At 47.5% G+C, this 143584-nt stretch overlaps 5 protein-coding genes across 9 annotated transcripts in view; 3 read left to right on the top strand and 2 right to left on the bottom strand.

Moving 5' to 3' along the window:
• Positions 1 to 1185: 1185 nt before the first annotated feature.
• Positions 1186 to 10576, top strand: LOC119406393 (neprilysin-2). Its single transcript, XM_049420076.1, has 7 exons — positions 1186 to 1216; positions 2580 to 2929; positions 3896 to 4468; positions 5853 to 6107; positions 7016 to 7338; positions 9037 to 9352; positions 10169 to 10576. Exons 1-7 carry the CDS (start codon positions 1186 to 1188, stop codon positions 10574 to 10576), a joined length of 2256 nt encoding a protein of 751 aa, XP_049276033.1.
• Positions 10577 to 16492: 5916 nt separating this feature from the next.
• Positions 16493 to 43858, top strand: LOC119371887 (striatin-interacting protein 1 homolog). 4 transcript variants are annotated; one of them, XM_037642337.2, is made up of 17 exons: positions 16493 to 16624; positions 16993 to 17083; positions 17171 to 17245; positions 18496 to 18751; positions 20223 to 20398; positions 21130 to 21257; positions 21935 to 22123; positions 24156 to 24266; positions 27565 to 27921; positions 31140 to 31211; positions 31315 to 31389; positions 32654 to 32751; positions 33926 to 34153; positions 35268 to 35334; positions 35421 to 35525; positions 36945 to 37149; positions 38484 to 43858. In XM_037642337.2, the coding sequence occupies exons 1-17, from the start codon at positions 16619 to 16621 to the stop codon at positions 38777 to 38779; spliced, it is 2535 nt and encodes an 844-aa protein (XP_037498265.1). In that variant the 5' UTR covers positions 16493 to 16618; the 3' UTR covers positions 38780 to 43858. The 4 variants fall into 4 exon arrangements, with proteins under 4 accessions (XP_037498265.1, XP_037498266.1, XP_037498267.1 ...); XM_037642338.2 differs by having other exon boundaries at positions 24159 to 24266; XM_037642339.2 differs by having other exon boundaries at positions 16504 to 16624; positions 17014 to 17083.
• Positions 43859 to 46517: 2659 nt separating this feature from the next.
• LOC119371888 (ras-like GTP-binding protein Rho1) lies at positions 46518 to 77964 on the bottom strand. 2 transcript variants are annotated; one of them, XM_049419781.1, is made up of 6 exons: positions 77410 to 77964; positions 76165 to 77345; positions 56182 to 56348; positions 52188 to 52388; positions 50891 to 51073; positions 46518 to 50016 (listed from the first exon to the last, which is right to left on the bottom strand). In XM_049419781.1, exons 2-6 carry the CDS (start codon positions 76202 to 76204, stop codon positions 49978 to 49980), a joined length of 630 nt encoding a protein of 209 aa, XP_049275738.1. In that variant the 5' UTR covers positions 76205 to 77345; positions 77410 to 77964; the 3' UTR covers positions 46518 to 49977. The 2 variants fall into 2 exon arrangements, with proteins under 2 accessions (XP_049275738.1, XP_037498270.1); XM_037642342.2 differs by lacking the exons at positions 76165 to 77345; positions 77410 to 77964 and adding an exon at positions 57247 to 57389.
• Positions 77965 to 86687: 8723 nt separating this feature from the next.
• LOC119371891 (ubiquitin-conjugating enzyme E2 N) lies at positions 86688 to 98275 on the bottom strand. The gene is made up of 5 exons (XM_037642345.2): positions 98083 to 98275; positions 97436 to 97537; positions 95177 to 95321; positions 93082 to 93222; positions 86688 to 87741 (listed from the first exon to the last, which is right to left on the bottom strand). The coding sequence occupies exons 1-5, from the start codon at positions 98110 to 98112 to the stop codon at positions 87704 to 87706; spliced, it is 456 nt and encodes a 151-aa protein (XP_037498273.1). The 5' UTR covers positions 98113 to 98275; the 3' UTR covers positions 86688 to 87703.
• Positions 98276 to 102489: 4214 nt separating this feature from the next.
• The window catches only part of LOC119371890 (caveolin-1), a 117171-nt gene continuing 76076 nt past the window's right edge, over positions 102490 to 143584 (top strand). Inside the window, exon 1 of the mRNA XM_037642343.2 lies at positions 102490 to 102613. The gene's annotated coding sequence lies outside the window, so the exon portion shown is untranslated. The remainder of the gene's footprint in view (positions 102614 to 143584) is intronic.

The raw sequence follows: 143584 nt of genomic DNA on the forward strand, positions 1-143584 counted from the left end.
GCGTGCGCGAGTTGCGACCGATGGCCAACTGTCGGCACTGTGAAAACGCGCCAAGCTTCTGAACGCACTGTTATGCACGTGCGGAAACCGTTTATTTACATTGGTTCAGAAAATGGATAATAAAAGACAAACAAAAGAGTGGACATAATTGAAACAAAAATTACTAAACTGAAAATTGTGAAGAAAATGATGAATCTTACAGAATGCAGTTTTTCGGGCTACCTGGTTCTTTGCTATAAAAGGCGCCATGGCGCTGGACAGCTGGGGAATACGGAAAGACGGGACGCATGTCCTGTCGTCTTTCACGTCCCGTCTTTCCCGAGTCACTAAGTGATTCACTACAGCAAATACTCATAAATATTAGAAAGATAACATTGTGAACGCACGAAAAAAAAACGAAATCAGATGAACCTTATTACAACGCCGAACTTTATTACGCGATTAACTTTAGTACACAATTATTTTTGTTTTCGTGCAGAAAATTGCATATGGCATTACAAATGCTCGTGTAGCTGAATTCCAATACGGTAGCCCAGTGGCGTAGCCAGCGGAGGGGGCACACCGGGCCCGTGCCCCCGCACCCCCCCCCCGAAATTTTTTTCTGCCATGTGTTACAGAGCATGAAATGGCCCTCAACCATACTTACCCGCCCGGACCCCACGTAAGATCAAGGGCGTGTCGGCCCCCCTGCCCCCGAAAAAAATTTCTCCCTACGCCACTGCGGTAGCTTTAAAGGAAAGAACCACAGCAAGCGACAAACTGAAGCGCACCATCGAAGGGGAAGGAGGATATTCTAGAAATATTTTTCTTCGAATTCTGAGCCGGTGACAAATATTCGGCAGCACATGACACTTTGTAACGCTTGAAAGCGAAAGCCTGCTGTACACTTCGTAATGCGTCAGGTTATACACAATCGGGTATCAGACTTCTCGCAAGACAAAGCAAGCCTGATTGTGAGAGACAGGCATTAAATTACCTTGATGTCAGTCGGTTGCGTTGTTCCTCCCCACCTGAATCTGTCTGCCCCTCCGGCGCTGTTGCATGACCTCCGGTATCGGAGCAGCTTTGATTAAACGACTATGTCACGTGATGACATCATCATGTGACGTCACTCTGACGTCATAACGACGTCATCGGTGACGTAGGTCGCGTGGGTGTTTTACCAATAAACTTGTACGATGCGGGATGCTGACAGACGCCAGCCGCGTCTACACAGGTGACTCGGTGGTGGTGGTGGTGGTAAAAACATTTATTGGTTCTCTTGAAGAGAAAACAAAGGGGGTATTCAGAGACCGCCCCTTACGGGGACGGCACCTACATAGAGTAGGTGGGAATCCCCAGTACGGGACCCCGCTGGTGTGGGCTACTGTCTGGACTCGTCTGACCAAAGCCTTTTGGGCCTGAAGGTCAGAACAGCCAAGCAGGCTCCAACTCCTCCCAGGTTGGGCTTAAGATAGGTGGTATAGCAGCATAGGAGGGGCAGGCCCACACCATTTTCGGAGGGCTCCGGAAATGTCGACCACCTGGGTTTCTTTAACGTGCACCTAAATCTAAGTACACGGGTCTCAAGCATTTTCGCCTCCATCGAAAATGCGGCCGCCGCGGCCGGGATTCGGTCACGCGACCTTCGAGTCAGCACTCGAGCGCCATAACCACTAGACCACCGCGGCGGGTATGTGGCATAGCGTTGCCTGTATGGCATGTGCCTTTTGTGTTTATAGTGAATTATCTTTCTTTACCACAACATCTCGTGGCGTCAACGACGGCGAAGACAACAATAGCAAGCATGGCGCCTAGCGCCGTCTACAAACTGCCATTTTTAGCTCAAAGGGCCGCTCAATGAGACACTTAAGGTTTTCGCCTTAATAAAGTTAAATGCTGCAGACATTCATTGTCATAGCAACAAAGGCACAAAGGTGATTGAGTCAGACTAAACCTGTGAAGGTAAAAGTTCACTGGCGCATGACCGAGGCGACTCGACAACGTATTCTTGCAAGTGATGCTTCTGCGTTTCTAGCTGCTCATTAGTTTAGTAGCGGGAAATCAGATGTAGACAAAGAAGACTTGGCAAAGTTATTGGAAGCCGCAAATTTCCTGAATCGCGCCGCGGTGACCAATTCCGGCGTCGTCATGTTTTAATTTGTTATTTAGAGCTCATTTCGTTCACCGTTTCTTGCGTTACCAAAGAGCCCTTCGTGGACACATGCCAGTAAACAGGACATCCACATCAACAACGTTCTGCGCTGCGAAAGGTCAACGACAGGCAAGCACGAGATTAAAGAAGAAGAAGCGAAGGAGGTCACGAGCGCACGCTCAGTCTGTTCCATCTGAGGGCATCGGTTCAGAGCACCTTCGAAAAGCCTCCTGCTCTCGCCTCGACTCGCACTAGCTGCTCACCCAAGACGACACGGTACAAGGCAAAGTCAGGCCCGAACCACGTGGTACTGGTACCGCACTTTTCACGACCCTAGGACTCCTACCAGTGGACCGCGCGTACCTGGACGACCGCCAGGCCTGTCCCGACTCACTGCGTAGCCCTCTCTGGTGATTCGGCCGAGACCATCGGACTCCTGCTGAAGGACCGTATACCAGGATCGCCACCGGACCTGTGCGTAATCCACTCTCGCCATCTTCCGAGGCCGTCGAGCAAGCAGCCACGCTGGAAGAAGACGCGGACGACGTTCAGGAAGCCGGGGGCGTGCTGTCGTATTGCGCGACGCACGTGAGCCCGTGCTTGGCGACGCTGGTGGCGAGTCTGGCGTACGCGAGCCTGTACGCGCTGGTGCCGCACCTGGTGACCACGGTGGTGGCGCCGCGCTGCTTCGCGCCCGACTGCTACGACTTCCCGAAGGAGCTGGCCATGGCCATGGACCCCAGCGTGGACCCGTGCACCGACTTCTACCAGTTCACGTGCGGACGCTGGAGCAAGGTAATAAGATTACCGCCTGCGTATTTTCTGCTGGCGGAAAACTGTGACGGTAAGACCAGTGCGTGTACGCTAACGCCGCTGTCGTAATGTTTCATAACAATGGAAGGCAGTGCGCCGCAAATATCTTCATTGTGACATGACGACAGAGTGAATGAATCAAGGGCTCGCTGCTGCAAGACACATTCTAATTAAACCAAGAGACAATGAAGCCAATGGAGACATAGGAGACATAAATTTGTAGTTTTTAGCTGTACTGCAGGAATTATGACATAGATGGAAAGGACTATGTCATAATGACTACACTACAGCTGAAAGCTACAAATATCCCCTATGGCTTCATTGTGGCATATGGCACTCGCGTTGTGCCTTGACAAAAATGTTTTCCTAGGGTGCTTGGAGAAGGTGGCAACCAAGTGGCCAGAGAATTATCCGAGGCCTTTTGCATAAATAAGAAGGGTGCCCAGTGTGTTAGTGTACCGTCTTTCAATTTATCGCAACGAATTGCACTTTTTAGACCGCTCTTGATAACAAAAGGTCTTTTGTTATTCTGCTACGGTACTTATCAATGTGACTCGCGCATGCGCCTGAAGTTAGCTGGGATGCTATGTTCTTTCCAATAAATCAGTTGTTAGGCTCCAGTTCTGTCATTTCTTGTCCTCGTTTCTTTGCGCTTCCAAATTTTTGTCAAACCGTGCACCAACTTGCCCAAGAACGCGTTTAAGTCACGTTGTGCCTTTTGTTTCGGTGCATAGCATGTATCACTGACACGCTCTTGACCATTGTTAATGCACAATCGCCGTTAAAATTTTTCAAATGAAGCTCTATCGACTTCGTATTTCAATCAAACGAAGAATGAGTTCGACACATATCGTAGCAATGACGGAACGCACCGTCACTGTGCTTGAATTTTTGTATCGCAGGAAAGCTACCTTAAAAGTTTTCAAAATCGTCTCTTGTAATGCCCAGGTGCATCCGGTGGACACGAACCAGTTCACGAGCCTCCAGCGCAAGATCTTCTTCAGCCTGTACACCGACATCCGGCGCCAGCCGAGCTCGGCGCCGAGCCGCTCGGGCGAGAAATCGGCGCAGGCGCTGGTAATGTGCGAGGACATCTTCGTGAACCGCGAGGAGAACCTCGAAGGGCTGCGCGCCTTCCTCGGCGACCACGGCCTGGGCTGGCCCGACGCGCCCTTAGACTCGGCCGAGTTCAACGTGCTCGACGCCCTCGTCGGACTCAGCCTGGACGCCGATGTGCACTTCCTGTTCCAGATGAAGCTGGTGCCCAACTTCAGGCAGGACGACCGGCTGATCCTGTCGCTGAGCCAGAACCAGGGGCTCATGCTCTGGTTCCAGCACCGGGCCCTGCACCTGCCCGGCGCCGCTCTAGGCAAGACGATGCTGCAGTTGGCCAAGGCCCTGGGCACACCGGGACAGGTCTACGCGTCGCTGGTCGAGGACATGGTTCAGATGGACACCGACCTCATGTCCATGTACTTCGAGTTCAAGGAGAAGGACCTCATCGGCTACTCGCAGTTCCAGGTACAACGCCTTCCAGTGTAGGACTGAAAATTTTCAGTAGATCCAAGTGCAGGGCCGTAAAGCTGTCTCTGAGCCCGTAGTACAGCGCTGAGCCACGGCCGGCTGAGCAGTTCAAACGCAATAGTAAGCCCGCATCATGGCCGAGCCAGCCAGCCAGTGCGAGATAATAATGAGGACACGAGAGCGTCTATAAACTTTCTGTGTACATAACTTTCCGTCTACTATTTCTTGCAATATCACGGGTCCTTTTTGAATTCCTATCTTCAAAAGCGCGGTGACCGTGCCTGCGTATTCGAGCTGGCACCTCGCTCTCAGCAATACGTTCCATCAGGTATAATAGTTTAGAGATGCATTCAAACAAAAAGGGCTGCTGAAATTCTAGCAATTCAAGAATCGCATATTGCACGACGTTACATGACATAGGTCCATTTGCGTTTCGCCGAACGATATCGTTCTTTATTCATTACAGGCTAAGATGGCACATCGAGAGATTTAGGCATGTCGTATCCAACACAGACCACGCATACACACGGTACTGTGTATATGCGTTTTGTCTCCACGGGTAGACTGTCACTCCCTCGACCTGTGCCGGGTGCGCTACGCCTAATGGTTCGTTCACACTGACCATTCGCGGCCGCGCGACCGGACCAAGCTGGAGCTCAAGGAGACCGATGCTCGCACTCTCAAGTGTGTCCAACTCATCGCCACACTTAAATACCGTGCCGTTCACGTCTGCTTGCACCGCCATCTCCACGTAAAATTACAGAACATCCCTGTTCCAGTGCATCTGGTTGGTTCACAAGGTTTGTCAGATACGGTCGGGCGACTCGGAAACATAGAGCTGCGACGGACCCAAAACCGATGCTTTTCAACGAAAGCGACCATTCGCGACAGGTTCTTTTGCTACTCTCCTTGACGCGCGATCTCTAATAGTTGTGTGCATCAGTCATATAGCATACACTATATCACGGGCACTAAGCCTGCATAAGTGGCCATGCGCTGATTGGATAGAAACAGAAGCCGGCGTTCACGATTGGTGCCGGCCCACTCGCGCTGGATCTACAGCCAATCAGTGCATGCTGACGTGGACAGTCCACTTATTGGACTCTTAGAGAATAGTACTGCTGCTTAGAAGGTCAGGTTATATAGTTTATAAGAGTTGTTCAACATGATGCGTCGCTGGAGCCAACGTTTTCACAAGTGGTCTTGTCTCCTTCAAGGAGCTGCCTTGAAGAAAAGACCGCTGGTCGAAACGTCGGCTCCAGTGACAACCCGTGTGCAAGAATTTTTCATATCTTGAAGCTTTCCACTTCCTCTGAACTTCTAGGTCGCATAGTTGCGTGCCAGTATACCAGTATACAGCATACTATGCGTGACAACGCAGGAGCTGGGCGACCTGAGCGCGGGCCGCGTCTCCTCCGAGCGCTGGCTGGAGGCCATCAACCGGCACCTCCCCGAAGAGGCCCAGATGAGCGAGCTCAGCGAGCTGTACATCATCGGCACCGCCTACCTGGGCGTCGCGGGTCGCTTCCTGGGCAAGTACGCTCGCGAGCCGGACCGGCTGCGCCTCTTCGTCAGCTGGCACGTGGCCCGGTCGCTGATGCCGCTCGCCTCGTACGAGCTTACCAAGGCACTGCAGGTAGGGTAACCAACCGTCCCGGATTTTGCGGGACTGTCCCGACTTTTCATGCAGCTTTTTAGTAAAACTTGTTGTTGGGCTAGTTGGTACATACTTAATGAAATACAAAAAAAAAGACGCGTATCATCAAGTAAGGATTCAAGACGGAACAGAAGAGGCCACCTTTTTCTGTTCTTCCTTGAATCCTTCCTTGATGGTACGCGTCTTTTTTTGTATTTCAGTTTTCATACAGCGTCCCGGGTCCCGCGCTGTCCCTGTTGGGACAGCTATATGTACCGGATTTGTTCCGGACTGTCCAGTTAGAAACCTTTATGCGATCCAACGCACGCCCAACAACGCGCGTTACGCTACGGAACACGAAGTTAGCAAGAATCGCACGCACGAAGCAATGTTGCTGTAACTAGCGGTGGCTGCGAGCGGCTTTAGCCACTTTAGCTTGCAAGCTATTGCAAGCCGGAAGTCTGGTCGCAACAATAAAGACACAATTTCTTTATCTGGAAATACCGCAAAAAAAAACTCACAGGGTCCCTTATGCCTTCACTGAAGAAGACTCAAAGGCAAAAGCTATCTTCTTTTACTTCTCAGTCGATGTGTTGATCCTGCCCCGCCACCCACTGAAAGATTTCTGCACCTAACGTGGTCCTGCATTGCCTCCGTGATCATGACGTTACAAATTTTGGCGATCTGTGGCGTCATATGGTGACGTCATCGTGTGATGATGAATTTTTGCATCACTCGTTTTGGCGACGGCGGTCTATTTTTGCGTTTGATGAGGCATCTAAGGCCTTCTCCTTAATAAAGAAAACTGATTTCGCTGGCTCCCTATGTTAGTGAATCCGTGAATCCATCCCTCCCCCCCACCCCCGTCCCGATTTCCTTCATTCAAGAGTATGTGTCCCTAACTGCAGGCCGAGACGAGCGAGTCGCAGATGGCCGTCACGTACCTCGAGTTGTGCATCGGCCGCGTCTCCGAGATGGCGCCGTTCGCGCTGGCGCACTTCTTCTTCGCCAAGTTCCTGCCGGCGGGCGCGCTCAAAACGGCCGACCGCATGGTGAACGCGATACGCGACTCCTCCCTGCTCGCCTTCCGCAACTTGTCCTGGATGGAGGACGCCACGCGACGGGAGGCCGTCAACAAGCTCTCCTCGCTGCACGAGATCGTCGCCTTCCCCAAGGAGCTGTCGTCGGCCGAGGCGATCGACGCCCACTACTCCTATCTGCCCAAGTTCAGGTCAGCAGCCGCAGCAGCATTTAACACAAAAGCATAACGCTTTCAGTAGCTCTCCTGTTGAACAAGCAAAAAAAACTCACAGGGCCCCTCATCTTATGCATTCGCTTAAGACGACTCGAAGGCGAAAACCATTCTTTTTGTTTTTCTTCTCATTTGATGTACTTATTCCCCCGATAGCAGGCCTCTAGCTGTTGGAAAGAATAATAATGTAATAATAATTGTTGGGGTTTAACGTCCCAAAACCACGATATGATTATGAGAGACGCCGTAGTGGAGGGCTCCGGAAATTTCGACCACCTGGGGTTCCTTAACGTGCACCTAAATCTAAGTACATGGGCCTCGAGCATTTTCGCCTCCATCGAAAATGCGGCCGCCCCTGCCGGGATTCGATCCCGCGACCTTCGAGTCAACAGTCGAGCACCACAACTACTAGACCACCGTGGCGGATAGCTGTTCGAAAGGAGGAAGTTAGGAAAAGGGTCAACTGCGCTCTGCTTGCAAAACGCATTACTGCAAAATGTGGTCGAGAAGTTCACTGCTGCGTCTTCTATCAAGCCCGAGGGATAATTCAGTGTCCTCTCAGTAAAAAAAAAATTGAAGAGTCGATATTGTTACTTATCCGTGCCTATAATACTCTTGCCAATGTTTTTTTTTTTTTGTTCACCTGTTTTCTTTTTCTTTCTTTGTGTACATTCTTTGCGGAAGACAATCATCTGTCACTTGTTTTCATTTTCTGTTGCACTGATGCTGTTTAATTAGTCGCTTTTACACTATATTTCGTATAATACTGATATATATTTTCACTCGCTATACCTTGCTTTTCTTGGCATTTTGCGCTCGCGAGTTCAGTTGCATCTTCTGCACTAATCATTTGCTGCACTGCCTCCTCACACAATGCCTCACGAGGGCCCTGTAAGGCACTGATTAATTAATTAATTAATTAATTAATAATTAATTAGTTTGTGGAATCCTGATATAGACGGAGAAAGAGTTATGAAGGGATAATTTGAAATCCGCATGGAGATCCTTGTGGGTTCGCGCTACAGACGGGTGGTTGTCAATTATCCCTTTCGTACAGTTCATATTATTGTGTCAGCACTACCGAATTACCAAGATGCATGCAGCCCAAGGTTTTACGGGGCTATAGGCACTATGTTGCTTAAAACTCATGTTTCACCGAATTGAGAGAGTCATCAATCTACTATATTCATCATGGCATTGATAATGATTGTTTAATATTTATGTATCAGTTTTACTTAAAAGCTGTTGACAAAGTGCCACCTTGAATACTATAGTCACTCCTGTATTTTAGCCTGCCGTTGCAAAATATTTCTAAAACTCTCGCTGCTGCTGCATCAGCAACTATAGCTTGTCTCAGTTTATAAAATTATTTGTTTTTGTCGATTAAAAGTAATAGTAGGCCTAATGTTTCTTTGTTAAAGCTAATGAATATTTGTTTCAAATAAAATGCTGCGGTATTCTTTGGCTGTTGTGTAAATGGTTACATTACCATTCTAGGACTGCTCTGAAAATGGTTGCCTTACTATTGGAAAACTATTCGAATAGTATTTGATTCGTATTTGCATTCGGTTCTAAAATTCACTTTTCGCACACCCCATATAGTCGCCACTCCTGTTGATCACTGAACGGCGTTTTTGCATTGAAGACTCCTAAACTTTACAAGTACTCTCGATATAGGAGACCATTTCTGCGCACCTACACGGAATCCCTGCGCGCCGCCCTGGCGCAGTCCAAGCCCCTGCTGCGCGGGGGCCGCGGCAACCGGTCCATCAACCGCGAGCTGTACCTGCACGCGCAGCCCATACCGGTCAACGCGTTCTACATGTTCGTCTACCACGTGATGTTCATCATGCCGTCCATACAGTTCCCGCCATACTTTGCTCGCTCCCTGCCGACGGCCGCCCGCTACGGGGGCCTCGGTCACGTCGTAGGCCACGAGATCACGCACGTCTTCGACCCCTTCATGGGAAACATGGACCAGACCGGGGTCAAGGTACGTGACTCCCGTTTAAAGCTCATTCACTTTCTTTTTCATATGCGAATGCATTTCTTAGTCGGGCTATGTCAGGCGTCCGGCGTTGTCTGCGGCGCCCTCTCCCATAGCAACAGCTGCGGGCGCGCGCGCTTATCCTCGCCCCTAGCAACAGGAGCATGTGGTGCAAGAGAGTGTAGGAGAGGGTAGGTGTGTGCTTCGCCGCTCCTTCTCTCGCCGTTCGCTCTCTCTCCTCCCTGCGCCCCACTCTCCCGTCCGCTCGCGCCTCACTCTCGACCGTTCGCTGGCTGGGCGCCTCTCAAGAACATCCGGAAGTATGTGCTCGAGACGCCGCTGTGAAACGCCAACGCCGAGCCGAGAACGCTGACGCCCCGCTCTCCCGTCCGCTCGCGCCTCACTCTCGACTGTTCGCTGGCTGGGCGCCTCTCAAGGCGATGACAGAAGTCGGTGAAGGCGAATGTCTGACGGCAACGGTACCCTCTCTCGGCGCAAGAAATGCATTCGCATTTCCTCACGATTCCCTTCGGGGAGGTGGGGGCATTTTTTTTATTCATATACCCTAAAGGCCCATTCGGGCGTTACATAGAGGAGGAATGGATGGATACAAAAACAATCTAAGTAAATGTGATTGGGCCCCTAGACCTCCGGGAGCTCCTGACCGACGTTTCTAGGAAGACCCAGTCCACCAGCACATAGGGGAAGTTAAGACAGTTATGCAAATACGATTATTATATTAAGGTGACGGTGATGGTGACAATAAATGCGATGATGATGATAGCTTTCGAATGACTAAAGAACTAAACCTGTTTCCAACAGGTGAACTGGTTCTCGGAGGCCTCTCGGCTGAGCTTCATCGGTCGCCTCGAGTGCCTCGTGAGGCAGTACAGCGAGGCGTCGAGCCGCTACCGCGAGCCCACCTCGCTCACGCTGTCCGAGGACTTCGCCGACAACAGCGGCTTCGAGCACACGTTTGCCGCCTACCGGCGCGCGGTCGGTCGGGGCTCCGAGGCCTCCGGGGTGGCAGGCTTCGGCAACGACCAGCTCTTCTTCCTCGCCTCGTGCCACAAGTGGTGCTCGGCGAGGGCCGAGCTCAATTCGCCCTACTACTCGCCCAAGAACCTGCGCTGCAACGTGCCCCTCATGAACAGCGCTGAGTTCGCCGTGGCATACGGCTGCCGCCGCGGGGCGCCCATGAACCCCGTCAAGAAGTGCACCTTCAAGTGAAGGCCAAGCCGCGCGCGCATTTTGCGTATATATAAATAATTGCGCGCGGCAAACGCGTATTGCCTATTATTTTTGCCGTCCGTATCTATTTCCTTTTTCAGTGCGCAGCAGTAGCCTCTTAAAGGGCCCCTAAATCACTCCTAGTTCAAAGGCGAGAGATCGGTCTCCTTCTCGCCTTCACTACCCTTCCTACAGTCGATATCACCTCCTCGCCACTGATTCCTTCATGAAGCAAGAACACAATGTCAACACTAAGCGTTCAGCATAATCGTACAAAGGTATGCATGAGACTAAATATGCACTATATCTTTGACTACATAGAAAGAATAGTTTATGTGAATCAAACACGAGATGCCTTTTTGCCATTACGCGTCCATTTCCTTTGTCAATTCGAAGCTATTTATAGCAAGTAAACTGCGGTATCAATCGCAATTTAGATTTCAGTGCCAAACAGATTTCCCGAACTAAATTTGGGAACAATTTTCTAGCGAAGTAAATTAGGACGTACAAAGGCACGCATGAGACGTACAAAGGTATCGTACAAAGGTACGCATGAGATGAAATATGCACAAAATCGCCGATTGCTTAAAAGAAATGTGGTTTGTGTGAATCCTGCTGTACTTGTACTCTAACACCAGCACTAACTAGTGTTTGCTGACGTTTGGCTTGCGCTGGCTAGTGGTGGCCAACTTAACCGTTGGCTACTGTTTAGTAATGTTGCCGAATGTTATCTATTTGTTCCTATAACAGTGCATTTAATGAACACATGTATATGTATTTGACTCAATCCAAGTAAAATGCCTCGCACACTGCAAATGGAGTTGAGATCATTTGTTTACGCAATTCGAAAAATAACTACGTGGTCAAGACGGAAACGGTGGTGCGACTCTGGGATGGCTAGCTCCCTTTCGTAAACCTTGTCTCTCATCTCGCGAAGCGCCTTAATTGCTTGCTTGCTCGATCCTTTAATTCTGGCTCTCACCCACTACGGGGATTGGCCATGAAACCGGCGGTTAATATAAGAGGGAATTTAGAATTTAGGCGAAAGAAAAGGAATTCATCGATCGTCTATGATATAAAGAAAAATTGAGGAATAACTATTTTATGTTCCAAAAAAATAAGAATAGAACTATAATATGAAATACGATCAACTAGCGACGAAGTCCGAAGTACCTAATTTTAATGGGTGCAGCTAGCGATGTAGCATGCTGCTTTCTTTACCTTTTTGGTTAGAAGAAGAACCACCCCTATCAAGAACTGAACATTGATTCGCCGTTCGGAGAGCAGCCCTCTGCCGGAAAGTCAATAGTCGGTTACAACTTAAGCTCCACCCACAATTGTGACTGTCCTACCAAAGAGAACTTTCATATACGTTTGATCCAATCCCATTCGCTCATCTCCGTGACGTCGAGCACTTTTCGCGCCTTTCAGATAGTGTCCCCATACAGACACATGCTCATCTCACCGGCTTTAAGTAGAAAGCTTGAACGTCCTGGCAAATTTCATCATAGACTCTGACATCACTGCATCGACAAATTTCCTATTTCAAGTTGGAACGACGAACATTTAGTTTTCGATATGTGTGGTGTCTACATTAGCGCAGAAAGAGTACATAAGGCTCGAAAGGAAACCAGCTTGCACGACTCTCTTACAGAGGTTATTGACAAGCGCGCCACAGTTTTGTGGGCGGAGCTTGTGTCTATTCTTATGTTGTAAGTGACTATAGTAAAGCGTTTCATTGAGTAATATAACTATCGCTGCGAGGCTACGTCGAGGATATCAGACAACGCAAAAACTCAAATTGAGCTTTATTTCCACGAATTAAGCATTTGGCTGTGCATCTCGCTTCTCAATTTTGCAGCACATTCAGTGGAGAAGCCAACTTGTATTAACCCATCCGTGCTCCAGCAACGCGTACCGTCGCTGCTGCACAGCGGCGCGCACGAATTAATCGGCTGCCTTTACATCTGGCTTCTCCTTATCATGACCCTTTATGCGGTGAAGCCAATCTACGTTATTCTTCCGTACTGAGGAAATGCTGCCATCGTCGCTACCAGCGCTATCTCATAATCAGATCGCATTGAAATCTAGAGATAGCGGCGACCGCAGTGCAAGTCTCCTCATCTGAATACACGCATACGTCGTTTCGTTTCTGCCCGAACGCTCTTCTCTTCATCTTTGCCGCGCGGAGAAGCGCGAAAATTAAGCAGACGCCTTTACATGTCGCTTCTCCTCAATATGATACTTTATGCAGGAAAGCCTGCTTACGCGATCACTTCGTACTCGAGTGATCTACCAGTACCACGGCCGCTGGATAAAGAGCGCACGGTACCATCGTAACTTGCGGTGCAATTTCATATAGAAACCGCAGTGAAACCCAAATGTAGACGCGACCGCACTGCAAGTCCTTTAATCTGAACACACGCATACGATATTTCGTCTCTGCCCGAACCATCTTCACTGAAGAGGGGGAGGGGGGGGTACTCTCCAACGGCGAATGCAAAACTCGGAATGTAGAACGAAACTTGCACACAGGGGCGCCACTGTTAAGGCAAAAGCCTTAGATGCCTCATCAAAAGCGAAAAGTGACCGTCGGCGGCGTTGGCTTCAACGCGAATGATGCAAAAAAAATGATCGTGTGGTGACGTCACCCTATGACGTCATCATGATGTCACGTGTCGCCAAAATCTGTGTTTCATCAAGACGGCTGATGGCATCTCTATGAAGGCACATAAAGTGACGTCACATGATGTCGTCGTCGTCACGTGACACCGTCGCTTGGTCAAAGGTGGGCCGATCCCGAAAGCACTGCTAAAGCACGTGAGGTGCGGAAAGCTCCAAAAAACAGTTCTAAACACTATCACAGCACCAAAAAAACAAAAAAACACAGCATATCCACGGAGTGAATGATGATGAGTGGGCGAAGCTGCGGAGGTTCATCGGTAAACCGTGAATCTTCCGTGAATTCTGCCCAGTACATCATCACCGACGTGAGATTGGGCGCGTTTATACTAAAGGTTCGATGAGAGTTATGACGACTTGCAGCTCACTTTAATTTTACATGTACGCTGTGAATTTTCATTGTTTAGAAAACCACTGCTTTAGAAAACATCTGGCGTCTTTCGTTAAGCAGCTGGCGTCTTTTCGTTTTGCTTTAGAAACATCTGGCGTCTTTTCGTTTTGCTTTTAGAAAACATCTGACGTCTTTCGTTGGTTTATTTCATCAATCAACGGCGTTTTGAACAAAATTTTTATTGTTTAATCACGCACAGGAGAAATCTCACCAGGCACTACCTTGGAGGTAAACAATGGCTGCTGATGGGAATGAGAGACAGAAGAAGTCGGCTTTTAGCTAACACTTACACTTCTACTTCTACTAACGTTTCCTACTGGAACATGCCAATGGCTGCTAATGGGGAATGAGAGACAGAAGAATTCGGCTTTTAGTTAACGCGCACGCTGCGAATTTTTTATTGTTCAACAACGCACAGGAAAAATCTCCCACCGGCACCACCTTGGAGGTCAAAGCGTAAGACTTGTTACGGACTACGACTACTACTACTACTACGACGACGACGACTACGAGGGACGAACGGGTGCCGCCTTAAGGAGCTTCGCCCCTAAAACAGGCTCCACATATGCAGACAGAGCCGCTGTGTGTGTGCTCGTTTAAAGAAGTGGTAGACGATTTAGGCTACTATGTAGTCTACTATGTGAGAGCTGTAAGCAGCTGTCCCTGATCAATAACACGACTACCTGTCGATTTCGATGGAATAAGCCGCAAGCCATGCATCCTTAAATCTTCAGCTATTCCCATAATTCCTGACTCTTTATATGTACCTGGTTGCTTAACGTACACCTTATTATTTCACTAAAAAATATTCAAGCGCACTCTAGTTACCTTAATTGATACTGACATACCGTTTGTAGCTGCTCAATTTTTTTATGCAACCAAGCCTGCATAATTTGTTCCCACGTATTGCTACACATATATGCGACATACCAAGCCAACAGAACATGAAGCCAAGGAAAGCATGGCGGGCGTTATTTTAAGCTTTAATTGAAATCGCTTGTGAAGCATTAGTGCGCGTTGTAATGTGTTTTCACGTTCACTGTCCGTTTGTTATTTTCCTCACACTTTTTTTCCACGGAATCTGCTGGCAACACTGTTGATATAAACAAAGATGGCTACGACGTCCAGCGGGATGATGTTTCGACTATTTCGACTTTCGCGTAGCGCTATGCTGAAGTTTCTGAATTGCGGCATCGAATAGCGGTGTTTTGTGGAAGGCGAAAGTGTGCTTGCTAAGAATCACCTAATGTTATCTGGTCTGAAGGATACCAGCGTCGAAACAGCGGAAATAGTTACACTGTACGTGCAAACATCCGATCTGTTCGATGAGCCGCAACAGATTTTTTAAACAAAAACGAAGCATTTAAGCCAGCCGGAGGTTGAAGGCAGCAAGTGTTCGTGCGTAGCAGACATCTCCGAAAGGTGAAAGCACTTGTTCGCGGCGGGAGATTCCGAGTTGAAACAGCTAGCAGTCTTTATCCCTTTCGGTTTCCCACAAACTGGAAGTCCGGAACTTTCATATTCTATCGCCCAATTGAACTCCATTTTACAAACAAAAAGACAAATATTCAAAACACTCAGTTTGCGTGCGAACATGTACATTCAAAAGTCAGGTTTGCGTGACTGTTGAAGGCACCATTAAAAAGTGAGAAGTGAAAATCATAGCAAATTGCGTGTTTTTTTTATTCATTTAATTGTATGAGTATTATTGCATCACTTGGAAATGAATTCTTATTGCAACAAAGTTCATTTGCATCCTCAGTGCCGGAAGGCAAGATGGCGGTGCGCTGCGCAGGTCGAATGCTCCAAAAGCTGGAACAAGCGCTATTTGCAATCTCGGCTGAGTCGGCTCAATTTCGCGCGAGTATATGAATGGCCAACGGGCCTGCGCTGAATGCGAACATTGTCCGCATACAAGGCAGAACAAAAAAAAAAGCAGGCATAACGTACCTATCAATAATCTACTTCAGCCTTCACCAACCACTACAGCGCATGCGAACAAAAAGCACGTCAGCGAGAACATTCCTGTCGCTTATAATTTGAGCATCAGTAACCCTCAGGCTGGTGCAGAAAACGAACACAAGCAAATTTCGCGTTCGACTCCTATTTATCACAACGCTTGCATGAACTCCGATCTTGGGAACGCGCGAATGATACTCCCAATACACAAACACACGCGCGCGCCTGCCCGCACGCACGCACAACAGTGACGTAGCCGGAGGGGACTGAACCACCCCCCTTTTTTTTTCAATTTGCATGTGTATATATGCACGCACACGTGCAAACGCACGCACGAACATACATTAGGTATGCTCTCCTCCGCCCCCCCCCCCCCCCCCCGAAAAAATTTCTGCCTACGCTACTCGCACACGCCCGCGCACACACACACGCACACAGATTAGAGGTCTACTCACCAGGGACAAAGAATGCGCAGCTAGTGAAGTGTTACGAACAAACCGGCAATGAATATGTGTCAGATCAGTCACTTCTTTGCCGATGTGCGTTGTCTGCTTCTTTCAGAAAAACGATGCGTTGTCTTGCCACCACGATGACGCGCCTTTCAAGGCACGACAGACGTATTCTTTCGACATCACTTTTCTTATTTCTTTTCAGTGCACTACTGCATGGCAACATAACTTCAGAACTTTGCAGCAACGGCTCAGCACACGCTGTAATGTATGTAACATGTTTCGCTAGTTTCGCTTCAAGCATGCTGAAGAGAAACCGATGACGTCATGTCCGCCATGTTCTCACAACTTTGACTTCTTGTGTGGCCGAGTAAGTGGCCAGACTTGGCTGATAGCCTGGCTGCTTGTATGGATATGTAAAGCTCCGTTTCGTTTTGCGTGTTCCGCTTCCGGTGCATCTGTGTGCCAGCTTCCGTGCATCATCTCGGAGCGATCAAGTTTTGCTGCTGTTTGGACTTTCCTTGTGTCCTAAGTTGATGCAGTTGAAACCTCGTAATTATAATGGAGGTGAGGGCTGTTTGGTTGCTTTTCTTTGCAGCTGTGCTGTTTCTTGACTGCGCTGCGTTAATCTCATTGGACTTGTTTAAAGCACATGAAGGCCTACGCTAAAGTTGACATTCGCAACCTGCGGTTGAGGTGTTTCGTCCTTCTAAAATCGCTGAGCCGCTTGTTTCGTGTTTTTTGCGCTCTTAAGTCGTTCGACGCGTTAAAAATGCTACGTGTTTAGCCTCACGGCTTATCGTGGGTCCGGTAGCGTGGTTAACGCAGCGCAGCGTCGAAGAGTTAAATGGCCAAGATCGATCGTAGCTCACTGCGCACTGAAGTCAGTTTCTCCCTGCGATCTAACATGTTTCGTTATTGCATCTCAAATTCAGATAGACAACTACTGTTTTCAGCAGTCCGGGGATTCTCCCGATCTGGAGTTTGTTTATGATGACGCCGACTCGCACGAAAATGAGATCGCCGGTAAGTCGATCGAACCTCCGAGGTTGTCACCCGGCTTTGCGCACTGCCGATCGCTGTTCTGAACCTCAATGACGTGTTCCCTTTCAGAGCTATACACGTACACGGAAGAGGCCGAATTTTTTCTCAACAAGAAAGCGTTCGAAGATACTATGAAGGAATATGGTACGTGCTAGCCGCATCCTTGCATGACTCTGTTGCTCTCGTGAGCTGAAATACGGTTCAGTAAGCAGTTTTAGAATAGGGTACGCAAAGATATCGTTCGTTGCGTACCCTGTTTCCGTCGCTTAACGTGAGTACCCAAGAGGATCGGGCATGACGCATGCTCAGTGGTGACAAACGCTAACGCAAAGCTTTGCGTACCCTATTCTAAAACTGCCTAGTGAATAGTCTAAAAGCTGCTCTCTACAGTGTTCCTTCATTCATTCATATAGCCCAAGCGGCGCTTGAAGTACAGTAGCCAATGCACCAGGTTCGCTTGTCACTTAAACTGCTACTTCTGGGGTTGTTATGTTGAGTATCGTAGAACGAAAAATGTCGTAGAGCCATCGCTTCAGCAATACACGTCTCCTTGTCGAAACTTCGACTCTAGCAGCATTCATTGTTCACGCCTCCAACTTCTGTCATTTATTTATACATACAGCAGCCAAAGTGGGCTATGGCAGGAGTGGGTTTGTACAGTTCTCACGGATTCACACGCAACATCAAATTTTTTAGTATAATGACTGGCGTGCACAATTGCTCGAGATAACCATGTGATACGTGATGTCGTGGCAAATCTGGTCTGTAAAAATAATGTTGGCTCTAATCTGCGTGTTCAAGTCGAAATTACGCCGATATGATCCGAACTGAATACATTGGAAACGAAAGTGTGTGCATTGTTTAGCCCTAAATTGTCCCGTTTCAACCCATGAGTACTGCACATTGCAAACACGTCACAACATTTTTCAACACAAATTCATTACAACACTCCAGGAATTGTGGATGTTACATAAATAAACAACAGGTATTATGAAACACAGTATGAATCGGGTCAATTTATACAGAAGATCCTCTAAAGACAACGACCTAATTTCACCCAGTAGTTAATCTTCAAATGTATGAGGTAAGAATCTGTACCTATACACAGATGAAATGGTGCAAGGTTAAGTCTGTGGCTGTAGCTTGTAGGTTTGAATTTATGTTTGGACTACTGAAGTTAACATAACTTGAGTCCATCTTTTGTGCGATAGTCTTGTGGAATCGTTTGGGTCGAAAAGCCGAACAGAGTTGGCTCCTACAAACTTGGCCTACATTCCAGTAAAGACGCCCTTCAGGGTCATGATATAAGCGAGAGGTCTGTTCACCCTGAAGTGTATTTTTGGTTTCAGTTCCCTTTCATTTGTTCAAAGTCACCTCGTCTGCGCTCCTTCCAGGATTTGAACCAAAATGGCACACGTTAGACGAAACAGCCCGACAGGATGTAGCACTGCGACTGATGGATGGCGTGGAAGTCAGTCCCCGTGCTGCGCGGATGCAGGCCGTGCGCTCCATCCTCTACATCATGCAAGGAGCCTTCGGGGAGTGTACCACACACGAGGAACAGCCACTGAGGGCGCGACAAAACGTATTTCTCCTGTATCGACACGGCTTCTTCCACGTCTTTCTTCAGTTGCTGAGCATGGAAATCGAGTGAGTTGGAGCATCTGTCTGCTACGCCTTGTAGGAGGTTTAAAAAACAACGGTCTCATATTTTGACCACGATCATGATCTCTAGATAGTAGTTAACCTCTTATGATATGAAGACCGCCTATATTCAGACAGCGCATCGATATGTGAATCATTAATGAATATTCACGTAACTGCATATGTGCATCGACTTTCATGTGTACACGCATAAAAATGTTTCTGCTATCAGCAGCATTAGTTGCATGGTTGCCTGCTCATCTGTTACCTGCTTTTCCCTACAAGACATTGCAGCAGGGTGGCTGAACAGTTACACAAGAATAAGTAATACCACACATAAAATGTTACATAAAGCATTAATCAATCTAAGGGGTAAGAACATTCCAATGACTTCTGGTTCATGGCCTATTTTATACATCTGAAAAATTGAATGTGGTCTTCTCACGGCTCAGAAGCAAATCCCATCGCCGCATGTACTATGGCCACACAGAATCAATGTGTTCGGCTTATACTACCAGACGTCAGTTATTGACCTCTTCTTGCTGCCGTGACATGTTTTATTGGTGGTGTGCAAATTGTCTAACTTGCACTGCACAGTTTTGTTTCAAACCAAAGTAATCTATCATAAAATTTGCTTAACAGAACTGAAATCTGGGTGACTTGGTTAAGCTTGATCGTTAGTAACAGCGCAAGGCAGATGAGGACAGAAAATATAAGTAGTGATGCAAGAGGCACTAAACTCACAGCCCAGGCAACTCACGCCTGAGTTGCTAGTCACGGGACAGAAATACATGAGTGATCGGAAAGGCACAACACTCGCAACTCGGGCAACTCGTGCCCAAGTTGCTAGTTGGGGCCTGTCCCGTAGCTTCTTGCGTTTTTCTTGTCGTCATATGTCTTGTGCCGATTTACTGAAAAAAAACAGCGCACAAAAAAAAATGAGACAAGGGGGAAGACACACAGCGCTGCACTCACAACTGAAAGTTTATTGGAAGGAAGCATGAACCTATAAGCACAAACTGTGCATGTCAAGTGAGGTCAACTTCAGAAAAAAAAGATTTGAAGTCATACGTTCATCAGTAAAAGAAAACCTCTTTTTTGTGCAACATCACTTGGGGTTGGCTAACACAAGTCTCTAGACCTGCTAATGTAAAAAACTTCTGAAACTTGTTGTGTGAAGTGGTCATAGTGTTTAAACAGAACCGTAGTGTTGTAAAAACCAGGTGTACATACCAATCTGAGCGTCTTCCCTCTCTTTCCTGTCTTGTTTTTTTTTTTTGTTAGTTTTTTTTTCTCTTTTTTTTTCTTCAGAAAATGAATACGTACCAACTTGCCATATTGTCTTGTGTTGGTCTTCAATATTGAGAAAATGTTTTCCAGACCCTTCAAATATTCAACCAGGGAACAACTCTGGTTTTCTATTCCTTAAGTTTTTTTTTTCTAATTCCATCTTGGTCTGGCTTGCCCTTCGCTGCAGAAACAGCTCTGCTGCCACGTCCGCCCTAAGAAAGCCAGCCGTGTCACTGGGTGACAGTACGGACCTGCGAGCGATCCTGAGTGTCCTGTACATATTCGTTGAAGTGATGCGCGTCTCCACCGAGACCGACACCGACGACATGAAGCGAGATCGCGCAAACTTTGCCAGCGAACTAGGTAAGATAAGCCTACGGGTAGCCTTCTCCATAGTGTGCGCTACAGTGCTTTGATGTCGCACCGCTTGTTGGTGTTCTTAGGCAAGTTGCTACTAAGTACAGCATTGTGAGTTTGCTTTCCAGTCACAGCAGCCATGTTCCAAGAGTAGTCCATATAAAAAAAAAGTGTGTCTAATTAGGTGTATACGCACATAGGACTTATTGATTAACCAGTCATTTCAAGTAATAAAAAACTGAAGTCGGACAGTAAAACTGGGTCTTAGAGAGTGAGGAAGTTGAAGAACAAGTGGGTTTGAGGGAGACTTCCGGCAAGACTCAACAGGTACTGTCATAGTTAAATGAAATACGGGCAAGTTAAGCTTAACTAAAGTGTTAGTATTTTGTTCTTTTTACTGCCAATATGCGTAATATCAGCATAATTTCAGCTTGCATGCTTAATTTGAGGTCTAGAACATACCTGGAAACCATCTAATTAGCGTTCCTAGACAGCGTGCCCGAGTTATCAGTCACAAAGCCTGTTCCACTTTGTCATTTCGTGTTCATTTTTATTCGTAGATGACTGTACGTTGATTGTATGTTTCATTCTGCTAAAGTGAACATCGAGTTTCCTTCTTTAGTACAATCACCACGAGTGGGTCATGGCAGCTATTCTCTTTGCGCTGTTGTCCGGAGCTTTCTCGCAACATGCGAGTGAACGCGTTGATTGCACGGCCTCCGTGCTCTTTTGTGCAGCCCTACCTTTGCTGGGCGAAGAGCTGCTGGCCGTCACCCTGTTCCAGATGATCATAAAGTTCTGTAGCGGTGCCACCCCCCATTTCCCGATCAAGAAAGTCCTGCTGTTGCTCTGGAAAACCATTCTGGTCAGTTCTGTATCCATCTGTTGCAATTGTGAAGGAGCAGAGCGCAGTCGTATGAATGCAACAGATGAAGGAGCCAAGGAAAGCATAGGAGCCATTAATTGTACACTCAAACCTCGATATAACGAATTATCGGTTATAACGAAGTAAATGAACAGTCTTGTCATAGATACAGTGCTACAAATATACGTTGTATAACGAAATTTTCGATATGATGAACTTATTTTCGTGTCAGATGCGACTTTGTTATAATGAGGTTTGAGCGTATTCGAATCTCGATGCACTGCGACCTCGATATTACGAACACGGATATAACGAAATATCGGTTATAACGAAGTAAATGAAAAATAGTCTTGCTATACATACAGTGTTAGGAATATACATTTATAACGAATTTTCGATATAATGAACTTATTTTCGCGTCAGATGCGACTTTGTTATAATGAGGTTTGAGTGTATTCGAATCTCGATACACTGCGACCTCGATATTACGAACTCAGATGTAACGAAATATTGGTTATAATGAAGTAAATGAGGAATGGTATTATCATAAACAGTGCTGTGAATATACACTTACAATGAATTATCGGATATAATGCAGCTATTTTTATGTCAGATGCACTTTTTTGTAACGAGCTTTGAGTGCAATTATTTAAGGCTGCATGCATGCACCCGTGCAGGTTTCCCTAGGTGGAACGCCGCAGCTGCGGGCACTGAAGGCCCAGTACCGGGAGGCTCACCAGCTGCCTCCCGCACCCGAGGACACGGTGGAAGTGGCTCGCACCATGCGTGCCTCCTCGCCACCGAGCTCGGCCGCTGACCTCATCGAAGCCCAGCAGCAACGAAAGACCAGCCGGCCCTTCAAGCGGGTCCGTATTTGCCAACGTACCGAACTTCTCTGTATTTTTTGCTCAGGTTTAGAGGTCCACACTCATTTGACAATGTTGCAAGTCAGTAAGTACTACAGAAGTCCACAGGTGGAGAATGTTTTGTGAAAGAAAACCATTTTAACGTTTTAACATGATAGCGTTCAAGAGTTCATTTAGCAGAAATTCTGGTGTCGGTGCCGGCGACAGCCTCGTTCGTTGTGAGTGAAAAATCAGCTTTGTGTGTGAGCGAAAATTCGAGGTAGATGCAAATAAAGGTACAGTAAAAGCTCGTTAATTCGGATTTCTAGGGACCGGAAAAAATGTCCGAATTAACCGAATGTCCGAATTATCGAATGGTCGAAATAAACACAATAAATGCACGAGTTTTTTCAGCATACCTTTGCTTAAAGTAATCACGGATGCTTGTCTGTTTTCGAGCAGATATTCGCGCGAACACAATTTTTCTGAGCCCTTCAAGGTGCTCAGCAGCTCGCATGCTGTCTGCAGTGTCCGCAAAAGTTTCACCCATCATCCACGCTTTTCGGTTGGCACGGTAATCCACGGGAAGATTGTTGATGTTCTTAAAGCAGAGTGGCTTTTGAACCTTTCCGATAACGAGAAGCGGCAAGCGCTCTGTTCCCGTCACATTGGCAGCTAAAAGTACGGTTACTCGTTCCTTGCTTCTTTTGCCGCCAATACAAGGAGCCCCTTTCATCACTCTTCATCACTTCTTGTCGGAGAGCCCATTATTCAGAGCACGCAAAATTTCTACTTTGGTGGTGAAGTCCTTGGCCTCGTACTTGGGCTGCTTCGCTGGCATTGCCATTGGCGGAGAGTGCGGTCACACGAGAAGTCAGCACAAAAGCACCAGCAACGATCAAGCTAAAGGAGCCGTACTGAAACGTTCCTCGATAAATCGGCGATGAACGATGCAGCACACCAACGGGAACAAAGCAACCAAACCCACACGCGTAAAAAAGGCGTTCGACCAGTCTCAATCCAAGCCAAGTCGATAATTGATGTCCATGGCGATGCTGTGTTTGAGCTTCGCTTTTGTTCCGAATTGTTCTTTTTTCGTTTTCGAGCCTCGCCAGCGGCCCAAAAGTCACCGAATTATCCGATTTGCGGTCAAATCTGTCCGAAATAACGAGCGCCCAGTCTCATAGAGTGATGTGTATATTTACAGGGACCAGATGACGTGTCCGAATTAACCGATTTTCCGAATTAACGAGAGTCGAATTAACGAGCTTTTACTGTATAATAAAAGATCTTCGGTTTGAGTGTGACCGGGGATTTGAACCTGCGACCCCTCACTCCTTGCCACGATGCGTTTAGCCACTCGGCCACCATGCATACATCCCCTAGCATACTAACGGCGAGCTATTTATATTTATACACCATTTACCACTGGCGGTACGCACATCTCAGAGCTGTTTCAATGTGACAGGCTTGACTATCACCCACGAGATGGCGCAAAGGGCCCACGGGCACGCTTTAAATGGCATCACCCCGCCATGTTTCATCGCGTCGCATGCATGGATATAGGAGCCGGACCGAGAAGCGAAGTCAGGCCAGCAATTGAGAAGGCTATACGGACACGGTCCAATTACACGATCGCGTTCTACTCTGGAAGCGAAGCTCAAGCATCCTCCAAGTTTTTGATCTGCCCTTTTGTAGCATGAATCTGCTACAGTGGACACCCGTATAGTATTCTCGGAAAGAAAGCTTTCCTAGTCGACGAAACAATTCGTCCCGATCCAGGATTCAAACGCTGAACCAAAGCCTTTTGGTGGAGGTCACTCTACCATCCAATCCAACTAGGAGGCCAGCAGATCGCAGTGCGAGGGCGAACTAATGGACACTTCTAAGCATAGGAACACTGAATCTAGCAAGTAAACTTTGCAGAAGCCTGCAAGGAGGAGGGACATTCGTGTGGGCTGCAGTTTCTATTCGTTGCCCCACAAGGCATCTGTGCATATCTCTTAGTGAAGGGGGCGATGTCTGCATACGAGATATGTCTGCTCTTCCCCAGCAGCAAAGCCTGGTGAAGCAGAGCAGCATGGATGACTTTCAAGACCTGGACGGGGACTCGGGCGCCGACGAGGAACTCCGAGACATGGAGGAGCGACAATCGATGCCCCTGGTGAGAGCTGTAGGTTGTGAGAGAGTGGGCAGGCAGAGGTATCTTCACGTTTAATCATTGTCATTATCATTAATATTGTTGGTCTGTAAAGGGGCAGCGTCGGTAATCAAGAGGTGGCACAAGTACCGCAGTTGCATGCAGGAGTCAGGCTGTGGATTCCTTTGAAAAGTGAACTAGCTTATAGTCTACAAAGCAGAGTTTGAAATGATCGTTTAGCAGTTGTTTAAACTAATGGGGTTGGACTCGTTAGCAATGCTGTTTGATAGACTGTCTCACTCTACAATGGCGCAATGCAAGTAAAGACACCTTTGAAACTCTGGTGACATCCTTGAGCATTGCCAGGACTGCTCAACACCTCACGTTGGTTCTGTGGTGTATGAATGCATGGGCTGTCGCTCAGAAAGTTGGGTCACGAGGGTCCAAGTACACCTCCTCTGTTATTTTCTTAGCATCTTTCAAACTCATTTTTCTTTCTTTTTTTTTCTTTCTTTTCTTTTTCATATTCGGTCCCCTCCATTACCAACCCACTCACCTTATTGACAGCATAGTCTTTACCACGTAGCTAGAATTATTCAGAAGGTGAAACAGGCATCGGGCAGATGTCCCTATGTGGTCTATACACCAACACACTGTTTATAGTGCAAGCCCAGATTGCTTGAAGCATGTCAAGTTCCAAAGAACTAAGCACTGTGACAGTGTTCTCTTTGGCAGCTTCTGTCGTGCACTCCGCCATGGTGGTCTAGTCATGCTCGACTGCTGACCTGAAGGTCGCAGGTTCGAATCCTTGCCACCACGGCAGCATTTTCAGTGGAGACGAAAATGCTCGAGGCCCGTGTACTTAGCTTTAGGTGCACATTAAAGAACCCCAGATGATCAAAATTTCCGGAGCCCTCCACTACGGTGCGCCTCATAATCATATCGTGGTTTTTGGCACGTGAAACCCCAGCAATTATTATTAGCGTTTGTCGTCGTCAGTAAAGAGGGGCAAAGGACGCTTCAAGCCGTTATCTTACAGCTCAGGGGTTCCAAGCTGAGTTAGTCAGTTTGGTGAACAGTGCACATGGCAAACAGTGAACATGATGAGATATAGACAATCTCTTGTTTAGTCATGTTCGCTATTTACCATGTTAATTTTAGTCAATTGATGTAAAAAAAATGCCAGGCCTGCACGCATTGCGCAGCACAGTCGCAGCGAAAGCTCGAAGAGCCGCCTTTCTAGAGACCGTTCCAAATTCTCTTGGGGCATCTAATGCAAGTATGCACGCAAGGTATCCACTGTGCCATAAATCATAATTTTTGTGATGTAGGGAAGCACCAACTATGCCACTGTTTGTCTTTCTGCGGATAAGCGAGGTACCCGCTACACATCTTTGAGGCATGTGCACCTTGTTGATGCTGCATGTGGCTGATGACGACGAAGAATTATGGTTGAGCACTTTGTAATGGGCGGGAAGCTTTAAACCACACACTCGTTGCTCATTTAGCATTGTGTGATGACTGGTCGTTATTTTACTCTTCTGCCACGCTATGTTGCATAGGTTAACGTGATTCTTTGCCCGATACGACGCCTGTATAGGGTCTTATTGCAAAGGAGTTTCAAATACCAGCGTAGCTCTGTTGTAGAATACTCGACTGCCACTTAGAGGGCCCAGGTTCAAGTACCATCCAATCCTCGATATTTTTATTTATTTCATTTTTTTTTCTTATTTCATGCGATAGCAGTTATGGACACCTGCAGCGGCGGGGGCGGACAACTATGGCGCTGTTGTTGTGATCCCGTAGTTCGCTATAATACGAAATCAGCCATCTTTTCTTCTTCCTCCAGATCTCCTCTCCTTCTGGCTGCCTTTTTACGGTCTCTCATCCTTGTTGGCGTTCGCTCTTGGCTCGGTTAATTGTAGAGAAAACTGTACTAACTGAAACAGCTTCTCCTTTTGCCTCCAGTCACAGTATACCTAAAGTAGCAAGTAGAGTGGTCAATTCATTTCTGAATTTGCACTTTCGAAGAGCTTGCGAGCGTCGAATTGAATTTTGTGTTCTACAGTCACATTTCGTGTATGTAGGAGGAAAAATGCATTGTATTTTCTTGTTTTGATGAAGTGGCACTGCGTCATCATGCTTCAATGTGCTGTGTTCTTGTAGACAATCTTTTTATGCATCCCGTGGCTCTCCTAAAGATAGTCAACATGTCTCTTTAACTCTTTCCGTACTGCAGGCAAAATAGGTGTTTTTTGTAGGTCACACTAGATTCTTTTTACTGAAAGAACTACTCCACCTGATATTTTCTGTAATACATTAGCGAAAAGCAGAATGAACGAACTTTTCACACATACAAGTTTTATTAACGACATATATGTTATGCGAGCAATGTAAATTGCCTAATTAAAGATTACAGGACAAAAATTGAACATAGTCTGTTAAGACTCGCTTCATCTTCTAAGAAAAACATATAACAGAAACTACGAGATATGCAAAATGTACTGTCATCTAATAGACACGATCCCTGAAAGATTCAGGCTTTTTCATTGAACAGAACTTTCCTGACGAAAATCTTACTGTAAACGCTACACTTATGTGTGTCATGCGGCAAAGCAGTTCCTTGGTGTAAAGCATAGCGTAACATCGCATGTCTTGCATTAAACTCTTCTTTTTGCTTCATTTTCTAGTCACACTTGAATTTCTTACAGTTTCTGTAAGTTTCGATCCTGGCAGGCTGGTGCTGAAATGCAAACTGAGATGACCCGATGCAGAAAGCGGAGCTGACTGATGTTACGGGCTGGTTGGCATTGTCGTTGCTCTCAGAGCCAAAGTCCAACCAAAAAGCAGCACACTCAGACTCGCTGCTGCTCGTTAAATCGATAAAATCAGCCACAAACTTGCCGGAATGCCGATATATGCGATTTTTCAAAGCGCGCGCCCACATCTGGCCATTTTCGCATTCCTCTTAGACAATCGTGCAACTTCGGAGTGTGTTCAAAAATCAAGGTCATGCGGGAAAAAAGTTGCAAACTACACAGAGAATAAAACTATAGTTCTCCTTCACGACGGATGGTGCGGAGTGTCCGTGAATGGCGCGGAATGTCTCAAAAGCGGCAATTCAAACCATCGATAGCAGGCTGTAGAATAGGCGCGTTACGGAAAGAGTCAAGGAGAGTTATATATGTGAGAGTCACATATGTAGCAAAAGGTAGTCAAAGGACTCCTTTTATTTCTGACAGTCTACTGTACTACTACTATGACGACAATGACAGTAGCAAAGGGTAAACTGAGAGAGCTTCGTTGTAATAATCTCTCGCAGGAACCCCAAGGCCCTGGTTTGCAAGAGGACCCCGAATCGGCACCCACCTTTCGGCCGTCGACCCCGGCACCGGGAGCCACCGAAAGCCAAAGCGGGGAGCTGCCGCCCCAGCAGTCGACGGGCTCCACCACGAACGAACCGCCGCCGGGGGAGGACACCGGCGGCTTCCCCTCGGTGCTCTCGCAGGCCAGTGCGGCCCTGGGGCTGCCCTGGGTGCCCAAGGTGCGACCCAAGGACATCAAGGAGTTTCTGGACGCGACGCGACTCAAGTTTGTCGGCTACCAGTTGCCCGACGACCAGACCTCTTTGGCGGGCCTGCCGGAGCCCATCCACGAGGGGCTGCGGGTGCTCAAACAGGTGCGCTGATGCCTCCCACAAATGTTAATTGTGTGCACTGTTGCCGTGGTAACCCAATGTGTATGTGCCACAGTGGATCAGTGGCTGTGATGTCTTGCAGTGCACGAGTTAGTGAATTGAAACCCAGCGGATACATTCCAATGTGCTCAGAACACAAAAACACTCGTTCACCATGGTCTAGGTGTACGAGGGTTCTTAGCTCGCCTAGTTGGTTCATATGTTAATTATGGTTTGTTTGGTGTATTCTGTTCATTAAAAGAAATGGCCTTTTCACTAGAATCTTTTAAGCTGACGATATCACGTATCACGTAAATTTGGGCATGCTGCTATTCCATTTCAGTATCTAGCACACACACAAGACAAGAAACTAGTGACAACTGACGAAGACAGGTGCTGTCTTCGTCAGCTGTCACTAGCTCCTTGTCTTGTGTGTGCGTTAGCTACTGAAACGAAGCTGATGCTGTTCTACAACTGTTAACGTGATTGATGTAGTATATTGGCAGCATTTACGCGGACAAGCAAGGCAACTATGAAGGCCTGGGGAAACCTATGACAGCTTCGTGCATGCAAAATTGTGCAATTTTTTTCATAAAATGGCCAGTTGTTCATTTGCATAGTGTGAAATTACAGTAGAATATGAATGCAGCAGCTGACCCAAATACTATACCTCAATCCTTAATTAAAGGGGCCCTGCAACACTTTTTGAGCAGGGTCAAAAAGCGCTGCCAATCGGTAGTCGAGGCTCCCGAGAACACGCGAGCCAAATATCATAGCGAAGCGAGCGGTCTGGAATTTACAATAAATTCTCAAAGTCAGCTGAAAATCGCTCCCTCTTCTCTCGACAAATGATGTATTAGTCCGCAATATATGACGCGATTGTCGGCAGTTCCACCATTGGCTGATGTTATAATCACGATAACACCCTCATTATTACCTTAGTTATTAATTTTGAGTTCAATAAGTGGATAATATGTATGTTTATATCGTGTTATGCCATTAAAACACCGAACAAACATTAATATTAGCACTTCCGGTCTCACCGACAGCTCGTCTGCTCGTCATTGCGTGGTTGTGCTTTCTTCACCATGTGCAGTGCCGAAATCATGAATATTTCTGCGCTTTTGACCATCGCCGGTTGCCGTTGAGAGTGGCAGCCGTTCGAGTGTTGCCTCGTCAGCTGGAAACTGCATCGTCCGCACGTTCTCACGACCGACCGAGGCAGCGGTGCAGCATTTCTCCGATAACAATGCTGGCGCCGGCTAGCTTAGGATACCTGTGTTCCCTGTATGGCGAGAGTCCCGTTCGCTGTCTGTTCAGTATGTCATCGAGCCGTGCCTCGGTGTATCCTCCCCGTAGTCTCAGGTTCCCGAGAAACCGCGACACAGCAACCAAGCAGACTCGCATTTTCACGGTAGCTGCAGACAGCCGGGGGATGGGTCCGCGCCGGCCCGATGCCCCAAGATCCTTTCTTCTAGTCTTTAGTTCTTTGTTGTCAGCCCGCACTCGCTGTGCGCCCGCATTCGAAGAGCAAACAGCATCGAAGTACCGCCACTGCGAGAAGGGTGCACGCAGTTTTGCCGTGTTGAATATGATTCAAGCGCGAGCAGTGCGACGAGGCGGTGTATCGGAGTGTGGGTCGAAACACATCTCAGCTGTCATTCGTTCCAAACGCGCACGCAAGTTTGCGTCCATGGTTGGCAGAGCGATGAAAACACTACGGCAGTTCGAGGTGCACACCCAACATTACCAAACCGACTCGCAGTTTTCAAGCACGCGCGATACGGTGCCATGGGCTCCGCCGCTCGACGACGACCGCGCGAGCCGACCGGAAGTGGCGCCACAGACCACGTGGTTGCGCCGAGACGCCAGAGAGAAAAAAATGAAGAAAGAAAATGCCGCCGGCGCTGACGTCGCCTCCTTGCACCTCCGCCCTCCCTCCCTTCACGCCGCGCGCAGCTTTCCGCGCGCTCGCTGCGTTGAGTTGAGGGAGAAAGCTGCGGAACGTGATCTCTATAATTTGGTAACACCACTTAGACTTGACGGATTCGAAAAATTTTTGCGGCATATGACTAGTGAAGAGTCATACGACAATAATGAGACTATTCCAATATAACTAAAAAAGGTGTTGTAAAAATTGGTGTGGCCCCTTTAAGGCCACACCAATTTGGTGCCAATTTGTAAGTGATAGCAGAAGTGTATTCTGCCTCTGCTTGCATATTTCGCAGATAAACTTACGATCATTTATTTCATCAATGGTGCAGGTCATTCTAGCTGCGACTGTAGAGTGGAATGCCTGTTTTCAGTATTTCTGCGGTACAATGTCTCTGAATAAAAACTCAACATCTTAATCTGTAAGACAGCCTTTATAATGTTTGGGACTGATATTTAGCATTCTTTGGCTTCAGTTGTAGTGGTAGTAACATTCTAAGGTTGGTAGTAGGCATGTGTGAATAGTAAATTTTGGGTTCGAAGCGAATGGTGATTTGGTCGAATAATTTCAAATCGAATAGTTCGGATAGTATATATGATATATTACAAAGAAAAATTAGGATATTTGTCATGACCCAACTAACCTGCACATTATTTTTTAAAAATTGGAACAAGGCATGCACGAATGTCATTCTTTTTTGTTCGTAGTGAAGTGGAAGCAACTTTGAGTAGTAGCAGGATTTGAATTTCAGTAGGGATGCAAGTGATAACCAGTAAAATACGTTACTTTTTAAAATTTACTATACTTAGAGCATATATAAGCCCGTATAACAAGCTTTTAAACTTAAAAAATGATTAATCGATGTGAGGGTAATATGTTCATTTAACCTTGAAGCAAAGCTTCACGGCGGTGCGAATTTTATTTATTTTTTAAGATAGGTGTTTTTACGGCATAGCACTTCTACGCTGCAGTGAAGCCACCTTTACAGGGGGATTAAGTGTCTAATATGGATACGCCTGTGCGCTCATGTCAAATACTTCGAAATCTCAGATAATTTAAACTTGTGTCCAAGCGAATTCGAATACTGTAATATTTGTTCGAATATTCGAAGTGCTCAAAATGTTCGAGCCTAGTTGGTAGGCCTGCAGATGCCCCTGTAAAAAGAACACTTACAGCTCTTCGTTTGCACATCCATGTGCATTTAGCCTGCATAAATTGCTGACATTTTGAACACACCTCATGTTCATGTGAAATGAGCCCCCCATCTTCCAATCTTGATTTCACACAGCACATGTACACATCGCTGGCCGAGGTTCAAATGAAGAAAGAAGAGGACATCGCCAAGCATCCCTTATCGATGGTGAGTGAAAAGAACTCCGGTGTCGCACCACTTCACGTAACACTGGTGGCACACTTCCCAACCAAACCCCCTTCTTTTTTTTCTTTCTTTTTTTCATTTTTAGAAGGAGCATGAAATACCACTTACGCCAACCGAAATCCTGTACCAAGCCATGCTACCCAGCATGCCACAGTACATGGTAAGTTCAGGAGAATTGCGTATTTGTTATTAGAACCGTAACTACATGCACCACGTTTACTCAATCATAGCATGCTGTCAAATTTAACGTACACCCATTATTTAAATGTTAAAAGTTTGCTAAATGTGTTACAGGTGCTATACCCACTCGTGAGCAGTAACCAGTTATTGAAAATATGTTACTGTTCATCAGTTGCTTTTTCAGCTGACTCCTAAATTTAAGGAGTTACTTTTCTGTTGGGGTGACTTGTAACTGACACCATTACTTCTGACAAAGTAATCGTAATGTTTCTCTGTTGCAGTTATTAAAACTAATATGGTTGCATTTAGGGAAGTCATGTTATATAGATGAAAGAAAAAGCTGGCAAAAAATGAGATGGATAACGTTGGCACATGCATTTATCACGAGAACGTCATCTTTTTTTCTGTGTTGGTAACATTTTAATGGGAATCAAGATGCCACAAATGGCCTTACAATAATCTAAAGATAACAAAAGTTACTTGATCAGCAGGGCACTTTCAATCACAGCTAAGCCCAATCGAAATTGAATTTTTTCAGTCGCGATTGGCTCCTTTGCGCGAGTGGCGGAAGAGGGTCAATTGCTAGTGAGAAATCCTATCTGCAGAAACGTCTACAGGGGGCTCGTACATTTTGCATGAAGTATTGGTGCAGTCTGCCCAACTATAGCAGAACGCTGCACAGGTACCCATATTCAGTATGTTCAATGAGTAGACATCGGCATTGAAGAAAAGTAATTGAGGCCTGTGTTTTGTCAATTTTATCTTCGTTTTCCGCTCAGTTTTCCATTCATAAGTAGTTAAATGAGGCTACTTCCCCGTTATCATTCCCAATACCACCAGTGTTGGCCACATTGTTGGACAGATGATAACATTTAAACAGAATCCTTGCAAAATCTGGTCACTTCAACTGGAATCAAATGGAGGACAGCTGCATTGTCAAACTAATCACAGTCTCATCGCTAACTAGAAGACTAATGGATGACAGAGCAAGGTTGGTTTAACTGACAACCAACACTGCTAAAATCTGAACAGCGGATTTATTCAAATAGATTGTTTGAAATTTTGGCAGCTTCTTTCTCTCGACTGTGTACAGTCACGCGGAGGACAATTTCTTTGTACGTCATACCCGAAAAGTTTTTCTGCCAGCAGTCACTGTTATAATGTTCAGCTGCATAAACCACGACTGAACCTGCGAATGCTTCAGAATTTTTCTTCACAGCCTTGTGCTCTCTTTGCCTGTCCAGATCGCGCTGCTGAAGATTCTTCTCGCCGCTGCGCCGACTTCCAAGGCCAAGACAGAATCTGTGAACATCATGTCTGACGTGTTGCCTGAAGAAATGCCGTAAGGGTCCTTACCAGTAGCGTAGCCAGAATTGTTTCCAGGGGGGTTCAGCCATACTTTGTGTATGTTCAGGCATGCGTTTGTTGTCTGCGTGTGTATATATACACATGCAAAATTGAAAAATTTTGAGATGGGGTGGGGGAGGTTTGAACCCCCCGCAGCCCCCCTGGATACGCCAGTGGTCCTGATAGTTACCAACTGTGCAGATAAAAACGGTACCCAAGAATAAATTCATAGTACAATCGAACTGTCGTAAAACATCATAGGTGTATCAAATTATTGTTGGTACCGAACAGTTATTAGAATCTTCTTGGAAATCTCACGAATCCGTATGGCACTTTACTAATACGTATATTCCAAATGTCCACGACCACTTTCGATATTAGAAATGCTGCGTTGCACTTCACGCCTGCAAATGTTCTCCTAAGAACGGGGCAATCAATCTGTCTGAAACATTCGTGCCAACGAAACAGCACTGTTTTGGAAAATACTTCAAACGTGGTGTGGAATCTGGAGGGAATTGCATGCGAAAAAGAAATAAAAAATAAGCGAGCTGCAAGTGTCAATACCTAGAACACTCGTGCAGTAAGGATCTCGTGCTCCGTAATGACCGGTCCACTGCAATGAACTTTATTGCAGCAGGAGTTACATGCTTGGTTGACGTGAGCGATGATGTCACACACATAGGAAGAAGGAAGAGGCGAGTGCTAGGCCGTGTCCTCTCTGCACGAGAGAGGTAGCTGGCAAACCGGAAAGCCATCTCCAAGCTCGTCAGTCATCGTTGATTGTTTCGGCAGGAATATTTTCCTTTTTTTTTTGTCATATACGCGAGCATAGTTTAGCATACCCCCTGCAATTTGTGAATGGCAAACAGTGGTTTATGGGCCTACTGCATCTGGTACTCGCACTGGCCGATGTTGCCTAGTCTAGGCTAGAAATGACGTCTAATGTTAGCTAGTACTGGCTAAGTGATTCCTATATTGGTTAATTCCAGCAAATGTCAGCTGATGTTTGCATATGTTGACTAGTGTTAGCCAATGTCGGCTATCCGCTGATATAAAAGGAACATTGTCTTCAGTCAGTCTCAGTCAAACAATGTTTTCACGTGTACGTTGACAACAACCAGAGTTTGTTCTGCCTGACATTCTTTTTTGCCGCAACACTTTTTTTTCAGCGTCACCGTCCTACAGTCGATGAAGCTGGGCATAGACGTGAACCGTCACAAGGAGATCATCATCAAGGCCATCTCAGCCATCTTGTTGCTCCTGCTCAAACACCTCAAGATCAACCACGTGCTCCAGTTTGAGTACATGGGTCAGCAGCTCATGTTCGCCAACTGCATTCCCCTGGTGCTGAAATTCTTCAACCAGAACATCAACTCCTACATTGCGGCAAAGAACACGTGCGTCTTTAGAATCTTTCTTTCTCTCACATTCTCGGGAATGGTGCGGGATATTTTTGTTTGTTTGTTTGTTTTCGTCTCAAGCCCTAAGCTGAAATTTATTGCTAAAGCGCAAAGCTTCAAAAAGTCCATCTGTTCTAGAAGCCCCGACGGGGCACGAAAACAAAATGCCCACTGGTCTTTGCACAGCCAAAGCGATGGTGTGTGTTACGAGGTGGTGGAAATACCCAGGAAGTCTTTAGAAACATTCAGTGATGTCATACATGGACAGCACTCATTCCCTTCATTGCAGCTTAACGCTTTTTCAATCTGATAGCTTCAACTTTCTGTCATTGTCATGGTGGTTGAACAGTTGCGTTACCAGATTGCCTTCCCATTGTGAAGAACTGTATTTGCGAGGTTACGATGATAAGGACACCTAAACTGTCGTAGAAACCACACCTAAAAAATGCTGATGGTCTACTTCTCACCATCTTGCTTTACAGCGAAGTTTTATGTAACTAATGTCATTCGTAACTTCGTGAACAGTTACCTAGTCAACAATAGCAAGTTTTAGTCTCCGTATGTAATGTCCGTAACAGTATTGCGTATGTAAGAATGCTGCATTTCACTTAGTGCGTATGAGCAGAAGTTCTGTGCAGACACTATAAGAAATGTGGCATTCTTATGTACGTAACGCCTTTACGGAAGCTGCGTGTGCAGTACTAAAACTCGCTAATTACCTACTCATCAGAAAACCCTTAGCAGGTATGTGCCACAAAAATTGGGCAAACCCCACTACTCACCACTCGTCCACTAAAAATGAAAAAGTTCTTCGCGGGCACAAAAGTTAATTAACTAAATAAATGAATGAATAAAAATAAATAACGCGCTGCACATCTGACTTGCACAAACTGAGGTGAAAGTGCTTTAAAGGAGCATACTAAATTGAAAAGGGACTTGCTGTACCTTTCTATACCTTTCATCAAAATTCTGTGTCTTTCTGTACCATTCATCAAAATCCCGTTTCACTTCTGTTCTGAGTGATACGCAGCTTCGCTGCTCGTTCACCTTCACAGGGTGGAATGACTCATAATTATTTTTTTTTTTGTTCCGTCTTTTTCTCTTTTGGCAGGGTGTCCGTGATCGACTTTGCAGCGTGTGTAATCGGGGAACAGCCAGAGTTGACGGCAGAGACACTGGTCCGTATTCGTTGCCCTGAACTCCTGAAATACGAATGAACGCATTGGTCCCCTGACGCCTTCTGGTGCGATCTTTTCGTTCGCAGGAGATCGGTGAGCAGCAGCCGTACTGTTGGCGCAACATGTTCTCCTGCATCAATCTCCTGCGAGTGCTCAACAAACTAACCAAGTGGAAGCACTCGCGAATCATGGTCAGTAGTCGTCGAGTCACGTTGCTTCCGCGCGCTGCCACTTGCCATGCGCAGTTGTCGTTTAAAGGTGCCCTGCAACATTTTTTCAAGTAATCATCGATTGGCTTCATTGAAAGAGCTTATTGCCTCACGAATCATCTGCCGTAAAAAATTTTAGAATCAGTCAAGGTATTACCAGAGTTACAGAGATTTGCCGCACGCTTCAAGCGTTTTCTCTCTCCTTTCGTACCAGCGAGCACGCTGAAAGCTACGCGGAGTGGAGGGGGAGAGTGACTCGGGGGCAAGAAGATGTGTCCATTTGCCAGTGCGCATCGTGACTTTGAGCACTTTTTTTGTTTTTGTTTGTTTTTCGAACACACGGCTTGCTTTCAGTGTGTTTCGCGAGTGCGCTCACAGGCATGTGACGGCATCCTGCGGCTGCCAGCAGTAACTGTGCAGCTTCACGATGCTCATATGAGCCAATGGCCATGGACTTTGGTTTGTGGTGCAGGTCATTTGGGTTAATTGCATTATTTGTCGAGAGAAGAGGGAACGAATTTCTAGCTCACTTTGAGAATTAATTGCAAATTCCAGGCTGTGTGCTGAGCTGTAATTTTTGGCTCGGGTGTTCTCAGGAGCCTCGACTACGGATTGGCAGTGTTTCTGACCATGCTGAAAAAGTGTTGCAGGGCCCTTTTAATTTTTAAAGGGGCCAACAACTGGCTGGAAAGTGTAATTAAATCGTGGTAAATATTTAAATAACCATGAATTATAGTGACAGGTTCCAGATTTCTTTGCGCGATTTGAGTAGGATTATATTTTTAAATTTCTCTTTAAAGTCACAAAAAAACTGTGTTGTGCAGCCTAGCAGAAGAGCCTTGACGCTGCTTATCACGGTCGTAACTTTAATACACTTGAACCTCATTATAACAAAGTTGCATTTGACATGAAAATAACTTCGCTATATCCGAAAATTCGCTATAAGCATATATTTGAACTACTGTATATATTACCAAGGCTGTTCTTCATTTACTTTGTTATAACCGATAATTCGTTATATCCATGTGTTATATCGAGGTTTGAGTGTACTACATCCATATTTTACGCATTTGTACAGCGAAAGATTTTTTAGGCCTCCATACAGGAACTCACACGAACACTTCATATATAATTATCATTTCATTATTACCACGTACGCGATGCTCTAGACAAAGCTTGCCCTTATGCCAAGGATACCTATTAACAGTTGTTAATTATCAATCTGGTACATTTGCATAGTTTCGTACAGTGCATTAACAAAATGATAAAGCATGACCCTTGGCATGGCACACCCCTTCAAGATCAATTAAGCACTTGATGGCAGGTGCCCGACTCGCTGCCTTTTCTTTACTCGTGCCCCCGCCGTGATTGCACGCAACTTCCTCTGAATCCTCCTTGCAGATGCTGGTGGTGTTCAAGTCGGCGCCCATCCTGAAGCGGGCGCTGAAGGTTCGCCACGCGACCCTACAGCTGTACGTGCTCAAGCTGCTCAAGATGCAGACCAAGTACCTGGGTCGCCAGTGGCGAAAGTCTAACATGAAGACCATGTCGGCCATCTACCAGAAAGTCAGGCACCGCCTCAACGATGACTGGGCTTATGGAAATGGTCTGTTCCCAGTTCTTACTAGTACTGTATTTTTTAAAGGCTAACTGCTATAAAGTTTTGGACCTCATTCGGTTAATATGGTAGCCTCTGCCGCAATGTTATGCTTGAAATTTGATCAGATGCATCATGGAAAACCAGCAAACGTACTTGGTTTTAGTACTGAAACGGCTAAAGGAAAGAAACTCTGCAATGAAGGCTCGCAAGAAATAATGCACAACCAATGATATTGAGAGACAACACACCATTTGGCCATGGCCTTTGAGATTGGCTAGTGCTTGTGCTGTGCTTGTAGAGCAGGGAGACGTGACGGCAGCCAACGAGGCCATGCCGTCGTCGCTGTGTCATTGGGACGCAGGCGAGCAGCCGAGGAAAGAAGCGAGAGGCCCAGCGAAGTGGTGGCTGTGGCATCCAGCCAGCTGAAGAGCCATAGCGTTCTAACCCCTCGCGTGCCTCGAGCCACGCTGCGTCGTCGTCTTCTTCTCCGAGGTTGGCTGAACGCAGTGGTCACGCCAATGCATGCAGAACAGTCTCCGAGACTGTTCAGCACACCATAGGCACTAGCTTTAGCCATGAAAGGCGATGTTGGCTCCGATGTAAATGTATGAGCCAATACTGTGTCGATTGGACATGAACAGAAGACAATGGGAGCGATGGTATGAGCATCACTTAGTTCTAAATTGTCACGCTTCAATTCGTGAGCACTGTACCCACGTAGCATAATGCTCACTTATGAGCAATTTAGACAAACCAAAGTTTTGTCTTAGTTGGCATGTTTAACATTGCGTCACTACATGTGTTCACAATTTCCTAGTAAAACCGTTCACGGCCGAGATTATCTACTAAACAAGCGCATCCTTTGTGCTTGAAAATGGCCATAGTACTCGGTTGTTAAAAAAAATGCGAGCTCTACCCACAGCCATTGCTGTCCCTCCCATAGATAATTTGCATAAATGCTCCATCCAATAGCGTTTACTCATTTTTGTGACATCAAGCACTTCTCACTTCTGGAGCGGTTCAGATAGCTAGCTTTCCCCTACAGACACGCGTTTGTGCTGCTGGTTTTAGTTCGGAAATTTGAACGTCCCGGTGAATTTCGCCAAGGATTCTCACATTGCTGCTCAGCCAAGCTTAATGCATTAGGCAGAAATGACAGACCTTTAACTCTTTATGTGTATAGTATTTGCATTAGCCGAGAAAATGTACTTATGGTTCGAGCAGCAACTAGCTGACATGACTGTCTCCGAAGAGCAGGCAAGCTGTTCTCTGAGCAGAGCTTACGTTTTTCCTTAGATTGTAACCGCTTAGGTAGTCATACTCTTTTTTTTTGTTTCCAGACCTCGACGCGCGCCCATGGGACTTCCAAGCCGAAGAGTTCTCGCTCCAGGCGAACATCAACAACTTCCACACCCGCCGCTACGACAAGCCTTCCTCCGCCTCCTCAACCCAGCAGCAGCAGCAGCAAGACCTGGTCAATGACTTCCAACCAGTGGACAACAGCTTCCTCTCGGTGCTCGGGCGCGACGTGGAACTGAGCCCCGAGTTCAAGCTCCACTACCAGCAGTGGCTGCAGGGCGACGTGTTCCGCACCAACGTCGACTGGGACCTGCTGCTCTGCCCGGGATACCTGTGAACCTGCCGGCTCTCAACGTCGTCAACTTTCTCCTTTCTTTCTCCCTTTCGCACTCATCGTCATCATACCTCGATTAGTCGTCCCGCCCGACCCGCGCGTCATTCATTTGCGGTTTTACTCGTCTCCCAGCGCAGCGAGACGTGCAGGTGCATTGCTTTTAATATTTTAGCCTCTGGCATCTTTTCCTTGTCTCGCCAAAGGTGTCTGGTGAGAGTTAAACAAGGTGAAACAAACAGGGCATTGCTGCAGATAAACGGATGATGTCTACGTACGGACATAGTAGACAGCTTGAACGTATGCTTTTGTCCGTGCCGTTCGTTGTACGGAAAACGTACCGAAAAAATGGTAATGAAATAATACAATATTCGCACTTTTGTGCTTTCCACTTTATCTGGACCTGTGAGATCTTGTTAGGAGTGTGGTTATACTGGTTGTTGTTGGACAGTTTCGCTCAAACCCCTCGCTCTTTAGTTAGAATTCCTCAAAACCATAGCGCGGAAGCTTTGTTCTGGCCTTCTGCGGTTGAGCCCAACTATAAGACGCCTAACTGCAATGAATTCTCATCTCGCCGGAGTTTTTTGTAAATGCGGGAAGAGTGATAAGTTGGGCCAATTGGTTTCTTTTGAGACTTGTGTTTGCTAGCACAAAAATGCGCACAGTGTAAAGGCAACAGATGCCAATGAATAACATACACTGTTGAAACGATCAATACAGGGTCATCACACTTCGATATTTTCCGACGAGCTGGTAGCCCAGTCGCTATCCATTGGCATCTCTAGTTTCATCAGTGCCGCAGCTGTTTCTTGATCCACGAGATTCAAATCGCACTGCACTCGCAAAATATCTTCCTGTAGAAAGCACTTCACTAGCTGGCATAAAAACTGCAATGGTTTTCTGCTGCGTGGTTTTTCATTCCGGTGTCGCTCTATTGCCCATGCCGTACCTTCCCTAAACGAGAGGCTCGGTTGTTCACGCAAGCGTGTGGCAGACTGTGTGGTTCCTTGCACGCCCAGGACATGTTTGTTCCAGTACACTCAAACCTCGATATAATGAACACGGATATAACGAATTATCGGTTATAACGAAGTAATTGACGAATAGTCTTGTCATATATACTGTGTTACAAATAAACGTTTATAACGAATTTTCGGATATAACGAAGTTATTTTCATGGCAGATGTGGCTTTGTTATAATGAGGTTTGAGTGTATTACATTTTTACTACACAGCCATTTGAGTACATACAGGCTTCTTAGTGTTACTTCCAAGAAACTGCCACACAGCATTATCCCATAACGTTCTGCCACACGTTTATGATTTTTCCTGTTTTTTTCGCAGTGCATGTCAAAGTGTTGCCTGTTGCAACAAATGACTCTGGCTATATGATGCATCTGGTTGCTGCTGTCTTGCATCGTTTAAAGAGACACTAAAGAGAAATGCTATTATAGCTGTATTAGTTAACTGCATATCTACAGTGCCAACAAAGCCACTACCGTTCTCGTTTGTAACAACGTAGTGAGCCAGAAAAGACACGAAAACGAAGACGGGTGACCGCGTAGTTAAGTTTTTATTGAATCTTGAATGCGTTTTGTTCCAAAACACCGAAAGGCTACACTTTGCAACTTCAAGAACTTTTATTTAGCCAGAACTCTGGGATGTAGCGAGGATTTCACTGTTGAGGGTGTACTGCACACCAGTCTTTTTTTTTGTGCCAGAGTGTACGTAGCGTGTGCAGTACTCACGGATTGAAACACAGTGATTTAGGGCCAAGCAATTCACATGCTTTCGTTTCAACCGTCTTCAGTTTGTGTCCTATTAGCGTAATTTTTACTCAAACGCTTACATCAGGGTCAACGTGACCTTTAGCAGCCAGATTCGTAGCGACATGACGTGCTTTTCTCGAGCACTTGCACATGGCAGTCATTATACTAAAAGTTTTGATGTTTCGTTGCAATCCGTGTGTACTGTACTCTCCAAGCCAAACAAGATGCACCTTTCTGCCACTTCACAATGACTGTCATCTATTTCGCGTACTTGCCCTTGCATTATTGCCGCGCGCCCGATACTTCCGAATCACAAACGTCGTGCGTACATTAGCATGACGTAGCACTCTTTGTTGGAAAGTAGCGGGTGCTTTTGAGAAAGGAAATGCCAGGAAGTCAGATGACGATTATTGTTGTGTGGCGGAAAGACATCCCAAATTAAGCTATTTGACTAAGCATGTAACATAAATGTACATCACGGGCAAACAAAAGTTTCGACCCCTCCTCCCTCGTATGCGAACGCCAAAACAGTGCCAGTGCAAAACAGTCTGTCAAAATCCATGACATCACTCTGACATACCAGCGCTGGAGTGTCGATATAAAATTAAAAAGTTATCACTTTAAATAGCCGACCTATTACCCCGATTTCCGAGTACAATAGTTTCAAAATGATGCTTAAACTAATTTTGCGTTTCACTTCAGTGTCTCTTTAAGACGAAGCTTGAGCCAAGAGCTCCCCCCCCCCTTAGAAAACTTCTATGCAAATAACGTGTGTGTAAAACGCACGTGTCGTTGGAAGGAACAGCTACTCAGTCAATTTGATACAGGATTTTTCTGTGTTTGAATGATGCAATATCTTTGTTATTGGTGATCAGTCGAGTTTTTCATTGTTCCAGCTGTTGCCCAATTTAAACGTACTTTGTGTATTCTAATCGGGCTTAAAAGTCGAAATCTTTCTCTCAGCACTAAGTGTGCTGACCGTTGGACAGATTGCGCCAGTTACGTGGGCATGTTAGCCAAGGTTCAGCTGATGCTCAGTGAAGGTCTGACTGGTGGTTGTGGTTATTCTATTAACCCTGCTAACTGCTCAGAGGAGATTTAATTTAAATTAGTAACACCATATTTGTTATAATTGCCATTGGCTGATAGTACTGTTCTGTTTAAGAAATCAATAGAGTCAGGAAAGAATTTTGAGAGTAAGTGTTACACCAAGCAACCAGTGTTCGCAGGCACATTTTCCTTGAGGCCCTTTCCCCTCCCCCTTAATTTTTTCATTCCTCATTTAAAAGTCATCTTCAACATGCAACCATGAGCTCAATTTGTTTGCCGTGTCGTGAGTTGTTTTAATTTCTTATAACTGTTTCGTTAGATTTCATTAGGACATGTTGCAGTGACTAATTCGAGCCATTTGGTGCTAAAGTGCACCAGTACAAACTCGCAATACCTGCCAAAAGCTTTTTTTCTTGTTTTGCTGTTTTCACTGCTTTTGAAACACACTGAAGATGTGTGACTAGCTCCTACTTGAACCTCACTGCAGAACCACAGTCCACATTATTGCAGCGTCACAAATCCCAGTGAACAATCGTTTCCTGCTGGCACCATTCACAGAACCTGGGTTTCCTCTTCTCTACATGTTAGACACAGTTTCCGAAAGAAAGAGCCTTGCCGTGTAGACTTTCCTCCCCAGGAATGTCAAGCAGTCTTTTCAACCTGGCTTGCATTGCCTTAAGCGCATGTGCTCGTCAGTAAGTGGACAGTGGAGATAACCGTAAGCACACATCAAAAAGTGTGCGCGGTTTGATTTCAAGCATGTTAGGCACGAAGATCTAAAAGTGCAAAATTCTTCACGTGTAGTTGCCACTTCAGTAATGCATTTCTGCTAAAATTTACAGCGCTCATACGGGACGTAACGAAAGAAACGCAACGCTACATCCAGTCCATTTAAGCGCTGTAAATTTGAACAAAAGTGTATTACGATATAGCTCAACTATCAGCAATGCTTCAATAATGTGCTTTCTGCGTCGTCTGGCAGCAAGTTACACAACGGTCAGTCTTGAGCAGCCAGCTATATCGAAGTGAGAGCTCATTTTTCACAAAATCAAATGTGCCAGAGAATAGGCGGTACGTAGGCTATTGAAACGGGAAGTTCTGGGTGGAGCCGGTCCTTGGAAACATTACTTATTGTGATTTTTGCCAAGTCTGTGGAGTATGGTGGTGCAGTATTGTTATAACAGTCTGCTGCATCCAAAATGTTGATCCGAGTTTCTTGTTTGCTGGAAATTTTACAAAGCGTAACGTTGCAAGCGTATGCTCTTGCAAAAATGTTTAAACAAGACAAAGATGTCCACAGCAGACGTTGTACAAGGTCCGGGCAGATTCGTATTGGAGAGAAAAAATGTGCATGGAACCACTCTATGAGTAGACCTCAAATGACTGCCAGTCAGGTGTGCACACTCTAGATGAACTGCACTAATTATGTTGAAGATTATGATTAGCTTTCCATGGTTAACTATGCATTGATTGTGGAATCCATTGATGTGTGGGGTCTAATGACACAAAAGCCATGTATGGAAAAGAGTGCCAAACGTGACACAATTTAACAATTGTACAACTTGGACTGTAAAAGAGCTTTTAAAAGCTGAGACTATACATGCGTATAGTGTATGGTTTTAAAGTGTGGGCATGCTCTATGTAGTGTGTGTTGATCGATTATGTGAAATCTGAGTCAATTGACCCCTAAACCTGTGTGAGTCAATTGACCCCAATTAAGGCAAAGTATATAGGCTTAAAGTATGGACGTGCACTGTGCTGTGTGTGTTCGATAATTTTGTCAAATCCGTTTCATTATCAGTGGAACCCAATTAAGGCAATGACGCATTGTGGGAAAGTTGCCTTGGCATTAATACAAGAGGGCTATGTAGCACAATCCTCCCCACCAGCCGAGAGGAGAGTACCGAAGAAAAAAAAAACCATGGGATGTCGAGAACAACTTCCATAAGCACGCCGCTAATGGCCGTGCTATGACAAGGTCATCAAACTCGATGGCCAACGACATTTTATCGACATTTGCTTTAAGCCGTAGATGCACTTAGAAACGGGACGACAACTGCGGCCTCCGGTGCCGAAGACGGCCGAGGTCTGGCATTTTTCGTAGAATGCTACCACCGGGGGGCAGCGGATGTTTAGAAATATTTATTTGGACGCGAGTGTTCAACCTCATTGCCACTTGCTTTCTGTACATAGATCGGTGTTGTGTGCTCTGTAAAAAATGCAAAATTCTAGTATCGAGTCAATAAAATTGGTGATCACCAGATTGGCACTGCCCTGTGTGTTGTTTTGTTTGTCAGCGGGATGGATGTTTCAAGAAATGTTTTCTGTGAAGTGTCAGAATCACCTTTAGGGGCTAACGATGCTATACTTGGGACTTTATTGTTACATATCTTACACAAAATTACCTGTGTACATTCATTTTCTTTCAGCTTAGCATTGTAATGGCAAGGATATGGGGTTTGTTTTCAACTTGTGACAAACTTGTTCGCCCATTTTCATTTCCTTTTACCTATCTCTACAATAACAACCTTTCACTGCTCTCATTGGCCCATTCATCATACCCTTGCAAATAAAATAAATCAAACCCCTTGCGTACCTCAGCCCTCCTCACACATTGCGTAGCGAGGGCGTGAGCACTCCAATTTCGATACTACCCAAATGGAATGTTGAAATTTGATCAGCAAGCATAAGGATGTTTTCACTATTTGGTTGCAAGATCTTAAATGTAAAAAAAGAAACTTAAATGCAAATAAAAGCAGACTAACACAACATTCACCTGAGCTAGTTGGTATGTTCAAGTCATAAACGAAGATGTGAGCAAGACAACACGAATGGTGTTGTGCCATCTTGTTCTCTTCTCTTATGTATGTGTTTGCATGCCTTACCCTATCTTAGCACAAATTTAGATTACACACAATGTCGGACTCCAGCTCAAGCTGGGCTGATAGTTTCCTACATTCACTAGAGGGAACTGTGGCGCTGTGATCATTCAGCCACCATGAAATGATGGATAGTACAATGATTTTCCTAGTCTTCATGCTTACGGCTTTCAAGCGCACTTCTCTTTTATTGTTGTTCAGCCCTTTGTTTCGGATAAAAGAATGGCTCATTGTGAATTTCGTGCGCCGATTTCAATTGGTGAGCCTAAAAGGGTCAAGGTGGTCAAGTGGGACTGATGAAAACAGCAGAGCTGCATTGTCCACTGTTTGTCCAGTTCGCAACGTAGACAAAGTATCATCCTGCCGGCGGCCGTGTCAAGACAATTTTAGCGTAGCTGTGATTAGTTAGTTAACACCAGTTAATCATAGCAAAGCGTAATTAAGCTTACTTGAGCATGGTGATGCCTCATTAGCTAATACCCTTGTTACACAGACAGCCTAAACCTCGGTTAGTGTATCCGCGGTTACGCATAACCACGGTTCGCTTATGTTACACGGCATGGGAAACCGCGGTTGTACCAAACCGAGCTCGGCGACCTCGGTTTGGCGGTTAAATGAGAAAATGGCAGCCTCCATGGAGGACGTGTGCACGCCGGCGAGCGTTCGTGAAAAACGAACGAATTGGCCTGCACGAACCTTGAAAAGCCTGATTAGGCTTCGGGAAAACAATTTGCATCATCTACGGAGCACCTCAAGGAATGCGAAAGTGGATGCGGCAATAACAACAGAGTTGAACGCTGGACTGTCGGCAGACGCAGAGCCATTCATGCAAAGCAAGTCCGCTTTAACCGAGGACGCTTGTGCGCCGTGTAACATTGGCGAACCGTGGTTGGTGCTAACCATGGTTCGACGCGGCTAACAGTGGTTGGTCGTAACTGTGGTTAACTTGCCTGTGTAACAAGGGTATAACTGAGCTAATTAAGTCAAAGCCTCATTAAACCGAGTTAAGATTCTGGTGTGCCCAGTCATACCAAGCTCCGCAAGATGAGCCGACCTAAGCTTACACTGAGCCTAGTTAGTACTAATTAGGCTAATTATCTAATTAAGCCTGGGTTCACTTGGGCTGCAAGCAAATCGAGACCAAGCCTCAAATATGTAAATTAGGCCAATAATACTAAATAGCCTAATAAGGTAACTAAGCTACTTGGTGCTGTGATTGCCAAGCCATTCCCAATCGAACCCAATCAATACCTAGCCAATACTCTTGATTCGCAATGTGATCACATGAACACTTCGAGCATCAGCATGTGAACGCACGTGCCTAGTCAAGCCAAGGCCAGCCGAGTGCAAACCAGCTCTGCTCTGCTGAGCCTTGCGCGACTCGGTGCAAGCTGTACAAATTTCTAAAAATAATTGCTGGGGTTTCACATGCCATACCCACGACAGGATTAAGAGGGACACCATGGTAGAGGGCTCTGGAAATTTCGACAACCCAGGGTTCTTCAACGTGCACCTAAATCTTGGGCCTCTAGCATTTCGCCTCTGTCGAAATGCAGCTGTTGTGGCCGGAATTCTCCGATCTGGACTTGGGAAGCCAGCTGGCAACCCTCGGCCAGGCCCGGCGAGCCGCAGAAGCCAGTGGGGCCCTGGAATAGGGGCTCCACCCATCTGCACCAGGACTACCTGTGCGCATTAATAAAGTTGTTCTTCTTCTTCTATCTTGCGCCCTTCGGGTCAGCAAACTTTGTTTAATAATTAAGTTTTGCAAGTCAAAAATCCACACGGAGCCGAAAGAATGAAGCGTAGGCAAATCCATGTACTACCCATCATTCCCATGCTGGCTGAAGCACCATGCATTGCTCCCATAGACACTGGCACCTTATTTCCCTGTAGCTTCAGGGAAGGAGGACAAACAATGCAATCAACTGAGTACAAGATGGCTTTTGCCTTTGAGTCATCTCACGCGAACGCATAAGGGACCATGAGACATTTTCTTACATTGCTCGGGAAAACCAAGCACTTCCAAGAATGGAAACGGAAGACACTGTTCACCAAAAGTATGCTTTAATAATAATAATAGTTACAGGAGGCCTACCATACACATATAACCGACAGAACAATGCACTAAGCTGTCTTGCTTCCCCGTATAAAAAATTGCGCCGCCATCACAAATGCTCGGCACTGTTACAGAAACAGGAGAGGTTGAAAAACAGCGACATCAAAAAAAAAAAACACGCGGACATAGCTCTTTTTTTTTTTCCTTAAATATGTACAATACGAGAAGTGAGAAAATGAGAACATCTTCTCTTAGTTAAGACGGTGTCGTCGCACCTTGCCACGTTTCCGGTTAGAAATGCCTAGAAAAAAAAACAATAAAAGACACTCTGGAGGATGATTAACTCACGAGCGGCGGCACCGACCTCGCAAGGCGCGAAAAAAAGAAAGGTAAAAAAAGCCACGCAGCGTAGCAGTTACTAATTCACGCAACAGTGCATCGCAAAAGCCGCGCAAATCCACATTCGTTTTTTTTTTCTTCAAAGCTCTTCATTAGCGATATACGCTTTCGACTTCATCCACGAAGACCACCAGCACGGAAAGAAGACAAAAATAAAGCTCTCGTTCTCGGCAAATACATTTTAAAACAAAGACTGTTTATAGTACCGTAAAGACAACCATCACTCCGCCTTTCATGAGTGCATCTCAAAAATGTGCCCACCGTTTCTTTGTGCCCGTGCACAGAACTAGTAGGAAAAAGTGTTTGGCAACACTGTTTAGAACATGATCCTACAAAACAATATTGAGGCTGATCAAGTCACATGGCCACAGACACACTTAACACCCTTTGAAAGCTTTGCAAGCTGCTTATAGTCCCAACTTGTTTTAGGGGGTGGGGGGCAATGTAATAAAATTTTTTAAACAGTGCGTTGACATTTCACTTGGTCCTCAATCTTTCATGACAGTTGTGAAGTATATAAACTAAGTCGCCTACTACCCTACATGTGATATGAAACCAAGAAAATGAACGTGGCTGCTACCTTACGTCCAAACAGAAAACTAGTAACAATCTACCAACACATGCTGAATTGTATGGGGAAATTCGATCAACACAAGCTCTGCGAGGTCTCTCAAATTCTTTTTTCTGCGGAAGCAAATTATGCAAAGGAATTTGACAACCAGGCAGAAAGATTAATACTATATTTAATTTAAAGCCCAGTTATACTCATTGATTCAACTAATTCAACTGTCAGCACTCCCAGCACAAAATATAATGCATGTTCAAAATTTAATTTAAAGCCCAGTTATACTCATTGATTCAACTAATTCAACTGTCAGCACTCCCAGCACAAAATATAATGCATGTTCAAAATTTAGACAAAATGACCAAGAGTCTTTGGTAGCAATGACAATGCAAAATTCACCGACATGTACAGACAACTAAGGAGTTCAAGCAATTTTTTTTTGTATAGATGTAGTTTCAGCGGGCCTTCAGTGGCAGAGCTTGCCACCAACAATGCCGCTACTGAAGTAAATTTTATTTTTTCCCCACGTTTTGCGCAGGGTACAAATGCGCGAGGAATACTACCAAACCTAAAATGAGAAGCTACTTCAACATATTTCTTTCTTTTTCTTTTATTACAATCCCGACATGCTGCAGTGTGTTGAAGTATCGCGATCACTCATCTTCACAGTCCACAACAAGGCCAGACAGATGAAAAATTGCCTACGCTCGACCAAGGGCGCTTGTCGAAATCGCACTCTGCAAAACCAAGCGCTTCTACCAGATGCAATGCAGTCAAGGCCCACGCTCTATTCGCGCAGCCTTCCAGCATCATTTTTAAGTGGCTTCCAGATTAACCTAAACCTCACAATTTCACGTGAAGCGAGCCAGTACTGTAAACTTGTTTACCAGTTTACAATAGCTGCTCCACAGAATAGGCAGGCATACAAGACAAGCACGGAATCGGACAAAAAGACCAAACAAGCGAAACGACAGACGAGTTCTTGTGCATTTTCCTGGGCCCAGTCCAAATTTCGATGCTGTTTAATTAACATCCTTTGGTTAAGGTGCAGTAACCTTTACAAACTCCAGCTTCGAGACGAGTAAAAAGAGTTAACACTAGTTCCCGGCAGTTTTGCATCAGTGCTGCATTTTTCAGCTCTAAAACAAGCTATTCGTGCTCCCACCAATCGCACAACGAAGCAGAACTTCAAAGCAAAGGCCTAGCAAGACAGAAATAGCAACACAAAAAGAAAGAAATGTACATCAAACAGAAAAAAGCTTTTTATAAGAAAACCCGCTTACACACACACAGATACAGAGCTCACAAAACTTCAGTCCCAGTCACAGGCGCACGACAGACTCAAAGCAACAGCTAATGTTCAAAGAGTCAAGTCTTTCCGCAGCCCCATCTGTCTATCCGTCTCCGTTCGCTCACTGCTAGCAACGGCAGCCACGAGGGGTATTAACAGGGCACATCTGACCAGAACATGACAAAAGAGGGTTGAAAGAAAGGTCTAAAAAAAAAAGGTTTCCAGGCACTTGGTCTAGGGTTAGACTGCCTGCTTTTGGCGAGCGCAAACTTCCTCCACAAACCCTCAGCACTCTACTAGAGAAGCTTTGACAGACAGTACCAGCAGGTCGCGTGCGAGAAGGAAGCCACAACACTGAATGTGGTTAGCAGCGGTCTGTGAAAGTGCGCCAATGAGACACCGCGTCAAAAACCGCGCGTCGCAGGCAGCGGCGAATTGACACTCCCCGATCCAGGTGTCGCAAACGCGGTTCTGCTCCGAACGCACGCCAACCGTGACTTGTAAAAAGAAAGTTGGGGGTCTTCCGCCGCTTGCCCCACGTCGAGAACTCGAAACGGCGCTCACCCCACGCACTTTGGCCTCCCCACCTTGGCGCCAACCCTTGCACAACAAATGTACTGTGTAGAAGGTTTCAGAGAAAGAAAGGAAAAAGGGAAGGATGGTTCTCAACATCTTAAAGAGAAAAAAAGAGCACTCGTGCACGTCCCCCACAGCCCCAAAATGCCCTTCAATGTCACACAAACTTGAAAAAAAAAAAGTCCTTTTCCATGCACAAGGCGACGAAGCGTGACCGGCACTTTCTTTGAAGCCTCTTGAAATGCCAGCAGCTCGAAGAACATTCAAGGAAGTACCACAGCGTGGCCTTTTCCGCGCGGCATTGCCCGGAGACGCGGAGGCGGGCCGGTGCTCCGCCATCTCTGTCCTCGCAGCCCGGCTCGAGAGGCCAGGCAACGATGCACAAAGAGGAGAAGACGGGACTCGAGGATGTTGAAGACGACGACAGTGGACGAGAGAGGCGGCACCTGACGCACGGCGCGAAGTGCAAGCAGAGCAGGACGAAGGTGCGGGGAAGTTTTCTTCAACGTAGAGGAGGAGGCGGCACGCACAACAAAGCGGCGAAGACACTGCAGCGAGAGAAGCTCCTCCAGCCCCCTTTTTTCAGGCTTCTGACCGGGAACGGGAAAAAGGTTTTAACTCTAGAGCAGAACGCACTTTGTCTTCTTCGGCCTCTTGACCTGCGAGGGAGAGAGAAAAGACGGTGGAGGCATGGCGTGAGCCGAAGTAACATGCTAACAATACGCAATGTTTTTTATGATCAAACGGTAGCGCACCCATACACAGAGTAAGAAGAGGAGGACCATAAATACACAGCACTGTGTATTTGCAGTCTTTTTTTTGTGCACGGGTGCGCTGCCGTTCACTTATGAAGCACAACCACCTAGCCTATGTTTCAGTAGTGTGACACACAATGTGCCGATGATGTGCGAAAGATTTGCAATGCATGTTACAGTCGCAAAACAAGCCGGGACACAAACCAGCCTGGTCTACGTTGCTGGTGCACAGGCACCTTGATCGTTATGTAGTTCTCTGTATAATGAATATGGACCTAACGAGCTATAAAAGCAAACAAATAGCCTTGCCATTACTACAGCTTTAAGTGCACACATTCATAGCAAACTTTTATAAGGAAGTTATTTTCGTGTCAGATGCTGTCTTGTGGTTCAATGAGGTTCAACTGTCTGCGGTGTTTTATGGCGCAAGGGCCAGTGAGTTCCAATACAGTAATAATAATAATAATAATAATAATAATAATAATAATAATAATAATAATAATAATAATAATAATAATAATATCTGGGGTTCACATGCAAAACCACAATATGTTTATGAGGCACGCCATAGTGGAGGGCTCCAGAAATTTCGACAACCTGGTGTTCTATAACATGCACTGACACTGCACAGTACACGGGCATCTAGCATTTTGCCTCCATCGAAATGCGGCCGCCGTGGCCCGGGGATTCAATCACTCGACCTTCGGGTCAGCAGTCTAGCACCATAACCACTAGAGCACCACGACAGGTGAAGCAGGAGCAAAGGCAGAACACCCACCTGCAGGGCGGCCCTCGTTGCAGTCTCAAACACCTCGCGCACACCGTCCTTGGTCTTGGCAGAGCACTCCAGGTAGCCGTAGGCGTTGATCTTCTCCGCCATGGTGCGCCCTTCCTCCGGCGCCACGGGCTTCTGTTTCATCTTCGCAAGCTCCCGCAGCGTGTGCGGGTCATTGCGCAGGTCCTGCGTGGAAGGGTGCAGACAGCTGAGCCAGTCGTGTCTACTCCAACGAAATGTTTGGCGAGTCTTATCGCTCGGATTTAACTTGGACACCAGGCGTAACTTGGGCTGAACCCGTAAACTAGCATACTGCAGTGCTAAAAGGTCACTGCACCCAAGAGATGTGGAATGATAAGCCAGAGGGGGTGCAAGAAAATGAAAGGCATCTGACATGGCTTTCTAATGTATCGCTGCACGCTAAAGGAATGAATAACTTGGGGCCAAAGTGCAGCCACCTATGTTGGCAATCTAATGCCAGTCACATGGACGGCGTTACCTGCAGTTATGCTTCCGCAGTTAACGGTTACCCACAGTTAACGCGAACACTGTTTGCCATTGCTACACGGGCTCAGTTAGCACATTTGAGCAAGCCAATGAAATCACATGGTGATTGTGTGAACATGGTCGTCATCTGCACTTGCTATTGACACGTGCTTACAACTCTTAATTTATGTGATGTTACTCTCATTAACTGCAATGAAAACTGAAAACCACCACCAAAAGTCTAGCATGCGTTTCAGGGGCTGGTAACGCTCGCACGGTAGGGTAATGGCGGCAATGAGGGTGCCCTTGGGGGCTATTTTGTAAGCGTTCTATCACAGAATGGAGGCCGTCTGTTCTATCGGGCCGCATGCAATTGGTGGAGGCTCGTATGACGGTCAAGACATGAGAATAGGCAAGAACCGTCATAGAACGGTCTCCGGCTCCCTTCTATCGATACAACGGATACAAAACGGTCTCCGGAGGACTTGGATTGGATCGAAACGTAAGCGCTGGGGGTGGAGAATCGAATTTTGATCCAATCCAAGTCGTCCGGAGACCGTTTTGTATCAGTTCCATTGATAGAACGGAGCCGGAGACCGTTCTATGACCATTCTTGCCTATTCTCACGTCTTGACCGTCAAACTAGCCTCCACCAATCGCGTGCGGCCAGATAGAACGGACCACTTACAAAATAGCCCCCTTGTGGTCAGAGATTCTAATGCATGGGCCCTATGGGGAGCTTTTCCTCTAGTCTTGTACTAGCTCCATGAGGAAAAAACGCTGAAGTGTACAGCACTACAGTGTAGGGACGCACCTTTTTGTTCCCCACGAGGATGATGGGCACGTTGGGGCAGAAGTGGCGCACCTCGGGCGTCCACTTCTCCGGGATGTTCTCGAGGGAATCCGGGGAGTCAATGCTGAAGCACATGAGGATTACATCTGTGTCCGGATACGACAGGGGCCGCAACCGGTCGTAGTCCTCCTGCCCCGCTGTGTCCCATAAGGCCAGCTCAACCTGAACGAAAAAAGAAGAAGCGACACTCGTATTAGTAACGCATAACTTCACTCTCCCACAATGCATCCTGTGCGACTATTATTTGTGCACTTTCTATACCTTAATTATAGTTAACGCTGGAAAATGGCTAATGTTTAGTGCACGTACCGTAAAATCCCGAGTGAGCGCCCCTACTCGAGTAAGTGGCCCCCCTCCCTTTTTCTGGAGATTTGAAACATCCGCCAATGACTGAGCAAGTGCCCCCCCCCCCTTCCCCTCCCGCTGTTTTCACTGCTTCATTCAATGTTTTTACTCGCTTGACGAGGGCTATTAATGACAGTGAATACATGCCTATTCAAAAACATGCCACTGGAAGTATGCGCGGCTCTTCCACCACCATCTTGAATTTTGAACTGTGAACAATCAAGCACCTCAGCCCTCCCTCCTAATCTTGTCCGATTATCTTTAAGGGGGGACCCTGCTTAGGAGACATATTTCTTTGTTTTTGAGTACATTTTTATGAAACTTTCGCAGCTTATGTATTTTTATGTCCTGATTTCAAATATGCAATTATTTTTCTAGTACACTATGCTATTTTCAAAATATCAAATATTTTATGTGTACTGTTGGGAGCAAGATTTATTTATAAATTGTAAGAGTTATAAAGCAAATCAGCATATCACAATAAGCTGGAATGAATACTGTTTGCAATAAAACAAGAATGGATGTTCTAGGCCCAATTTAACAAAAGTTATAGTACGTTGAACACTTAACAAGTCAGCGATGTCAAGCTCGGTCAAACTGGGATCAAGCTGGGAATGTTCAACATACCATAACTTTTGTTCAAATGGGCCTAGAACATCCATTCTTGTCTTATTGCATACAGCATTGATTCCAGGTTATTGTGATAGGCTGATTTGCTTGATAACTCTCACAGTTTAGAAATAAAGCCTGCTCCTAACAATATGAAAACTATTTAATAGTTTCAAAACTACTTATTGTATTAGAACAATAATTGCATGTTTGAAATCAGCACATAAAAATACATAAGCTGTGAAAGTTTCATAATGATACGCTCAAAAACAAGAAACATGTTTCAGAAGCAGGGTCTCCCCTTAACCGTGGCGGCGGGGGGCGGGGGGGGGGGGGGGGCTTGCTTGGGGTTTTACTGTACGCTGATGTAACCTATTTCTTTTTCAGGTACAGCTTGTAAAGGAGGTCCCACTGCAGTCAAGTGACTTCAGCAGCTCCTTCTGCATATTAATTTCAATTTTTTAATTTCAATTTCAATTTTTATTTCGGACATAGTTACATAACATGAAATATGTCCACGAGGCAAGGCAAAAGGAGACTCGTATGTCTCCTGAACATCTGGTAATCTTGTTAATCACCACAGTAAACAGATTCTCATTCTAAGAGCAAACATTTGGGTAAGTTGGTACAGATGCATGTGTTGCATTCGCCTACTTTTCTACCGTATGTCCGCATCAGGAGTTGCACTGTTTAGTCTCCCACTAGAAATGACGCTAGCAGTTTTCATTGACAGCATAACTAAGAATTTCCGAAGAGAGTTTCCAAAGGCTTCCATAGCCCAATGACGAGGCATTTTTGAGGGCACTAAAGCAATTGAAAATAAAATAAAAATTAGAGGAGCCATTGCCCTATCAGGAAGATGGGTGCAAGCAAAGCTTGGTGTGTGTGTGCCTGACGCACTACTTTTCTGTCTATCGCCTTGCGCTATGCTCCCTGCAAACTGTTTCCTTCCTACATACCAAGATTTAGTCATGCATTCATATCCAGGCAACAAAGAAATGAGGCAAAGTGGAATGGCAAGTCGCAAATCAAATAGCTGTATGTATCACTATCTGGATGATATACATAACCAAACGAATCGAATAGACAATTAGGCCAGGGACAGCATAGGGCACATTAATTGTTGTGTGGTGTACCAATTGTGATGTAAAGTGAAATTAAGTGGACAAAAAATGGCTTGTTCCATCAGTGGAAACCGTACAAAACGTTTGTAGCAGCGTTTTCTTGCAAATAGTATACAACTAATTACCTCATCAAAATAAGTGTGCCAATTAAAGTGCCTGTTCAATGGTGTGTTGCCATTCACTGTCATTTCTATAGGCAAGGCACCAAGGCAATCCTGCATGTAGTAAGGCTTCCGGACTGACTGCAACAAGGCTCGGCAACCTGACTTACTTTTTAATCTAAATAGTTAGTCACTGAAGCAACTAACTAAGCAGATTATTCTATCTTTATAGGTTGGTATAAAGTCCCACATGAACAGCTCCAAGCTTAAATCTGCGAATTAGTAAGACAACAGGCTCCAAAAGTTCTGCCCGAAATTCAAAGGAATAGAATAAACAAAATAATGAATGAAGGATCAATACAGCCAGTAACAGTTACACTAAGAAATCACTAAATGCTCCATCCACAAAATCACACTGCTTTCCCCACCTCCGCACTTTCAAACAAGTTGAAATTAGTCTCGACTCTGACATCCTTCACACGACAGAAATGGTGCTGTTTATATAAATTCTCCCCCCATCTCAAATTCTCAATCACAAATGGTGGTACAGTGGCACTCAATATGACTTGCAACATGGGAGCACGTGGCCTCATGAGCTCAAACACTGCGTGCAGCTTCGAATAGCCATTATTTCAACAACTAAATGCCGTTCTCTCACTTGGAGAGGTTTCTAAAATCATTCAGTTGCGAAAATAAGAGCAAGTTGATGCTATGGGCAATATATGAACACGTGAGGCCATGCGCTCCCATGTTGCAAGTCATATTGAGCACGACTGTACATTTGTGATTGCATTTCTAAGCTGTTGCCGAGTGTTGTACAGTCGGAATCAGACTTGTCTGGAGCGGCCAGTCGGCTGCTTCAGCCGCAGTTTTTTGCAAAAATATGCAGAGAATGACGCTGTAACGATACCAAACATAGCCGTACCGCATGCTGGGCCCTTCTGCTGTAATTAAAGCATGAACGGAAGCTTGTAGCTTGCACAAGGTAGCAGCTGCGGACAGTGCCAGCGTCCACAGCCACGCGCTCGACCGCTCTAGACAAGTGCGATTCCGACTGTACTTCAGTGTCTCTTCTGCCGGCAGACTATCGGTGTTCAGCAATACACGTCCTACACAATTCTAGGGCAGGGATCAAGTGAGTATGGCTCTGAAAACTGTACAGAGTAGTCCAGAGCAGAACTCTTTGCCCCATCAAAGCCAATACAATACAGCAGACACTGAGACTAGTAGAATAACCGATGACCTGACGTTATCTGATCTGTCTAACTACGTAGACTTTTGACAGCACTAGTCAAAAGTGATGCTGTTGTCGTAGTCTTATACAAGCGTGCCTTCATTCACTGAAAAGATCAACACTGATTAACATGAGCTAACCAGCGTGGGCCTAGTAGTCAAACTGCCGCACAGGAAATGCCGTGCTTGAAATTCAATTTTTTTTTTAATGCCCAGCTTTAGAAGTACAGCCATCGCACACTGAATAATTGCGTGCTGTGCCCATACAAAACAAGTAGCAACACACACTCACAAAACTCGCTGTGTTTGTAATTCCGTAACGCAGTATGAAATCCGTAAAACGCGTTCGCGTAAGCAAAATGTGCAAAGATGCCAGCAGGTACGAGGAACAATGCAATCGAAGACTCCCTCGTGAAGTAGTTGCGAACAGCGCACGTAAGTGATTACGCTAGCGTCCGGTGAGGCGGCTCCACGCTCGCGACCGCCGCCCAGATTATCGTAACGAAGTCATAAATCACCCTGTTAGGGAACGTGTCAACTCACCTGCTTCCCGTCGACTTCGATGTCGGCGACATAGTTTTCGAAGACAGTGGGCACGTAGACCTCGGGGAACTGATCCTTGCTGAAGACGATCAGCAGACAGGTCTTACCGCACGCGCCGTCTCCGACTATCACGAGTTTCTTTCGGATCGCCGCCATCTGTGGTCTTTCTGCAAACGAATCAAAGTGGCGGAGTGAGGAACAAAAACTTAAAGACACGGTGACGTTTATCGGCCAGCAAGCAGGGCGTCGTAGCAAGCGCGTAGCAGTCACCCAACTTCCGACAACGAAGCGGAATTCGCCATGACTAACACGCAACTGCACCCATTCTAGGCGCCTCCTCGCGTTCTTTTCTTTTCCTCCTCCTCAAAAACTGCCCGCTTTTACCGGATACGAACAGAAAATCGGCGAGGAACGTCCAAAGGTGGCGATTTTCGTCAAAATTTAACGCTCGCGATGCGTAAGCTATTTCGGGCGTTACTACGAGAGGACCGTTGTCGGTCCTTTCGGAAATCATTCCTTTCGGGCATACCTCAATCCCACTGACAAGGTCAGCTAAACGTGCGGACGACACGTTATCTCGAAACGCGAAACAAGTGCATCGGACCCTCTCCGTTGCCGCATCGAAGTGCAACGCGGATTCACTGGGCAAGAAAAAACTAGTGAGCGAGCGCAAGTCCGGACCTGTGCACGAAAAATCGAGCAGAGAACGGGAAAACGGGCAGCGCATTTTGTTTACTTTCAGCTACGTCCGCGGTTCGAAAGACAAAGTAGGCATAGCAGCTGAGGCCGGGAATCCACAAACTGCGCGTCCGAGCGCGAACCAAAGCAGAACAGCGAGTATTCGCGCTTACGGACGGGCAACGGAGGTTCAATCGAATGGGCCGAACGAAAGCCGGTACTCGGGGGAGCGCTAGGCCTAAGCTCACAATCGGCCATGCAATGGGGTGCTCGAGATTCCAGCGGCGTTCGCTCGAGACAGCTAAGCTACGCCGAGCACTGGATCGAAAAGCCGGCGTTAATTCGGCGGCATTGTCACTGCGGAGCGTTGTCAGAGACGCTACTTACGTTAGGGGAAGAAAATATGTACACGGTTGGGAGTTTGACGGCTGTCGTCGCACACACCAAGGAAAACGACCACACCTCGCTAGGTAGAGCGGCGGGGCAGCACCTCTCTCGCGCGCGGGAGAGGAGGGTAAAAACAGCGGCCGGTGGAAAGGGCAAAGTGAGGGCATTCGCGTGGAATGTGGCGGGCGTTTGACGTAATGGGCCCAATCAACAAGTGAGCGCGCGCTCGTGCCTCTCGGGAATTAAAAAATTAAATAAATCGCAGGCACGCTGAATTCGATAAGACAAAGGAAATCAAAAGACGACCTGAACAATGGACTGACATTAAATGATGACAATTTTGCTTTTGAAAGAGCGGATGGCCAACTTTAACCAACAAATATCCAAGATTTAGGCAATATTAGCGAACACTACTAGCCAAATTAGCAATAATTTAGCCATCTGCAGCCAACACATCAGACAGTGTCGATTGTATGCGCGTGAATACGGTAGTTGAATTCAGTCAGCAATAGTGGCCGTATACTGTTCAAGAGTGTGAGGGGAAGGGGGAGGGGGGTGTTGCAGGAAGGTATTGTCTTCAATGAGCAGCCTCTCAGGCCGCTGAGATAATTTCAGGTCAAAGTGCGCCGAATGAAATAATCTGTCGCGAGAGTGACTGCCGGATGGGCGTATTTCTTTCCTCCAAGGCTCGCGTTGTAGAGCTTTTCAGACGTGCTATTCGAAGCGGTCGAAAAACGAAAAAAAAAAGAACGGAGAAAAAAGCGAAAGATGTATATGTGAAATTGCAGCCGGATCAGAAATACCCCGTGCAATAAGGAACCCTCGCTCTTTCCCGCGAAGTGTGGGCAACCAGGAATGGAAAGAAGCAGTGACAATGCTGCTGTTTTGTCGCGATTATCTAGCTAGCTGCTCGATTATATGCTAGTCTTATCAACAACCTCTCACGGGCCCGTTGATAAGTTGGGCGGACCCCTGCTTTGACGAGATATATCTAGCGGTGCTGGAACTGTGCCACATTACGTTCTCTACAAGAAAGAACAAAACGTTATGTTAATAGAAGGGCTAGAAAAAGGGGGACTCGGGAGCATGTTGGATGGGGCCCCAAGTCCAGGACCCCACTGGCATCCGTCCGCCACCTAACGTGACTCATTCTTTGTGACGTCACCAAGTAGCCATGGCGCTGCCGTTACTTACAACGATACAGCGCTTTATACAGAGGCATACGTACGAAGGTTGTGCGCATTATACTCTATAGTTGGCTCCCTACAGTGCAGACAGAAGAAGAAGAAACAAAAGAATTTCGCTGACGAATTCCGCCATATTAACGAATTATTCCGGCAATTTCCGCCAAATTTAAGAGGCAGCTGTAGCATCCCTGCGAACCAACCAGCACGAAAAAGGTGGCGAATTTGACGATGTCCAGAACACTGATGTGACCTCAATTATTATCACTCCTGGGGGATACAGTAGAGTTGTGATTCTTGTACACGTTAAAGTAGTAATCGCTCAGGCGCCTCCTCAACCCACATAACGGAGGGCAGGGGTGAGACTTGAACCCCCCCCCCCCCCTAATGGCGAACACTGCGCTCGCCTGTGTGTGCGTGCGTGTGCGGGGGGGGGGGGGTGATCAGATTATGGGAAATATCATGATACGTAAAGCTGAGGCTAGGGCGTCAACACATACACTCAGCTTATACATTCAAAAATTCAAGGGAGGGAGGTTATGTCAGGAGATCAAGGCTCTCCCTCTGGATCGGTCCGCGATGGAGGGTATATATACTCTTATAAATTGTACTAGACTCTAGAGGTTCCCTTTCTTTTAGTAATTTTTACGTGGAACGAAGTGCTAAATGCAAAACTGATCAGCATGCAGTACTGAACTTACCCCTAGGCCCTCGCTGCTATAGTTCGATGACGGGTGCGATGATAATGCGTCGAGAAGCCTGGGGTTAGATTAGGAGCATCCTGGTCCTGTAGTCTTTTTCATTGTTTTGTTTTTATAACAGGTGCGATGGGTGCTGTTTCTTTGCTCAAGTAGCATGTGCGTACTTCCGGGGTAGGAATATATGCCTCATTAGTATTCGAGCGTTCGTGACGATAGATACGTGTGCAGTGCGTCAGAAGGACACCACGTAAAAGTAAGAAAGAAAAATGTTGCCGGAGTTCAATATGTGTCGCACTGAACTTTAATAAGGTGCTTTTGCCAAGTGTGAACGACCTCGAATACAAGTGTGCGTCATCACTATATCAGAACGCACTGGGAGGTGGATAACATTTCGCCAAGGAAATGTACGAAATTAACGGGGACTCCCTCGATATGTGGCCAGGAGGACCACTTCAAAAGAAGCACATTAGAGAACCGTCATTGAATTACTTTGTGCGTGTGCTATCACCGCATTTAAAAATTGGGGGACCCTTAAGCTTCGCCTTTAAGAGTTGAACGCGATAGCGAAATCCGGCCCCTAGTGCGCACTTCAACCACTAAGTGCATACTTATTAATGTGTATTGTTACACACACACGCACGCACGCGCGCGAATTTTACAGGCTTTCGATCTAAAGCAAGAGTCGCATGGCCTCCAAGATATACGCCGCGCGCCGGCCCTCTCGGAAGCCATGAAAAGGCGAGACATATTTCTCACAATGCCTCACAGATGGCAGCACATTATCTAGCGTTTGCTGCGTTGGCTTGATATGTTTTCCTCTAGATGGACATAGTTGTCCATTTTTAGAGCTGTTTGAAAGTTCGTGTGTGTATTTAGCGGCGATAGCTGCACTATCCCGGCGTTTTTCGACGCAGTTTGATGGCCTCGCGAATGCGCCTACCGTATGGGCTCGTTTTCGTCGTGACACCTGCCGAACAAAATGCGTCGAGACTCCTTTCACTACATGACATTTATGTAGTGTTTTTGTCCGAAGCAGCTGCAAGCAACATCGTGGCTTTGTGGTAAGACAACTGCTTGCCACGCGAACGGCCCGGGTTCGATCCTCACTGGGACCGAAGATTTTTATCGTTTATTTTATTTGCTACTTTCTCGATTTTTCGCTCACGGATGATTTTTCGCTCACAACCAACGGTGCCGACGCCGACAGCGGAATTTCTGCGACACGAGCTCTCTAACGCTACCGCGTTAAAATAGTTTTCGCCTCATGGCGCCCGCGCGTCGTAGTTAGCCTAAACGCCGCCGAGCGAGAGTTGGCGCCAGTGGCGCCACCTGGCGGGAGCGAGGTTATGCGGCGCATGAGGAAAAGTTTCCCTCTTTTGTGGCCTGGCGCGGCTATGGTGGCTAGAGGAAACATGTAGCGCCTTTAACAACACGGGCGCGGGGTATAAGCGATTATTAGAAACAAGTGAAACTAACGTCTAGCGGCCATAGTCGAATGTCGGTGACATTGTATGTGTTATGCTGTTTGTGTGTGTGTTATGTTGTCTGCGTGTTTTATTGGCATTATATTGGATTGTTTGGCACGTTACTACCAGCTATTCCTGATATTCGGCTTGCGGGCTCGTGTAAATTCAGTTCATAAATGCACACGCGTTCGTTACATTATACGGTGTGCGCTTGTTCCGAGAGCGGCTCTTTCGATACCCCTCAACTTTAAATGTGTAAAAGGGCATAGCTATAGGATATTACTTTGGAAAGGATCCAAACCCTCTCTATACATGTGCGTGGATTAAGAGCGCCCCCACCCCATAATTCCTGCTTGTCCCCCCGTATCCCAAAGAACATAGCGCATAAGAACACTACGCATAACGCGTAATTGTATTTACGAAGCCGTACCACGACTTAGGCTCAAGTTCAAAACCTTATGCACATAAAAACTGAAAATTTTGGAGGGGGTTGGGGAGTTCTATAAATAAAATTAATATACCGTAAAATGCCGAGCATGCGCCCATGGGGCCCAGGACCGGCCCAGGACATTTTGAAGAGCTTGGCTTAGGTCCCCGTCCTTTGAGACTGTTGGCCGTCCTTTCTGGCAGCTATTTCACAGGGGGCTGTTTATGCCCGCTTCTTCTTCATTTCAGGCTTTTAAAGTTCGGCTTATGGCCCAGTGACAAGTCAAACATTCGGTGTAAAATGCCCCTCAAACGACTTTGTACGTGCAGAATATGTTGTGTTGATGAACAACTGAAGCGACGACTTAAGCTATGACAAGTTAAAAGAATTCACCGACGATTACGATACTGCCTAATTCGCTGAGCGCAGCTTCGTGTTTGGGCAACGCCAGCTGTGTTTGAAGTTTTGACTATCCGCAGTTGTATAACATTCGTTACATATTACCACAGAAACTGCCAGCGTTCGAGTGCTACGCGCACAACTCTGTGCATTGCAGGCGTTGTGAACCAAGCGAAACGCTGACAGCCCAGTTACGACAAGCGAAGCCAGCCGCAGTGCACGTGCCAACTCTGCATGCGCACGAGCTCCGACCGAGGGGCCAGCGCGCGTGACGGGGGTAGAAAGCGAGGTTAGAGGCCAGTGGCTCGTGATACCGACAGACTCCGCGTACGCTCTCTTTGGACGCCAACGGCCGCGCCGCTCAACGCAGGAACGGAAGAGCTGCGCTCCAAATGTCTTGAACCCCGTAGAGAATGGTTTTGAGAACAAAAAAAAAATGCTACTGAGAGTACAAAGCTATCCCGACACATTGTCAGTGAATGCTTTCGCACAGGCCTACTCGCTAATAAAACACGGGTAATTTCTTGCTTGTCTACAAATTGGTAGCCTTTGACATGCCTGCCTATAAAAGTGCCAAGAGAAAATGGTACGCATTTTTTAATTTATCAGTAAAGGGTTTGACTACAAGTTCGGTCACCAATGAGCAACTCAAGTATTCGTCCAGAAAGCAACGTTTGGCGGAAAGATTCGTAGCCGCAGCTTCGCACAAAGTGTAGTGGCAGCAAATGGTATTTGCTACCGTCTGAGAATTATTTTCGGCCACCTTGAACTGAATTCACTGGCATAATTACAGCTTCCCGTGCCAGCGTTAGCCCTCTCTCTCCTCTCTGGTGCATGTTTTAACAAAGTAAAGCCTGTTAATACAAAAAAATTCGGCAGATCCCACGCATTGTGGGAACCGATTTTATGCGATGCAGTCAACGAGTAGCCAAGAGCTACGAGGTGGATCGATGTCTTTGTGTAAATTGAAAAAAAAAATCTGGAGTCTCCCACTTTCATAATGATATCGCGGTGTCCGCCCCTAAGAGACTAAATTTATATTAAATTCTTCAATTTGGAAATTGGACTTCCTCTCTCTCTCTCTCTCTCTCTCTCTCTCTCTCTATATATATATATATATATATATATATATATATATATATATATATATATATATATATATATATATATATATATATATATACATACATACACAGGGTGTTTCAAGATATATGTGTCCAACCTTCTAAAAAAATCTGGAAAATGCGATATTTGATTGCTGCCTTCAGAATTGGTTTTTCTGTAGTGGCAGGGATTTTAAGATGGTTAAAGAAATTATGTGGGACTGTAATTAAAAAAGTTAAATTAACTAACTTTTTCATTAGTGGAGTTAGGTGGTTGTGTTAAGTGGGAGAATTGAAGTTCTTCATGCCAGAAACCCAACTCAACTTTGAGATTTCGAAAAAGCGGCCTCTAGTAATAATTACGAAGTAATGAAATTCAACCAAATTCAATGGCGAAACCTAAGCAGAAACATGGAAGAACGCAACTGCCATATTATTCTGAGACGTCCAAAATGAGTGAATGACATTTTCTGTAGCGCTAGGCATCATTAGATGGTCAGAGACATGAATTGAGACAGTAATTAAGAAAGTTAAATTAATTAACTTTTTAATTAGTGGAGTTAGGTGACTGTGTCAAATTGGGGAATTGAAGTTCTTCGTGCCAGAAACCCATCCCAACATTGAGATTTCGAAAAAGCGGCCTCTAGTAACAATTACGAAGTAATGAAATTCAACCGAATTCGATGGCTTTCGCTGTTGAAAGCCGTTGCATTTCGTTGAATTTCATTACGCCACAACAATTACTAGAGGACGCTTTTTCGAAACCTCAAAGCTCGGATGGGTTCCTCGCATGAAGAACTTCAATTCTCCCATTTGACACAATCACCTAACTCCACTAATTAAAAAGTTGAATAATGTAACTTTCTTAATTACTGTCCTAAATGATGTCCTTAACTACCTTAAGATTCCTGCCGCTACAGAAAAAGCAGTTCTGAAAGCCCCGAGAAAATATCGGATTTTCCTGATTTTTTGAGAAGGTTGAACACATTTCTTGAAACACCCTGTATATATATGGGGAGAGACAAATGTGGCAGAGCAAGTCGGGCCCCCGCCCCCTCCAGTAAGATGAAAACTCTCCGCCTATGCGGTGAAGGATAATCCAACCAGATAAGGAGGGGGGCGCTTGCTCGGTCCCGGACCGAAATTCAATATGGCGGCAGGAGAGCCACTAAAAATAAAAAAAAAATGCCCGTCCACGTTTCTAATGAAATTCGTTATTTATTTACAGTTTTTATTCCGCCTCCTCACTGTCAAACCATTAAAGCAGCGACCGGTTTGACCAATGTACCACCAGCCACATGACAACGGAATTTCATAAAAAAAAAAACATTAGATACGCATTCAGTGTTCTCATTCTTGTGGCTCTTTTTAAACAAGCGATGCTCGTCTTGAAAAAAAGTGGCCGCGGAGGAGGAGGCGGGGGGGGGGGGGGCTTGCTCGGTCATTGGCGCTCATTTCAGATCTCCCGAAAAAGGGAGGGGGGCGCTTGCTCGGGAGGGGGCGCTTGCTCGGCATTTTACGGTATAAAGAACAGAATAAATTCGAAAGGAAAAGGTTCGCGGTATCGAGCTCTCCACGCTCAGAAACCGGCGGCCCCAAGGATAGCAAGCCTATGCACTTGGCTTTATGATGTCGTATATACTTATTGGACTGAAATTCTGACATCATCGCTTTCTTCACGCTGGGCTTGGAAATGCAAATTTCGAACCAAGCAGAATGATGCGTCAAGGCAGAGTGCACAGGCTTGTTATCTAGGAAGCGTTGACCGCGGTCCCGATCTCTCTATCTCATCTTTACTGTGCCTGCTTAATGGGCTCGCCAACCGACCTTGGTGGTCAATGCTACTTCCTCGGTTTTTCGTCGCGCTGGACGCCCCAAATCTCGAAGGACCGCTCAGTGGCGTTCAATAACGCATTTGTGCGTTCGCATAAAAAGTGAGGTTTGTACAGCGGAGTTCTAAATGGCACACCTCCTTGATTTTGCGCCGTCCGTCCGTGTCTACAAAAAAATTCGACGCTTCGCGGACACCGATGAAACAGCGAAGCTGGTGGCCTTCCCTTCGTCAGGCTAACGCATTTCTATGTTTCGCAAGTCTTTTAGGTATGTTCTATCACTGCTCTTTATTAAACACTCTTTGTTAAGCTTTGAGGTGTTGGTGTAGTTTTATTGTATCTTGACCATACAACTCTTATACACAGGTTTACAAAGAAGCCTTCGCTTAAGATGCTCCGATATGTTGTATCACTGATCTTCATTAAACACCCTTTGTTAAGCTTTGAGGTGGTAGTACAGCCACCACCTTTTATAACCCCAAAGTATCACGTGACAGTGGTGTGACTGTGGTAACGCGCACGCCATCTGTTGGGCTAACTGTTGCCTTCTTCCTTTTTAATGGAAGTTGTGCGCAGGGAGATTTACCCAATTTCTGTGGCACATGCGCGTTTATGATGACGATAGTTTTCGGACAGGGCGCACAGATTTCTGTGGCACATACCCGTTTGTTAGGCTAACTGTTGCCTTAATTTTTAATGGACTAGTGGTAAGTAATGGGATTTACTCAATGTGTGTGGCGCATACCCGTTTATGATGCCCGCAAGCGTTACCACGGGTCCCGGACATGAAAGGCTCGACCAAGTACAGCTGCGCCGCCAAATTGGGGCAGCTACGAGCTAGTGGTGCGAAGACTGAGGAAACAGCGGAGCTAGTGGCCTTCCACTCCTCCATTCCCTCCTCCTCACCCTCACTTCCGTTTCCCTCTCCCTTGTTATACTGTAGTATACACGGCTATGCTAATATTTACCCTCTCCCCTAGCTGCTACTTTCCGTCACTTCACTTTCCCACTTCCTTGTCATACTATATAGTATAAATGATTATGCTATGTCTTCTTTCGCTCTCTTTCTGTTCTTACTATCTATTTCTCTTCTCTCTACTTCTTTCTTTCTCTTTTTTGTTTATCTTTTTCTCGTTCTCTCACCTCACTCATATGGTTCCCATAAATGGAAGGTTTGCTAGCGTGCCTGGATAGCCGAGTGGCTACGACGTTCGCCTTCGGACCGTACGTGTGTACCCGGGTTTGAATCCCGTCTCGCCGAGAAATATCGTATTTTGTTTTATTTGTTTCTCCTCCCCACCTCTCCTCCTTTCATTCCTCCAACGCGTTGCTAGGCGACGCATGGTGAAGTCGTCGCTCGGCGACGAAAGGCGCAGTTTCTGCGAACGCCGCCGGGCCTGCGTAAACAGCTCTGCTGTTTAAAACCCTAGCGCTACCTTGGGCTGAAGAAAATAGCGCTGGTTGAACAAGGACACAAGAAGCAGAAACCCGTGTATTGCGTCCTTGTCCAAACACTGAGGTTTCCTTCGACGATAATGTACCAACAAGCTCAAATTTCAACTGCGCTATACTTTGGGAGCAGTGGTGTGTCAGAGTTGTGGTGTGTGGTATGAAACAATGCATTAGCTAGAACGCCCGGGGAATAAAGACATAACTGAATAAATAAAAAAAAAACCAAGCTCCGCTAACGTGAAACCTGGAAAGGTGCAAGTGCTTAGCATAGGGACACGTCAATAGCAATGAGAGGACAGAGTCCTCTCAGGCGCGGCCGTGTCTCAGACAACGTCCATCGCAACAAACAGCTTTTCCTGAGCCAACGCGCAGTTTTATTATTTGCCACTTGTTTTACCGTGACGGGCGACGACAGGAGACGCCGACAGCCCGAGCACATTGGAGTGCCTCGATGCGCGCATCGAGGCACCCTAATGTGCTCATAAGATGCTTCGTACCTAAAATTGCCGCCTAAAAAAAGAAGTTCTGGGGAAGCCCGCAACCTGTGCAATAAAATTATACGCTTCCGCATCCCTTAGACAACTCCCAAAGCGGACATTGTGCTCGTCAGCTCCGCTGGTCACCATAGGTGGGCAAACTCACTCATGTGTCGACTCACTCAAGCTCAAGGTCAAGCCGTGAGTGAGCCTGGCTGAGCAAAATGTTGGTGAGTTTGAGTCCGAGTGAGTCCGGTTGAGAAAAAGTCTAGTGAGTCTGAGTCCGAGTGAGTTCGGTTGACGAAAATTTCGGTGAATCTGAGTCCGAGTGAGCTCTCACAGCGAAATATATTTCTTGAGTGAAATTTTTGCCGACCTATATGCTGGTCACCTAACCTTCACAGAGTGCAATTGCTCCCACTTTTAGATGCGAAGCATTTTACGGCGGAGTTCAATCCAGTGGTGGTGGTGTGCGGCGTGACCACCCTTACTGCGCATGCGCATCCTCCTCCCCTCCTCTCCTCTCCTACGCTGCGCAACACCGCGCGCCAGCGCATGCGCGTCCCCTCCCCCTCTCTCTCCTCTCCTACGCTCCCCCCTCTCGCGCGCCTGTCGACTGCGTTCCCCGCTCGCCCTGTGAGAATTAACGGCCAGGCTAGAGGGAAGACACGACGCGCGTAGCGTTCCTCTTCGTGTTCCGCGACGCGAGGCAGGTAGCATGCCCAGCGAACCCCAACGGAACGCGATCGTGCAAGTGCTCCGGCTTCGCATCGCCTCATTGTCCCCTTTAGCGGGAGATGGTGTAATTTTATTTTTAATTTTAGCAAGAAAAAGATTTTGATGCTGACTTACATACTTCTGAAGTTGCAGTTTACTGTCAACTGAACTATTTGCATTAAAGGGACATTAAAGCTAAACAATGAATCAGTTTACAATGATAAAATATGCTCTAAAAATTTCGCTGTCGTTAGTTTATCATTATGTTTGTCATTTAAAAGAAAGTTAAGGTCAATGTTTCATTTTCAATTTCGCGCCGAAACCTCCACGTTTAACGCTACAGGTGGTCAAAATTAGTGCACCGCTCCCTTTCAACGGCGTCCCTATTAATGTTGTTGTTTTGGAACGAAAAACCTCAATGATTAATTAATTACATTTAATTTAGGTGCACGTTGCAGCACCCCAGGTGGTCGAAATTAATCCGCAGTACCCCACAACGGCGTGCTTCCACAGCGGCGGCCCAGAGATTTGTTGTTGTTTTTGGTTTGTTTGTTTTTTCGCGGTGAGGCTTGACCTTCCTGTCCCAACGTGCGAGCGGCCCGCAGTCTTGCCCCTATACAAACGGGGTGAATATCTTCTGGGCCCAAATAAAGTTGACTGCCTACCTACCTACCTATATGGGCTGCAGAACATGGTGGCACGTTTCATTTTCCTGTATAGTAACTGTGCTAACTACTACACAAGGAGGCTCAAAAAGAATTGCTGGAGTGGGAATTGTGCCTAAGAGCGAAGCCGTGTCCTAAGATGGCGGCCGCGGCCGCCATCTTAGGACGGGCACTGCGTTAATTTACCAAAACTCATGTTAGGGCGTTTTGTAAATGTTATGGAGGATCCTGGCCAGTACTTTTTCTTTTGTTTTTGCAGCACCACTTTGCTTTTAGGAAAGTTGTGAATTGTCGTTTACCCGTTTTTCGCAAGTTCCTTTAGCGAACGCCCATAGCGGTTTCTCTGAAAGCAAACAGTCGAACTTTATTCAAGGAAAAGGGGGATCTTGGAGTCTCTATGGCTGGGGCCCTACGTCCAGGTAGTCCAAGGCTCCACTGGCATTGGTCGCCTGCCGGACTTGATCCAGGAGCGCGAGCTAAAATCACGGGTCTGAGCTGGCGAGTTGTCTCCCACTGCTCCGTACTATAGCTGTTAAAGGTTTTCCGAGAAACTTATAATAAACGCTTTTCGCCCCCACCACCATCACGGACACACCGCTTCCCAGTTTCCGAAAAATACTGCTGTGGCACCGGGACCATTTCCGCGAATTCGTGATGCGCATTAGGCTAAAATCACTAAAAGTTACGCGTGGTTAATGTTTCGAACTTCAGATATTTGTGAACGACTGGCAATAACAAATTTTCTTCGAATACACTAAAATAAAAAAAGCGCTCAGAAGGCGCACGATCCCGAAGTTTTTCGCAATATATGGCGGACGGCACTCCGACAGCTCACGTTTACTTTCCACGTCACGACTGTTCTCACCTGCTGTTGTTGCGTTGCTGTGCCTTCGCTTAGATTGCGCCAAAAAAAAAATTATTCTTCAAATATTTCTTCTCAACATTTTAACGGCTGCGGAGCGAGCCCGGTCGGACCTTGGGTCGGACACGGAAAGAAACAAATTTGCCGTGGTTAAACACGGTTAAGTCAAGTTTGTCGAGCGGTAGCTAGGTTTTGCTAGCTTTGTGGAAAGACAAGACCATTGGTTTGTGGAAATTTAACTTTTTCGCATGTCTTGCTAGGCAGGCAGTCGCTTTTGTAGTGCTCAGCAATTACCGCATCTACAACTGCACCACAAGGCAACACACAGACGCTGCTAGACGATCTCGGCACGAACGCGTAGTGAACTTGGATGCAACCAGCGCCTCTGGCGGTGGCGGCACGCAAGACTGACCTAATGTCCCTAGATTTTAGACTGACCTTGAACCGCTATTTTTGCGAACGCGCCGCACTTGCGTTTCGCTGAAGCTCCCTGGCCGGCGATCCGATATGACTAGCGAGGCGCGTGGTAAGAAACACGTGACCGACGCACGTGATACGCTGGAGAAACCAACGCTTCTAGAACTACTTCTAGACGTAACGTTGAGATAAACGTTGGGAGAAACGTCGGTGCTAACTCATCGGCGAGAAACTTTCGCGCCATCTCGCGGGCGATGTGTAAACAATTTTCTGCGGCGCAGCTCAGAGACGCGCTGGCATGACCTCGGTTGAGCTTGAAGGTCAGATTCACGGAACCAGGTGTTTTTTGGGTTTTTACCCAGAAACACCTGGTTCAATTTGTACCTATAGTCAGATACAACTTAAGAAGTCTGGAGAGGCCACGCCCAGACGACCGAAAGCGTGGCAGCTGATCGCTTGCACGGCTAAAGAAATAGTCCCGCTCATGCACTCGGCTGTGTTCTTTGAAGGAGGGGTCACCGGCCGTCCCGCTCGTGACGTCAGCCTGGAGCACGTGCCCGTTGGTGCAGGCTTGTGTGCATCCGGTTTTGAGAAGGAAATGCCTCGGATTTCTTAAATTGTAGTATACAGAGCTAGGGGCGTAGCCAGGGGGGGGTTGGGGGGGGGGTTAAACCTCCCCTCCCGAAATTTTTCAGTTTTGCTTGCGTATATATACACGTGCACATACAAACGCATGCACGAACATACATAAAGTATGGTTGAACCCCCCTCCCCCCGAAAAACATTTCTGGCTACGCCCCTGTACAGAGCAGTAGAGCTATCTCTCCAAAAACTGTTAAAATGCGCAAGAATTTCTATGCCCGCTCAACCCTATGTCACATAATCCGATAACCGCTATCCAGAAATAAATGTTATTATAACATAGAAGAATATTTCCTGGGGATACTGCGTTTGAATCCAGGTCCCCACGCTCATAAGGCAAGTGCCTTAACCATGGTCTACACACCCACACTTGTAGAATGTGAGCGTGTCTTAACCTGTCTGAAAGTGTGAATGCGTTCTCACCGCGGTGCAAAAACGTAAAAGGAGAACGCTTTCTATGAAGGCTTCGTTGAATTTCGTGGTAGTGAAATAAAAGCCCCCTCTAGTACAAGATGTAAAGCCGACAGTGAGAACACTACACATCAGGAAAATTCCGTCTTTGCGAAAATTTGATGCCAAACACGCGCTTCGGTGGCCGCGGGGTGCACCTTCCGTGAAGCCGTTCCAGACGCTGACGAACGCTGGAAAGAATCTGCAAGGGGCAGGCTTCGCCCCCCCCCCCTCTTAAGTGACTAAGGGGGGGGCGCCCCCCTTTCCCCCCCCCCCCTCCCGTGCGGCGCCTATGGATGCCGCCCGAAAACAACGCTCTAAGGAAGGCTGCCACCTATAAAAATGTGAGCAGCTTGCAGTAGCGGCGCAAGGCTCGACGAGCAGCTGAGCTAGTGGCCGTTCTAACTTCTGTTGGCCTCTACAAGCTCGACTAAGTCGTTGCTAGGTCTGGCTAGGCATTGCAAGGCTTGGCTATGTGGAACGTAGAACCAGCATATTGCTTGGCGAAGTGTCGTTGTGGCTACGTGAAGTGGACGATTAATTAGTATGTTCTTAATGAGCTCGGTTGTAATATGCAAGGTCTTAATTTGCACGGTCTTAATTAGCAAGACCTTAACAAGTTATTAACGAGCGAACTTCTAAAAAGCACGAATATGGTTAGCATGGTCTTAATTAACTTTAATTAGCAAGGTTATATGAAGCTGAAGATTAAGAGAGAGCGCGCCGGCCGAGCAACGCGGTAGAATCAAGGAGGATCCAGCATTTTTTTTTATCCTCCTTGGCTTGGCTAGAATGTACAGGCCGATCGTGATGATGATAGTTTTTTCGTTCACTCTGCACGGCCTAAACATGAAGCAGCTGCTCAGTTAAAAGTCGCACGGTCACTCATGCATTTGCTCAAGACGACTCGAAGGCGAAAGCCATCTTCTTTTTCTTCTCATTCGATTGTACTGATCTCACCCCCCCCCCCCCCCACCTGGAAGCTTTCTGCACCCAACATGGTTTTGCGGCGCCTCCGGAATCAGAGGCATTGGAACCTTTCTGCACCTCACGTGGCTTTGCAGTGCCTCCGAGATTGGCCTATTTTTGACAAAGCGACTATGCCATGTGGTGACGTGATCACGTGGCGTCACGTTATGTGACGTCATCAGACGATGATTTTTTTTCGCACCACTCGTGTTGACGCTGCCGACGCCGACGGTCGCTTTTCCCGTTTGATGAGGTATTTAAGGCTTTTAATAGAATTCTGCGATTGCGCATCACTTAGACAACTCCCTGAGGAGATTCGGCGTGAATATTTTTAAGGTGAAAGCCTGAGATGCCGCATCAAACGCGAAAATTGACTGTTGTCCCGCGTCGGCGGCGTCAGCACGAGTGATGCAAAAAATCACCATCACCTGATGACGTCACAGATCGCCAAAATTTGTGACGTCATCATGACGTCACCCTGACGTCTTATAACGTTACGTCACATGGTGACGTTATCACATGACATTCTTGCTCGGTCAAATGTGGGCCGATCACGGAGGCAGTGCAAAAGCACGTTAGGTGCAGAAAGCTTTCAGACTGGCGGGGCAGGATTAACACATCGACTGAGAAGTAAAAGATGGCATTCGCCTTCGAGTCATCTTAAGGGGTATTCACACGAGGGAGAAATCCGCGGGGGACAGTGGGGGGTTTGCGGATCACGTGACCGCGACGTCACGGATTAGTGAGTGGGCGCGGCCCCCCTGAACCTCTTCGGAGGACAACCTTTTCCCCGACAGGACAGACGATCCCCTGGCGGTGGGGGAAATAGCGGTATTTCGGGCTCTTGTTTGGCCACATTGATGCACTTGCTGACAGAAGCGTTAAATTGCAATTGAAGAGCGCATCTATCATAGCAACCGCAGCACTCGCAGTTGACGCTCACGGGAACACTGTCACTGATCAATCCGAGCCCGCCTGCGCTTCCTGAACCGTGGCGACAGGCGGCGTTGTCGGCGCTTTGCGCAGCGCCTACACTCTAAGAAAAAGTCGAGTATTTGGGGAGTATTTCTGCTAAACAACAATAATCGTCATCCACCTCGCGTACTTTCCTCGCGTTATCACCGCGGTCCCGACACTTCCCGGTCACGAACGGCGCGCGCGTTATCGGCAGTGACATAGCATTCTTGATAGGAAAGTGACGAGAGCCGGGTTTTCAAGAAAGGAAACGCAAGCAAGCCGAATGACGATTATTGTTGTGTAGCAGAAATACTCCCCAAATACACACCACGCGTTGTTACTCATTTACATGTGCGAGTGGGCAATGTCACGGAAGATTCACGGTTACCAAACGATCCCCAGTGCTTCGCCCACTCGTCATCGTTCACTTCGTGGATATGCGTGGATTTTTTTTTTCTTAAAATGTACAATGTACATACAGTAGAGATGCAAAATAAGGGCTCCTCCAATGCATGGCTCCATCATCTTGTCGCCGACCGAACGGAAGCTTCACGCGGAACGAGCAATCGTGCACGCAATGTGTGAGCAATCATCACTCGCCCGCTCTCGTTATAATGTTTTGCCAACACGATCGCGCCCCGTAGCCTTCGCTGTACTGCACGGAACTGGCGGGACGTGTTTATAGACACCCTCCACAACTGCAGGAAATGTACACGCACCAATAGACTCGATGACATACTGCGCGGCATGCAGATATGACGAAAAAGAGCAAAATAGCATAGCATTACACAATGGACCGTCTCTTCCGACACCCCATAGCGTCATACACGTGTAGCGTTGCGAGTGGAGAGAAGAATCGAGTTGTCGTGGTGCCCGGAAGTGGTATAGACTAAGACGAAATTTGCAATGTTAAAAGAGCAACACCGCTGCAACAATGAAGCACGAGATTGCTCGTACTTGAAACTTTGGTCCACAAGAGAGTTGGAGCTTCACTTTCACTCTGGCGCACAATTAACCTAGATAACTCGCTTTCGTACACCGTCCTGGCAACAGGGGCGTAGCCAAGGGGGGGAGGGTGTCCCCCCGAAATTTTTCACTTTTGCTTGCGTATATATACACGCACACATACAAACGCACGCACGAACATACAGAAAGTATGGCTATACCCCCCCCCCGAAAAAAATTTCTGGCTACGCCCCTGCCTGGCAAGGCCGAGCAGTGCAGCGCGGCAGCGGACGATCGGTGCTGGTCCCTTTCGTGCCGGGCGCTTGTACACGACACGCAGTGGCACGCATTTACTCCCTGTTAGAGGAACCGGCTACAGTTAGTCCAACTTTGCCCGATTTCAGCTTAGAGTGTGAGGCTAGTCGGCGAGATACAGTGTGTCCGTACGTGTTATACCCTGATTTAAAGATCAAATGTTAATTACATTTAGTATGGTAGAACGTTTGTTTATTTTTTACACGTTGACCAGGAACCCATGGGCATCGGCAGGGGGCTGCAAAAGGGGCACTTGCCCCCTACCCAAGCCACATCAGCCCCCCCCCCCCCCCCCCATTGTGCACCCTTAAAGACAAAATCCTGCCGACGCCCATGAGGGAACCCATGAAGTTTATATATACAGTTGTAGTGTGTGTTAATGTTTAAGGTGTGGTACGGCCGGGTTAATGTGTGATCAAGTGATTGGCCCATTTTTCTTCCTTGAAAGCAGTTTTAGTGGACATGTCTGCTAATACATGTTGGTGAATTACGCCGTTACCAGCTACAGAATATGCAGAACACTATCGTCCTTGAGCAAGATGGCGCTCCCCTCATTGGGCAAAAGTTTGCGATTGTCTGAACGAAACCTGCCCAAAAGGTGGATTGGAAGAAACAGCAGTTCCTGATACTGTGACATTGCAACAACGCATCAGAGATGCCACTGGCGCAATCACATAAGACATGTTGCAGAATGTGCGGCAAGAGATTGAACACCGGCTTGATATTTTGCGTATTACCAGGGATGCAAACGTTCAGATGATTTAAATGTTGAATTGTAGTACCAGTATTAAATGTTTCTGTAAGGTTCAACACTTATGAGTAGAGGCCCATGTGGTATAACGCATGTTTCATTTACTGCATCCAATTAAGAGTTGCGTTGTTCTGTCACCAGGGTAAACATTTATGGACACCCTGTCCTGCGATGCACACCTATAGGGGTGCTAAAGAGGGATTAACACTAAATTAGCTAATAAAAATTAGTTAATTAGTTAAGGGTGGATGCTTGGACGAGTTGGCACGACTAAAAGAAAGACACCGACACAGCGCTGTTGTTTGTGTCCCTCTTTTAGTGGTCTTCGTTTTAATTTCTAGCTAATTAAGTCGGGAATCTGCGAAAATTTCGTCTGGTCGGATAGATAATTACTGACAGAATTAAGACGAAGGCGAATGTTGACGGTGGTGACTTTCTTTTCTTTTTTTTGTCTCGTAAAAGTGTGAAACGTCAGTATTTAAAACTGTCACGTTCACAAAACGTGACAGTTTTAAATACTGTCACGTTTCATGTATTGTCATAAAGAATATATTGTCATAAGGCTCCCGTAAAAAAATAAAAAGGGGGTGGGGGGGGGGGCAGGCGAGGCGTAAGGGGCTCTTAAGTCTAAAATACGTTTCACCAATTGTTGGCGTATGTTCCCGTTCTCGCGAAAACGTTAGTTAATACGGGTAAAATACTTCTTAAGACCCTGTCACGTTTCAACAAATATGGCAGCAAGTAGTAAGCTATATCCTGAGAAAATTAAGGCCGAGCTTTATTACATTGAATATTCCCTTATAAAAATGTGTTGACAGTCTATAGACTGTCTAAATACATTTTTGTAAGGGTTACGCCTAAGCTTAATAATCGCCGACAAGTTAATTGTGCTGTCGCGCAGATTTCAGTGTATTTTGTCTCATTTCGGCCATTTCTCAGCGGCCGCAAGGTTTCAGGATCGTACTCGGCTGAGTGATCTGATTCCCCTGGAAAGCGACGCCAGAACTTCAAGGTGGTGGCACCACTTGGGTAAGGGGGCATTAAGGGCAACGACTTATAGACTATGTATTTGAGACAAATTTCCTGTATCTTTCGTCAGACCACCAGGTTGCCCCCTTGAAAAAGGCCTGGTCCCGGTCGAACCGTTATGAACAAAGCATCGTACGCGTGCAGTCACTATATATATATATATATATATATATATATATATATATATATATATATATATATATATATAGCTCGGTTTCCTTGGATCTGGTGATTTACAAGTAATAAAAAGTGCAGGAGCACGTACAAAAACACACACACAAAACGTTCGACGTTTCGACCGGGGACTACTCTTGAGAAAGACCGGTTCCCGGTCGAAATGTCAACATATCTTTTTTATCTTGTACGTGCGCCCGTACTTCTTACTACAAAAGTCACCACCACTAAATGCTTTGAACACTGTTTAATGAAAATCCCCAGACATAATTATTCGAACGCATTACTCACGCCCAGTATATACAGCATACCGAATTCTTTACAGAGGGAACAATTAACGTCGGTTTTTGGCTAGCTACGGATGCTGAAGTGAAGAACACTCTCCATTTAGCCCTTCTTCGCAGAGAAGGTCCTTGAGGTTTTCAACACTTTCGGCTGCATGTATTGACTTGTTTTTTGCGCGGTCACAATGCGCACGCAGCTCCGGAGAACCCTTGCCCTTTTGGCCTGTCACTTTGTAACAATAACAATGGGTGCGACGACTTTGTTTATTTCGAGTCAAATGACCCTAATGTAATGCGCGCCCTATAAGATGCACCTGCGGTGAGCGAAAGCACAGTGCCTCGATAAAGAAGCGACGTATCGGTTAGCTGGTTAGTCGGTAAATAACAATTGTTGGGGTTTGACGTCCCAAAACCACGATATGATTATGAGGGACGCCGTTAGTGGAGGGCTCCGGAAATTACGACCATGGTGCTCTCTAACGTGCACCTATATCTATGTACACGGGCCTCTATAGCATTTCGCCTTGGTTAGCTTTGGTTAGTTGGTTAGTCGGTTCTTCAGTAAACTGGCCCAACGCAATCTGATGAATTGGTAATGAAGCGGCTGATACAATGGTTAAGAAAAGAAGAGAGGGTGAGATAGAGGGCAAAACAATTGAAACGAAATTAGTCATTCGTAATAGTGAAAGAACGCGTCTCACCTTCAGACGGCGCCGAGATGCACTGCTTCAACGTCTTCATCGTTCGTGTTGTTGCTGGTCGCTGATGTTGGTATTCCTCGAAACTTCTTGTTCTTAGACGAGACGAAAACTGGTGGTTCGAAACGAAACTACAGTAGACGCACTTCTATTACCGCGTACGTTCTTCCAAGGGCCATCAAGAAACACTGCGGCAATATCCCGATCGACAACGACAAGAGCGCGTGACCGCAAGTAAATTGTACACACGCTCTTCAGCACGAAGCATGCGCGGGAGAATCTGCAAATGTCACACTATTGTTGTCCGCGGAACAGTTGCGCTCCTGACATATATCGGGTCCGTTTAGTAAAGACAAAGAATAGAGTCTCTCGCAAACCGAATCAACGCCGATCTTCCGTCACCTATAATGCACTGGAGAGGTCTTGTAGAAAAGTCAATCCTGTTATACGAACTGGCAATCAAACGCCACGCCCTTTCCAGCCGTGACGTGTGTAAACGTGCGGTTAAGCGAGCGATTACCTCAGGCCAACGCGAACAGCGGAACCGGAACCGAAGTTTGTAAACACGTTAGTCACTTTGTACGGCTTCGGGTTACCGCGGTTGCCCTAAGGCAAAAATGTTGGCGACGCCAGAGAACAGCTTACAGAAGGAGGAGAACTCATCCAAGCGCGCAGGGGTGCTCGTTCACAACGAAGGCCGCGCGCATATGCTGCTGAGAGTGGTGCAGTGTAAAACGCTGCTCACGGTTTTGGAGCCCAATCCCACTGGCTATCCGAGGGATAGTGAAATAGCAAACCAAATGCCTTATAGAATGACAATCACTTCAGAAGAGTGGTCAGCAAGCGCGGTCGCTTCACAAGGACGTCGACTTGCGGTTTAGGTGACGCCGTACCGCGAGAAGACAGCTTTCAAAACGGATCCGGCGACCAGGACGAACCGAGACCTATACGTACAAAGTACAGCGGGACGTCCATATAGCATCACGCGTTCGACGTTTCCCCTCCGGAAACCGACGTTGTAGTCCAGCACGCATACAGGTATGCGTCACCGAAGAATAACTGCGTCACAGGTTGTCTTAATCCGCCGCTCGACGACCCAACCACAAGTAACTACACAACGCGCGCGTAGGGCACACACGGTCGACGTCTCCCGAACGTCCACAGAGGCACGCACGTCTTCTGATCTCAGCTCCCCAATGTCGGTTTCAACACGTCTCGGACAACCGAGCGCGACAATATTCGCCGCACCCAGAAGGACGGCGACGAATCCACGTCGCAGAAGAAACGTCCATACGATGTCCTCGGGAAGACGAGTGACAGACGACAAGCGTTGCGCGAACACACGGCACAATATGGTTCACCGAGGTCCTTCCAGGCGATCAGACGCGTCCTGCCCGCTTGCAAGAGCTCCAGACGAAGACCAGACGGTAGCTATAAGCGCACAGATACAGAAGTTGCACACGCACACACGGAGAAAATGTGTAGGCGCAACCGCGCGCTCGTCTGCGATAGAAGAGCTTGACGACGACGCACTTGCCGCGGGCTGACCTCTTCTTCACAGCCGCTAGCGACGGGGCGTCACCGCGCACAGGCAGCGGCGTCGGCAGCAGGCCAGCTAGCCTCTAAAACACTCGCCGCCGAGCTGCTTGAAATCGTCGCACGTAGTACTGCAACCTCCGAACGACCACCACCAAGCGTGTACGCGCGATCTCCTCGCCCGCTTCTGCGAGCACACACGTAGCGCGGTCGTCGTCTCGGCCCGTGCGCACACCTTCCTCCAAGCTCCTCCACGCGTCCCCGCACGCACGTAGCAAACAGCGGCAACAAGTGTGCGTATGTATATATACTATGCGATTCGGCAGGGGGGTGGGGAATGGAGTCAGACGGCGCGGTATTAAGCAGCCGTGGAGAATGTCCGTTACCGTTCTTTTTTTTTTCTTTCTTTTTTCAATGCGATGCATACGTTTTGTTCTTCGTCTTCTCACAGCCGGTCGCTTAGCTACCTCCTTTCTGCGTATATTACAGTCATTATATACAGTCTAGACTTCGGAATCCCCGTGAAACGTGGGAGAAGGAGAGGTAATTCCTTCGCCCTTTTGATTGTGTGTGTGTGTGTGTGTGTGTGTGTGTGTGTGTGTGTGTGTGTGTGTGTGTGTGTGTGTGTGTGTGTGTGTGTGTGTGTGTGTGTGTGTGTGTGTGTCACACCATTCTGTACACGGGCGAGGCGGAAAGACAATGAAGCGTTCTGCGTCGCAAAACCCGTGTATAAGTATATAGAAGGAAAGAAGTCTATACAGGAACAAAAACGTTAGTTTTCCCTTTCTCTCTCCTTCTCTCCCTCTCACCGCATGCATGTACATGCAAACACGCGCCTATGTATCACGTGCGCTCTTGAAGGAGCTAGAAGGCGCCGCGATTTGAACAGGTGGTCTCGATGGGTTAGAATACGTCACGCGCAAGCCTTGCCCGACTGCTCCATTGTTCGGAGTCGTATCGACTAAGCTCCTTTATATAAAAAGCGGTTTGCGGGCATTGCGATATCCTTGTATTACAACAAAATGCTTTTCACGAACTGTTCACGCTTGTGTGCCGGTGGAACGGAAAGGATAAATTGATGCGAGTGAAAGAACAATAACTGAAAAGAGAAAGAATGGAGACAGGGACAAGCGCTTTATTGCGTCGACTGTCTTTTCTTTGTGCTAATTTATCGCTTCTACAATGCAAGACCGATTAGCCTGCCAATTAATGCTTGTAGTTTGCATGCAACTTACAGTTCCGGCGTAAAGTATCGAAGGGTCGGCCACGAACGCATGATCGGATACGATATGTCCGTGCATGGCGTGCAACAAACATTCACAGAAGGAGCGTGTAAACCTACCTCCTCCCGGAATAAAGTTCAGGTTGCGCCCATGCATGATATAAAATGGTGCAATATATATTACCCATTTTGTGACGCCCCATTCCACAATGCGACAGTGACACACTTGCTGTGGGCTTGCCACATCCGTGCAACAGGCCTCAGGCTTGGCCGACCACCTGACCTTGATCGTTGGATCCACCGATCATATCATCGTTGGATCCAACAATGATATGATCGCTGCTATAATTTCTGCGCGAATCAAATTTGTTCGTGTACCTTTGACATCGAGTTTTATTATGTCTAAGGGCACGCTATCGAAATTTAAAGAGGGAGAGATGCAATATAAATCGGAAGCTTGCCAACTTGTAAAACTTGCCAACTATCGAGAAAAAAAAAAGTTCAGGGCCACTGAAACTACGAAGGCGTTCAACGTCGCCAGAAATAGCGATACAGTAGCATGGCGAAACTGAACAGAATAGCACGCAGAATGGCTTTACTTGATTAAACACATTTAATTCTGTACATCACCCAGCGCGCCACGGAGCTGGGACGGAGTTCTAAATGAATACACGAAGTTTTTTTACTGTTATGGATACTTTCTTCCGCCAAGAAAATGCGCGTAACCATGACGACGAGACATATGCGACGAGTGGTTATGAAATCTAGATTAAGTACAGTGTAGGACCCTCCTGCAGCGAACGCTTCTACAACGCTGCACAACAAAGGATTCCTTACGTCACTGCTATATTGTGAGCGCTATGGTGTACCTTTACAATGAATTGCCCTGTATAACGAAGTTGGTTGGTTAGTTAGACTCTGGCTATGGGAGACGACAAAGTGGAGGGCTCTCCCTTCTATCGACTATACTTGGAGTTCTACAGGATAACAACAGTTATCCTGATAATAGTTTCACAGTTAGTGTTTAAAGCCTATTTTTCTTTTTGAGTGTTAAACTGCGTTGATAATTTGTTGTTTTGTTGCTGCCTGTAAAACGGGGCCGTGGACCACGTCATGCCCGGCTGACTTTTTGTGCACGGTCCTCAACATAAGTTGTATGTTGAAATAAACTTGATTTTATTTGCTTTAACGCGCACTGACACATAGCTGGGGTCTCAAACAAGCGGCCCGCGGCTTCACAATAGGGAATAAAATATTCGGAAACTATTGCGAAATGTTCGGCTATTGCGATTAATAACGCTGTGTTCGGGTAAGCTACAAAGGCGAGACTGGTCTGAAGGATTTTTTTTTTTTTTTTTCCCTGAGGCACCCCCCATGCGGTCACCATGCGTTGAAACATAACCGCGGAACAAAATCTATATTTCACAATCGGCGTCTAGATTAGTCATTTTGGAGATCACAAGTGATATGTTTCTGGAATCCTGACGCCAAGTCCCATTCAGAAATGATCCATCATATCTGAGATGTGAGAAATGCGTTCTTTCAAATTGCAGTGTCAGGTGACAAATTTGTTAATCCCCCCCCCCCCTCCCCTGCTCACCTCGTTCTCTGTTCCGGCCCTTGCGGAACTAAATTTCGTGACTGTGACCCGCTAGCTGAGGTGAGCTTGAGACCCCCGCTCTATAGCACGACACATTTACGACAAAAGCCGAGTCAATACATCATTCAGTGGGCTGAGAGAGACGGTTGCCCTAGCGTTTGCAAGAGAAGCAAGGGTCATGCAAGTTGGCAGCTTTCAGCAACACTACGCCAGGCTGCAATGTTTAGTATACCGTCATCGAACCACGAGCGAGATCCACCCGGATGATGATTTCAGTGTATATGCAAATAAACCACCGGCCGCCGGCGCGAGAGGCGCAGTTTGCGATACGTTGTGACCGCGACCTCCGGTATACGTTTCGGTGACGTTGGCGGTCTCCTGCTCGACGTACGAAGCTACGCTGTGTGTATTCTGCACGCTTTGAACTGGACGCATTCTTTTAAAGGTGATCATTGAATATTTGCGGCGCTTTGCATAAATTTAGTCATCGTGCCCTAGTTGTGAAGTCTACATCTACACTCATGGAAAAGAAAACGATACACCATTCCTTTTGTCGAAACTGTTAACCAAGACAACCTAATGACAATGAGAAATGGCGCGTGATGCCCTTCTCCATGGTCGACGACCAGAACGCTCTGCAAGACGATATATGGATGGGAGGGGCGACCCCCGCCCCTTTCATAAATATGGTAGTTTGTGTACCTAGGTAGTGCATGTACGAAGGCTCCCTACAGGGGCGCCCTGCTCCTCCCCCCCCCCCCTCCCAGCCCTCAACTAGAACAGGAGAGGTTTGGGGGAGTACGCAGATTTGCTCTTGTAACAGTAATTGTTTTATTATTGGGGGGAGGGGGGGGAGCACGTCGAAGCTCATGATAGCTCATGCATACCTCATTTGAAATGACCCCGAATAGCCGAGAACATTGACTGTGTGTAAAACTTTGCTATAGGCGTCATTGCTCAGGCAAGGTCTTGGCTGCAGTTACCGCGCGTATATAGCGTCGCAAATGCAGAGGAATGCGTAACTTGAGATCCACGATTCACCGGAAATAAATTGTTCCCCCTACGCGAGTGAGCGTTTAGTTTTTCTGGTATTTTTGTGACAGGCGCCCAAAGGCGGTTGCGGGGCAGGACTCGACAGGCTGTATGGTGAACTCCCCTAATCAGGTGAGGCGCCAGGATTGTTTTATTGTGCGGCGGCAGGGGGTTGGGGGGACGAAAATTGTAGGAGGCGATCCCCTCCCCCCTGCCCCTACTGCGGTACCCTGCGCATGGCTATGCGGATACACGCATATATACGTACGTGCCTAGCGCTGACAGCGCAAAATATGAAGCTCTCGCTTTCCGAGTTCGGCATCCGCAGCGGGTACCGGCTGGCGGGGTAAAAACCCGAGACTTGTTACGTAGTAAAGTTTAAAAGTCCGTCGCGGCTGGTTCACAGGAACCGCGGCGTGATGACACGACCGTCTTCTATGCCGTCTTTTTCTTTAATTCCGCGTGCGCTCAGTCATCGCTTGGCGCCGATGCAACAAAACCCGCTACACCTCCGCGCGCCCGCCAACACCATGCACCAGCTCGAAGAACAACACCGCGGCGACCGAGTTTGGGACGTGGGCCGCAGGGGTCTCCCGAGACGGCGCTTAACAAGCTACGCGCAAGTCAAGTAAAACGAAAGCTCAAACGAACGAGAAAAGAATTCAAAACGAGAGAGAGAGAGAGCTCGTCTTACACGCAGTGCAAGTACAAGCTGTTCCTACACACGGACGGACCTCTCGGCTGAGGGGCCGAGAGACAACAAAGGAATGCTTCACCGCGGTGGGTCACGAGCAGTTGTTTCTCTTTCATTTTTTTCCTTTCTGTTTTTCTGTGCGGTAAAAACGGGTCAAGCAGCAGGTGCGCAAGAGTGCACGCACGAGGCGTTTGTTGTCTCTCCAACTATCATCATACGGGTGGGAAGACAAAAAAAAAAATTGTGACTTCCAGAAGGGAACCTGGCTGCTGACTGCTGGTGGCCACGCGGCCCCCTTTGTGGGACGAGCCGAGTAAGCGCTAAATGCCAAGGTTGAAGCCCGCGAATCTATGGCAAGTGGCATTGACGAAGGGACAAAATCAACTAGAACATCGCTTACAACAGTACATCAAGGGGGTAGCCAGAAATGTTTTCGAGAGGGGGGGGGGGGCGCCCTTTTCTTCCCCCAAATTTTGATTAAGGGGGGTGTTTTACCGAAAGTAAATAATAAATAATGAAAATAGATGATGTTTTTCTCGAATAGCCAAGGCCTTCAGCCATTGCCCCCTCTCACCGAAAAAAATTCTTCGCTACGGGCCACATGAAAAACTGAAAAATTGGGAGGGGGGTGAGGGTCCACTGGCTACGCTAAACACGAGGACTGACTGTTCTCGTGTCTAGTACCAGATGTGACAGGGGGACAGGAACACGTATAGAAAATCGCTTGAACTAGACGCTATATGGAACATCGGCAGGACCCGAACACTACCATATGCCATCGCTGGAACTGTGGACAGAGCTCTGTCTCTTTTCTTTTGTATATAAGAGACACGTTAACTCTCTTGTGGGTCACACGACTCTCCGAAGAGAGTATAGTGATCTAAGAAGAGAGTTCACTGCCTCTTTAAAGAGAGTCATCTACGACGCAAGCCAGAACGCTCAGAGAAGAGTAAAATGACTCTTCTTTCTTCTTTGAATGTGAGTATACACTCTAAAGAGAATTTGCACCTTTTGGGGAGTATTTTCTGTCCCCCAACAATAACTGTTGTGTGAGTTGCTCGCATTTCCTTTCTTGACAACGCGGCGCTTGCCATCTTCCTATCAGGAATTGCTATGTGGGGGTGTCCAGAGAAGATCGAACACGAGGTCCCGGTCACCATTCCCGATTTTGATGAAATTTACTGTAGGTCTAGGCATTACACCCAGAACAATGGTCTCGCAATCGTGTTCGATCTTATCTGGACACACCCATGTCACGCTGATAGCACGCACGCAAGATATGTTATTGTTGCGGGAATAAAAAGAAACACCCCAAGGAGTGCAACTGTTAACGTCAAGGGGTTCTCGGGGGTTGTCTCGCCCTCACCACCAGTATTTACAAGGGATCTGCGACACCTCCCCACCTCCCCCCTCCTCGCTAGAATGGCGGGCTGTGTGTTGGCAAAGGGCACTAACGGGACGAATCATATTAGTAAATTACTCTCTCTCACTATTTCAAAATCACCAGGCTCGCCGCGAGATGACTCGTGGTAGGCGAGAAAATGCGCGAAAAGAAAATGCGGGTGGCGACGCCACCTTTAAATTCCCTCGACAAACGCCGTGATGTCATAGATTCTGGCGGCGTCAACTAGGTCCTACGAAGTTCCTAATCAGAAGAAATGAAGTACATTGTTCTTTGAGGGGATAGGTTTCTCGAATATCCCAGTGTAAGGAAATAAGTCACATGCGCTCTTTGTCGAGCGTAACTTTCAGCCAAATCCTGCGAATAGCTCTCGCAAGCCAAGAGCGTCTTTGCTGAAATTCTCGATGTTCAGTGAGATAACTTGAAGACAAGCTTCAGCTATCCGAGTGCCTTAATTGCTATGAATAATTAAAAAGTGCGACTACACAAATTATGCACATAGCCATAAAAAATCATTATCAGCGGGAACTCTAACAGTGGTACGCACTGCGCTCAAATCTCGACAGATTTGATATTTGGCCAATATGCTGATAAAATGCAGCACTAATGGGAGTAATTTTTAGAGTTCCCCATTGACGGCAATGGGGTACTTCAATAAGGAAGCTGCCGTATGACCAAATGGGAAGATAGCTGTCAATGAGGAATCTCAAAAAGTTGAGTTTCTTTCTTAAAACAAGAATTGTAATGATAAAACTTGCCATATCTGAAGAATTGTTTATTTCCTTTTGATTGAGGTATAAAGCTGATTTTTAATTGGAGCATTACGTGGTGTAAACTGCGTCTCAATGTGGACCAAAATGATGATTTTCTCAAATTTGGGATTTCTTTCTTGCAAAATTTAGAAACATCAGTGGCCTGAAAATATTTTTAACACAAAATATGCCTTCTGTAGAGTAAGTATTCATTACTTAGATATTCATGCATAGCACAATATTATAAGGGGAAAAATGTAAACATGGAACATTTTGGCAAATTTACTCGAGGCATTAAGACTGAAAAATTGCAGTAACATTGAAATTTGAACACCTTAGGCAAATGCCTTTGCTTAATATCTAAGCCAAATTTGGTATTGAAACAAGAGACGATATTCTCAGAATAATTTTTCTGACAAACAATGCTTAGACGATATCCTGTGAAGTTCGGAAGGCTCCCACGTGACCAAAAATCGTTTTTCTATCCTAAATATTCTAGCAATTCGCTGTTTTCAATGCAAGGAATCAGCACGATTTCTTTCGAGTACATTTGAGATGGTTGCGACTCGCCAATGGGACGTTTGGCGTGGAATTGACCCATCTTCTTGTTCTTTCTCGGTCGATTGTATTCATCCTGCTCGAAAGCTTTTCGCACCCAACGTAGTTTTGCAGTGCATCAGTGATCCGCCCACCTTTGACCAAGCAACGATGTCAGGTGATGACGTCATAATGTGATGTGACGTCACGAATTTTGTTGACCTGTGACGTCATAGGGTGTCGTCATAGCATGATTTTTCTGCATCACTCGTACTGACACTGCCAGCGCCGACGTTCACTTTTCGTGTTTGATGAGGCATCTGAGGTTTTTGCCTGCGAAGATTTTTAGTGACGCTTACGCTAAAAAGTAACAATGACTACGCAAACTAAACAATATTACAAAGGTCTTTATGCAAATGTAAATTTAAAATTTAACAGTCACGCTTATATTTCGATGCAACGGCATCCGTGTCATGTTGAACACACATCAATTTATTACAAACAGCACAGGTTTACATCCATAGTGCTGCGTGCAAGTCCCACCACTCACACGACCACTTCGTCACGTTACACATCATTAATGTCGGCGTTCTTAACCGCAAAATCAAGTTCCACTAGCACCATTTCAAATTAATCTACAGACGTCATGGCGTAACTGGCTTGAAAGAAACGTGCGTGTCACATCTTATTGAAAGTGTTATTGTCCTTGACCAGGAGGTTTAAAAGGAAATGCTAGAGTGGAAATTATGCTTCTAGAGTGAAGCCGCACTCCTGTCCGAGCCTTTCATTATCAACAGCGTTGGCGGTGACGTCACCAAGAGAACCTGGTCATGACAGCAGCCGCAAGAACCTGTTTGTCTGCCTGCAGGTACACGCGGTCCCTGCTTTTGTCCTCGCCGTTCAGCCAGGAGGAGGGACGAGCCAAGTTACGAAGTGTAGCGAAGAGCAAGGGCCGCATTTCGATCACCAAACGCGCGTAACTCTGCGATTACACCATTTCGAAAAATTCTCGCAGCTACGTCTTCGTTGTATACTAGTGCGCAACTGTGACACCACAAGTAAATTTCGACAGCCGGGTAATTTAGGGGCCCTTTAAATGCAAGCACACGTTATATCTGGACTCAAATCATTCTTGCTTACTTTTACGTTGATGAGACAATCAATGAACAGTGGTACTTCAACTGAATATTCTGTGACAGTCACAAAAGATTCCTCTCATCTGATGAACTCGGTAAGCTGCAATAAAGGGATACTGGAGAGTAATAAATGCTAATGCTGGTATTCCTAAAGTGCTACTTTAAATCATTCAGTGCAAGAAAGATTGGGTTATGACAACAGAAAAAGTAAAGCAATGAATTCCGTGGTGAAGGCCAGTTATAAGGAACAAGCAAGCAAGCCTCACTCCTGTTAAGTCAACCTGAGGGCTTGGCTTAATTTTACGTTGGTGATACAATCAATGAACAGTGGTCCTTCAACTGAATATTCCGCGACAGTTGTTCGTATTTAAGGTATTTTGGCATAGGTAATAGTCTTGTGACTCGGAGTGACCATTCGTATTTTATAATACAGTGTAGGTAGCCCTCTCTTGCGAACAAACAAGTGGATCAGAGTGTACGAATTTTTCCAACAGAAAGTTGGCGTGGCCTAACTTTTGCATGGCGTCACCATTTATATCTTGAATTTAATATGACGAACACTGATCGCAGCATTCTTTTAAATTATGAACCAACACAGCAGACTACGTGTCAATTTTTAAAAAGAAAAAAAAATTTATTTTGAGACTTTGTACAAGACCTTTGAAAAGGAAAAATTCATAATAATGGTTTCCTAAGTGCACATTTCATGTATAGCTCCATACACCCTCCAAGACCCCCCCTCCCAATTCCCCCCCCCCAGAAAAAAAAAGTCGCAAAAAAATGAAAACAAAACCCAACTGCACACATGCACACACTGTTGTCGTAATCCAGAGAAGAGTTGGGCGTCTGTCGTCATCCGTGTCTCAACTGAATCACAAACACAAGACAGGAAGGCAAAAAAAAAGTAAGCACGAGCCGGGAGGGGGGACTTCTGAGGAAGAGGAGATACAAGCAAGGCGTGGCATCATCATCATCCATCAAGGCAGGGGGGGATGCAGCATTGAGGGCAGTCGCAGTGGCAATCGTTAAGTCACATTTTCAATCACTAGTACCACAATCATCATCATCATCACCCGTCATTTGAGAAAATAACTTGAAAAAGAGGGGGAGCAATTATTTACAAGGCCACGACGGTATTCACAGTTTCACCGAAACACCGGCAATTCGGGGCAAAGAAAAAAAAAAGGTTAAAGAAAAGGCAGATACTGTTGGAAAGGGAAAGCAAGCAGGATTTCAATAAGGCAGAGAGACAGAAAAAAAAAGGGAGACAAAATTGACAAAAGACGACGAGCTCGGAAACGGAGACACGCCGATGACGACGACGACGGCCCTTCCCAAAACCTCTCGCACCAGTTTCACGCTCAGTCTGGCCAAGCCCCCCCCCCCCCATCTAGAAGAGCGATGGATGATGAAAAAACGTGGCGGAAAAACACAATCGTGGCCCCACGGTCAGCACCGCAGCGGGTGCCATGTTTTGGGCCACATCGGCGACAGTGTCCTCCTGCTCCTCCTTCTTCGGTTCTTGTTGTCTTGTGTACTTAGTTCCTCTCAAGCTTGCTGTTTTTAAGAAAAAAACACTTCCTCAAAAGCATTGTCGCCGTTAGCCATTGCCACCTCCCTCTTGCTATGCCTCAGACGTCCATTGCGTATTGCCTTGTCCATTCTCTCGCTGAAACATAGAAAAAAAAAAAGAAAGGACCAGCTGTGAGTTAATGTGGCTGTGATGGCAAGTTTTCAACAAAGATCGCTAGGGCAAACAATGGCACTTTGGAATAGGCCGTTGGGCAAGATGGTAATTTACGACAGAGGAATTCAGCGTGAAAGAATGTAAAACAAGACACAGAATATAATAATAATTCTTGGGTTTTAACGTCCCAAAACCACAATATGATTATGAGAGATGCCGCAGTGGAGGGCTCCGGAAATTTCGAACACCTGGGGCTCTTTAACGTGCACCTAAATGTGCACCTCCACCGAAAATGCGGCCTCCGCAGGCGGGACTCAATGCCGCGACCTGCGGGTCAGCAGTTGAGCACCATAATCACTAGACCACCGTGGCGGGTAACAAGACACAGAAGGAGATAGGACAAGCACATAAAGGGCAATGCCAGCATCATGTGGGCACTTCTGATCGTGATCAGGGTCGATCCAGATTAGTTTTGATCAGTATCGGGAGCTGCTACACAGTCACGCTGAATCGCTATCAGGCCTGATCGGCATAGAGACAACAGTGATCTGCAGAGCCAGACTGAGATTTGACTGACGTCTACGCCAAGTTGATCCAGATTAGTATGGACCATGTAACAGTGGCCTTTGTTGACCGCACTCAAGAAATCTGATCTAGATTATCCCCGATCGCAAGCAAAACGGCCCATGTTAACGCTAAAGCAAGCATTTTGCACTATGCTAGCACAAAAACTCTGTTAACACGTGAACGGTTGTAGCTAAACAGCAAATTATGATTGGCACGAGTTTTTCAACCGACACACTTAAAAGAGAAACTGCCAGTTCAATTACACTAACATTGCATCTGTACACTGTTCACACATTGTCGGTTTCATTTTGAGTTACCTTGCAACACTTTGGCTGCTGGTTGCAGTGACAATAGCTTCCCTTGTTACTCTTTAAACATATTGTTTACAGTGGGAATTGTGAACACGCTGCGTACAAGGTACCTGCACCTATTGTTATAGCCTCCTCAGGTTTTAGTAAGTCTAGCACCACTCCATTGAGTGCATGAAGCTGAACACACTCGCTTTGGCATCCCAGTACACCCTCTGTTGTGCAAGTTGGCCTGTGGAGACGTCAAAGCTTGCTTTCTGCAGGGGCTCACTGACTCAAGGCCATTCAATGGCGCTTCATCATCCAATTTCAGGCATCCCTGCTCGTAGCTCATTTCAAGGCTGAGGTGGCATGTAATTGCGGCAATATTTAGTAGTAACTGCTGCTAAAATGTCCATCACTTCTGTTTCTTGACACTGCCAAACGAAATCTGGCAAAACTTACAAAAAGTTAGAAGGTTTCGCAGCTTTTGTGTGTGGCCTCCGTAAAAGAGTATGTAAATGATGCATACATGCCGGAAGAGTCATTTGTCACGTTGCAACAAAAACTGATTTCCTCCATGCTCGGCTGCGACGCTAGCACATGCTGTCATCACTCGGCAGAGTATCCTTCTCAAATACTTTTTTCGCCGCTGTTGAATACACTACACTATTGACCCGACAGCTGTCGGTACATCATCCACAGCAGTGACTTACAAGTGGCATTGAGTCTACAGACCACCATTCTGGAAGTCTCCTACATAGATGTTGTGACAATTGTATATACAGCTGTACTGCTCAATCCAAAAGTGTGAAGGCCGTTGAACAAGCAACAGGGCTGCACAAAAGCATTTTGGAATCACTTCAACCATATCTACTGTTTTAACACTTCAGAAGGCTGACGGTGGCAGTGTTAGACACCGTATGATTCGTCAAAAGCTTATCATTCACAGCTGCCTAACTATTTGAATGGGTTCCCAGCATCACATTAACCCTCTTAACGTAATCTACATGACCAACTAAAACTAAGGAGTGCTCACAGTGCACTGTTCACCCCGCCAGTATGCCCACCTGTCAAGTGTGTTGCCAAGAATCAAATGAGAGTGCAATGTTTTGTTTCGATACATTGGTGGCGCTTCGTTGAAACTGAATGTAGTTGCTGACCTAGTTGAATCTACAAGAAGCTAAGTGATGTCGCTAATTTGTAAAAGGTGCTGCATTTCCAGTTTATACTGCATGCTAGACATTGTTCCCATACAGTATAACCTTGTTACAGCTTACCTGCTTACAAGGACCATCCACATTAACATATTGATCTGCAGTGGTATGCCAATCTTTCCCATCTCTTCTGCCGATTCAGCTTTGTACACAATGAATTCTGTTGAAGCATGCAATCACATGTAGCCGACTTGAAATGAAGGCCTGTACTATTCTCAGCACACCTTTACAGCAGACTTCTGTATAGGAGACACTACAACAAGTGCGTCGGAACGGAACGAAAACCAAAAAACGAAAAAAAAAAAAGCTTTATTTTTGACTGGAATGAAAACGTAAATGAAACTTTATCATTTCGGTTCACGGGAAAACTTGGCCATCCAAAACAACCGAGGTCATGCAACGTGTACAATAATGCATATCTCAGAGCAGAGTATTAGCACGTAGGTGAGGCAGGAATTCCAAAGTAAAGATGTGTTGAAATTGTGCGAAAAAACGAGAACAGTGGCAACCAGAAATGTTTATATTAACACAAGTGGACTTTCGTGTGCCTGTCACGCAGGCCAATGTGGAGAGGGCATTCTCGGCGTTGAAGTTTGTTTTATCAGAACAGCAGTCTCGCACATCAGAGAGTAAACTCGATGACGAGCTGCTTTTGACATCGTGCTCACTCCCTTGACACAAAGCATTGTGCCTGCTCGAAATATTTGTAATTGACTTTTGAGAAAATAATTACTATGACTTTGAAGGGTACTGATTTGTGCTAGTTGGTAGGAATTCGTAGTATAGTTACTTCCGCTCTGAAGAACGTGGGAATAATGTGTTTTACCCCAGTCCCATTTTCTTAAGAGGAGCGCAAGTAGTAGCTATAGGCTTCCCAAGCATCGCTTAGTGGCTCTGCTGCTCTTGACAGGCAGCACCATCTTTGGCAGAAAATACAAACTGGGAGCATGCAACGAGCGTTCTCCGTTCTTGACACCCGCGACGCCGCTCGCTTCCGCGCACGTGCAGAGCTCTCGCAGTACATTCGCGTCGCCTCACAATCTACCGCCTGCAGCGCGGCTTCAAAAAGATCTCCGAGCTGGACAGGCACTTCCGAAAAGTGAACATGACAAAAGGAGAAAGGCTCGTCAATCAACACGAAGTGCATTTTCAAAGTCGCGGTAACACCCTGTAGGACTTATACCTCGATGTACGACTCATTCTGTCATGTTGAAGATACGTAACGGTCCATATGAACTGCGAAGTGAAGCTGTGCACGCTATCGATGTTGTGCGTTGTGGAGTATGAAGCATATGATTATTGTTTTGATATGGCATGCTTGCAGTAGCAGCCACGTACTTTCGTGAACAAACGTTTGCGGCGTGCAAAAAAAAGAAATTATACGGCCATGGTACTAGAAAAGCCTGAGAAGGTTAGAGTCAAGTCCTCCGTGCCACTGCAGCATCACCCGCTGATTTAGACGCAAGGCAGCTAGCTGAGCTTTAGCCACTTCGAGGAAAGTTGAACTGCTCGCCTCATTTTTTCGGCTCTCGCGTCATGCTTGCACTCTCTTTTTATGAGAATATTGACTTTACAGGCATATAAAACCTGGTGCATGAACATCTCCGTTCCGGCGTGATAAAGCAGCCTTCCCGAAGCGTAAATTGCAGGCGCCAAACTTTTGACAATGTGCAGAGTTCAGTTGAATTCAACCAACCGCGCAACGCTAACCGCGGTATAACGCTAGTGTGAATAGTGTGAACGTTCGACAACGATGGGTAGGTCTCACGAACATGGGGAATCAAAACACAAAGTTGTTTCAGCTACAACCGTAACTGGACTTTCATAATGCGAGAAGACAGCGAGTAATCATTACTGTAATCGTTGTGTGCATGCGCCGCGTTACGTACTGATATAGGTAGTCGAAACGAATGAAAGCGGTGAACTGAGACAGCCAAAACAGAAGGTGAGACAGTGCTATCAACAAGGACATACTTGATTCTCCTTATTGCGGTGATCCACGCTTGTCGCCTTTATATCTCATGCGACATGCCCGGGAACTGATACAGTTTCACATGTGAATCGCATGCCTTGGTGTTGTCTGCACTGTTGTGGCAGCCCACGACACAGCAATACTTCGGACCTCGCATCCGCGAGGTCGCTTCTGCCAACGCGGAAATGCAGCTTTGTACAGCGAGCCTCTCAGTTCAGCATACCAAGCTGCCGGCATGGCGCCCCAGTTCCCCGCACCAACTGAGGAACGCGTGGACGCGCGCGCGAGCGTGTTCCCGCTGCCGACAAACAGGCCGAGTCGGCCGCGCATGCCCCCAGTTGCGCCAGAGCTTCTCTCCAGAGCCGCAGCGTGGCGCTGTTGTCGCGCCGCAAGCTTGAGCTTGGGTTCCCTATACCACAAAAAGGGAAATCTGGGCTAGTTGGTTATAGTTCATTTTCGATCAGCTTACAGCGCAATAAAAAGACGTATGGTGTTCAGATTAATCGATGAAACTGAATTCAGAGACATATGACGGAAAACAAATTGGAGCTCACCCAAACTCACTCAAGAAATATATTTTGCTCTGAGGGCTCACTTGGACTCAGACTCACGAAAATTTTGCTCAACCGAACTCAGACTCACTAACATTATTCTCAACTGGACTCAATGCTGCAACCTGCTAGCCTCCCAGTACAGATGGTACAGCTGATGGTACACAAAAGCGCTGGACTGAAACCTGACCCCCTGAGAAGGAGACATTTTTCATCAACTAGGAAGCTGTGTTTCAGGGAAATCCGTATCAATTCCTTCTTTAGTTTTCCATTACAAATGTGTGGATGACAAATTTCTTTTTCATGTACAATAATACATATCGCAAACAATAAATATCCTTCTCATCTACACTGTTAGTGGTTCTCCAATAAGAGGAGTCGCCGATTACAGATGTCTCAGAGTTACCACAGGTGACAAAAGCTTCTCGGATACCTTGGTACTGTGGGAAGGTATGCTAGACCCGAGCAAAGGGATCATAAACCTTTTCATAAACTTTGGTAGCTGGGCAGGTGTGTCATACCCAAGCAAACGAACCATAACATTTTTCAGAAACCTTCGTATTGTGGGTATGTTAGACCGGAGCAAATGGATCATTTTAGAGACTTCGGTAATGTGGCGAACAGGAACATATCCAATAAATGCATTCTGCCCCTAGCAATATACGGTCGACTAAAGCCACAAAGTGTGTCGAATGAAGCAGGCAGCAAACCCATCCCTCGGGACAGACCTGTTCTGATGGCTTCTGCCTCGTTGACCTTCCACTGCTCGGCCACGTCGTTTGCCAAGGGGTCGTCGGGGTTAGGGGCACTGAGCAGAGCTTGGATGGACAACAGCACCGTGCGGATCTGCAGCGCCGGGCTCCACTTGTCTGAAATATGAATGACGTGCACTCGTTGAGGACCTTGACACTACGCATTCTACGACGAATGAGGTAACTAAGGATACGGAAACCAAGGGGGCTATTTTGTAAGCGTTCCGTCACAGAACGGAGGCGATCCGTTCTATCGGGCCACACGCGATTGGTGGAGGCTCGTTTGATGATCAAGACGTGAGAATAGGCAAGAACGGTCTTCGGACGACTTGGATTGGATCAAAATTATTATTCCCCGGCCCCAGCGCTTACGTTTCGATACAATCCAAGTCGTCCGGAGACTGTTTTGCATCCGTCCTATCGTTGAGACCGTTCTTGCCTATTCTCAGGTCTTGACCGTCAACCGAGCCTCCACCAATCGCGTGCGGCCCGATAGAACGGACCGCCTCCGTTCTGTGACAGAACGCTTACAAAATAGCCCCCCAAAAGTGCATAGTTAAGATGAAAAGTGCGAGACAGAAGAGATGGAGGCAAGAATTGATGCAAGTCATAAGACGGAGACATGTTTCTGGTGAGGCCTTCTCAGTTGCTGCACGAGTCAGAAGTAGTACAACACAATGCGCTGACAGGATGGGCTTGTTGATGCTTGTCCACAGTCACTTCTAGCACAAAAAAATTACTGTAGTCTTTCTTGTGTCATTTTGCTGTGCTAAAAGTTACTATGCAGAAGTAGTTCACCTCGCTGTTATTTTATGCTTTACATTTCACGTTTCTGACAACAAACCACAGTGGTTAGTTTGCAAGTGTCGACCACTCCTGCCTCCATCTCGTTTCTCAGCTTAATTATGGAATACCAACTCGTTCAGCATACAATACTTCTATAGTCAGGCACAACTTCAGAGGGCAGCGACATTTTCACCTCCAAAGCGGACGCGCACAAGCCTGCACCAATGAGCGCATGCTCTAGACTGACGTCAAAAGTGAGACTGTCGGTGATTCCGCCGTTGAAGAACATCGCTAAGCTCATGATTGGGACAATAGCCGGGCATAACTTTAGAAGTCTGCGGCATTTCCTCCTCAAAGATGGATGTACACAAGCCTGCCCCAAAAGGTCTGCACACCAGACTGACATCATGAGCCAACCATATGGTGACCCCGCCTTCAGAGAACATTGTGCAGTGCATGAGCGGGACTATTTCTTTAGCTGCAGAGGCGATCGGCTGCTGCGCTTTGGTCAATCTGGGTGGGGCCTCTCTGGATTTCTTATGTTGCAACCTACTATAGTTCTTTAGCTGCGGAGAAAATCGGCTGCCACACTTCAGTGATCCAGGTAGGGCCTCGCCTGTCTTCTTGTATCCGACTGTAGGCAGTGGCGTTTCCCGTCCATTTCATTTTCGAAAATATGAAAAAAATTACACCATCTCCCACTAAAGGGAACCATGTGGGGATGCGAAGCAGTGCATGGGTCGACTTCCGTTCCATTCATCACGGGCACCTCGCCCGATGCTAAGCGTCCTTGCAAGTGGAGCCCACCATGAATTCACTGTAGTTGCTGTTGCTGCTACTCGTCCCGAACTCTTGTTGGAGCACACCACGCAGGTTGATCGCGCATCTGCAGAATCTCGTTCCCCGACGCCATCACGTGATTGCTGAGAGAGTGTAAGGGGGAGAGGCCACAGCGTCTTACCCAGCCCATTACACAGGCCCGAACGCGCTATCGTGTGCCAGCACACATGCTTCCTGAGTGGATGGTCGCCAATGGAAGGACGGACGCAGCCCCGAGCAAAAGCTGCTTCACATCTAAAAAAAAGCAATTTTGTGCATGCGAGACCCCGGATGATCCAGCCAGGCCTTTGGCTTGTCGTGAGGCGATTCGGGAGGACCGACTTCCCGATGCCACACATGCGACAAATCCACAGGCACAGCATAGCACAGGTTTCAAAGATGCGCAACTAGAACTTCTTCACCACTTTCCGCATGCAAACTGAAACGTCAAGGAAACAGTTCTCACCTTTGAGAATGTCCAGACATATACGACCTAGCTTGTCTATGTTGGGGTGGTAGATCTTTGTCATGAAGCGCACTTTGGGAGCAAGCATCGGGTACTCTTCGGGAAGAAACAGTTCCAATTTAAACACTCCTCCTTCAAACGGCGACTGCAAGGGAACAGGAAAACACAATGAGAGGGAAACCGAAGTGACACAAGGGCTGAAATTAGTCCAGCTGCTAACTTAAGATTGCATGGTGTTTCAAGGCTGCACACAGTGTGAGGACAAGCACAAAACATAGTGGCATCACAATTCCTAGCGCAATTATTGCAAACCTTGTGCCTTGCAGCAGTTAATAATAACAATTCCCGGTGTTTTACATACTAAAACCACAATACGATTATCAGGCAGGCCACATTGGTGAACTTCGGGTTGATTTAAACCACCTGGGGTTCTTAAAGATGCACCCAAATTAACTGAAGCTGTGCATCCTTTATTTCTTGCATGGATTATTTCCATCCACCACACCCATACATCTGTAGCTTGTGTAAACAGTTGCCATGCAAACTCTCTAGCTGATACACATACAGTGCCATCCATTGCTGCGCGGAGCACACAAGCTGCCTGCTTCACTTTATGGGGCGATGCCTCGTGGCAATCGCAGTCAGAGAGATGGCGCATAGGAGGATGTGTGGCCTAACAAATGTACCTAGGTAAACATGCAGCATGGCACAAACAAATATGAATGTGAATGCAATAAGGTTTCAGTTGTAAGTTGGCCCTCGGTGTCGTACATTCTTCGTCCTTCATTTGCGCTGCGCTGCATGTTTATCAAAGCCTGTTAGCATACAGACTCGCTTAACTAGCCATGCTAACAAACGTGCAAACCTGCGTGCAATGCTCTGACACAAACACAACATATGAGGTTCCTAACACAGCGATGAAGTATTCTTGCAAAACCTAGTTTTATTTCAGAAAACGGAACAAACACAGTTAACTCGTGTTCTGCCATGAATACTGCATGCAGTAATGTCCGGATCACACTTATCTAAAGCAGTTGCGTGCACAGCAGCGAAGGCTGCAGCTGCTACCTCGCGCTAGCGGCAAGTCTCTGTTCATGCTTGAATTATAGCACAAGGACTCTGCATGTAGTGTGACTATGTTTGGTATCATTACGGTGTCGGTCTCTGCATATTTTTGCAAAAAAAAAAAAAAAGAACAGCAGCTGAAGCAGGCGACTGGTCGCTCTAGACAAGTGTGATTGAGACTGTACTGTTGTATCGAGACGGGGCAAAAGAAACCTTCATTTGTAATTGGCTGAATGCGACTCAAACAGGCATCAACGGCCAACACTGAGGTAAGGGGACCTAAGCGCTGTTTTAATGGGAATGAACACTATCGTGTACACGGGTAAATCTTGTAGGCAATGCGACTGCATTACAGTGAATTCGAAGTGCACACAAACCTGCACATACACACACTGCATACATTCAGTTTGGTTAAACACCACCTAGGCTCTCCCAAATGGAATCATTGGTGCTGCCGTTTAGACAGCAGTAGCCATTTCCCCAGGTGATCTCGAGGTACGTGACGTTGCCATAGAAACGCGGTTATCACTGCCAGTAAAACACTCATCCCTACGAGAAACGCATCGTGCAATCCTTTACTGCACAGTGCACGATGGTTGCAACACAGTTTCCAGTAAAACTCCACGTAAGTTTTTACCTTTCAAGTACGCAGCGTCACTAGGCGGACTTCCGAGAATGCAAACTATCTGAACGGCTTGACATAAAGCGCGTATTCTCACTACTATATCCTGCATCGATTAGTTGCCGTTACGATTGGTTTTCACATTGATTTGCGGCCGATCGTCACGTGTCGACCGCCTGCTATGGAGTGACACTTCACCGATAAATTTTCAGCCAAGCAGATCGATAGGTTGCACAATACTGCGAGCCCGGATCTCTGCTACGGTGGCATCACGGCACTTGTTTAATGACTACACAACGCCGCGGCAAGATCACTGCTGAAGCTTGCCGGCCACAGCTGACGAACACGCCGAACGTTCTAGAATTTACAAAAAAAAAAGCCCAGGCTCGTTTCACTGCGAAAGCTCTAGGAGGCCTAGAATAAATCAGTAACAGTTTACAGGCTTCTGTTTACAACCGGAGTATGGTTCTCTGCAAGGCATCGCCCACTCAAGCATTTTTTTTTTTTTTTCTTCGGGGAGGGGGAACGTCCGAGGTCAAGGTTTCGTTAAGGATGACTGGCCGAGTACTTACCCCTTCGGGACCGGCTACGACAACGTGAAAATACCTCGCGTTCTGTTCGTCCGGAATTGCACTAATGCCCGGCACAGGTTCGGCCATGAGGCGCTGCGTTTCCTGCAAGAAAAACGAAAAGGAGAAAACGGTCAGAGAAGGGGAGCCGATACCCACACGCGATCTCACCCAACCCGACTACGAGCGGTGAAATGAAAACTGCCGCACCAGAAAGTACACTCAAACAGGAAAAAATTTTAAGGGAAGCTCGCAACATTCGTACGTTCGCGGGCCAGAGAGCGATCGTTCTTTCCGTGCCAAGCCTGGGGCGGAAAATGCTCGAATCTTGGCAAGTAATTGCACTCCGCCCCACGACGGTTCCTAGCTTTCGGCTTCCGCAGCCACGCTCGTTGAGCGTAGCCCTGCGGACTCCGCAAACTGCGGTCGAAATGGCTTGAAAAGACACTCGTACGCACAGTTTTCGGTCACCGCTACTCGCGACGGGGCGTTTAGCGGCCCGAGTTCTCAAAAGCCGGCTATGCCACCGCGAGTAAGGCCTAATGTCAACGTCATACAAGACTCCATGGGGCACCGGCAGTTGCCGAGGCGACAGCGCTCGCTCAGAGCGCGGCCTGCGCCCGCTCGCCGATGGATCCGGGCCTATTTACCTTGATGATTCTCCTCGGTAATCCGGACATTGTGCAGGAATTACTACGATTATATTATCCAAGGAGGGAACAAAGAAAGCACAGCGCCTAGCACTCTCATACGGCGAACATCACCGCTGCCGCTGACGCCCATAAGCCGCAGCTCCGTACGTCGTCTTTCTTTTTTTCCCCAGAGATGTTTCTTTCCTGGCTTATTGAGACATTTCATGCAAGTTTTACAAACAGCAATAAAGATAATTTATTATTTTTGTGTTACTTTGAATATTTCAAATCGAAACTTGTGACAATGACCAAACTCACGGTCCCAGACAACGGTCAACGCTGACGCCCTGAGCACTCATCACCATCATTAGTAATAACAAATCTTAGAGGCTATGCTTTTGAGTAGGTGTAGACGTCATGGCTGCCATGTTATTTTACTAAAAGCGGGTGGGTTCATAGGGTGGGTTGGCGTTCCGCTCGTACACATGCACTTCGTGTTCACTGCTTTCAGCACGAATGTGGTTGAACTGGCAGCAGTAATAATATCTGAGGAGAAACTCAATGATTGTAGAACGGCGGGCAGTTTATAGTAGCACAACTTTGCTGCCTGGACACAAATGCCACCTTGGAGGAAGGAAAAAAGTATTTTCCTCCTTCCATGACTGAGACAATGATGTCATGCTCAGAACAATGGCTGAGTGAAACGCAGTAAAGTTTAGAGAAGAACACAATGAGCATTCGAAGCACACACAAGATTTAGTTTATGTTTTCTTCATAGCAAAACGCTGATCTTTGAGGCTCGCACGCTTTTACATAAATAGGTCTTTCTTATACTAGATGCTTCTTTTTATTTTTGGGGGCAGTGCCAGTTAAATAGGACTCCAATGACTGCAATAGAAACCGTTCCACAGCAATGGCAAAACAATAAACTCCGGCAAAGTTTTTCACGCTTCACGCGATAGAGAGCGCCACCAAACCTAAAAAGGCGCGCGCCGGCGATTGCAGTGCCAGTGGCGCGTTTTTGTAAAAGTCGCCAGTTTTTCACGTCAATCGAGGATTGAACTATGAATCTAACCAGTCGAGCAACTTCGATTATGCTCTCGAGCAAGCTTTAACACTACAAGAGCCTGGCGAGTCGACACGGTCAAAGAAGTCAAACCAAAACACAAACCGAGAGCCCGGATGTATGTAACCATGGTAACTTAGTGTGCCCCTCACGCTACATACCTCACGGCGCCGACATCGGGAACATAGGCGGTACCTGCCCACACGAAGAAAAGCTGTGTGGTGGTGAAAGGGGGGGGGGGGGATAATTTCTGCAATCCTTGAGAGAACATGGCAGCGGCAGGTGACACTCTTGCGCCTCCTCTCCCGACGTCCACCAAGTGCGCAGACACAGGGGGCGTTGTCCAGATGATCCTGACCCTCACTACACGTGAAATATGTGTACGCAGCGCCGGCGTGCGGCGCCTGACAAGGTCATGATGTTTTTCCCTTTCCTGTTGTTACTGCATCGTTCAAACGCTCGCCGGCACTCGAATAAGTTTAATATTAACTGTGTTCCTTGATAGTAAGAATTCTTTCCATCATCACCATCGTTATCAAAGGCGCGGCGGAGAGAGAGAAAACGCTTTCCCGCGCAACAGACGCCATCTGATCATCCCTATTGTCCCTAACTCAAAAGTCACGAGACATCCTTCTCTTAAATAAGAACGCCGAATTGCTGGCCGCACAGCATCCTCATGGAATTCCTCGTAGGTCGCACACAGGGAAACGAATGTGATTCTGATTCCTCTGTTGCCTCCTCTTTAAAAAAAATCGAGAAAGATAAAAAGAATGGAATTAAGCAGGCCACGGGCCATGCTTCTCTTCAGTAAACACTTTTTTTTTTTTTTCAATTCAAAACAGCGCTCGTGTTGTGCATACTATAGACCTCATTTGTAAACTGTTGTCCACAACTGAAATTGCTATTCAATAAACGAGTTGCAAAAACTACAAGACAGCTTTCCTGCTCAATAATAATTGACATACAATGGAGGTACCTCCCGTCCTCGCAACTGGATTACGTGCAGTGTAGCGTTTCCCGTGTTTAGCCATGGCTAGCACTAGAAAGGCGCCCCCGCACCCTTTACTGCGCCTTCATGCACAATAACGGTGCCTCCCGTCCTCGCTACACTGCACGTAACAATTATAGCGAGCACGGGAGGCACCGCCATTGTGCATCAATTTTTATTGCACCGGAAAGCTCTCTTGTAGTTTTTGCAACTCGTCTATTTCTGCGCTGTCCTTTGACGGCCTTTCGTAACTCCTTCGTCGCGTGTCGGGTATCATGTGCGCGAACATACGGTACAAACGGCAACCACTCCCCACGGCCGCCGGTCAGAAAAGACTTCGCTCCTCCGGAACGAAATAATTACCGCCTGCCTGCCCGAAAGGGGCCTGCGCTTCTCGGAATTATCGGCTGCCGGAAACGAAGCGACGCCCCAGACATATTGGACCTCTTAACTTCAACCCCCATATCCTCGTTACAAACACTCCGCCCCCCCCCCCCCCACTCACACACACACGCATCAACCCGGCCGAGGCTGAAAAACCAGCTGATAGGCTGGCACTTTTGAAAAGTGTCGCAGATACGAACAACACCCGCGATAGCCCGTCATGTGTGTACCGCGTGTTTCACGGCATGCAAGAACTCAAGTGTAGAGGATTTGACTTGCCGGTGTATGGTGCTCCCGAGTGGTTCAAAACGCTGCGCCTTTCCCAGTCACATAGTCATGGGTGCCGGCACGGGTGTGCAAAAGATTCACTTGTTCCCCCCCCCCTCCCCCCCCCCCCCCGATGCAACACGGCTTTGCACCCCCCAAGACAAATTCCTGCCGACGACCATATGCATACAGTCACATGCAGTGTGTCCAGTGGCTTCTTGGGAGTCTTCATGAAGGCTTACTTGTGAACTTCGAGGTCGTTTTGTGGTGTCACCTGTATTCATATTCCCAACTTCGATGCTGGAGGTGCGAACAGCCATGTGTGTATTGCATCGAGTGCTTTATTTTTTTGTAGTTATGTTCATTAAAACGTTGTAACTTTCGAACTGTCGTTTTAATTGATGCGCTGTACTCACTTAAGGCATACCAGGCTGGAAGGCAGAAGGTGTGTGTGTGTGTGGGGGGGGGGGGGGGGGGAGTCAACATTAAGAAGCCGAGTCAAATGACCATATCATTTGCATTTTGTTTAATATGTTACCCAGATTGTATAGCTCAGGGGTAGGATAATATCCGACTAATGGTCCCGTGACTGCAAATTCAGATGTAACTGCCGCCGGCGTAGCACATTAGTACAGGTCTTACACATCAGTGTAAGATCTGAAGTAAGATTCCGTTAATTATCTCATTAGTTCACGACTGTAGGCGTGCGCACGGGGGGGGGGGGGGGGCAAAGCCTGCCCCATGCATTGACTTAGTAGAGGGGGGGGGGCTGCGAACTTCCTGCCCAAAAGTGTTACGCCGAAATGAAACGAACAATGCATGGCATAGTTCCTTCTTGGAATACGGTTAGGAGAAAGGCAACGTGTGGTCGCGTTGTCCTGCGAGTCACATAAAATTCCGCGACCGGCGAGGACATACTCTGAAGGTGTGTTGATACGAAGATGTTCGTATCGGTATTCTTATTCACTCATTAATTAATATCCGTTTGGAACACGTCTGTGCACATGCACCGTCCATTCACATTCTCCTTGATGTCCCAGCGTTGTCTGTATCCTTTTTTCATTGATAATGAGAGAACACTCACCTGTTATGTCTTCAATGTAACTATTGTTTTTTCTTGCAATGTGCGGCGGAAAAAACTCGATTTGCCGCTCCATTTCGCGCCTCTGATTCCGCAGTGCAATACATACACACCGCCTTCAGTCCCGATGTGTAATAAATTTTTCAGAAGAGCAACGATGCGTTCAAGCGCGTCGCCCGCGCTGCCTATGAAGCCATTCGGAGGGCAGAGCCCTCCGTAACTTCGAGCGCTTTGAACCCGCGTGCCATGATACCCGCGGTGAACCCCGAAAACTGATAGCCAAACAAAGAACGAGCATGATTCAACACCGTCTGACCGCCAACGCTACGCTACGGTCAAAGTACCAGCGCTAAAAGAAGACAGAATGCTTCGTTCTCCGTGGTTTCGAAGATTGAAAGCTAAAAACGAAGCGTGAATCAACACATCCGATCAAAAGCGAGGAGGGGGCCAGAGGAGCCAGAGCCGAATTCAAAAATGGGAGAGACGAGTCCGCTTCGCTCTCCTCCTCAAAAAAGCCGCCCGCGCACGGAGCGTTCCCATTGGTCGGCCGAGGGGCGCCGGCTCGCGCTGATTGGTCGCGGGGGCGCTCGCGGGCGCGGGGAGCCATCTTTTCGGAAACGGGCAAACTCCGCAGTCGTGACCGCCGTCAAGCGCACGTTGTTGCCCCTTTGTGAGCTGTTCCTTCGGCCCTGCTCGTTGCTCGAGAACGCCCGACGATAGTGCTAACAGGAGCGCAACTGCATCGTCCCCTGCCAAGCAACCGGTAAGTAATGAGTACGATTTAATTGCTGCGGGTGTCATTACGCAATGAGAACACAATTTTCAAGTTCGCCGAAGAAGAGGCGTCGTCTGCTATCGCGCGCGCGCGGAGCAGACGACCGAGTCGAGCTGGGCGGGAAATGCGACGTTGGATGTCGCGACTGTTGTGATTGTAAGACAAATACTGGCTCGTTAGCGCCACTGTGAGATAGCTTACTGACTGATTCTTGAGTTCTCAAAACGTATGTCTCTATAAGCGAAAAATTATTTGCTTAGCAAGAGTGTTTAAACGCTTAAGAGGGCGTAGTCCCAGCCCGCGCCCCCATGTCTCTTAATATGTTTCGTGGAGTTTTCTCTGACGTAGCCGCAAAACCGAATAAACTATTAGCTACATAGCCTTAGTGTATTGAAGGAAACATTGCGTTAGTGACAACTTTTAGATATATGGTGTACCGAGCCTTACTCGTCTATGGCTGAATGTTTTAAGCGTCATTGCATCGATGCGGCCATCCAGACGGAAGTTCTACGTGACGATTATTCAAGTGTTACCGGCGTTATCGGAGAACATCGTTCTTACATAAGCACGCCCTTCCCGGAAAGAGCAAATTTCCTGAGGGCGGCTCGTGGAAATTCAAATTTACATGACAAGGAAAACTTTAATGTTCGTGAAGTGCACCTCCCGTCAAAAGTATGCTTCACGTCCAAGCAGCTTCCATTTAGCCCGTTTCGAATTTATTGAATCTTTTCAAAAATAATACCCGAATGCACGGCTTACATATATCGCATCGACACGACCACTCCGTTTTTAAGTGGGAAAAAGATGTGTTTCAATTATTGTAAGTGTTCGCAAACTATCACTGTACCGCCTTAACGTTTAAACTTGCTCGTTAACGAATGCCTGCAAGGGTTAGATTTCGTTCGTAAAAACGGTATCTGTAAGGTATCTCGCTGGTGCGGAGAGTCTGCCACGCCCCTGCCATACCATTCACTTTTTGTGACATCACCAGTTATTGTGACATTAATGTGACACCTGTGACATAAAGCGAGCGGCATCCGCCGTATCCGGCGAGCAGACGATTCCAGTTCTGGTTTATTTATTGTGACATCCTTTGTCCATTCGTTTATTGGGCAGTTGAGTTAGGTACGAATTTCGTCTAATTGAGTCGTCGTTTTCGAGCCGATTTCAGCCTTTTCAACGTAGCACGTTCGGTTCTCTTTTTAAACGAGTATTGCGAAACTCGTGTTTCTTAAGTGGGCTTCGTGAAAATTATGGCAGGCAGTGCTGTGTCCTGTGCATTTCACTGTTCCGAATTTTCCGCTGCTCTACCTCAACGTTCGCGTTTTATGCTACAAAAAATGGATCACGTGATCTCTGTTGCCCCCCTGCCCAGCAGAGCTGTAAGCAAGAAGTGCACAAGTTGCACTTGCGGGAGAAATGCGAAATACTTTGAGTTCCATGGAAGAAAAAAAAAGCGTCGGTGCCGGTTCTCCAAGTGCAGGTGAGGCGTCGTCGTAGATGCGGTGAGGGCAAACTGCCAGACACGAAAAAAAAAGGGGGGGCTTCCAAGCTGCTTCGTTTTTTTTTTTTTTTCGTGATTTCGCGGTGGAACAGACATCTTTGGCTGCACGTGTTTCTCCAGAGCTGCAAAGCTTGCAATCTTCCAAAAATGTCACCGCCATTCCAAAAGAAGCTTGTACACTGCATAGCGTTGTAGCGAAACCGAAGTTCAAAAACAGGCTTTCGGAATCGATTCCCTGAAAAAAAAAAAGACCCGGGGGAAACGGTGGTCATTTTCTGTGCGTTCGTGCAAAATTCGCTACCGCCGTCTACGACCATGTGATGGGGAGACAGGGAGGGCCACTGACGGCAGGGTTGGCGGAACCCCCTCTTCCCCCTACTCCTCGTTTTTTTCTTGTTTTTTTTCGTTGGTGTTTTGCCAGTTTTGGTTATCGCGCGCGCAGTACTTCCACCACCCCGAGGAGCGCGTTGCTTTCTCCCTTTGTTGTCCAGTCTCTCCCCGCTCGCCGCATCGGTCAGCATTGACCTTCACAAAAACGCGTGCCGATGTGAGCGACCCTGGCGAGGAGGGGGCGACCGACCTTCCACCGGAACAGCAGACGGCGCCGTACACATTGTGTTGTGTGCAGTACTCAAGGATTGAAACGCGAAAATTTAGGGCTAAATAAAAGCACGTGTACAGTCTGAAAGTGGTCGAGCGCGCGCCTGTGAACGCTGTCGCCGTCCGCAGCTGCTACTCCGCATTTGCTACAAGCTGACCCGCTGCGCTTGTCTAGTGGTTGACCCGAAGGTCGCGGATTCGAATATCGGCCGCATTCTTGATGGAGGCGTAAAATGCTTCAGGCCCGTGTACTTAGATTTGGGTGCGCGCTAAACATACACTAAAGAGAAACAATGAATTGGTTTTGATCGATAAATTATGCTCTGAGAACTCTAATGGCCTTCATTTCGCCCATCATAGGTTTATTAATAGAGGAAAAAAATCAAGTTCAAAGTTTCATTTTAAAATTTCGCGCCGAAATCTTCCCGCATGACGTCACGGATTTCAAAGTGTATTACGAAATTACCCCAAACTTGGTATGTATGGCCCCCTCAGAGAACAATGTACTTCATTTTTACCAATGAGGAACTACGTAGTCCCTAGTAGGCGCCGTCAAAACATGTGACGTCATGGCGAATGGTGCGGAAACTTCAAGGCGGCGTCGCCATCCACATTTTGTTTTTGCGCGTTTTCTCTCTTATTAAGCGTCTTCTCGCAGCAAGCGTAATGTTTTTGGTATCGTGAAAGAATACTTTGTTAATATGAGAAAAATCGTTTTGCTCTTTAGTGTCCCTTTAAAGATCCCCAGGTGGTCGAAATTTCCGGAGGCCTCGACTACGGCGTCCCTCATAATCGTATCGTGGTTTTGGGATGTTAAACCCCAACAATTATTTGTTACAAGCTTCTGTTCGTGCTTGAATTATAACACAAGGACCTAGCATGCAGAATGACTACTTTTTTTTTTTTTTTTACAAAAAAAATCGCGGCTGAAGGAGCCGTATAGCCGCTCTAGTCAAGTGTGATTCCGACAGTACTTTCGCTTCCAGCGTCTACAGCTCGCGTCATATCGGCGTAATTTTGACACGAACACTTACATCAGTGAACATCATTACCTATACCAGATTTTAGAGCGACATGACGCGGTCATCACGAGCAACTTGTCATAGCAGTCGTTATACTAAAACAAAAAATGGTTGTCGCGTTTAAATCTGTTTCAATTTTTGTGCGGATTCCACGAACTGTCGACTCACCTATAACTCTTAGGTTTCGAGCTTGCACGTGATAGCCGATGCAGCTAAAGAATGTTTATCTTTGTGTGTGTGCGTGCGTGTGTCTTTCTTTCTTTTTTTTTGATGGGTGGCGGGGTGCGGCTGAGGCCATTTGCTGGTAAGCTTCATGGTTGTTGTCTTTTCCTACTTGTTGACAAGCCGTGTCAGAGCTCGCCCCTTGATATAACGTAATCGTTTTCCGTGCCCTCGTTCGTCATAATCTCCGGCCCTGAGGGCTGGTCAGAGCATCGCGTCTTCCGAGCGTGTCAACAAGCAAGCAGGAGTTCTTCGCATTGCCCCACTGACAAGCCTCGAACGCTCTTTCGCTTTGATCGTTACCGTTATTATTATATTATTATTATACAGTGTTATTCACTGGCTCGGTAGCCTTTCGTTGCTGATATTGTTTGGTTCTGTCGTTTGTTTTAAGAGTAACCGACTGGATGCCAAGAGAATTAAGGTAAGCACAGCAGGGGCAAGCACGAATTGCGGTGGGCAGATGAGATAGATAAGTTTGCGGGGATAACATGGCCGTAGCAAGCACAGTGGCGGGTTAATAGACCTCTACCAGCCTACGTCACTCACTCCCCGTGCGTCAGGTCACCTGACCTCTCGGCGCACGTGCAACCGCGGGTGGTTGGCAAAACATTCCCGCTGCCGGCTCAGCGTGGTACAGTCGCACGGTGTTTGGCGCACGTTTTTTTTTTCTTTGGAACCTTTTTCTGAATCTTTCGGTTCCAAGATTATTTGTGGTATGTGTCAAAGAACATATAAATGTGTCGTGGACTGTGTGACGAAAAATTTGCCACGCTGCTGGCTGGTTAACTTGGAGAAGTGAACCCACGTGGTGGTTTGTGCAAGGAACAGCGGCATCGTCTTCGAAAATGTGCCGCGTTTACTGTGGCGTGTAGTGTGCGTTGAAAGGCAGCGACGATATCGGTTCACATTTGCGGACGTTGAAACTGACAATATTGTGTGGTGTGTGTTGTGTGAATAACGATGCATCTTGTTTGCGAAAACATCGGCACGCGTTGTATCTAACAGGGCAATTTGCAGTGACCGGTTGTCGACGGAACATCAGGATTGGACATTTTATTTGACGCGATGATCTGCGAGTGCGTACATCTCAGTGTTTGTGCTGCGTGCACAAAAAAAAAAAACAAAAGAAAGGGCATGGTGTCCGTGCTGAAAGGTAAGACTACGCATGAGCTACCAGCGTGTTTTAGCATTGCGGAACATGCACGTACGGTTTACCACGGCGAATATCCAGAACCATACGTGTATCGCCTTTTATTGGAGATATACGTCATAATGGAAGCAGTGGAGATTCTTGTTTGTCATATTCTAGTTAGCTTTCTTTACGGCTCGATATTTATGAAGTGACATTCCGAGTTTGTGTACCAAGTCTAAAGGAGAGGAGCAAGTATGGAAACACGTTGTAGGCATCAGATACAGCGACGTAACCGCGCAAGAGAACATTTATAATTAAATTATTGGTGTTCAACATCTCTAAACTGCTCAGTGGATTATGAGGAACGCGGTAGGGGATAACTTCGCTTTAATTTTCACGGGGATTTGTTAACCGAACGCAGGCTAATGCGTGTTTCCTTCGTTTTTTTTTTCTTTGATTCATCTCTGATCAGAATTTTGCGCCGTGAGTGAGAATCGAATCCGTGACCTCGCGCACAGTAGCCGCCAATGCTGTACATCGTTTAAAACTGCAGTGCAGATTTCGCGACGGAAATTCATGCCATGCTAATCCATGCCATGCTAATATTTCTCCAAACACCAGTCGCCGTGAAAATGTACAACGTTCGCTTCTGAGGAGCATAAGATTTTTTTATGGCTGTCATCCCCGACGAGCAAATCATATGTTGAACTAACAGAATCGTTCATTACAGGCAGTAACTCTTCCTTCTAACAGCTGTGAGTTCAGAAAACAGCAATTTGCAAAAACTTCTATCGAAGTAAGCAGACACACGCAGCGCTGCTATGCAGAGAGATCCCGCCGGCGGAACTTTCTTGCCAACCAGCACCTGCTCCGAAGGCGGGACTTGGGGGCGGGACACTGCCAGTGACGTCACACTGTTTGCAAACAGGGAGAGGTCTATTGGCGAAACATTTGAAAAGCTTTTGCCCCGCCCCCCTGCAGTGGGCGTGGTCGAACTCATAAGGATGATACTCGTTGGCTTCTGCATAGCATAGTTTTTGCTTTTTAGTATAACGACTTCGAGTGTCTCTTTTCTACCCACGTTCTTAACGAGGTGCGATGAATATTCGCGACCGAGTTCGACTACCGTAGTTACTCGTGTACTACAGGCGCTGGTTCGTACCGGCTAAGGTGACTTCGAGTATTGCCCTTGGAAGGGTAGCGCTAGTATAGACACGGACTAGAGGAAAGACACACGGACACTTGCCCATTTGCCGGCTAGTGTCGCTAAATGATCGTTAACTTCGGCTATCCGCTGTTAAATTGTCTCCACTCAATCATTGTCTAAGGATTTTTTTTTATTGTATTGCTTAACTGTCATGCTGAAACGTCGCATCGCTAGAGTTCACTTTGCAGCGTCATTGATTTTTTTTTTTCTCTCTCTTCTCTACACTTTACATTGCATGCAGCTTTTTCTGCCTGTCGTGTACTGCCATTCGAGCCCATGTTGGTTTGACGTCTGATTGAATTTCCTCTTACTAATATTCAGCAATAAATTATCGTAATTATTTCTTGAGTGAACCGGTGTGATGAACACGAGCGTCTGTAGTATTGCACCGAATGACTAATTAGCCCAGCCACTACTCTTATATAAACTTCAATGTTTATCGACAACTTGGCACGAATAATCTGACACAGAAGAGTGGAAAGCTTGAATACCTGTGCCATCGTTTATACATTTGGCTGTCATATTTAAGAAACACTGCGAAGCTTAACTTTGCTCGTATACGTTGCTGGTTCGAGAGGAAACTAAGTTTTGTATCCCGTTACTTGTTCCTGTTATGACTGAACATAGAATGACGTTGACTGTCTCGCATAATCTTAGCAACACTGGTCCAAATTAAGCTGAGAAAAAAGAAAGAAGAACACCAGCCGCAGGCAATTAAGTTAAAATCAATTGCGCGTAGTCTTTCGTGTCTACTTTTCTTCCATTCTCCCACCTTGTCAGCTCAAAGGCGTCTCGCCGGTGCCTATGAGAGATAATGAATGAATGAACTTTATTTAAGATTAGTCCGGCAGTTAATTAATGGACCGTCGCTGATTCAAGGATGAAAACAACGCATGCTCCGAACACACACTCCGCAATCGCAAACTTACTTGAAAATTCCGCAAATTTCCCAACACGATGCCGTAAATACTGGCGCGTTCCTCACGCGCTCACAAATTATGGATTTTAAACATTTATTTATACGAGTACGTTAACCATGTACCTTAAAAGAATTTAAAACGACGCAACAAAACATAACCACCTCACCTCTCTTCTTTTTTTTAAATTAAGTGTTGTTTGAAAGAGTGCCGTTTTTTTTTTAATGGCTAAAAATGTACCAAACATACATGCCTCATATTGTTGTATTACAACTTTGTTACCGTAATGTACTGCTTATCATTGCTTGTGCTGATGACACTGTAATTATGTGCTGTCCTATCAGTGTACCCCGTGTTTTCTGCCCTGCACTGCCATGTGTACAAGGGATACGGGAGCTTTGTCAAGCTGCTTTCTAGAGGCTTTTGCCCCCACATACCTCAAGCATGTACGCAAACGTGCTTGTTGGAAATAAATCAAATGAGTGAATAACATTAAACAGCGCCCCGGCTTGTCAAGGTCACTCAACTCTCCAAATGTAAACGTTAAGATTCCAAGCTATACAGTCACGCTAACACAAGTAATGTGCGGGCGTAATAGAAGCAAGTCACGCGAAACAAATTTATGCAACAAAAAACCGTAAACAATGAAGAGAAGGAAAGTTACTGTACGGTAAGGAATGGGACCTTCGTGTAACGGTAGTAGCCCGCGGGATAAACGCGTAATAGGTGGAAAGTATGCGGCGGCTATTTTCGTCCGGCTAACGCTCCGGTACTCTAATATTAGAGGCAATTACCCCCGCGCGGCCTTGAAAAAGTCACGTGACGACGGGAGTACGAACGCTCACACGGTATGTACGCTGTCACATAAAGCGGCCTTAGAGGAGATCGGAAGAGCAAACATAATCGGTTATGACGTCGCATTAAGTGGTGATATATACCCAAGAACCACTCTCTCTCTTTATTATTATGTAACACGGATGAACCTCGTACGCTTATTGTGACATCGTGTCGATCGCGCGAGCGCTTCAGGTCTGCCTAGTGTGTCCACTGGTTCTAATCGGCGCCATGTTCGTCCTCCATTTGTAAATATTGGTTCTTTTGCATAATGCACTTGTATTAATGAGACGCTAAGAATGGCGATAAGTGAAGCTATATTAACAAGTTGCGCTCTAGACGAAGCTAGACGGCCACTCTTGAACTTTGTGACGTCAGAGTGACGCATCACCGGCAAAGTGTCCAAGTTTGGCCTTCATTATTCTCTCCAGTGGTTCCCCCCCCCCACCACACCCGGGCTGCAAGAAAAAAAGAAGAAAGAAAATTGGGTTTTGAAGTTCTAGCGTAATACCTTACTTCAATAAAGCAATATATTGTGTTCATGTTGGTGCAGTGAATTAAAGGACTCGTGTTGCTGGTTAGGGTAACCACTTAGACTGAAGCACAACAAGGCAGCACAGGGCAATGATTGCTGTGAGACTGAATTAATGCACACTAAAACGCGCGCAATTTTGCGGGACCGCAAGCGTAACCACGGCAAGGCACGCACAATCGCAACGACAGTGGCACCATTCTCTACGGGGGAAACTACTTTCATGTGACAGTATACGATTTTCCGCCGCGTATTATCACTACAGCGTGTCCTTGCATTTGCGCATTTTAACGTTGTTTCTGGTGACCCGAAAAGCGAAGCGCCACCCCTCTTTCCTACCGCTTTCCTCGAGCCATCTTTCTTTATTTTCTCCTCGTCTTGGAGCACAGTCGCGCCTCTTAGTGACAGCGCTGTTGTTTCTTTGCTGTAGGCTGATTATTGACTGATTTACACCGCGAGCAACGACAAAACATGAATTAGCAACGGGTACAGAAGCACCGAGCGAGAAGCCTGCGCGTATGTGTTTGGCATCATTGCTTTGTTATTTTTTTTTAACTCACGTGGGAACGTTGTATTAGTACAGTGTTACCTGACGGGCAACACCTGGAGGGCGACCTCAGTGCGAGATGTATGACCTGTCACGTACGGCGCGTTGTCAAAATGCTCGGAACGCGGTTTTCGGAGGTGCGCGAAAATAAATGAACGTGGCTTCGGCGGCGGCATTCTTTGAGAGAGAAGGGGGGTGTGGAGGGGGGCACATTGAGCTTGGGCATTTGGGAGGGCATGTGCTCTTTGGGGAGGGACGTAGCTGTTAGGAAGTAGCGGAGAGAGGGAGAGAGGTGTGAGTTCTTTGAAAAATAAAGCACCGCCCCCCCCCTTTTTTTTTTATTGGGAGGACCACATTTAGCGGATGTTCCGTTTCTATCTATCTATCTATCTATCTATCTATCTATCTATCTATCTATCTATCTATCTATCTATCTATCTATCTATCTATCTAATCTCTTAGAACCACGCTGAACGAAAGATGGAGAATTTTTTCGAGGGCTCGTTTCTTTGTTAGACACAAATGAATCCAACATACAATCAGGCCAAGGAAAGCATAGGGTGCATTAACTGTTGTCTTTAACTGTCAGTGTGGCAATTATGACGTAAATTGAAACGAATTAAAGTGGTCGAAAAATCACCCTTTCAGTCGGTGGGAACCGGACCTGCAACCTTAGAAGTACGCGTTCAGTGCTACCCACCGACTGAGAGGGTGATGTTTCGTCCACTTTAATTCACTTCAATTTACGTCATAATTAGCGGACTACAGTTAAAGACAACAATTAGCGTCCCCTATGCTGTCCTTGGTCTTATTGTTTGTTGGATCCGTTTGGTTGTGCTAGAACCACGTTGTTACGTTTCTCAGGGGACAACAGAAATAAAAGAACGCATGATCCGGGAAACGTATAACAACCGATAATGATTGCGGGAAACGGTGCCGGAGTTTCAGAGCGTAAGTTCCGGGAAAACGTATAAACGGGGTTTTACGATGTCCACTGTTACATTCGACGTGCTCGTGCGCATGCGTGTTTCTGGTTCCGTAGAAGCAACAGGCGGATGATGGACAATCGATCCGGTGTGAGACCGGGTCTGTTTCGTCTGCGCCACAAGATAGGCTCGCCTTTGTCGGTTTTTCGGTCTGTTTGTTCGACGTGCGCACTTGTCGTGTCGTTTCCGGTTTTTTATCGCCCGACGACATCAATATATATCCTGTCTTTTAGCGTGAGAAAGAAGACGGGCGACAACGCAGCGGGATGTTTTCTCGGTTCCTCGAGTGTATATTTTTTTCTTTTTTTTCGTGTTCAATAGACTGCAGGTCGTTTCACAATAATACCTCTAGTGCACTTACCCGTCATGAGAGACCGTCGGCGCCTTCCTCGGAAACGGGGCCCGCACGGTTATTTGTGAATCCGCTATCGACATCAATTGTAGGCCTGTTCTCAGTGTACTTAACATTGTCAGCCTCGTTCTCAACTTGTTTAAGATTCCTAAACGGTCTCGGCCTAAGCTCTGTAATAATTCTTCGCGCGAGCGTTGTATAGACACGGTCGCTTGCTTCGGATACTATGACAGGGTACCACAGTCGAAATCTGGTAAGCAGGCTTCCCGCACCGCGTTCTCGTTCGTTGGTATACCGTTAAGTAAAGCTGAGGCATACAATTTTGAAAGCAATTAGGCTGCCACTCGTGAACGGTTGGGGGCAGGAATGATGTCACTATTTCACACGCCGTCACCTTAATTATAATTAGCCCGACGTTATTCGCCATCTTGGTTACGAGCCTTACAGAGAAGAGCGCTTGCCTATTTTGCATATATTAACGCAATGTGTTCGTGCATAGAGCGATCAAGAAAATCAAGGTACACAAGAGAAAGGTCGCGCAAATGTGGGGCAGTATACTTTTTTTTTTCTTTTCTTGATGGCGCAGCAGTCGGCGCATGCGGGCGCCCGCTTCCTACGTAAACCTCTCTTTTTCTGGCCTCGGGATTTTCTGAAGCACTAGGACTCTACAAACGAGCGCACAGCAAGCACACAGGCATCTCACCCGGACACGCAGGATTACAGTATTCGCATCTTTCGTGCCACGGCGGGCGTACTCAGTAACACACACACACACACACACACACACACACACACACACACACACACACACACACACACACAAACACACACACACACAAACACACACGCACGCACGCACGTTCTCTCCCTCTCCTTAAGTCGTTAACACCGTCTCCCCCGCGAACATACCAATACACACATTCATAGTACCTTCACGAGCAGGCTTTCTGCACAGACGTAACACTACGGCTACTACGCTGTCCAAAGCGAATTGTACGTTCGTGCGTGTGTACTACGTGTACTTACTGTGTAAACGCAAGCGTTGTAGAGGCGGGAAGGATGGGGGGGGGGGGGGGGAGCGTTCTTTTTTATCGCGGTCGGCATCGTGTGGGAACCGCGTGCTGCCGCCGTCCGGCGCCGCGCGCATCGCACACACGAACTTGCGTGCGTGTTTGCACCCGTAATTTCTCTCTCTCTCTCTCGTTTTCCAGGAGGCGAGAAAGGAGCGAGATAAGAACGTAGAGATAAGAGAAAGCGGATGACTCGGCTACTTTTTTTCACTGGGAAAATGGGCAGAGAAATTAGCCGTTCGGCAGCGCGTACACGGACGGGTTGTGCGGCGCCGGCGAGCCGCTTCAAGCAGTTTGGGGAACAGATAACAGAGGTGACGGCGTGTCCGTGCTGTAGGAAAGTAAACAGATGTTCGTGCCACTGAAGTACGAGTGGCAGATGTGAAGAATTCGGGAGAGATGTGAGTGGAGAGCTTTGGTGTATTTGTTGTCGTCTGACATATGAAGAAAGAAAATGTCTGAAGCGGGTCGAATAACACGGAATACTGGTAGAGCAAACGTTGCGTAAACTTTCAAAATGAATGGATACTCGTTATTCTATAGCTGAAACACACACTCAGACGTGGGCATGATGCTCTGAATGATAAGAAAATGTTAGATTGAGAAACACGGCGTGCACTCGTTAGATCAATGGACAAGTGCCACGTAGTCCTTTCTTTTAGTAATGTTTGTGTTTTCTATTCGAGTGCATCTTGAAGAGGTCGCGGGTTTGATTCCCGACCGGGAAGTTATCGTTCAAACGGAAGCGAAATGAACGGCGTTCTTAGATTTAAACCTATGTACACTGTGAATAACTCCAGGTCAGGGGCGTAGCCAGGGGGGGGGGGAGGGTTGGGGGGGTTCAACCCCCTCCCCCGAAAATTTTTTATTTTGCCTGCGTAATATACACGAACACATACAAACGCACGCACGAACATGCATGAAGCACGGTTGACCCCCCCCCCCGCCCCCCGAAAAAAATTTCTGGCTACGCCCCTGCTCCAGGTGGTCTCAGAATTGATCCGATGTCCCCCATTACGGCGAGTCTCTTCTTTATTTTTCGGTATTGGCACGTAGAATACTATAATTTAATTAATGCAGAACTAGTTAAAATTAATTTTGCCAGTGCACGCGAACTGTGCGTGTTTTGTTTGTTTGTTTGTTTGTTTTTCTATCGTACACGTGACCATTATGTTTCCATTTCAGTCCTTGGGATTTGTAAACAGTATTTCTCACCTCACGCTATCGTCATGGGTTCCAGAATTTTTTTAGGGAGGAGGGGGGGGGATCCGTTTTTGTACGTTCGTGCGTGTGTTTGCACGTGTGCGCGCATGTGTACGCATACACAATCTAAAAATTCCGTAGCGGGGGGTCCCCGAACCATCTCCGTAGCACGGCCGCTGGATGAAAGAGCGAACGTGCCCCTATCTACGCCACTGGGTCTCATCTTATATTTTACTTAAAGCTCTCCGGCCGGCACGTCTTGTGTTTCTTCAATAATATTTCCCCCTCTATCTGATATACCCTCTCCTTTTCTTCACTGCGAGATGCGATCACGCGATTGGCTCCCGCGGTTTAATCTTGATCGTGCAAACCTCGTGCGACCTCTCGCACGTGAAACCGCTTGCCTCGTTTCGCATCGGCGCAAGCGCGCGCCAGCTGCAGGGACCCGCTTATAACTTCGCGAGAACGCGTTACCTTTGGTTGCGCAGTTAACGAACAAACAAACCGGCCCAGAACCGGACAAACCAGCTTCTTCTCATCTTCACGAGGAGTCGTGCTTCCTATATAAGTTACACTTCCCGACGTTGACAAAAGGTGTACTAAAGCTGCGCAATCAACCGCCAGCCGACAGGGGGCGCAGCGGCTCTTCCAATTAGGGTTAAACGCCGCAGGGGTAACGCTCTCTCAATGTTTGCTTTATTTTAATCTCCACGCCGCACTGACTATAATAGTATACAGGTGTATGTGCGCGCGTGGGAGCGTCACCCTCAGGTGCATTGCGGCTATCCTCGCCTGGTATACCGTATTTTCTCCATATATCAGGCGAGGATAGCCGCTCTGCCCAGCACCCCTAAGTTTAACTCTGCAAAAAGGAAAAAAAAAAATGCATATAACTCCTGCACATAACCGGCACCCCCCCCCCCACGCCCTGTTTTTTTTTAAACACAATTTTCCGGTTTTTTTTTTTTTGGTGCGGGTTATATGCGCCGAAATACGGTATATACGGTACAAAGAAGAAGAAGAAGAAGAAAAAAAACACGCTTTACTGAGACTCGCTTGCGCGCCCATTCCCGTATGTATTACCGAGCTTGGCCGCAAGGGGGCGGTGAGAACGATCCAGCCTCGAGGTGCGTAAAGGATGGGACCCAATTCGGACGTCCTGTGGAGACGGCAATTAAGCGGGCATAAACGCCGCAGGGGGGAAAGAGGGGTGTCTACGGGCTGGAAAGAAAGCGACACGTCAACCGTATTACATCGGTGGGTTTCCATCTGCGACTGTTTATTTCGTTTGGTCGGTTATGGAACTGGTAGCGTCTATCGCCGCATCCAGGGCTGTATAATATACCGCTCCACCCTTTCGTCTGGGTGGGAAAACGAAATGTACCCGGTTCGGAGCGATCGCAATTCATTCCCGTCTCGGTAACCGCTGTTGGTCGTATTGTTTGTTAGACTGTTGGTTCCTTATTCGGGGAATAATTGTCGGTTGTTTATACTCGGGGACAGATTTCATTTTTTCTTCGTGCTGTGGAACTAGTTTATCGTACTGCCTTAAGCGCAGTCGTTTCAGTGATTGCGGAAGCTCCGCGGACACGTGACCCGTGTCATGAGGTAAAGAGAGCGCGGGAGGGTACGTGTCGATGTTTCCAAGAGGGCTCAAAAATTGTGAGAGAGAGAGAAAGTGTGTGTGAGTGGTACCACACAAGTACGAAGCGCTGTCTGTGCATCATCAGCTTAGATGCGTCCAGTATACTCAAAGCCTTTTTCTGTCGTAGTCAGTCATAAAAGTGTTCATGTTTTCCAACTGCAGGGTATACGTCACCATCTGTTCAGGAAAGTTTCTGTTGCTTCAAACGCAATGAACAAGCAAAAAAAGGAAATCGGAAGTCAATCGATCAACCAACCAACCAATCAATCAAACCTTTATTTCTAACTAGAGTGGGGGGTCCCTCAGGCGACAAGCGGTTATGAAACCACTTGAAGGTGCCTGAGGGCGTTGCCAATGCTTAGGATTTCTTGGGAGGATGCATGGGAAAGGGTTACGGTACATTATGTGAAGGGAATAGCAGCAAGCAAGAAGTCAGGAGAGGCCCCGCACAGACGACCGAAGCGCGGCTGCCGATCGCCTCCGCGACTAAAGAAATAGTCCCGCTCATGCACGCGCCCATGTTCCCCGAAGGCAGAGCCACCGGTCGTCCCGCTCATGACGTCAGTCCCGAGTGCGCGCTCATTGGTGCAGGCTTGTGTTCATCCGCCTTTGAGGAGGAAATGCCGCTGACTTTTAAAGTAGAATCCGACTATAGGCATGTATAAATGTTCATGCTACAGCATGAAGCTGCAGGCGTAGCATGCCGATCACGTGTTCCAGTTATTTCTCGCGTGTCGTGGAAATTTCTGGCAGTCGTCTATTTATACGTACGTGTACACGAACCATGCTGCGTACATATACATATTTATCTTTGTTCGGTTCATTATGCCTTGCGTGTGTTGCCGCTCGTTTCAGTCTGGGAATGCTTCGCTTTCCCGTTTTGCCAAAGCACTAGGAAAGCGTCGCGGAAAGTTCTGAAGGCTACGGGACTTAGTAACCACCTGTGACGTCGAAAATATCCCTTCCCACTTTTCTAGTGTTGGATAGCTAACCGGGCTCAGCCTTGGTTAACCTCCTTGCCTTTCTTTTATCCTTTCTCTCTCTCGCTCTCAGGGCGTACTCTTCGGATGACTACGAGCGTAGTCATCCGAGCGTAATCATCCAGTAGTAGCACGCGCTGGCTGATCAACCGCGAAAACACCCCTTCTTCCGGACCCATGGTTCAGGCGCACGACCGTACATCCTGCAGGGTCGCAGCCGTAGAACGAGTGTATCGCCACTTAGATGCACATCTGTGCACGGCACAGGGATGACAGAGTGAACTGTCAGTCTCAGAGAGACTAGGCAGCGTCAAAACAGTGTCCCAGCCTTCGTTACGCAACATCGGTCAAAAAACGCGACCCTTGGTCACCCCCACCTCCTCCTATCCGTCCACCATCACTTAGTTACATCTGGTCGCCGCGAGCTGTGGAGTCAAAGCACGGCGAGAAATGGCACTGACGGCCGATCCGTCTCCATTATACCGAGCAATGGAATGTGAAAAAAGAAGGTTAAAAAAAAAAACATCTCTTCGAGATAGACCAGCACCGCATTTGCGCGTATAAGAGCCGCAACTTCTCTCTCTCCTGGTGTATTGGCTGGGTGCGATTCTTGCACGAATCTGGCATGTAACGTACCCGCTGAAATTGCGGACTACGTGTGAATCAATATACAGTCACGCTGTTCAATTACATTCTCGACTGCACTGCCCATTTAACTCTTCACTTCTCCCGTCCCATGAACCTCTCTCTCCGTTCTTCTGTTCCATCAAGTGCAGGGTTCGTTGCTGGATCCATAAGAATGACTCGTTTGGCGAGTTGGTACATTACTGCGCCGTAGAATGCTAGGGAACGGTGAGAAAAAAAAAAATGAGCAAGGAACAAAGGGACAGAAAGTTGGCGTTCATTTCTGTGACTGCTTTTATTCGTAATATCCTGTCTCTCTCAACCGTTTAATGGTATTCTACGACGCAGTTGTTAACCGAGTTCATTTGGTGCTGGTTCAGTTCTGATGGTTACAATCTCTCCGCCTTTCATTCACCCTTCGACTCACTTATAAACCCCTGAATGTGGGAGCTGCGGCTACCATCCGAGTAAATGCGGCAACTCGCAACCTGCCCGCGCACGATTGCCCGCATCGCGCGCTGGCCCGACAGCCGGCTGGCTGCGCTTGGGTCTCTGTTCTTGCGTGCTCGATGACCGAACGATGTCTGCCCTGCGGGTCTTCGGTCATGGCAGCCCCCTACCCTCCCCCCAATCACCCCTACTCCTGTCGGCGCCGCCACGGCTATATGCGGGACGGGGTTCTGTCGTTTCGCGCCCCATTGGCTCCTGACCGTCACCGTGCTGACTCTCTGCTTGCCGACGATGAGTGTAATATATGTTTGTGTGTGTGCTGATCGTCCCCTATGCCTCGTACACCGCGCCGCTTTCTCACATTAATTTCTGCGCCGGCTATTCCCAGATACAGTCGTGTGTGTCCATTCGGCAGACAGCCCCACGGGAGCCCAGTGCAGAAGAGAGATTTGACCGGGACACCGTGGCGAATTAAAACGACGATTAATAGCTGGATGCGAGCATGTCGTTATTTCATTCCCTTACTTCGTGACCGTCTTTGGCGCTAGACAGTTTTGAAAGATCGCCTTTGCTGCTTCTAAACAATTACGTAAGCCACCGGGGAAGATGCGCTCGCAATTGGGCATTGTGACTAGAGAGAGCGACAGACAATGTAATTATAGAAGTTAGGTAATTAATCGAGAGGAATGCGTAATGGAGCTTGTAAGCCTGTCGATACAAACGTGTAATTGGGAGTCACGAAATATGAGGCTGCCGGTTATATTGGACCGAAAATTGAGCTGCCGATTTGTGATGTGTCCCGGCGTTATTTGTTTCATGTTTCACTTGAACTGTCTGACATAGACAAGAAGGTTTTGTTTCTTTCTATCTCTCTCCCTCCCCCTATCGAGAACGTTGGTGTCTGGGCCAGCCAGTCTTTATTTGAAAAGCGGATCCAGCCACTAATTACTATTTAAAAAAATCAGAGGGAGTTTAAACGTACAATTAGACTATTGACTAACGTATAGTCACTTCGTCACTGCATGATTTGCCACTTTAATGGATAGATGCATTGTCGAATTCTAGAACGAAAGGAAACAGCTAATACTACGTTTAAAAAAAAAAAAAAACGCCTCCGTATTCCATCCGTCCGGTCCATTGACGTTGAAATCGAATCGTCGGAACTTGACCCAGACTGGCCCAACGCACGTAAAAGCGTACAACCCGGCCCTACAAACTGCACAGAAGTTCAGTAGGTCTGTCGTGAGAGTCCGGTCGAGGGGAATGTCCTGTGGTACAATAGCCTTTTGCTTTCTTCCAAGTGACCGCGTCTCTATCAGTCTTCAGGTCGACCGCTTCCCGGAATTCCCCTGCGAAGCGCCATGCAAGGTGGACCATCTTCATCGCTGGATGCACGCGCACGGGTCGTTGCATCATTATTGCCTGGAAAAAAAAGAAAAAAAGAAAGAAGAGTGAACGCCCCGTTTTTGGAGGGTAGAGTGACCGGATCCATTCGAGCGCTACTATGTTGAAACCCAAGGCTCGTGGCGACGCTTGCGGAGAGAGTGGTAAAGAGAGAGAGAAACGTAACGAACAAGGCGACATGCTTAAAATGTACAGGTGGGCTATTTGGGTGGCACATCGGGTGAGAGGGCGACACGAAATAAAAATACGCATAAAGACAATACACATCGCTTGTGTATGTATTTGTTTCGCGTTGTCCTTTCACCCCGATGTGCGCTGCCACAAGGCGATATGTCTCCTCACTTGAAAAAGGTCAGCGAAGTGAGAACGCCGCCTCCTGAAACTGCGGCCCAAAGCCCTCGAGCGAGCGAGCGACTTCGAAGTTCCCTCGCCCCCGTCTCTTCTTCATCCGTTGCTCTCGAAGACGAGGCCGAAACGAGACGGCGAGTTCCCGGGAACGCTGTTGAAAACGAAATTCCGAGAAGAGGCAGAAGAGGGCAGAATGTTTGTATACGGTCCCCAGCCCGGAGAAAAAGGCCTCTCGGGCGAGCTCGGAACGCGCCCCCCTGGCTGTAACCTGACACCGCCGGGCAGCTGCGGGTGAAGAGAACGAGGGCACCGGACAGCGCTGTGACCACCGGGAGAGAAGGGAAGACGAAGACGACGCGGTGACGGGCAGTCGCAAATCGCCCTCCGTGCCGAGAAGAAGCATTCAACTCATTGTGTATTCGCGCCGCGTTTTTCTTGCTCTAATTAAACAGTTATTTTTGTTATCAAACGGACGCATCAGTCTTTCATTTCTTAACGAACGTGAACGACAAACTTTCTGGTGCCGAAACCCGGGACTCATCCTGCCGTGGACATTACAGTGTGCTCCAACGATTCCACGCCGGAACGTCTCTGTGATGATCGCCTGATGCCGTCCTTCCGGTGAGCTTACCAACGAACTGTTTATGCTGTGAACATGGAACGCGGGCGCAAAAAACGCATGGTCCTCCGGGCACAAGCCACACGTCTCATCAACGAATGTGAGCAGGGCAGGCAAGTTAGCCTCACACCGAACGAAGCAGGAGTGCTGCATGCCCGGTTGACATCCATACGGACAGAGCTCAACGCTGTCAACAACGAGATTGAGGCCTTGGTTTCTGAAGACGACCTGGAGGAAGAATTCACGCAAGTGATAGAATATAACGACCGTATCGTGCAATGCTTGGCACGGCTGGAGCAGCAAAGGAACGGCGGCTCAAAAGAAATCTCTCCAGCTCCAGCTGCCCAGACTCGATCAGCTCAACAGGTTAGCGGTGACGTAATCGAAACAACGACGTCACAAAAGCTGAACGTGAAATTGCCAAGGCTTGAGCTGATCAAGTTTAGTGGGCGACGGCATGAGTGGCAGCCCTTCTGGGAGTTGTTCGAACAGGTGGTGGACAACAACGATCAACTTTCCACACTGGATAAGTTCCACTACCTGAGGGCATCTCTCACAGGCGATGCAGCTGCGGTGCTTACCGGCCTACCCCCAACGTCCCGGTGCTACAACGACGCGAAGCAGCTTCTGAAAAAACGCTTCGGAAACGAAGAGCTTCTAATCCAGGAGCACATGAAGAAGCTCATCGACGTTACACCTGTGCGCGCTTCAGACGATGTGCGCGGACTTCGGCGTCTCTACGACACTGTGTCAGCGCATATCAGGGGACTCGAGACTCTCGGCCGGAAGCTCGACAGCTTCAGCTCCATGCTGCTGCCCATCGTACAACGAGCGATGCCGAAAGAGATCCTGTTGGACTTCAGCCGTAAGTGCGTAGTGGAGACAGGCGGCCCAACTGACGATCATCAGGCTACCACAGACGGTTCATCGCTAACCACGGAGGAAGGAGACAGAGGTACTGTAAACACCTTCACGAGACTCTTGTCCTTTCTCCGAGTGGAAGTTGAAAGCCGTGAAAACCTGGCTGCCCTACAAAGCATGGACGTAAAGCAATCGCCGAAATACAGTCCCAAAGAAGGCCCCTCATTGCACGCAAGAAAAGAAAAGCATGCTCCATCTGCTGCAATGCTGCACCAAAATGCCACTCAGGAAAATTGCTTCTTTTGTGACGCTAGCAGCCACACAACACAGAACTGTGACGAAAAGAGAACGATAGCGGAAAAGAAGACACTTTTACAATCTAATGGGAGGTGCTTCAGGTGCACGAAGAGAGGCCATCCGGCTCGAGAATGCCGATCTAACATACGATGCGCGAAGTGCGATAAAAGGCACGCCAGCACGATGTGTGACCCGACGTATGCAAAAACGAACGCACGACAACCGAACGACCCCGTCGCAAACGCGCACATTACTCTGGAAGCTACCGTCACAGGCAGCGGAACCGCCACAAAGAAGTCAGTTTTGCTGCAAACGGCGAAAGCTTGGTGTTGCGGAGAGACCTCCAGAGCTCGGGTGCGAATATTGTTCGACGGCGGCAGCCAACGCTCGTACATCACATCGGCTACGTCAAAGAGATTAGGATGCAAACTCATCGGCAGCGAAAGGCTGACAGTTGGATTCTTCGGAGGTCATCAAAAAGAAAGGCTGTTCAACAGAGTGTCTGTCAAACTAAAAACGAGAGATAAACGGGAATTCGAGATAGATGTTCTGGAGACAGACATTATTTGTGACCAAATTATCCCTTCACCACCGAAAATATGGACCGACCGCCTTGCTGCACTCGGTTACGAAGTTGCCGACTTCAAAAACGACGGTGACCCTCACTCTATCGAGCTGCTAATCGGGTCGGATCACTTTTGGCAGCTCACAACTGGCCGCACCACTAGGCTTGAAGGAAAACTGAGGGCTGTTGAAACGGTGGTCGGTTGGACTGTTCAAGGGCCTGTGGAGGGGAGTAACGAATCGTCCCAGTGCACACAAACAGTGGCGCTTCGAACGTCTGTCATAGAAAGAAATGCGGCTGACGTACTTACCAAATTCTGGACACTGGAATCTATTGGTGTAAATGACATCGAGAAAACGGAAGAACCAAATCCTACCATGGAATTTTTCGAAGAAACCATCAAGCGAGTGGATGGTCGTTACGAGGTGGCCCTTCCTTGGAAGCCCGTAACATCACTGCACCACAATAAGGAGATTGCCATGAAGCGTCTGCATCACTTGACAAGGCGCCTTCAAAACGACCCAGACTTGTGTCAAGATTACGACTCAGTGATCAGACACTACGATCAACTGGGGATAGCGGAACTCGTCGAAGACAGCATCAATGAAGCCGATACTCTCTATTATATGCCACACCAGGCGGTGATACGCGACTCCCACAAGCTTCGAGTGGTTTTCGATGCCTCTTCACACGGTAACTCAGCAAAGTCACTCAACGACAACTTGGAGAGTGGACCGAACTTGACAGCAGATTTAGTTGGTTTACTCCTGAACTTTCGCCGACACCGAGTGGCGCTGGTTGCTGACATCGAACAAGCGTTTTTGCAGGTTGGTGTGAGACCTGCGGACCGAGATGCATTGCGGTTTTTGTGGTTTCAGGCAACACCTAAACCTGGCGAACCACTCCCGCCGATTGCAACTTGGCGCATGACTCGGGTTCCTTTCGGAACGACGGCTAGCCCATTTCTGCTCTCCGCAACGCTCCAACACCACTTGAGGAAATGTGAAGAGCAATACCCTCAAACCGCAAGTCGGCTCAAGAACAGTCTTTACGTGGACGACTTGCTAACGGGAGCTGAAAGCGAAGAAGCAGCATTGAGGCTGTACAACGAGGCAACCGAAATATTTGAAGCTGCGGAAATGAAACTGCACAAATGGTCATCTAACAGCGAAAAGCTGCGCCAGCAATTCCAGAGAGACTCCCGAGGCGCCATACATCTCGGCTATTTGTCGGGAGTGCTGAAGGTTTTGGGACTGACGTGGGATCCATGTGCTGACCGCTTAACGTTCTCTCCGTGCACGGATCGCATTCAGGATGTCGAACACCCCACAAAAAGGTCCATGCTGCAAACAACGGCGCGGATATATGACCCACTGGGGTGGCTGTCTCCCTTTATCGTACGCGCCAAAGTCCTCTTTCAACAGCTGTGGCGCAGAAATATCGACTGGGACGACACTCTACCTGACGACATCGCGGCAGCCTGGAGAGAGTGGCTAGACGGAATCCTTCATCTGCACGATGTTCAAGTACCCCGGTATTACGGGTCACAAACGAACGGAGGGATGACGACCTGCCTTCACATTTTCGCCGATGCAAGTCCAGTGGCATACGGAGCGGTCGCCTACCTCACTCTGAAGGGTGACAACGGGACAAGTTCGACCATTCTGATGAGCAAATCAAGGGTTGCGCCAGTCAAGGAAATTACTCTGGCGAGATTGGAACTAATGGCATGCCTGCTGGCGGCTCGATTATGTCGCTACATTTTGGATACCCTCGAAGAGCAGCCCTCGAACATCTGCCTGTGGACGGATTCAACAATCGCGCTCCATTGGATCCTGGGTAATGCCGACCGCTGGCAGCAGTTCGTGCGCAACCGCGTCACTGAAATTCAGCATCTCACGGACGGGTTCGCATGGAGACATTGCCCCGGAAAAGAAAACCCAGCGGATCTTCTGACACGCGGAATACCAGCTGCGCAGCTGGCGACAAACGAGCTCTGGTGGAACGGAGCGCCATGGATTTGCCAGGGAGAGATGGATTGGCCCCGATTGATTCCAGAGGCGACATTTAACGAAGCTGAGCTAGAGCTACGAAAGGGAACCAGTGCATTGCCGGCTACGACATCGCCACCTGCTGGTTCGGCCATAATCGACCTGAAACAATACGGCAAACTCTCAAAGTTGATCAGAGTGACAGCGTGGATTTTTCGGTTCATCGCAAGAACGAAACGCCAAAGCCGAGAATTGGGATCCCTCACATCGGACGAGCTGAATAAAGCGGAACAATATTGGATACTTTGTGAACAGAGAGAAGGATTTCCAAGAGAAGTTGCGTGTGTCGCCAACGGAACGCGAATTCCACCTGACTCACCTTTGAGAAATGTTTCACTGATGATTGACAGTGATGGAGTTTTAAGAGTTGACGGAAGGCTGCAGCGTAGCCAACTAGACTACAACGAGAAGCATCCCGCTGTATTACCTAAGAAGAGCAACCTGGCCGAGCTTCTCGTCTTGCAGTGTCACCGACAGGTGTTGCACGGAGGAATACGGGACACACTGACGCAACTGAGGGAGCGGTTTTGGGTGATCGGGGCGAGGCAGCTGGTAAAGAGAGCCTTAAAGGCGTGCGTAACGTGTCAGCGTTTCCATTCAAGGCCAACGAGCCAAGTGACCGCTCCTCTTCCAAGCGATCGCATCACCCAGGCTTCTCCTTTCGAAGTGACCGGTGTCGACTTTGCTGGCCCTCTTCTCGTCAAGGGGGCAACGACGACGAAGTCGTACATTGCTCTCTTCACATGTGGTGTCACCCGGGCAATACACCTCGAGTTGGTGAGTGACATGTCGGCTGCTTCATTTTTGCTTGCTTTCCGCCGATTCATATCTCGACGAGGACTACCGAGCACTATTTATAGTGACAACGCGCTCACGTTCAAGAAGACAAGTAGGGATCTGGCCACACTCTGGACAGTTATCAGAAACGAAGAGGTTAAGAACTTCGTCGCCAACTCTCGCATACAATGGAAGTTCATTGTGGAGCGCGCGCCGTGGTGGGGCGGATTTTATGAGCGCTTGGTTGGACTCACTAAACAGGCTTTGAGGAAAACGCTGGGAACGAGCAGTCTCGGATTTGAAGAGCTCAGCACAACGCTAAGTGAAGTGGAGGCCATGTTAAATTCGCGCCCCCTAACACATGTCTATACCGAACCCAACGAGCCAGAACCGCTTTGTCCAGCCCTATTTTTGACGGGAAGACGGCTGACGTCGCTGCCTAATCTACAACGCCAGGAGATCGCAGCCCTTTCCTCTTCCCACCTTCAAGAAATTTTGTCCAATCGAAGTAAACTGCTGAACCAGTTCTGGAAAAGATGGACAAATGAATACTTGAAAGAGCTACGGAGCTATCAGCTAAAAGGAAAAACGTCAAGGGAGCTGAAAGCTGGCGATTTGGTACTGCTCAGTGAATCGATGCTACCAAGGCAGATGTGGAAGATGGGAGCCGTTGAATCAACATTTCCTGGCCGCGACGGCAAGATTAGGTCGTGCCATGTACGAATGCCCGGAGGAACAGTGCTTCGACGACCCGTTCAACTACTGCACCCGGTTGAGCTGTATAGCTAAAGGCAAATGACGGCGTCATTTCGGGGGGGAATGTGTTGAAAACGAAATTCCGAGAAGAGGCAGAAGAGGGCAGAATGTTTGTATACGGTCCCCAGCCCGGAGAAAAAGGCCTCTCGGGCGAGCTCGGAACGCGCCCCCCTGGCTGTAACCTGACACCGCCGGGCAGCTGCGGGTGAAGAGAACGAGGGCACCGGACAGCGCTGTGACCACCGGGAGAGAAGGGAAGACGAAGACGACGCGGTGACGGGCAGTCGCAAATCGCCCTCCGTGCCGAGAAGAAGCATTCAACTCATTGTGTATTCGCGCCGCGTTTTTCTTGCTCTAATTAAACAGTTATTTTTGTTATCAAACGGACGCATCAGTCTTTCATTTCTTAACGAACGTGAACGACAAACGCGTTGCACATTAGCCGCCCATCGAGCAGCGGCGAGTCTTTTCTTTTCCTCGAGGCGGATCTGCAGGGACTGCCCTGCCAGGCGTACGCTTGATGACACGCCGCGGCGGTGCAAGGAGTCCCCCGAGGCGAAACGGGCATTCCCCCCCCCCCCCGATGACTTCTCTCTTATCCTCGTCGAGGGACGCTTCTTCGCAAAACGCGCGCTCTCCTTCCCGGAGCGGTGCACTGACACTGAAGTGTCCACAAGTTGAAGCACACTCTCTCATCCTCCTTCTTTCTTCTCTCCCTCCTCACCTCTTTAGATTTGGATTCACCGTGTTTTAGAAAAAGTTACATAAGATAGCCCCGAACATAGGCGTGCGCCCGGCGAGGGGCAAGGGGGGGGGGGAGCAAAGTCTGTTTCATACTTTTACGAAGTCGGACCTGTCCGTCACCCCAGGGACCTGCCCCGTCATTGTTGAACGAGCAGGGTTACGGTAGCGCAGGTTTTTGACAATGTCGGCCGAAGGGCCCTGATATTGCATTCCAAGAACAGCAGTTTACTTCCAATATTTACTCCTGGAAAGCCAGGGACCAAATGCAGGCCATTGTTAGAAGCACGTCATCGCTTCATTTACATTTTTTTTTCTGTAAAGAAGAATGTTGTCTTCTGAACTCCATTAATTGTATGTGGGGAGTGGAGGGGGGGGGGGCGCTGCATTAAAACTTCGCCCCCACCCGTAATGAGGAAACCTGCTCAGACCTGTGGCTCCATAGACTGTATAGGATACCACGCGACAGAAGTCGCTATCCCGTCACTTCCTCCTGCAAACTTGCTCCTGCCACGGCCACTGGATAAAAAGCGCGCTTTTTCATCCAGCGGCCGTGCTCCTGCGCTGTTGTCTCGTGTGCGAGATCTTAGCTTACTTATGTGTCGTGGTTGTCCAGCACAAGAACATGCCAGCCAATCTCCACTGTCTATTGAAGCCGAGCACATGTACCCGGGGTGACCATGCTGAGTAGGAAATGAGTTCGTCAGAAAATCACAGCCGTGCATAACGTACTGACAGTGCAACGACGTATTCGCCGACTGTCCTTTTAACCCGTCGTCAAACGGCGGTAGTCGTGTTTGTCGGGCTATCACTTCACTGCACGCTTCGAGAGGAGGAAGAAAAAGGGTGAGGGTTTACACGGTGGGTGAGGGGGTTCGTTGTGCTCAGGTCTTGGTGAGGGGGAAGCGAGAGTTTTGGAAGAGCAGGAGAGCAACTCCATTACAGGTAGAGTCTAAAAACCAGCCAAGCAATAACCGGAAGTTGCGTTGGGTTGTTTATAGCTTTGCACGTTTTTCCTTTCGCCCTTCGCTGGTTGTGTGTGTCCCTTTTCGTTTCCGGTGAATGTCCTCTCTTACTCTCTGCAGCGACGAACGTCCGTCACTGCATGCATTTGCGTGCAGATGCAGAAGCTTGCCCGTTTTCTCTGAGAGTATGCATCCGTCGCGCTTTCAGCAACCCCGTCCTCCTCTTCCTATGCGGAACCTGCTCTTTAAACCGATGGCGCTCGTTACGTACATTCCCAAGCAGTCTTGGACGTGTGCGCATGCGTGGTGCGTTCTGCCGTCACAGCTGCTGCCCGTTACGGGCCTAACCCGTCTTAGGTTAAGCGCCGCTGTCAGGTCCCGTGAAGCAAGGACAGCTTGCGGAAGGGGGGCCCCTTTTTTAACGGCCGGTTATAAATGCGAATGCTGAATGCCTGCGCAGTTACTCGAACGTCTGCGTCTAAATTAAGCGGTTCCGTTCAGTCGAGGGCACGTGTAAAGTCAGAGCTGCTTTTCAAGGAGCTGCTCACCCCCCCCCCCTCTCTCTCTCTCTCTCTCTCTTTCATCTCGTATGATTGTACGGTCAAGTCTGCCCAGACGCACATCCGCAGTCGTGCTTTGCGACAAAGAACAGCAACACACGGACAAGCGCTTCCGTGTGTTGCTCTTCTTTTTGTCCCGGTGTTTTGTTCGCAAAAAAGAAAAAATGTAAATATGACTCGATTCCAACATGGCCGACCCGCAGAAATTAGCTGTTCAGGCTTTGAACAAGGGATCTACACTTGCGCTCAATATGACTTGCAACACGAGAGTGTTTGGCCTCGCGAGCTCGAATGTTGCGCACGGTTTAAACTTGCCCTCACTTCCACAACTAAATGACATATCCATGGGCGTCCGGAGGGGGGTGCAAGGGGGGGCGGCTGCCCCCCCCCCTTGGAATTTCGGATAATAATTTTCTATGCAGTAACTTCAGGACTGCCAGCCAACTTTGCACGTTACACACTACTATTGACTAATCTTGACGATGTCACGGCAGTGAAAGAAAAGCTACCTGTGTTGGATGCGAGCCCTCCCCCCCCCCCTGCAAAAAGTTCTGCGGACACCCTTGGACATATCCTTATTTGGCACCATCCTGAGGTGTGAAAACAGCATTTAGTGGTGGAAATAAGGGCTAGTGGAAGCCATGGTTCATCTTTGAGCTCGTGGGGTCACGTGATCCCGTGTTGCAAGTCATTCTGAGCGAGTACATACGCTGTTACCGATGTTCGCACATAAATCATGGTGCAGTTGTTACCTTCAAGATGAGGAAGACGCCCTCGGCAGGATTTCTAAATTAAAGCAGATTATCTGGCTTTATATGCCATAGTTGCGGAGGGTGGGGAGTGGGGCGATCATTTTCAACTATCTGGGGCGCGCGCCCATCGAAATGCGGCCGCCGCTTCCGGGGATCGAACCCGCGTCCTCGAGCTCAGCAGCGCAACCACCTTACACCCGCTAAACCACCAAGGCAGTGGCACAGTTGAAGGTGATCGCTTTGTGAATCTGTTCACGCGCACGTACTTGCGTCATCCTTAAACCGTGCTGTACACGCGGCTTCACTCGTCATGAGAACAGGCCTGAAAGTCCCAGACGCTGACGACACCGCTCGCGACGTGTCAAGAAAATCGGTGTCGCCGAGCCACAGCCTGTCCCGCGAACGCTGGACAATGGGGCAATCCTATGCTATACAATACCGGCGTTGTCGTTCACACTATGCGACGCGTCGCATGCGGAACGATTAAACGCGACACCTCACGCGACGTCACCAGCCCCGATCGACAGTTGTATAACCAACCGCTCTCCATCCACCGCGTGCTTCATTTTTCCTCCTCGCCATTTTCCCACGAATGTGTTTGCGAGGAATCGAGACACCTGGAACGAGCGAGTAGTCAGTCGGCGGCGTTTTGCTTCGGGCCGCAGACAAAAGGAGGCGCCTCCGCCACAAACGTCACGGTTGATATTATCATATTTATTTTTCTTTTGTTTTTCCCGGCGTGTCGTGTATGGGAAAGCCGTCCCTCGGTCGAGTGGTGCTATTTCATGTCACTCGTCCCGTGATGAGCAGGTGACAGGTTTATCTATTTGTTTTGCTCACTTTTTATCCGTGGCACGAAAGTGCCCGCCAGTGTCGTGTGAGTTGAGAATTGGTGGCGAGGTATTCTCTCAAAACACTTCGTATTGTGGTTAATTTGGCGAGGATACGTTCCACGTTGAAAGGTGAAATGAGTTCCGAACTTGCTTATTAGTATAGGATGATGAGTACATAGTGTTGGTAGTGGTGATACGAAAGAAGATGATTTAAGGGCTCGTCTTTCTTTGTTAGACACAACCTTTATGAAACCAATAGACAGTGAAGCCCCCCTTGGCTTCGTTGCACGTTTTCATTATAGTAGTGGTGGTAGTAGTATACAGTAGTAGTAGTAGTAGTAAGAGAGGGTGGGGTGCTAAAAGTGGTCGCCCCCCCTCGCCCCCACTTCCTCCCAATGCCGCTGTCAGCACCCCTAAAATGCGTGGCTGAACACGCTACTTCAGCTGGGGTACCCGAGCATCTAAGATGCCCGGTACCAGCAGCAGCAGTGTAGCAAATTGTGTAGGATTACTTTGGCCCCGAAACTTGCCATTTGGAGCTATATCATTTTGTTACTTTTGCCTGATTCCACCAGTCCTTCAGTGCGAGAAAGGACGCGCACGCACACACAGAGAAGAAAAGAAGGCTGGAAAGGAGGTGTGGGGCTGGTTTCAATAACAGAACGATCATCCCTCAATGACTTTTTCTGCAATATACGACGGCAGTTGTAAAACGTATCGGCTTCTGTCAGCTTGTCTCCACGCTGGTATACGTTCCTATACGTTAGTGCCCCAACGCACACACTAATCTCAAAGAGTTAAAACAGCTCGTGCTTGTATTTCATATCTTCACTTTTTGACTCATCCCTTCACCCTGCCTTCACGTCCCAAACGTGTTGGCAACAGCGTTGCCGAAAAGCCGAAGCATATTTTGCTTAGGTATGCTTGACTGGCTCAAAAATACATTTCATGAGAAGGGGTACAGGAAATAGAAGAACTAGAAAGGCGCTTCGCTTTCTTCTCTTTTGTATCTTTTTTTTTTTTCACAAAATGTACCTTGAGCTACATTCAAGGATACCTAAGCAAATCTAACCACCAACTCGCCCGAAAAGAAGTCCTTTCGGAATAGCGAAGCATAGAGCGGTTTCGACCGAGGAGTGCGAAAAAGTGAAACTAGAGTCGCCTGCCGCGCCGCGCAGGGGTCGTCCTCACCCCCACAGAACAGCCGAGTCAGCATCGCATACGGGCTTGCTGCGGGGGGATGGGGTGGATGGGAGACACTCACACCGCGCCTTGCCGCCCCGTCTTTTCGCTTTCTATCTGCAACTCGGGCACAGGCGACCGCAAGTGCCAGCTAGGCCTAATCTTTCTCTCACTCTCCCTCAAGAAAGCGGCTGGGCTACAGTGCAGTGTTCTGCGGTCGTGAAATGGGAAAGGGTGTGTGAAGGAGGCCCAGGAGAGGGGGAATTCGACGGGGGGTCTCTGAGGGTGCCCCCGAAGATGCACGGCGGGGTCGCGGGACGTTGACGTGACAAGGTCAGGAGTGCCCCCCCCCCCCCTCTCTTCACCCTACCGCACTCCCCCACTCCACGGGGTCACGCGGGTGTGCGAGCGGTTCTTTTGCCCGGCGGCACTACTTCCCTGGGACCGTTACTGCACTCGAAATTGAAGGAAGGATGGCTTCGTTCGCGACAACGTCGTGTGAAGTGGCCGTTTGTTTCACGTGCACCAAAAAGCATGGCAGGACACTCGTGCCGGCTATCACGTCCTAGAGAGCGGGTAAAGTACAGAAAAAGAAACAGAACCAGACAAACTTCGAATTAGTCAATTTTATCTTGTAAGATTATGTTAACGTTAGTTTGAATATTGTGATAATCTTCCGATGACCTTCTTAATAATAATATACGTGGCTGCAATCGTTAAGCGGGTAACATAGGCGTCGTATTTTGACTTTTAGCGGTTTTTTCATGGGGAGGGGGGGGGGGGAGGCACCGTTTTGGCGCCGAGCCTGCGTCTACGTCATCTTGTTACCGAGATGTTCTCTCTTGTTATGACGCGGAAAAGTGCGCGTCTCTTGTATACGTGCTAACGTATAAGCCCGTGGCTGATTCCTCTATCACCTGCATTATCTCGGTCACTGGGAAAGCACCTATGGTGGCGTCGTAGTGTTGACTCACAGGAGACACAGCGAGAAAGGGTAGCGGTTTAATCTAGTTGGTTTTCCATGTGGTTAAGGTGGTGTTCGTTTGTCCTGCTTCGCGCTGCATCAACTTAACAGCGAGAAAGCGCCAAGGTCCGGCCCCATATAACGAAAACGCATCCAAACAACAACGTACTCACTCCGTACAATCGGGTTCACTCTGGCGGGCCCGCTTCGTTTCGGTCACTGCGCGCCTGCGCCGATGCTGCTTTCTTTTCTAGGGCACGCTAATGCGCCGCGATCCGCTACTCATTCACGCAGGCTTAAATCCGTTCTTGTTCTCTTCTCGGCGCTATAACACCCACCCCGTTACTTCTTGCCGATGATGCGGGCGTACACAACGCGCACTCGCGAAGCGCGCGTTGCGCGCTCTAGCGGAGATCGACGTTCCCTAGTGGGTCGCTCGCGCGCGCTTCAAGCTGAACCCGCTTGTGCGTGCGTCCGCGGTGCGAACGGCCGTCTCGCTCTGTCGCCCACCGCCAGGCTTCGCTGCCCGCTATTTCTCGAGCATGGTGGAGTGCCTTTCTCTTCTATGCCCGTGCTGTATACTTTCGTTTTGTTGTCGCGCAGTCGAAGCGGGCCACATGTAGCGCGTACAGTCTCGGAACCCCCTTTCTTATAAGGAGGCGCGCGTTTTTTGTCTCGGTGAATCCGCGTGCAGCCTTGAGAAGAAAGCTCGCGTCGCAACTTTTCTTTATTTCTTTCTGCACGATCCGTGGGGTCAGTGCGTGTAAACCTGTGTTGTGCGGCAGTGAGCTAACGCGGACTTTCTTTGTTGGCCTGCTTCGTGTTAAAAGCGCCAAGAACACGTGTTGCGAAGATGGAGGGAGGTTGCTCCGGTATTAAACATAGGAAAAGGCGTACGTGTTTAAACTAAGCGTGTCGCGTCTTTTCCAGAGCCAAACTGCCAAAGTAATCTGGTCTCTGTTGAGAGTGGCACTCAGAAATTCACGAAAGGAGGCGCTCGTTTCTTCGCCTCAAACAATCAAAACTGTTATCCCCCTGACTGTCGTAAACATTGCGTTTCCGTGGCTCATTCGATTGAACTTATAAATTATTGCGCATTGTTAACGAACTCTGCTGAGCTTGTTTTATAAAATCTGCAAACCGGGCCGCGTAAGTGTGTCGCACCCGCTGCACGGTACTAGTGTCACGCCGGCATGTACGATATCATTCCTTCGACGATCATTTCCAGGCGTGGCGCGGGTTTGGGCGCGTAAGTTTCGTACAACGGGTCCGCACGTATTGCGTTATTTTTCGTTCTTCTTTAGTTGGAGGGTGAGACCACGACATGGCAGCGCCTGGAGCGCAGCGACTCCTTGAGCGGGTATCCATCACGCTCGTGACAGGTACTGCATACACGAAGGAAGGTGGGTCACGTGAACGCACCGGGGTTTATTTTGCATCGAGGGAAGGACATGGAGAGGAGGAAAATTCACACCACGCCTCGTTAGGCTTTCCTTTCGGCGGCGCTGTTGTGTTTATATACTTCGACGGAGGCTGGCGAGACAGGATATCTCAGTACGTAATCAAAGGATAACAAAAAAGCAAAGTATGATACGACGGGCGAACTTATATCGAGAAGAGCTGGAATGCAGCGCGTAGGCCTTTTCTTTATTTTCTTTTTCTTACGCGTGATTCTCGATTGACGAGTGATCGTTGTCCCGGTAACCCTGAAAGCCGGTGATGCAAGCACCGATGGGCATGCAAGCCGTGTACGGGCGAATGACGAAGGAATGGGAAGATTGGATCGGACGGGGGGGGGGGGGGGGGCGAGCGTGGAACAACGAGCAATTACTGCGGGAACGCAAGTCAATAAGAAATTTAGTGCTGAGGGAGAGGCGCTTATGTCGCGCGCAGGCCTAGTGACCGACTATTGTTTGGCTTGTTTGAATTTGCGTCCGCAATATACGCGGTAAAACAACCAGACTGCCTAGTTGGAAGACATTGACGTGAAAAGAAATGCCTCTCGAACGTAATGATTACGTGATACATAGCATTTGTCGGTATGTGTATTTTTGTTCCTAAATGATCGAGGGTGCTGCAACAAAAAAAGAAAAGATACACGTGCCTGTAAGGTGGGAGGACGGGAGTGGGTTTTTGTGGAATAAATTTTGGAAGTGTGTTGGGTAATGTTTGGTGTGGGGGGGGGGGGAGGCAAGAAATCACTTGCACAAATGTAACCTTCGAGCGAGCAATTGGGACCCATATTTGTTGGGACTAATATCTCGATAGACTCCCCTTTTTGAGGGACACGATCTCCCTTTCTTCTCAGCGTCAGGAGTGCATGCGTACTTTTCCTCCGCGTCGCCGTTTGCGGATCCGGATCGCTGCGAAGCGTTTGGAACTCCCAGAGGAAAGCCGTTCCATTCTTCTTCATGTTGGCAGCAGTGGGGGGTCCTCTCTCGTCCAGATGCGGCCGGTCGTCTTTTGAGCGCCACTTCGCCGTGCCTGATAAGGCAACAATGTATCTTTTGATAGGCCGACTTCCTCTCTGCCGTCGTTTCTCCCCGCCCTATCTTCCTCCCGTCGCCTACTAGTACATATCTATTTATCTATGTACTATTTTTTTTTTCAGTGCTGTCAGAGAACGACACTCTCGCCTCACTTGAGACTGCATAAGCGACCTTGAAAACTGGATGAATAGAAGGAATGCGGCTCCCTCCACGATCATCTCTGCCTTTTTCTCTCATTGCTATTCCTCGTTGCCCTTTCATGCATGTTTCCTTACTTGGCTTTTTTTTTTGTCATTTTCTTTTTTTGTGTTTCCTTTGCCCTCCTCCCTGGAGGTCAGTGTTGTAGAGCAAACCGTGCGTCGTGCGCAGTCGTTTAATTTTTTTTTTCGTCGTTCCTGTCGTTAATGCTCGCTTTTCTACATTGTAGGCTGAATTCTTCCTTTTTTTTTTTTTTTTGCGCGATGTGCTGAGTCGGGGGGGGGGGGTCTGTTCCGCATTCCCCGAAGATTACGTCACGATGTTTCTCGTCACAACTTAACGGCAGATGGCGCTGTTTTGAACAGGGACGAAATGTAACAGAAAGAGAGAAAGAAATAAGGAAAGACAGACAGACAGACAGCAGATGTGACTCTTAAGAACTGTGGAAATCAAAGATTACGCGAGCGTCCTGAAATCGGTGGAAAGTGCCGAATTTTCATGGGACGTCTTAAGTTGCACCCCAGACTCACCCTCCTCAGGGTGCATGTGTGATGGCTAATGCGAAGTCCTCTTATCGAAGGGTGTATTTTGCTGGACGATTGGGTAGTGTACCTCGAAGGCAACACTAAATAACACATACAGAAGTAAATGCGATTTGAAGCCCCTATCTTTCTTCTCTGTCTTGTCTATATTAGTTTTGTTACGTATGCGTTATACTGTCGAAACTTTGGCACCTGTGAGTTTCCCTGCGCAAAGATTCTTTGTGATAAAAAGTAAAGTCGAAGGAAGTGCGAGACATACAGATTAAATGTTTCGCTTTATAGTAGTATAACATAACGTGCGACTATATATATATATATATATATATATATATATATATATATATATATATATATATATATATATATATATATATATATATAGACTCAATTGAAGAAAAAAAAACAGTCAGATTATATTTTCCATCTACAGCCAGCTGCTGTTATATCAAGCCTTATATAACTCGGTGACGCACGTTACATTTGCACTTGGCATGCAACCAAAACCACGTAACAAATAATTACAAGCTGGGGGAAGAGGAATGAGAAGATATGAACAACACATAGCAAAAATTAAAAAAAAATACATAAAACGAAATGAATTGATATAGAGCACGGAACTGGGGTCATAGACGTGCGCAGTATTTTCCATTGTGAGGGCGGGGCATGGTCTAATTAGAACTCTGCACGTATCATCACGCGAGTGAAGTTATATAAGCCCTAAGGATTTAAGAGGGCACACGGGGCCATTAACACTGGGCGCGCACTATACGCACGCAGTTTTGAGGAGTAGCGGACGTATGCCCCCACCCCACCCTCGATAAGCAGAAAAAAGCGTGCGTCAACAAACTCCGGCGCTCGCTCGTGACAGAGATGTCGTTCACGGAAAAGAAAACAACTCTCGTAGTAATTTGTAATGCCATTCAACCCATCTGCTTGCCTCGGGACCATCTCGGAAGAAATATCTGGCTCTGGGAAGGCGGCAGCACGGAGTCAAGACAAGGACACAGTCACATCCTCCAGTTTTAGATATTTTCGTTATTTTATTTAATCTTTTTCTCCCGTCATGCTGGGCTGCTTGGCTTGTGTCTTATAGTGCTCTCTTTCTGTTCCTGGCTTTGGCGTTTTATATCATCTCTTCACTTTTTTTAATATTTCCATTAGCAAGCCGGCATGCAGGCTGGGACCGCGGAGGGGCTTGTTGTGTCTTGGTGCTCGGTTTCTGTTTCTGGCTTTGGCTTTGGCTTTTGCCGACGGCTTTTCCAGCACCCCCTCGTCGGTCGTGTTTACATTCCGTGCGAGCTTCGCTTTACGGGTTGCCGCCCTTCCCTCCCGCGAGCTAGCTGTACGCACGCGACCCCCTCTAGCGGGGGGTCTCTCTCAGGGGGCGCCACATGCACGGGTGCAGCGGAGTGTGACACAGATGCGCGAGCAATTAGGGACAGGACCTTGTTATGATTAGCCGTCCTCTCGCTAAATAACTCATCTCGGTCGGGCTATACAGCTGGCTGTCCGAACTCTTCGCACTTAGCGTCTCCATAGAATGCGACGTCCCGTTTCAAGACAACGAGCGACCCTAACCGGGTTCGCCGTGGGCTCGGGGGTAAACGCTTGTAGTTACTAGTTCTTTTCAATGTGGAGGTCAACGTGCATTAGCCTAGTTAAAGGAAGCGTGTGTGTGGCACGTCGTTATTACACTCGCGCATTTGCGTTTGGCTCTGGGTAATTCGGCGTGGTTCCTGCAAAATGCCGCAGGGGGGCGCAGCTGTAGGGTTATGCTCGTAATGTTCTAGTTTACGATGCGCTCCCGGCTTTTACTATACCTTATTCGCCTGAGGAACTTGGAAGTGTGTGAAGTCCTTGTGTATATTTGGTTACGCAAAAATGGAGTTAAGGCTTGTGAGTGATCCATCAGCGTTTTAGGAGGCCCTGAAAGAAAGAAGGAAAGAAAACTGTGGGCCATGTGGCCTGCCTTCGTTGACTGCTCTCTTTCGTCGTCGTTTCGAAGAGGTCGATACACATTAGCCTAGTTAGACTGACTTAAGCTATTCACCGATTTTCCGTCGCGATTGATGGTTTGCTCTTGGTTAAACCAACACGTCCGTGCGATCGCTTCGCTCCTCTTTCGTCACTTACGAAGCCCAGAGCTGCAACCGGGTTGAGCTTAGAACTAAGTTCATGCGTGGTTGCTTTCAGTGCTTCCTTATCCAGTTCTTTATAATCTGCTTGTAGGGCGAACGCATACATTAACCCAGTTTGGCGGACTACCACATTGTTATGATCGTATACTCATCGTCTAGTCGTCCGTGTAATTCTCCCCATGGGCAACTCCTCTTCAATCCTTGCAACCATTCGCTGCGTGCGCTTCTTTTTTATTTATTAATTATTACTCTGGGAGGGAACGCTTGTAGGCCGCTATAGTGAACGGGACTACTCGCTTGGATGCATCCGCGTGAACGTTTATTATCGAGCGAGACGCCTAACCATGTAAGGACTGTGTAGTTACACTAGTTATACGGTCGGAACAGGCTTTTATGAGGCGCTGGCACGATGCATCTCTCGACTCGTCGAAACGCTTTCTGCACGAATGGTTACGTATTTTATCAGGTGGGGTGGTACAACAGCCATCGCCTCTGACATCGCCTGTGGTGCCGGGCTCGTCTGCTGGGATTCCAGTACTATAGAAGTCACGACCGAACGGGCTGTTTCAAGCTATCATGGGTAATCGAGGGTTCCCTTCACTTTACGTGGGAACACGTTAGGATATTTATAGTCAAGTGACGCGCAGCTAACCGATTCTATTTCAAGGCCGGCCATCCATCCTGCCACCCGTGGTTTTTCTACGATCCTGAAACGAAGACGTTATTCGAGACAGTCTGGCGTTCTGTTTATGAAGCTCGGTCTCCATAGTCTTTCGTGCATAGTTATACATGTTATACACGCGATATCGCCCCCTTCTTTTTTTTTTTCTGCTCACCCGCGCTTTATCACGTTATTTAGGACAAGTCAATCACCAGTTTGCTTCAGAGCTCAGGCAAGTCGTGGGGTGAAAACGTGTTGGATTGCGAAATTATGCAAATTCGGGCGCGTTAGCCTGTGCGGGGAATACTCAGAAATGAACGTCATTCTCCCACCTCGTACTTTTGTTCGTTCTGCAGTGCGGCTGTGTTGACCTTTACGCCTGCTTAGAAATAAGGTTCACGAGGGTTACGATGCGGGCCTGCTGGTAACACATCTTCAGTAGGCTTGCTTGTATCGCAAATAAAAGACTGGACAAATGTAGGCATACGTCGACATTCAGGGCACTATGTCCACAGGGCGTGTGTGTGTCCACGTGTGCTTACATTTGTCTCGTCTTTTATTTGCGATACAAAGAAGCCTAGTGAAGATGCTTTGAGTGAGTAAGTAACAACCTTATGGGTCGAAGGGGTGAGGGTTAAGGGAGCCAGGTAGGCTGCCAGGCTGTGCTTCTCGATGACTTCTTCAGCTCGTTCCAGGACCCGTGTCTGGGTGCCTCTGTCGGTGCTGGAGAGAAGGACCTCCCATGGTTCCTCGGTGGGGGGGGGGGGGGGGGAGCAAATGAGTAACATCAAAATGATGCGGGGGGGAGGGGGCGCATATACTTTGAAAAGTTCAAAGACTACGTTAGTCTTGAAATGAGAGGAAAGAAGTTTTAATTTTGGAAGCGTCAAAGTTGCGTATCTAACCGTAGGATTAAGTGCATTGCGGTGCATGGAACGTCAGCTATGTAGGAAGGATTTCGTATGGGATGTTCTTGTCTCCCGTCTTCTTGTAATCTTTGCAGCTCTGCTTATTCCACTAATATGTCCCAAATAGCCCCAACTCAAGCTCTTCTGAGGATCCGTGTTGTAGTGCAGCGTCCGTAAATAGTACAGCATCTTTATTAGCTTCACCTTCGTACTAGCGCGCGTGCGGAGAAAGCACATGAGGAACACAGCATTCGGTGGACGTGAGGAGATAAATTAACTACGTCGTTGACGGACAAAGCAAGAATAAGTAAACTAGAGGTAAATTCGAATAAAGTAACGACTCCATCTCTTTTTCGCTATGTCACTGGATCTAACAGCGCAAGAGAGTTGCGAGTTCTGCTAGGTAAAACAAATTACCTTCAGTACCGTTATTAATTCTAACACACTCCACTTACGTTATCAACAAAATCAACTGGTTGCTTGACTAGTTCGTTGATAAAAATGGAGCAGTATCGAACAATATGAATTGCTACATTGCACCGCCACTCGGCGTCTTGCGTCATTCACGTTGTTTATGCAAGACCACAGTTATTTAGTCGCTGTCTGCAACCCTCCGATGTCTTCGGTAAGAGGCTACGCTTATTGGGAATGTCAAATGCCACAGAACGTTGTTGTTATTACCTTATTTCAATGCCTACCAACAGCTGAAGCGCCTTGGTGTCATGTCGCTATCTCATACAGCAGTAGAAACATATTATATGTAATCGAACAAAATAGCGCTGGTTGAACAAGAACGCCCTCCCCCTTCCCGGAAATTTTCCAATTTTGCATGTACACACGCACGAACATACATAAAGATTAGTTGACCCCTCCCTCTCCTCTTCTAAAAAAATTCTGGCTACGCGCCTGTGCCGAGACATGTGTGCCGACGCAGTACACTCAGCTTCCGACCCCTGTATTCTAGATCGTCCCTTCACTCGTCCCTTGACCGGAGAATTTCGATGGCAGATCAACCTTTCGACAGGAATGTTCGCTGCATGTGAGGAATAGCCGGCATCATTCCTTGAGAACCGCTGAGTCATTTTCAGTCGATAGGCGGCGCTGTGCTCAGCTCGGTCAAGTGAAGGGTGAACTTCGAGTCGAGGCTTGCTTGAGAATACGGGGGTGCCACATGTAGAAACGAAACCTTGTTAAAGAGAAAAGATACGACTTGCAGTTCTGATAACAGGCTGCTGCTCGTATGGACAAAACAGAACACCACTGAGACAAACAGAGCGGTATTCCTTACGCCCGCTTATATCTCGGCTCGCTCTGGAATGCGGCGGGGGTGAGGTCGTTTGATAACCCGAAGGGGATAAGCCGCGAACGCGGATAAGACAACGGCGTGGTTTGTTGCTCCGGCTCCGTCAAACGCGGCGCGCCCAATCGCAACACGATTCCTTCGGCTCGCAGGAAACCAGGGCCTCTCTTTCTCTCGAGATAAACACAAGGAATGCTCTGCAGGCGGTCACGCTTGACGTGATACGCACGCTGCCCCTGCGTGAATCATTTCCTCGAGACATTCCGCCCGAACATGCCACCCCCCTCCCACGCACTACACCCACAACGGAGAGTTCGCGCACGCTGCTTCGGCAGAAGCGTGCAGTACGGTACAGGGAACACTAAACTTGAGCGTACAGTCGCATTCGATATGACCTCAAACATTGTAAGCGTACTCTAGGTGGTCCTCCAAGAGTGCACGGCAGCGAGGACGTTCGAGCGAATTGGTTTCAGTAATAGCGATCGTCACAGGCGTGCGCCTAGGAGGTGGGGGGGGGAGTTCAAGTTTCATCAAAGCAGCCCCCCCCCCCCCCCGAAACTCCGATAGATCGAGTCCGAAGGAAATGTGCTTCGCAAGTGATGAAACAAAATAAAAATGAAGCGATGTCGTGCTTTTCACAACGGCCTGCCTTTGGTCCCCGGCTTTCCAGGGTAAAGGCGCGAAGTAAGCAGCTCTTGGAATGCAATATTAGATTACTTCGGCCGCCATTATCGTCACCCCCCCCCCCCCAACCATATTTGATGATGGGGGGGGGGGGGTGAGGGGGTGACGGGGGCTCCGGAGATGTTAACTTGATTTATCGCCCGTCTTGCTACAGCTTCTTGACATACAAACCAAAGAGTTAGTGCACATTCTTTGGTAGCGCACAAACGGACGAAACACGAAGGAAGAAGTCTGTAGAAGCGCTTGCAACCGAAAGATTTATTTGAAAGCACCAAATGTATACAGGAAACGTAAACCATACACGTGCTTACGAGTGATCAATGAACAGAACTCTTTATTCCGATAGTGCCACCGTCAAGAGTAAGTGTGCCCAGCCACTTACTTCTCAACGTGATATGTTAAGGAGCTGTCAATTAAGGAGGTCGCAAGCACGTTAACGTCAATCCTTGCTATGCAGTTTCGATTTTACCGCCCGCTTTTAGCTTCGTATTGTGGGCGTTTCCGGAACCCCATTCATACTCCGAACATGGGAAGTATCTCGAGCGATGGCATGACTCTATAGCTGTACGCAGTATATATATGATCGCGACATGAGGTCGTGCGCCTTCTCGGGAAAGCGAGATGAGTGATACACGACGCACCATCGTGTTTTCGTTCTGCGTCCCTTTAATGACTGCCCGCGGAATGTACGGAATGCGGCGAGCGAAAACAACATTTCGCTGGCCAGCGCGTGCTGCGGCGACCGCTTGTACGCTTGTAGCCCTTCCACGCGTTTGGCGCGGCTGGCGTTTGTCACACTGGCGGCGCTGGGTAGTAGCTGGATGTAACTGGATGATTCCGGGTCAGCCACGTGGAAGCGTGTGTCTTTCAAGTGCGCCGGGAAACTGCGTACTTGTGTTTTTTTTTTAATGAAAACTTACTCGTATGACGGTGCTTGAGGATACGCGATAATAGTAATACATTTCCGGGGTTTCATGCGGCAAAACTTCGATATTAGGCACGCCGTGTAAGGTGGATATCCGGAAATTTCGACCATATGGTGTTCTCTCACGTGTAGCGACATCTCACACTACACGGACCTCTGTCCGTGTAGTGTGAGATGTTTCGCCTCCATCGAAGTGCGACCGCCGTGGCCGGTATCGAACCCGCGTCCTTCCGGTCAGCAGCCGAGCACCGTAAATTCAGCTTTTTTTTCTTTAACATTTTTTTTTCAGAGCGCGAATTGCTGGAAAGTTCATCTTTTGATATTATTTGTTTCTTTTTGCACCCTCATCATTCTTTCGGGCAATTAGCGCTCCTCGTCGTCACGGCGGCCCCAGTATGTCTCCCAAAAAGAGGAGCCGCCCTCCCAAAGCGGCTGCGACCGAGGTCGTATCATTTTGTCAACAGAGAGAGTGAGTGAGAGAGTCACTCCGGTTCGCAGCTGGAGTACGAGTGCGCGCGTGAACAAACTAAATAAGCAACTAAACACGTTAGAAAGTGGGAGAAGAGGAGGAGGAGGGTATAGAAGCACTGGTGTGAGCATCATCAGGCTGCAGCTGCATGCGACTCTTCATTGGGCGTGCCTTTTCCTCCTCCTCCTCCTTCATCGTGGTTTCTTTTCCTCTCGTCCGGCAACCTTGTGGGCGGCGGCTTCCGCTGCTTGGGATTCCATTCCGGAGGCACCCCCCCCCCCCGCTACAGTGAACAGTACCCCCCAGCCCGCGTGCTTTCGTGCGTGGTTTGCAACGCGCAGCTTTGCACCGCTAAACACAGCTGGGACGACCGGGCAAGGCGAGCAACAACAGCTGGCCTAAGGTCGTGCATGTAGAAGCTGCCCAGTGGTGCTCTGCGGTTGTCCTATCCCGATGTCCCGAAGTGTTAGATAGATAGATAGATAGATAGATAGATAGATAGATAGATAGATAGATAGATAGATAGATAGATAGATAGATAGATAGATAGATAGATAGATAGATAGATAGATAGATAGATAGATACGCTCAAAGTGCCTTGTCAAAAAGTGATGAAGGATGCCTTGTGTTGCGTCCTTACCTTTTGCACAGTATGAACCTACAAGCCCAACAAGGTCTTTTATTAAGCTACATTTCTCCAATAGTGGGCTGCGGCTATTTTTAAGGCAAGAGCCTTAGATGCCTCATCAAGCGCAAGAATTGACCGCTGGCGGCGTCGACGTCAACGCGAGTGACGCAAAAAATCGTCATCACGCAATGACGTCACAATATGTCGTCATCATGACGTCTCAGATAACCGAAATTCGAGACGCCATTGTGAAGTCACTATGACATCACGTGACATCGTCGCTTGGTCATAGGTGGGCCAACCCTGGAGGCAGTGCACAACCAGGCGGGGTGCAGAAAGCTTGCAGTGCCTCCGATCCTGGAGGCAATGCAAAACCACGTAAGATGCAGAAATATTTCGGAGGGGGGCGGGGGAGGATCGATACATCGACTGAGAAGAAAAAGGAGATGGCTTTCGCATTCGAGTCGTCTTGGGTGAATACATACGGGACCCTGTGAGTTTCTCTGCTCCTT

The sequence above is a fragment of the Rhipicephalus sanguineus genome, chromosome 10 (assembly GCF_013339695.2).
Source record: "Rhipicephalus sanguineus isolate Rsan-2018 chromosome 10, BIME_Rsan_1.4, whole genome shotgun sequence".
NCBI classification, from domain to species: domain Eukaryota; kingdom Metazoa; phylum Arthropoda; class Arachnida; order Ixodida; family Ixodidae; genus Rhipicephalus; species Rhipicephalus sanguineus.

What these genes read in the sequence shown, in the direction of transcription:
- LOC119406393 (XM_049420076.1), top strand. Translation starts at nt 1,186, where the DNA reads ATGCTGACAGACGCCAGCCGCGTCTACACAG. An exon ending in TCGGCTACTCGCAGTTCCAG is followed by an intron (nt 4,469 to 5,852) that starts GTACAACGCCTT and finishes GTGACAACGCAG; the next exon opens with GAGCTGGGCGACCTGAGCGC. An exon ending in TCCTATCTGCCCAAGTTCAG is followed by an intron (nt 7,339 to 9,036) that starts GTCAGCAGCCGC and finishes CTCTCGATATAG; the next exon opens with GAGACCATTTCTGCGCACCT.
- LOC119371887 (XM_037642337.2), top strand. An exon ending in CCAGCCGGCCCTTCAAGCGG is followed by an intron (nt 22,124 to 24,155) that starts GTCCGTATTTGC and finishes GCTCTTCCCCAG; the next exon opens with CAGCAAAGCCTGGTGAAGCA. An exon ending in TACATTGCGGCAAAGAACAC is followed by an intron (nt 34,154 to 35,267) that starts GTGCGTCTTTAG and finishes CTCTTTTGGCAG; the next exon opens with GGTGTCCGTGATCGACTTTG.
- LOC119371888 (XM_049419781.1), bottom strand. Translation starts at nt 76,204, where the DNA reads ATGAAGACGTTGAAGCAGTGCATCTCGGCGCCGTCTGAAG. An exon ending in CATCTCGGCGCCGTCTGAAG is followed by an intron (nt 56,349 to 76,164) that starts GTGAGACGCGTT and finishes ATTCGTTTGCAG; the next exon opens with AAAGACCACAGATGGCGGCG. An exon ending in TCCTCGTGGGGAACAAAAAG is followed by an intron (nt 51,074 to 52,187) that starts GTGCGTCCCTAC and finishes CCTTCCACGCAG; the next exon opens with GACCTGCGCAATGACCCGCA.
- LOC119371891 (XM_037642345.2), bottom strand. Translation starts at nt 98,112, where the DNA reads ATGTCCGGATTACCGAGGAGAATCATCAAG. An exon ending in TACCGAGGAGAATCATCAAG is followed by an intron (nt 97,538 to 98,082) that starts GTAAATAGGCCC and finishes TTTTTCTTGCAG; the next exon opens with GAAACGCAGCGCCTCATGGC. An exon ending in GGCAGAAGCCATCAGAACAG is followed by an intron (nt 87,742 to 93,081) that starts GTCTGTCCCGAG and finishes TCTATGTTTCAG; the next exon opens with CGAGAGAATGGACAAGGCAA.